At 39.8% G+C, this 143,880-nt stretch overlaps 13 protein-coding genes, 1 long non-coding RNA gene and 4 pseudogenes across 15 annotated transcripts; 10 read left to right on the top strand and 8 right to left on the bottom strand.

The window, feature by feature from the left end:
- The first annotated feature begins 9,266 nt into the window (after positions 1–9,266).
- On the top strand, positions 9,267–27,941 carry LOC146488026 (uncharacterized). Its single transcript, XR_014867476.1, has 2 exons — positions 9,267–9,351; positions 27,693–27,941. It is a non-coding gene; the product is annotated as an uncharacterized LOC146488026 (long non-coding RNA).
- On the top strand, positions 12,806–18,003 carry LOC146488029 (uncharacterized). The gene is made up of 3 exons (XM_085124659.1): positions 12,806–13,645; positions 14,078–17,231; positions 17,324–18,003. The coding sequence occupies exons 1-3, from the start codon at positions 12,806–12,808 to the stop codon at positions 18,001–18,003; spliced, it is 4,674 nt and encodes a 1,557-aa protein (XP_084980785.1).
- On the top strand, positions 20,259–21,452 carry LOC146488028 (uncharacterized). Its single transcript, XM_085125262.1, has one exon. It carries the CDS (start codon positions 20,561–20,563, stop codon positions 21,440–21,442), a length of 882 nt encoding a protein of 293 aa, XP_084981388.1. The 5' UTR covers positions 20,259–20,560; the 3' UTR covers positions 21,443–21,452.
- On the top strand, positions 21,460–23,727 carry LOC146488027 (uncharacterized protein F54H12.2-like). The gene has a single exon (XM_085125250.1). The coding sequence runs from the start codon at positions 21,905–21,907 to the stop codon at positions 23,231–23,233; it is 1,329 nt and encodes a 442-aa protein (XP_084981376.1). The 5' UTR covers positions 21,460–21,904; the 3' UTR covers positions 23,234–23,727.
- Positions 27,942–32,342: 4,401 nt separating the features above from the next.
- Positions 32,343–34,617, bottom strand: LOC146488025 (kelch-like protein 2). The gene has a single exon (XM_085125245.1). It carries the CDS (start codon positions 34,557–34,559, stop codon positions 32,790–32,792), a length of 1,770 nt encoding a protein of 589 aa, XP_084981371.1. The 5' UTR covers positions 34,560–34,617; the 3' UTR covers positions 32,343–32,789.
- A 6,847-nt stretch (positions 34,618–41,464) lies between these two features.
- LOC146488024 (integrator complex subunit 15-like) lies at positions 41,465–53,716 on the top strand. Its single transcript, XM_085125500.1, has 7 exons — positions 41,465–41,584; positions 43,091–43,455; positions 44,212–44,307; positions 45,663–45,849; positions 49,167–49,739; positions 51,319–51,358; positions 52,232–53,716. The coding sequence occupies exons 1-7, from the start codon at positions 41,557–41,559 to the stop codon at positions 52,272–52,274; spliced, it is 1,332 nt and encodes a 443-aa protein (XP_084981626.1). The 5' UTR covers positions 41,465–41,556; the 3' UTR covers positions 52,275–53,716.
- Positions 53,252–58,753, bottom strand: LOC146488023 (uncharacterized). Its single transcript, XM_085125482.1, has one exon. The coding sequence runs from the start codon at positions 56,179–56,181 to the stop codon at positions 54,565–54,567; it is 1,617 nt and encodes a 538-aa protein (XP_084981608.1). The 5' UTR covers positions 56,182–58,753; the 3' UTR covers positions 53,252–54,564.
- A 1,881-nt stretch (positions 58,754–60,634) lies between these two features.
- On the bottom strand, positions 60,635–62,524 carry LOC146488022 (uncharacterized). The gene has a single exon (XM_085124486.1). The coding sequence runs from the start codon at positions 62,258–62,260 to the stop codon at positions 60,833–60,835; it is 1,428 nt and encodes a 475-aa protein (XP_084980612.1). The 5' UTR covers positions 62,261–62,524; the 3' UTR covers positions 60,635–60,832.
- Positions 62,525–68,089: 5,565 nt separating this feature from the next.
- LOC146488021 (uncharacterized) lies at positions 68,090–70,717 on the bottom strand (annotated as a pseudogene).
- A 4,751-nt stretch (positions 70,718–75,468) lies between these two features.
- On the bottom strand, positions 75,469–78,555 carry LOC146488020 (uncharacterized). The gene has a single exon (XM_085124468.1). The coding sequence runs from the start codon at positions 78,126–78,128 to the stop codon at positions 76,515–76,517; it is 1,614 nt and encodes a 537-aa protein (XP_084980594.1). The 5' UTR covers positions 78,129–78,555; the 3' UTR covers positions 75,469–76,514.
- A 7,375-nt stretch (positions 78,556–85,930) lies between these two features.
- On the bottom strand, positions 85,931–88,135 carry LOC146488019 (uncharacterized). The gene has a single exon (XM_085124456.1). The coding sequence runs from the start codon at positions 88,133–88,135 to the stop codon at positions 86,528–86,530; it is 1,608 nt and encodes a 535-aa protein (XP_084980582.1). The 3' UTR covers positions 85,931–86,527.
- Positions 88,136–92,011: 3,876 nt separating this feature from the next.
- Positions 92,012–94,967, bottom strand: LOC146488018 (uncharacterized). Its single transcript, XM_085124444.1, has one exon. The coding sequence runs from the start codon at positions 94,427–94,429 to the stop codon at positions 92,813–92,815; it is 1,617 nt and encodes a 538-aa protein (XP_084980570.1). The 5' UTR covers positions 94,430–94,967; the 3' UTR covers positions 92,012–92,812.
- A 6,975-nt stretch (positions 94,968–101,942) lies between these two features.
- Positions 101,943–105,962, bottom strand: LOC146488017 (sodium/potassium/calcium exchanger 3 pseudogene; annotated as a pseudogene). Its single transcript, XR_014867468.1, has 2 exons — positions 105,871–105,962; positions 101,943–104,867 (listed from the first exon to the last, which is right to left on the bottom strand). The product of XR_014867468.1 is annotated as a sodium/potassium/calcium exchanger 3 pseudogene (transcript).
- A 976-nt stretch (positions 105,963–106,938) lies between these two features.
- On the top strand, positions 106,939–110,224 carry LOC146488016 (uncharacterized). Its single transcript, XM_085124421.1, has one exon. It carries the CDS (start codon positions 107,923–107,925, stop codon positions 109,525–109,527), a length of 1,605 nt encoding a protein of 534 aa, XP_084980547.1. The 5' UTR covers positions 106,939–107,922; the 3' UTR covers positions 109,528–110,224.
- A 1,636-nt stretch (positions 110,225–111,860) lies between these two features.
- On the top strand, positions 111,861–114,166 carry LOC146488015 (uncharacterized). The gene has a single exon (XM_085124410.1). It carries the CDS (start codon positions 112,248–112,250, stop codon positions 113,871–113,873), a length of 1,626 nt encoding a protein of 541 aa, XP_084980536.1. The 5' UTR covers positions 111,861–112,247; the 3' UTR covers positions 113,874–114,166.
- A 3,082-nt stretch (positions 114,167–117,248) lies between these two features.
- Positions 117,249–119,666, top strand: LOC146488014 (sodium/potassium/calcium exchanger 3-like). The gene has a single exon (XM_085125233.1). It carries the CDS (start codon positions 117,287–117,289, stop codon positions 118,829–118,831), a length of 1,545 nt encoding a protein of 514 aa, XP_084981359.1. The 5' UTR covers positions 117,249–117,286; the 3' UTR covers positions 118,832–119,666.
- Positions 119,667–130,038: 10,372 nt separating this feature from the next.
- On the top strand, positions 130,039–133,541 carry LOC146488013 (sodium/potassium/calcium exchanger 4 pseudogene; annotated as a pseudogene).
- A 6,231-nt stretch (positions 133,542–139,772) lies between these two features.
- On the top strand, positions 139,773–141,635 carry LOC146488012 (sodium/potassium/calcium exchanger 4 pseudogene; annotated as a pseudogene).
- The last annotated feature ends 2,245 nt before the right edge of the window (positions 141,636–143,880 follow it).

Raw genomic sequence — 143,880 nt, 5'->3', positions numbered from 1 at the left:
GCTGCAGAATTAATTTACCAGCTAACCCATCATTCACCAGAGATATATACCTGATTTTATGAAAACCGGGCGCACAACTTAAAATGCCTTGTCCACTAGAATCCCCCTGTTTGCTGGAAACTTACCGTGACACCGCAAACTGTTGCCATCCAACAGCCAACTTGAGTCTTGTGTTTATGTTCCATGTCTTCAAGGCAATCTGACAGCTTCATGTAGTCTGCAATTGAAATCAGAGCAAACTAATGCAGCCATACCTATACTCACTCAAGCGAGAAAATGCATTAAGTGTCAAATTCCGACCCACCCTACCCCCCCTGGATTTAAGTAAGGCACCCCCGAGTCATGTGGCCTGTTAGCCCTGCTCCTGTAGTGTCTAGCCAGACTATCCTTGACGGCAAGCCCCCTACAAATAAGAGCTCCACTCAAGGCAGAAACACAGCCTGCGGCTGTGTTCCTGCCTGGCTCCCAGCCTTAAATTTTGCACTCGTTTTCAAAACTCCAGGCATATATTTCAAGAAAATCCAACTTTTGTTCACTTTAAGGTGGCCTCTGGCACTACATGACATCATTCCAGTCAGCTGCAGAATTAATTTACCAGCTAACCCATCATTCACCAGAGATATATACCTGATTTTATGAAAACCGGGCGCACAACTTAAAATGCCTTGTCCACTAGAATCCCCCTGTTTGCTGGAAACTTACCGTGACACCGCAAACTGTTGCCATCCAACAGCCAACTTGAGTCTTGTGTTTATGTTCCATGTCTTCAAGGCAATCTGACAGCTTCATGTAGTCTGCAATTGAAATCAGAGCAAACTAATGCAGCCATACCTATACTCACTCAAGCGAGAAAATGCATTAAGTGTCAAATTCCGACCCACCCTACCCCCCCTGGATTTAAGTAAGGCACCCCCGAGTCATGTGGCCTGTTAGCCCTGCTCCTGTAGTGTCTAGCCAGACTATCCTTGACGGCAAGCCCCCTACAAATAAGAGCTCCACTCAAGGCAGAAACACAGCCTGCGGCTGTGTTCCTGCCTGGCTCCCAGCCTTAAATTTTGCACTCGTTTTCAAAACTCCAGGCATATATTTCAAGAAAATCCAACTTTTGTTCACTTTAAGGTGGCCTCTGGCACTACATGACATCATTCCAGTCAGCTGCAGAATTAATTTACCAGCTAACCCATCATTCACCAGAGATATATACCTGATTTTATGAAAACCGGGCGCACAACTTAAAATGCCTTGTCCACTAGAATCCCCCTGTTTGCTGGAAACTTACCGTGACACCGCAAACTGTTGCCATCCAACAGCCAACTTGAGTCTTGTGTTTATGTTCCATGTCTTCAAGGCAATCTGACAGCTTCATGTAGTCTGCAATTGAAATCAGAGCAAACTAATGCAGCCATACCTATACTCACTCAAGCGAGAAAATGCATTAAGTGTCAAATTCCGACCCACCCTACCCCCCCTGGATTTAAGTAAGGCACCCCCGAGTCATGTGGCCTGTTAGCCCTGCTCCTGTAGTGTCTAGCCAGACTATCCTTGACGGCAAGCCCCCTACAAATAAGAGCTCCACTCAAGGCAGAAACACAGCCTGCGGCTGTGTTCCTGCCTGGCTCCCAGCCTTAAATTTTGCACTCGTTTTCAAAACTCCAGGCATATATTTCAAGAAAATCCAACTTTTGTTCACTTTACAGGTGAGCCTCTGGCACTACATGACATCATTCCAGTCAGCTGCAGAATTAATTTACCAGCTAACCCATCATTCACCAGAGATATATACCTGATTTTATGAAAACCGGGCGCACAACTTAAAATGCCTTGTCCACTAGAATCCCCCTGTTTGCTGGAAACTTACCGTGACACCGCAAACTGTTGCCATCCAACAGCCAACTTGAGTCTTGTGTTTATGTTCCATGTCTTCAAGGCAATCTGACAGCTTCATGTAGTCTGCAATTGAAATCAGAGCAAACTAATGCAGCCATACCTATACTCACTCAAGGGAGAAAATGCATTAAGTGTCAAATTCTGACCCACCCTACCCCCCCTGGATTTAAGTAAGGCACCCCCGAGTCATGTGGCCTGTTAGCCCTGCTCCTGTAGTGTCTAGCCAGACTATCCTTGACGGCATGCCCCCTACAAATGAGAGCTCCACTCGAGGCAGAAACACAGCCTGCGGCTGTGTTCCTGCCTGGCTCCCAGCCTTAAATTTTGCACTCGTTTTCAAAACTGCAGGCATATATTTCAAGAAAATCCAACTTTTGTTCACTTTAAGGTGGCCTCTGGCACTACATGACATCATTCCAGTCAGCTGCAGAATTAATTTACCAGCTAACCCATCATTCACCAGAGATATTATTTCAAGAAAATCCAACTTTTGTTCACTTTAAGGTGGCCTCTGGCACTACATGACATCATTCCAGTCAGCTGCAGAATTAATTTATCAGCTAACCCATCATTCACCAGAGATATATACCTGATTTTATGAAAACCGGGCGCACAACTTAAAATGCCTTGTCCACTAGAATCCCCCTGTTTGCTGGAAACTTACCGTGACACCGCAAACTGTTGCCATCCAACAGCCAACTTGAGTCTTGTGTTTATGTTCCATGTCTTCAAGGCAATCTGACAGCTTCATGTAGTCTGCAATTGAAATCAGAGCAAACTAATGCAGCCATACCTATACTCACTCAAGCGAGAAAATGCATTAAGTGTCAAATTCTGACCCACCTTACCCCCCCTGGATTTAAGTAAGGAACCCCCGAGTCATGTGGTCTGTTAGCCCTGCTCCTGTAGTGTCTAGCCAGACTATCCTTGACGGCATGCCCCCTACAAATGAGAGCTCCACTCAAGGCAGAAACACAGGCTGCGGCTGTGTTCCTGCCTGGCTCCCAGTCTAAAATTTTGCACTCGTTTTCAAAACAAAAGGCATATATCTGAGCTGATTTTCCAGAAGGTGGCTACAGAAATTGACGTTTTTGTTACCTTTTCTTAAGATATTTATTTATTTTTTTTTTTTTTTAGCGTTTCTTATTGAATTTCACATCAGTAACTTAATAGATTACAATGGTCATTATCAAATATTTATAAAACCAAAATATTTTTCTACTACCCCCCCCCCCTCCCTCCCTGATTTGCTAACCTAGCCCCACTCTCTCTCAAATGTCTTCTAACCGCGCAACGATTTGGCTTTGAATTCGGCGGGCGCTCTGAGATCAGAACTAAGTCATTAGACCTAGCGTTTCGTTTGGCTTCCTGAAGCAAAGTTTTCCTGAGGACATCATTAAGTCTAGTGATGGGAGAAGTCTTACGAGTGCAGTTTCTGCCTCGTACTAATATGCTTGCTACCAATAGTCCTCTTTTAAGCTAAACGAGTAATTTTCAGTTACTCGGGCTTGGACTATTAAAGGCTTGTATATTGTGGGCTTTGCTTGAGGAGGTGACAGTCTTTGGCTTTAAAAAGTAGGTCTTAGGGATGAGTTCTTTTCGGGCAACGTGAAATTTTCGCGAATTGTTTACCCAGCCAAAGACTTAATATATTTTTGTGGTGGAAAAGGGCGCTAACCCTTCCCTTTTCAAATGTTGATTTCAACATCCGGGATATAAGCTGATATGGAAAACACTAGCAAGAATGGGCAAGGATTTTCTCTTCAAGAAGCGTGAGTTTGAAAAGCTTTTCTATTATTTTTCGCCGTTATAACTGTAGCGTTGTTAGGCTAGTCATCGATTAGTCGAGAAGTGCGATTTTGGTCGGATTTCCGGACTCAATGTCATAAATAATTTCCAGATGTTCGTTCGGCGTGATTCTCATTACGTCTTGAACTTATAATTAACACGGAAAATCAATTTAAAACGCTGTCTTGCCCCGATTAAGCCGATTCTTTTGTGGAAGGCTAGTCTTGAGCGCTTAACGACCGGGTTTTGGTTGAGATTTAAGATGCGTTGGCGCCGTTAATAATTACCAAGTGTTACACTTGTTTAGTCGGATCACAGGTCATGTTTCATTTCACTCGGATGTCAATGTCACGTATAATTCCAAAGAAAAGCCCCTCTTTTCTCTTGCATAGTATTTCCTGACCTTACTTTCTTGTGATGAACCGTAACTGGAGTATTGTTAATGACTAGCATATTCCTTCAGCTTAGAAAGTCTCAAAATGTGCTCAATTTCTGTAGCCACCTTTTTGAAAATCAGCTCAGATATATATATAAGAATTTATTTTATAAAAATATCGAGGCTGAAAATTTGCGAAATTTTAAGAATATTTTCAGAATATACCCTAGGCCAAGATTTTGAAAAGAATGATAACTTTTTGTGTTGAAAATTTGTAAATACAATACAATTATATGTTCTTTAACAAATCGTCTAAAATTCTTTCTTTTTCTAACTGTTCGAGCCAAATGCTGGATTCTAGCTACAGTTCGATGAACGGTACATGTATAGTATGTATGATACAGCACAAATGACATAAGACGCTTGTGATTGACTCAAATGCTTATGAAAATCCTTCCTTTCTCTCAACCGAAAAAACTAGCTTTGAGCCAATCACAAGTGTTGTATGCTACAATAGCTAAGCTTTGAGCCAGTCACAAGTGTCGCATGCAGGAACCCCTGACATATGATAATTAAACTGAAACGCTGAAAACTGGAGAAAAAAACGAAATATAATACGCGAAGACCGCATAGGACCTGTATACTGGATAACCGACTACGTTTGCTAAAGAAATGGAGACGCGTTTTTCTGCAGTATTATTCTTGATTGTAGTTTTTGGTATTATCGGTTGGATGCTAAAATTACTGGCCTTTAAGATTTGGAGCAATAAGTTACAAGCTGATTTGAGGGGACGGATCAGTCCGCGTTTTGTACGTTCCTTTCCCGCATCCTTGAACGAGCCTCAAGAAAACGATGAACAAAATTTACGAAAGGAGCCTGAAGAAAACAATGAACGAGAATCTTGGAAGGAGCCTCAAGAAAACGATGAAAAGTTTGCATAAGCAGGTGAGTTGGTTTATATTGTATTGAGGAAATTAGTTATTGAGCCTTTTTGCTTTTCTTGCAACATCAACATGAGTACCATGACTCATGGCTGTTGCATACTTGAGTGCGTTTCTTATTCAACTTTTTATATTCTTGTGTGGTAGTATTCTCAGTACGACCGTGCATAAAAACCGCTCTTGTAGCGTTCTAGACCACGAGCAGTTTCTTATTTTTCTTTTCCCTTTCAACCCCAATATCAACGTGAATATTCTCCTCACTATCCTCTCAGGGGCGGGGGAGAACACAGCCTGTCACTTATGACGTCACATCCCATCAAATTGGCGCCCACCAGCCTGTCTCGGCGAAGTCGAATGATGGCGTCAGGGTCGGGCATGATTTCTTCGAATTTTTGAGCCATCAGTATCAGGAATTGTAAACTGTGGATATGAAAGACGTTGTAAAGATATTGCTTCGACTTCATGAGCCAGGGTTTTCCAGAGAAGTGATTTTTTTCTATTGTTTTGACGGAAAATACGAGACAGCTAAGCGTCGTGTCATGGCGAAAATTTCACACTCTCAAAACGAGTGGCGTTCAGACTTTTGGCTCTTGTGGCTTCTGATCGTTCGAAAGCTGAAATTATAATAGCCTATCCCGTGTGCATATATTTCTTATGTTACTACATTGGGAGATTTTGTCTAAAAATCAAGGCATTTCATCTTTCGTGATCATTTCTTTTATTGTCCTGACTTTAATTTTTAATCAAGCAGCGACATTGTAAGGAGAAATTAGATGTTGGTCACTACTGGTGCTTAATAATGGGTTAAAGATGGATATAGTAAAGCGAGTGAACCACGCAGCGCGCGCGACAATTGCCTCCCGCGAGGAGACGCGCCCTCGTGGTTCGCTCGCTTGTAGTCTCGTGGAGTTCATTTCATTTCGATGCGCAGTAATCTCTTCACTTCTTCCCATCACAAACAAAATATACAAAGTATTTAAGCTTCGGATCACCTTGTCTTCTATAGATTTCTGTTTTGCAAGATCCCGATGCTTCAAAAGCCCGCCTTTAAATCATGACTGAGGGCTGTGTGTTCGTAAGTCGCATTATCCCTAAAGCAGAAGAAAAATAAAATGGCTCCGGCCTCTTGTTTAACTTCCAAGTCTTGTTCTGTTGGTTTCAGGTGCAAGAAATGTGCAGCTCAAGCAAGAATGTACAACAGTTTGTTTCTCAGCTGAGGATGTTTACGTTTTTTTTTTTAGTTTGCAGTGCCCTGTGTTCGCTGGATTGAAACATTGTGTACACTATTATCAGTAGTTTTGCAGGCTTTATATATATCTTCAGATCACAACGACCTCAAACCATGTAAAATTGGCAAAAACCTTGTTATATCTATCACAACTGCTTTGACCGCTTCACTCCAACACTGTTCAAAAACTAAGGCCTAGCTGTAGCTATATAATTATACAAAGCCGCTGGAAATAATAGATTGTGGACTGTGTGAAAAAAAAACAACAACAACACTGCTTTGACTAAAGTGATAACTATTTGTTGATAATTTTCGGAGGACAATGTCATTTAATGTCATGTCACAAATATTCAAATAGCAGCTGTGTAAATATAAGCTAATATATGTTATTAGACCGGTACAAATCCACCGCAATTAATGTATTATTAATTTTAATACACTTTGACTGTGATCAATAATTATTGGCTTTATCCAATGTAAAAATAAAAATGCGTTTTAACTTAAGCGTTGCGGTACACAGTTGTTGTTGGTATGAATATGCAAATTTTCGGCCTTTTAATACGTTTGTTCCAATGAATCAATTTTATCGCTAACACTCGACCCCGAAGGAAGATTTTTTTCAGATTCTAATTTCATTCACAATATTAACTCAGATATTTAGGGTAATTTCCTTTGATAGTTTTCATTTTTGCGTTTTATGTTTGCTAAAACGGGCACACGAGTCATCTGGCATTTTCTCGTAGCCCTCGTTAGTTTGTTTCGTGTTAAAGAACGTCTAATAAAGATGAATTGAATAATTTTGGTTTCACACTCGATTGACAAGAGCTCCCTGGTACTGTCGAAAACATGTAAAGAACGTTTAATTGTTTCTAAAGTGAGCGTATGTTTATACCCCAGGATGAAACACAGCTCGCGTGCCGATCAAGTTTGCGATTGTTTGACAAGACGAGAGAACGGTAAATTGAATGAAATTCAAAATCTTAGATACGGCTACCGTGTCATGTTGGTCACTTACGTGCCATTTTACTCGCTGGCGTGCCATTTCACCCGGTGCTGTGCTTGACACACTTCATTGTTCGATCCAACACGCACCTTTGTTTTTATCGTGCATTCTGACACACTGCTCAGATGCCGGCGTGTCATTTCACTCACTGCCTGTTGTTTAGCGTGTCAATTTGGCGTGCCCGTGCATTCACATTTTCCCCTGTTTTCCCGTGGAGGATCACATTTTGGTTTTGTCCAAGTGAACGTAAATAAAGAAATTGATACGTCAAGCGTTGATTGTCGCTGTGCATTAGCAAACTTTAAGTGTTTACATTTGTTCTGGTGAATAGATCTTATCGCTCACACTAGACCCCGAATGAAATTAATTTTCGAAGCTTTAGTTTTAGTTTCCTACTTTACCCTATAAAGCCTTTCACCCACAGAATGGTCTTGAATCTTGAGTCTTTGAACGTTTTCTTTTTTATATTGCAGCCAGAGAAATGAAATGCTTTGTTCGGCTGTATGCAAATTCAGTGTTAATACGGCCTGACCTTATCGATTACGTTTGACACCGAAGGGGGATTTATCGAGAAGAGTCAAAAGAGCGTCTGCGAGGGAGGTTAATCGAAGTCGAACTTTTGAAAAATTTCCGTCCTGAAAGGAAAGTTGCCCCTTAGTTTCGTTCCATGGAAGGAGTTAGCAGACAACACACATACTAGCTGTTTTCTTTTAAGAATACAATATTCGTTGTGTTGATTTTACGTCCTTGATTTTAGTCCCGTAATGGCGGCTTATAATGAATACATGCAGACTCGGCCAACGTGTAGCGCACGCGCAGTAGAGCCCTCTTTGCCATTTAACGGGTACGATTTTTCGGGTACGATTCCCATTTGGCCGTTATGTCGTTTCGAACAAGTCCAATGGAAACTTCCCTTTTCCGGTGAAGTAAAGCTAAATGTGCTTATCTATAGGTCGCAATGTTGGTGTGATACAAGCGCCTTCTCTCACTTGTTGCAAAGTAGGTATGGGTATGGTGTGGGAAGCTCCATTCAGAAAAGAAGCGTCACGAACAGTTCATCGTATTTTTTTTTTTTTGTTACGTAACATTTAGTCACGCTTGTCAAGCTGCAAAGAACTACTGTGATTTCAACTTGATTTACCGTAATGTGACTATCAAATTACTTATATATACTCACAGACAAATGTAAATCTACTCAGTCAAGATTAGGTTAGCTACAGTAGACTAGTTTACTCGATTTTACGAGCACCACCTCTACGAGTCCTAGCGTCGGTGTCAGCTAGGGCTGCCACTACTTTGTTGTTTGGTAACAGCTCGACAACCGTAAAAATGCTGAACACGAGACTGGAGATGTCAGTAACAGGACGTTCCGCTCTTTGATTAGCTCCGTATTTCTTGGTGACTGCAACAGCTAGCTACCTTAATGGCCAAACTGCCAAGGTGAGACCAGTCTCTAGACTGAAATAATCAACTTTTTATGCAGTAATTTTAGCGTTAAATTTTTTTAAATAAAATAAAATAAATGGCAGAACTAACAGATTTATGCTCAAGAAATTCCCTCTAAAGTCCTCTAAATGAAGCACAAAACCTAACTAGTTGGAAGCCAAAGAACAGAAAGACGACATAAAAAGCGACAATCACGCTTGACCTTGCTTCATGTGTGACTTCTTATTATATTTATGAGGCTTTAAGTCCATTACAATCCGGGGCAGATGGCCTTCCATCTGTCCCATCATTGGTGAGCGCTTGATTGGCGCCGCCAATTTTTGGTGAGCGCGTCACTGAAGCGTACATTTACATAATTATAGTGCAACCTTCCCGCCAGGATCGGGCTGCACGGGTATAGAGATACTAAGTACGTACTTACGTTTGCTAAAGAAATGGAGACGTGTTTTTCTGAAGCATTATTCTGGATTGTAGTTTTCGGTATCATCGGTTGGATGCTTAAATTACTGAAGTTACGAGCTGTTGTGAGGGGACAGATCATCGGGGACCGTTCCTTTCCCACATCTTCGAACCAGCCTCAAGAAAACGATGAGCAAAATTTACGAAAGGAACCTGAAGAAAATGATGAACGAGAATCTTGGAAGGAGCCTCAAGAAAACGATGAAAGGTTTTGATAAGCAAGTAAGTTAGTTTTTCTCTTAGTAAGGAAATAACTTATTTAGCATTTGTGACTTTCTTTGACTTCAGTTACTTGCCTTATTAGAAAACAAATATGCGTGTGTTGAGAGGGTGCGTATACAGCCGCACAGGCAGCTTTTCTGATTTTACTTATTTTTATATTTTTGTGTGATAGTAGTATGGGTCGAATGGATAGATCAATTTTATTCATGTATTCAAATAGATTCAGGGGTGACTTAAACCGGTTATAAGCGTTGAATGAGTTGACATGACATGTGGTAGATATAGGGGAAGGGTTTAATGAGATGCAAGCCATCCAGGTGGAAGAGGGGTTTAATGAGATGCAAGTGTGGATAGAAAATGGAGATTGTTGTTTATTAGTCAAGTGTACTGTGTTCTGGTAGTACGTTTCCGCCCAACCAGCCGGGTGGTATCGCAAATATATACGGAAAGAACAATGGATAAGTTGAGAACCAATGAGAAGCCACTGACGTCATGTTCAAACAAGTTCAACCTAGAAAAACCGGACTAAACCAGTTTTGAACACAATTCAATATTCAAAATGATCTCCTTAATATCTCAGACTAGGCAAACCTGTCAAACCGGTCCTCAAGTCGACTTAACTTGACTTTACTGGTTTAAAATTTTCCTATAAAAGCGAACCCTTTACTTGAAATCTAAAACGATGGAAAACTTTATGAAACAACAGCTGTTTGCATTGGATATGGAAGCGCTCACTTCACAAATGAGACGTTTACAGTTACAAGACAGAGTTGTGACTTTATTGAATGAACTGTGGGACAATGTTTGTCATGAAAACATCCCTCGGAAAACAATTGAATCAACATGGGAGGAAAATGGAATGGAATTTGCCATTGGAGAACTGAAAGTGCCTTCATTTTACTTTCTCGACGAAAAGAAATTTAGACGTCAACTTAACAAGATTCTGAAATTGAGGATACGCAATCACTTTTGGATCAAGGCTGTTATTCAACAAACATTTTTACATGACTGGTGTATGGAACCATTTACCCCGTGGTGTATCAAGAAACTTTGTTAAGCCTTAGCACACACAATGAAAGAGACAACTGTTTATGAAGAAGAAAAACTTTAATACAGAGGAGGAATATTCATACAGAAAACTTTGAAAACTATTTACAAGAAATAAAAACTTTGCAAAACCTTGACAACGTTTTCCGTTTTTGTACACTAGCAGAAAATACAAAATGAAGGCTTTGCAAGATATGAGTAGAAATAGGATATGGAAAATGGAATTAAAAAGGCTTTAAAGAAAAATAATAATTGAGTTGTGGTTGCCTAATCAGAGCAAACATAAATCAATTACCTCCGATTACACTCATGTTAATTCATTTATTAGACAAAAATATATAAACGCATTTTCGCATTTGCGATGTTTTCGGTGAAATGATTTCGTTACCGCGTTACCCTCATTTCTCTGAACTAATTGTTGACAACAGAAAGACAGCGAAAACAAATTCTTGCGTTTACAAAATTATTCGCGCATTACAGCGCGCTATTGAGTTTCACATAAAAGTCATGTTGTTCCCTTTGCAACAATAGGCGAATCCTAAACAATTCTAAAGAACTTCTGGCGATTCTTTAAGTAATTACTGTCGTTACCCTGAACTTATTTTCCGGAAAAGAAAATGTTGACAGCACTGAAGGCGAAAACATATCAGTGCGTTTACTATACATGATTCACTTTACTAATTATTCGCACTTTACAACGGACTTCTTATATTCAAATAAGAGTCATGTTCGGGCTTTGCAACAATAGGCGACTCCCAAACAATTGTAAAGAAAACAAAAAGACGTAATTAGTTTTTGTTAACTCCGCTTTAAGCATGAAGTTAACATTATGTTAGAGAAATTGACTTCATCACTAAACGCTAAGAAACACTCTAAAATGTCGTCCACAGAGGAACGCTTCAAAAGACAAATATAACGCCAATAGGACCGTATTTATATTTAGAGAAAGTAACATTCAATTCACCTTGAAGCTATAAATGTATAGGCGAACTCCTTCAGAATGAATGGTTGACATATTCAAATCAAAATGATGCGCTCTGGATAATTTTGCCTTTTGACAATATTCACAAACACCCAAACAAATTCACAAACAAACCAAATGCGACTAGTCGAAATGTTTGAGAAACAAGTAGAAGAAGAGAGAGAGAAGTATGCCGTATCTTTGAGAAATGAACAGCGTCGTATGCACACAAACTTTGAGAAACGAACAAGTTTAGTTTTGTTTGGTTCGTAAAACCTAAAGTAAAACGATGCAATTGAAAGCGCGAATTTCTTTGAGCAATAAGAAGAAACTATTTCTCTTCGTTCGAATAACGAACTCCCACGCGCAGAACTAGTAAACTACCGTGTCAACTTAAAACAGCGTCGTCCTCGCAAACATCATTGAGAACACAACAATAAACAAAACCGTTTCAGTACGCATAAAGTTTTCGAGCATATTTACGCGCGCTCTGTTCTTCCTTTGAGAAATGAACAGCGTCGTATGCACACAAAACTTTGAGAAACGAACAAGTTTAGTGCTGTTTGTTCGTAAAACCCTAAGTAAAATTGAAATAAACAAGAAGTTTAGCTTTGTTTGGCTCGCAAAACCTAAAGTAAAACGATGCAATTGAAAGCGCGAATTTCTTCGAGCAGTAAGGAGAAGCGATTTCACTTCGTTCGAATAACGAACTCCCACGCGCAGAACTAGTAAACTATCGTGTCAACTTAAAACAGCGTCGTCCTCGCAAACATCATTGAAAACATAACAATTAAAACAAAACTGCTTCAGTACGCATAAAGTTTTCGAACATATTACAAACGATTCCACGCATTCGCGTCTTCTACAGAACATTTTACACGTAAAGAATCTACAAGTAACGGCATTCAATACTGTCTTTGAAAATGTAGAAACTACTGCAAACCGAGAAGGTGGCTAACATTCATCAAGACGTTTACAAATCTTACAGTAATCTTTGTTACATCAGCTTCTGATTTTCTTGAGGTTTTTCTCTCTTACTTTAACTTCGTCTCATCAATGTCTTTCGCTTCGTGCACAGTGCAAATTCAATTTTGCTGAGTGCGATTTTAGTTCCGATTTAACTCCTGATAGGTTATTTTATTCCGGTTCGCATTGGTTGGAGGAGCAAAAAAAAAAAAACGGTTAACCGTAAACGCAAATCAGAAGCGAGTATCTGTTTCTGCATACAAATGTGATTCTAACAATGGTCATTTTGCTGACGCTGAACAGGCAATTAAAAAACAAGTTTGTCAAGTTAAACAAGTTAAAGAAGAATAAAGCAGCTGATAGTGCAAAATATGATTGGTGGATTTCGATCCTACTTTTCTCTGGGACGTCCGCAACCTGTTAATAAAAGGAGGGACTCATGCAGTGTGTGTTACAGTGAAACCTGAGAGCCGAGACAAGATGTCAAAGCAAGTACGATTCAAGGATAATGTTTCTCAAGCCGTGTTTAACCCGACGAAAGGGACTAAGCGCTGTATTGAAGAGGTGGAACCATGTCCGTTAACTGAAGAGAGCGAGGTCGCCGGACGCGCTTCGGAATTTCAAATAATCCAACGACAACAAAAGCAAGCCTTGCATGAATATCACATGAATAAAAGAAAGAGAAGTAAGCTTTTCATGCGTGATGACATTCTCGAAGTCTTCTGGGCTACGTACGAAGACGAAGCGTGGACGAGACTGATTGACATCGCTGACAATCCTGTTACCACTGAAGATGTTGATACTTTTGCAGTACAAGCCATCACTTCCGTGAACAAGAATGAAATAACTAAAAGATGGCGTGAACAATTGATGACTTTATTCCCCATTGTGGAACAGCATCACATGGTGCCATTTCACGACCGATTTTTAAACTCGCTGTTTAAAGAGGAAGAAAATATTCACAAAATGAAAGAACGATTGATTGCACGAGCTGACCGGTCCAATCATTGGTTCAACGAGCTTGTACAGGAATTAACAAGCCCTTCTGATACTGAACTCTTGGACGATTTACAACTATCCCCTGATGATACTATGACACCGCAACTTCAGTTTGACGTGGTTTCAGAGGCCTTTGCAGAACTGGAATCCTCGCATCCCGAACTTTTTGAAAATTTGCCATTACCTGAAGATCAAACGCAAGATGACATCTCAACCCTGAACAATGAATTGACGGATGACGAAATGGTAGAGTCTATGGAACAGTGGGAAAAAGAAATGAATGACGCTTTCGATTCCTACGGTTATTTGCTGGAAAATGAAGTAAGGACATTTCTTTAACGTTAATTCAGGTACTTGCTGTTCTATTTTTACGCAAGTAACACTGCTGATTATTATACCATAACGTTACTGTTCCATGTTCCTGCAAGAACAACTACTGATTATTATCCCATAACGTTACTGCATTTCTTTTCTGCAAGTAACAGTTCTGATAATTATGCCATAACGTTACTGTTCCATGTTCCTGCAAGTACAACTACTGGTTATTATCCCATAACGTTACTGCACTACTTTTCTGCAAGTAACACTTCTGATAATTATGCGATAACGTTACTGTCCCATGTTTGTGCAAGTAACACTTCTGATTATTATGCAATATCGTTACTGCTCTATTTTTCTGCAAGTAACACTTTTGATTAGTATGCAATTTGAGTTCTCTGATATAACTTACGGTTAAATTTCTTTTGTTCACAGTTGGAAGATGCAGAATGTTTGTTGGCTGAGGAGCAGATCGGGGCTGGAAACAATCTGTGGACCTCTGAACAGTACTATACCCTGCGTGAAGTCGCCTCCCGAAACGTACGGAAATTTAATACCACTGCTACTGACTTTCTCCTTACCTTGAATCCGCAATCTGAGGAACTCCCGTTACTTGATCAACTTGGCAACATTTTTGATTCCCTTGTAGACGAGATGACGTCAGGTATGGCCGACATTGATCTTGTACGTTTTGTACTCCAAAGTCGTTCTCTGCAATACCCCATTTCATTACCCTTTATGCCACGCCATGAATTGAATGCAGAAAGGATTTTGGGCGAAGTACAGCGCGTCTTACAATCCAACGAACAGGTCAACCTTCAAGATGGCATGCAAGTACATGTGGTTCATGTGGGTATGCCACAAGGCGGAGTGGCCTCGCGCAAGAGAAAACACTATGGATTCAAATTGTCCAAGTTCCTAGACAGCAAACATTCTGTCCTTCGCATCAAAAACAAAGATTTTCTGTGCCTCGCCCGTGCTATAGTGACTGATATCGCTCGACAAGAGAAACATCCCGAATGGAATTCAATTCGTCTAGGACGTAAACGGCAACTGCTCCTCGCTCAACGATTGCATCAAAAGGCTGGTGTCCCAGAGGGTCTCTGTGGGTTAACAGAAGTGGCCAAATTCCAAGCAGTGGTTGACGACTACCAAATCATCGTTCTGTCTGCCATACATTTCAACGCCATTGTCTACGAAGGACCACGCCGAGAAAAACAAATTTACCTATATCACCACGAAAACCACTTTGATGTCATCACCTCTGTCTCTAGCTTTCTCGGAAGGGGCTTTTGGTGTTTGGAATGCAAGAAAGGTTACGATACAAAAACGAAACACCGTTGCAACAAAGTATGTAAATGTTGCTTCACAGATGGTTGTCAAGGGATTACCCAGAAAGCACCTTGGCGAGAGTGTGGAACCTGTCACAGAATGTTCGCTGGAGATGAATGTTATACCAACCACTGCCGACCCAACAAAGAGGGCCAATCTGTCTGTCAAAAATTCTACAAATGTAAAAAATGTAACAAAGTCTTGTCGCATCAAAAAAGGAAGCCGGAAGATCACATGTGTGGAGAAAAGATGTGCTGGAATTGTGAAGAGTTTGTAGACCCAAATACACACCGATGCTATATGAAACCGATTGCCAATCAAGAAGAAGAAGAAGATTCAGGTGAAGGAAATGAAGCACAGCCAAAGCGGAAGAAAAAGAACAAAGGGCAAACAAAGAGAAGACGGATTTCTGAAGAGATGATAAGCGATGAAGTTGAAGACGAAGACAGAGAAGAAGAGGAAGAGCAGGAATATTTATTCTTTGACATAGAATCACGCCAAGACGAGGGGAGACATATTGCCAATCTGCTCATCGTGCAAGATGAAACAGGGTTTGAGATGGTCTTTAAAGGGGATGATTGCGTTGACCAATTCGGCACGTGGTTGTTGGATGGAACCCACCAAGGTGCTATCGTCATTGCACATAATCTAAGGGGGTACGATGGATATCTATTGTGTGAATATTTCTACGAACAATGCCTGCTTCCAAGTCTGATCCTGAATGGTGCAAAAATCATGTCTATGGAACTAACAGAAGCTGAAATCAAGTTCCGGGACTCTCTCAATTTCCTCCCCATGCCACTTAAAGCGTTACCAAAAACCTTTGGCCTAACAGAGCTTAAGAAAGGCTACTTTCCTCACTTTTTTAATCGCAAAGAAAATCAGCAGTATGTTGGTCCTCTTCCGCCTATTGAAAACTACGACCCAGATGGCATGAGTACGAAAGAGCGTCAAGAATTCCTGAGGTGGTATGAAGAACGGAGAAACACAGAATATGTGTTTGATTTTGAAAAAGAAATCGAGGAATATTGTCGTAGTGATGTGGACATTCTGAGACGGTGTTGTTTACAGTTTAAACAGTTAATGGAGGAAGCGTGCAACCTCGATCCATTCAAGTACTGTGTTACAATTGCAAGTGCCTGTAACCGTGTGTTCAGGCAAGAGTTTCTAGAAAAAGAGACCATTGGTCTCATTCCTGCACAGGGCTACCAACCCGCCCGAAAATATTCTGTCATGGCCCTCCAGTGGTTGGCATGGATCCACCATCAGTCAGGTGACCGAATTCTGCATGCTCTGAACGGTGGTGAACAACGGATCGATAACAGCTATGTTGACGGTTATGATCCCACCAAGAAGATCATTTATGAATTCATGGGGTGCCTGTGGCATGGTTGTCGTAAGTGTTACCTACCCGACACAGTGAACCCAGTGAACGACACAAGTATGGAAGATCTCCTGGAAGGTACCATTCGAAAAGTTGAGCGTTTCAAGAAGCTTGGATTCCGAGTAGAAGTAAAATGGGAATGTGAATTCAAGCAAGAACTAGCCAACAACCTAGAGATGAAATCATTTGTTGAAAGTCTCAAGTTTGACACGCCCTTAGAGCCCCGGCATGCGTTTTTCGGTGGACGGACAAATGCTATCTGTCTCCACAAGGAAGTAAATGAGAACGAGAAGATTCATTACGTGGACTTTACATCATTGTACCCCTGGACAAGTAAGTATTGCGAAATTCCGATCCAGCATCCTGAAATTTTAACAAGTGAAGCCTTAATGAACCGTTCACCCCATGAGTTCTTTGGGCTGATCAAGTGTGACATCCTTCCACCCACCTTTCTGTTCCACCCTGTGTTGCCCTACCGTGCCAATGGAAAACTGATGTTCCCTCTCTGCAGAACATGTGCTGAGAGCCTACAACAGACTGCCTGCGAACATGCAGTTGAAGAACGTATGTTGTCTGGAACCTGGTGTTCCATTGAGATCGATAAAGCGTTGGAGCTGGGATACCGAGTGGTTAGAATGATAGAGGTGTGGCATTTCCCTCAGAAATCGTCCGAGCTTTTTACAGGATACATCGATACCTTCCTTAAAATCAAGCAAGAGGCGAGTGGGTGGCCTTCTTGGTGTGAAACAGAAGCTCAAAAACAACAGTACATCGAAGACTATGAAGGGAAAGAAGGCATCAAGTTGGACTATGGAAAGGTTAAGAAGAACCCTGGATTACGTTCATTGGCCAAGCTGATGTTGAATTCGTTTTGTAAGTATCATCTCTTACAGTTCCAAAATGATAATGTTGATTACTTTTCTTTGCTTCAATAAACTAATTATGGTTGTTATTCTTCTTTCAAGGGGGGAAATTTGGTGAACGTGACAACATGCCTCAAGTGGAGCTCGTCAAGGATCCAGAACGCTACTTTCGACTCCTCACATGCCAGTCAACTCAAGTGAAAAACATTCAGTTTGTGAATGATGAGTGCGTAGAAGTCTACTACACGCATGGGGAAGGGTTCGTATCAGGATCACACAAGACGAATGTTGTCATTGCTGCTTTCACGACAGCCCATGCAAGACTCAAACTCTATTCTGTCCTTGAACGTCTACAAACAAGGGTCCTTTACTTTGACACAGATTCTGTCATCTTCACTAGCCAACCAGATGATTGGATGCCAGCCCTTGGGGATTATCTTGGAGAGCTAACGAATGAACTGGACGATGATGACTACATCACAACCTTTGTGTCCGGTGGTCCAAAGAATTATGCCTACCAAACCAAGAATGGTAAAACTACATGCAAAGTGAGAGGATTCACGCTAAACTTCAGAGGATCACAGAAATTGAATTTTTTAACCATGTGTGCACATGTCTGCAACCCTAATGAACAGCCCACCTTCCTGGAGAATCCACACTTCATCAAACGAGATGCAAAAACGAAAACAATACATACAGTTAACTTAAAGAAGAGGTACAAACTGGTGTATGACAAACGAGTTATTCACGGTTTCACAACATTGCCATATGGTTACCGCTGACTTTACCGTTCCATACTGGAGCCTGCAATCTGAAATGGTGACGCTGTGGAGGATAGGGATGGCTATAAGGGGAGGTTTGGAGGCCATCTACAACTCATTACACATTGAACAGTGAACATGAACAGACTGTATTTTTTCCTGGTGCGTGGCTGCGCTCAAACACTTGTACATCGTACCTCTTTGCCAATCGTTTCCTCTCACCATTGGTTGGATGTTTTGAAAGAAATAGGAGCCATGCACTGGGGTAGGCTGCTGGGCTTTTATGCTTATATGGCTCGAAGCAACGCACCTCTGAGAGAACAATATGCATTTCATCTAATGTTATGTGACACATATTCATCGCATTATCCTACTCCCTGGTGGATGATTCGACAAATAATAAAGGCTCCTTGGCTAATGTTATGGAAAAGGATAAAAGGCGTACTTAACAAGTTACATTGGTCATTCGTAAGACAACCATGGGCAGTGCTACAAGTCGTCTTTGTGCAAGTTCAACTCCTACCCTGGCTTTAAATGATATATGTCAGAGGATGCGCTGTTTAGTTGCATGTTGCGGTGGTCAAGTACACATCGATTTAAGAGATGCGACAGAAGAACACGAAGAGGGGAACGAAGAAGAAGAATACCACCATTCACACGAATCGTTTACTAGAGAAACTGTATTATGAATTTGATCGCTCATCCGCATTAGGTGGTGTACAAAAGTTGTATCGAGCCGCACGTCAGTATGGACTAACCCGCTTGCAAGTTGTTCAGTGGTTACAGCAACAACCTGGCTACACTCTCCACAAACCAGCAAGAAAACGCTTTCGTCGCAATAGAGTATTTGTCAACGGTTTGGATGAACAGTGGCAAGCGGATCTGGCAGATCTTCAGAATTTGAGTCGGTGGAATCGCGGTCACAAATACTTGTTAACTTGCATTGATGTCCTATCCAAGTATGCATGGGTGGTGCCATTGAAATCTAAGTCTGCTTCGGCTTTGGTAGCGGCCTTTACAAGCATATTTAAGAAAGGACGTAAACCGGAAAGGTTGCAGACAGATGCAGGGACGGAATTCATGAACCGTAGCTTTCAAACATTTCTCAAGAATCATGATGTTCGTCATTTTGTCACATACAACGAGACGAAGGCGCAAGTAGTTGAACGATTCAACAGGACCTTGAAACATCTTCTATGGCGGTTATTTACTATGAGCAGCTCATATCATTACCTGGACAAGTTAGACAATTTGGTGAATGAGAACTACAATCAGAGCATACATCGTAGTATAAAAATGAAACCTGCAGAAGTGACAGTTTTTAATGCTCAAGACGTATGGAGAACCTTGTATGGTAAACAGGCCTCGATCATAAAATATAAATTCAAGGTGGGAGACCAAGTCAAGATCGGTAAGTACAAACGTGTCTTTCAGAAAGGATATCTTCCTTCTTGGACAGAGGAATCATTTACGGTCGCCCAGAGACTGCCACGAAACCCACCCGTGTATCGTTTGAAGGAGGCAGACGGTGAGCTGATTAGAGGAACATTTTACGAGGCTGAGTTACAGAAAGTGACAGAAAGTTCAGATCATCTGTTTCGCATTGAGAAAATTTTAAAACGTCGAGGAAAAGGCGTCAACAAAGAAGTGTTGGTACATTGGAAAGGTTGGCCAGAGAAATACGACAGTTGGATTCCATATAAACAGTTGGTTTCTCTGCAGCAAAAATGATTCAAGATGATGATTTTTATGTGATGCTTCCTAGCAATGCCAATACGAATTTGTTCCCAACCAACTCAACGTCATACTATCGTGTAGCGTTACCTCGACAAATCCGGTTAAAAGATGAAGAGGATTGGGAAGTTGGACTTCATAATGTAATCTACCCATTCTCGTGGTTTGAAGTTCCCCATGAATGCAATCATCCACATTTCATGCTCCGACGATCTGGTGCCCAAGAAGTAAAGAGGATAACTCTACCTGTGGGAAGATATCGTTCAGCACTGGACGTGATAGAAGGCATACTGCAATGCGTGCAAAGACAAAGCCTTCACATTGCCGTTGATGATGAATGGAACATTACCTTTACAACTCAAGAGGAATGGATGTTCGTGGCCAAGCCTGTGGCTCAAGCTCTTGGTTGGATAACCCAAGAAAACAAAGTCCGAGAAAGCACCATGTTTGCATTGAAGATCTATTCTACCCTTGGACAGATTCCTACTTATGGTTATGAATGGTGCGCGTTACCGCTTCGTTACTCATTCACATTTCCCGGGACATTCTTAATACCATTCACCGTTTCTTTATGTCACTGCACACACAGAGTAGTGCAAGTGCAAACCAATCTCATAGAGCCACATCAAGTGGGTGAAAAACAGTTGCATTTGCTATATGAAATGGTACCACACGGTAGATTTCGCGACACGTTAATGGAAGAAGCGACGCACATCAGTTATTTTCCTTTACGAACCAAAACATTTCAGACCGTTGAAATCTACTTAACAAGTGGTTGTGGAAAGCTGCTTTCATTCCAAGGTGGTATCGTAAACGTGACACTTCACTTTAGACGGCGTACAAGATGAGTAACAGTTTTTACATCGTTGTAACCAGTGACGCAAGCACAGCTCAGTACCCTGAAAACAAACCTGCCAAGTTTAAGATGCAACTTCTAAATCAGCAGCACTTAAGTGAAGACTGGGAAGTGGCAATGACACACATCATTTACCCACATACTTGGAAAAATGTGCAAAGTCAGCAACTGTCTTACCAGTTAAGCTGTAACAGCGATTCACCATGGACCCTACCCATCTATCTACCAAGTGGCATTTATCGAACAGTTGATGACTTGGTCAAAGGTATGGTGACAGGACTCCAGAGTGCATTTCCAGATATTTATCTGAAAAGTGGAAAAAGGATCAAGCGCATCGGTGGAAGTGACTGCTTCTACATTTACTCCAAAGCTCAACATTACTACGAATTCAATTTACCTCCAACATTTCAAGTAACGTTGCCCAAGAATTTAGCTCGGGCATTAGGATACTTGAACCATCATGATCGGGTACCGGCTCTTTATCAGATCAGTCTTCCCACCGTTGTCCAACTGAATAAGAATCAGAGTGTGACACTTACCGCTACTACGACCACTGTGCGACGAGACGATGAATTGGTCTGGGGTATGTTAAGCAGACATTCATTTCAGACGATGTACATCTACTCTGACCTAATAGAGTCCCTTGTAGTGGGGGATGTACAAGCGAATATCCTTCGAACCATAGTACCTCGTGGTCAACCTGGGGAGATGGTGGCAGAGGAAATAAAGACTCCTACTTATTATCGACTCCGTACATCTGTATTTTCTTCCGTGGAGATCAATATAAGAAGTGACACTGGCCATCTGGTACCATTTGCGTTTGGCACTGTACGAGTAACACTTCATTTTCGGCGTCGTGCAATTCTCTAATATGTTTCTACCTATGAATCATCAATTTTACCCTTACCAACAACAAGTCATCCCCTTTTTCCAACGAGGGAAAGGAGACATAAGTGTCTTTGGAGGGACACGTCCTTATGGTCAAGGAGGTAATGGATTAGGAGGAATGTTTCGTTCCCTCTTCCGTACAGCCACACCCTTTCTCAAGACAGCTGCCAAGAAAGTAGGAAAACGTTTACTCAATACAGGAGTGGATACAGGAATGCAAATTGCAAAAGATGTCATCAATGGTCAGTCTTTAAAGAAAGCAGCGAAAGCGAGGGCAAAGACTGCCGGTAAACAGTTTCTGACGGGTGCTTTCCAGGACCTTACGCAACAAGGTCGTGGGGGGAGACTACTTAAGCGCAAACGAAAGGCGACTCCTGCCAGTTCAAGACAGACCAAGAAACGGAGAACATCACCTTCAAAGTTCAAGACCATTTTCGACTAAAGATGGCCTCAGCTCACCCTCTCTCTGCCCCCGGTGAAAATTCGAGCTTACAGTTATTTCAAGTACCGGTCACGGATGTCTCCATTCTCAAAAGTAAATGGGTGGATTATGAACCAGTTCAAAGTGGAACCAACCCTATCGAGTTTGTCATCAAGCCTCTATCTGATTACATTGACATCAACAAAACAGAACTGCGATTGGTGGTGAAGATTACCAAACGAAATGGCGGGGATACAGGAGGTGGAAAGAAATATACGTTGATCAACAACGCGCTTCATTCGCTCATCAAACAGTTTACCATCAAGTTGAACGAAACACTTGTCACAGAACAGTCTGACACGCAGGCGTACAATGCCTACATCAAGACCTTGCTTAATTTTACTGAACAGGCAAAGAAATCTTACCTAACCAAAGCATTGTACTACAAAGACACAGCAGGACATATGGATGTAGTAGATAACACTTCTGACAATAACTGGGGACTCAAGAAGAGGGGTGTATTTACCAATGCTGGTGCTGAGGTAGGATTGGTTGGAGTACCCCTGTGTGATCTGTTCAACACCAATAAGCTGCTGCTGGACAACATAGAAATCAAAATCAAGATTGATCTAAACAGCGATGAATTTGTTCTCATGAGTGGAGAAGAGGCCAATGATTGCAAGATAAGCATAATGTCAAGCACTCTCAGAGTCCGCACAGTACGCGTAGCTGACAGTACCAAACTAGAGCATGTTAGTATCATGCAAGGACGGTCAGGACAAAAAGCCCTACCTGCTATCTACACGCTGACAAGGACGCCAACACACGCGAGGATTATCCCCAGGGGTGTGCTGAATCATACCGAGACGGATCTTTTCAACGGACTTATTCCTCAATGCATCATATTTGGAATGGTACGAAATGATGCCTACAATGGTAGCTTGGCAAGAAATCCTTTCAATTTTCAGCTGTTTGACGTGAATGCAGTACGACTGACGGTCAATGGTGAAGAAATCCCTTATTCAGTGATAGATTTGACAGGTGGAAAGAGAATTGATGGGTACAATACACTCTTCTCAGGCAGTGGCGATATGAACTGTGGCCATGGTATTGATATTGACAGAGAGGATTGGGAAGGTGGATACGGCTTATTCCGCTTGGATACCACTCCTGCGGGTAGTGGCCACCCGGACCACCTGATTCCCCATCGCAGCGGTAACGTCAATTTGTATCTGAAATTTGGAGTGCCGACACCAGAGGTTTTAAATTTAATCGTATACGCAGAATTCCAAAATCATTTGGAGGTTGACCGCAATAGACGCGTGGTATACGATCTGTCTCAAGGTGCTTGAAGATGCATACAACTCAAGAATTATGGCAAGCCTCAATACACGATCCTGTCCTAGCACCTATCATGAAAGGAGTATTTCCAAGTGACAAGTTACCAATCGTCGAAACGTATCCTTCAGCAATGATTGCAAATACAGATCCTCATAATCAACCTGGAACGCATTGGATTGCGATGTACTTTGTATCGCCTCAAGAAAGCGAATTCTTTGACAGCTATGGATTTCCTCCTGAGAGCTATGGTATGGATGGATACGTACTGAGGGAAACAACATATTACAATGACAAACCGATGCAAGGCTTAACCTCAGATGTGTGTGGAGACTATTGCCTGTTTTACTTACTTCATCGTGCACGAAATGTGGATTTAAACACTATTCAAAATAAATTTCTGCGATATGATACACAATGGAACGATTCACAAGTAGCGCAATTTGTACACACCTACATTCAGTCGTTAACGAATGTTAGGAATGAAAATGTCTCACAATTTGAGGAGCAAGCTTGTAAATCTTTCAAATGTTGGTGTAATCAATAAATAAAGTTTTGTTGATGTTAAAATGAATGATGTGTCCGTGTCTTTGATATATCACTTTAAAAAGGAACATCGATCAACAAGTTATCATAACGTTGCTGCTTTTCATTGCGAGAAGATGTCCCAATTCAAATGTCCAAGCAGTATTATGATAGCAGGGCCAAGTCAGTGTGGAAAGACGACGTTTACAAAACAGTTACTTGAACAAGCGGATTCTTTATTTGAAAGGCCTATTCGTAAAATTGTGTATTGCTATGGACAATGGCAAGAATGTTTTAGGAACATGACAGCTCAAGTGACATTTGTTGAGGGTATTCCCGAAGATATTCCTAGTTTATTTCCAGCAAACTGCCGACCTGGAATACTCGTACTGGATGACTTAATGCGAAATTGCAGCGATGACGAACGTATTCTCGATCTGTTTACTAAGGTGTCTCATCACTGTGATGTAACCTGCATTTATTTGACCCAGAACCTTTTTCCACCTGGAAAGTTTTCGCGGAGTATCTCTCTGAATGCCCACTACATCATTGCTTTTAACAACCCTCGCGATACGCTGGGTTTTCGAACATTGGCTCAGCAGGCATTCGCAGGAAATGTACCTTACGTATGGGAGAGCTTCCAAGATGCGACGTCACACCCATTCGGTTATCTTGTCTTGGACTTACATCCTCGTACACAAAATATTCAACGGTTACGGACAAGGATATTGCCAACGTCACATTCTTATCCCGTGATTTACGTAGACAAGAAATGTCATAAAACAGAGGAACCACTACGGGTGGATTTCAGTTAACGTGATGACGTCCTGCAGGTCACGTCGCACAACAAAAGGGATAAGAAAAAATCAACGTGGTGGCAGTATGGCGTTACGCTCTGGTACCACCACCCGATCTAAAGGGGTTAATAGAAATCGCGTGAGAGTATCCAAACAGTCAAGAGTCCAACAACATTTACCCTTTCTTTGTACTTGTTTCAAGAGTAATGGAAAACAACGGAAAGACATGATAGCACATGCGAACAAAGGGCAAATGGAGGCCATTGGTGAAATTGCTCTAAATCTCCTTAAAGGCAACATGGTAATACCGAATTCATCATTTAAACGGTTGAAGCCACACAAGTCAAAGCTCCTCTTTTTGACTCGCAAGAAACCAAGTCTTAAGCGGAAAAAGGCAGTGTTGAATCAAAAGGGAGGATTCTTGTCTGCCCTTGCTAGTTTGATTGCTCCTCTTGCTACCGAGTTGTTAGGAAAAGTGTTCAAATGAAGCACGCGCAAAAGATGGTGATGGTACCTGAACATTTATTGCAAAGTATGGAAACAGAACACCGGTTGACTGCACCAGCTCAGCTTCCCACTTTGACACGTTTAGATCAAGACATGAAACAGATCATGGACTCGTCTTTACCTGAAGATCAAAAAGTGCTATTGTTGGATCAACTTTTGCAAAGGTATCAAGGGTTGACAAAACAGATGAAAACTGAAGCGACAGTGAAACCAACAGTGGTGATGCCAAAGTCAGAGCCATTACCTGCTAAGGAGTCTACCCCCAAACCAGAGACAAAATCTACCAAAGTCTCTAAACCATTGAGGGGTACTCCTCTCAGTACTAAAGGGTCAAAAATTCCCATCCGAACCGAAACACCGCCTTCCGTTTCAACTGAAGAATCAGCGCATGCACTCATGATGGATACACCACCACCTTCTAGGCGTAAAACAGGAAAACGTCGTTATAAGGCAAGAACACCCTTGGTCGCAAGATTACGAAGCAATGCACAATGGGAACCGTACTAAACTGGAAAAACCTGTTTACCTAAAGGGAAAGATATAAAACAGAAGGACATGCTTACTATGGTTATTGAGTCCAGATCATGGCACCAAACATCGTTGACAATAAAAGCAACTCTTGTGACGAGGAGAGAATAAAGGAAGCGTACTGGATCTGTTTTGCGTTCTTAGTGTATGAGGACATTTTTAAAAAGGAACCGCTTTCATTGCATGATCATCAAAACGTGACGTCATGTTTGAAGGAAGCAGCTTTGGATAAATATCGCAGCGATGTTTATTGGTTGTGGCACGATTTATTAGATGTGTTGGATGCAGTGGCGCCGTACGAACAAGACTGGATCGATAACACACAACGACATGAAGAGCGGAAACACATTGAGAAAGTGCTTCTGCAACGTGACCAGTTTTGCAAAACCTGTTGGTACTGGTTAGACTTGATCGTTAACGACATTGATGAGACTGACAGGTAGTAAACTGGTTTTGTGATATTTGAAAGAACCGGTTTTTAAAAACTGTATAAAGTGACCGTGACTTTGACCATCACACATCACTTTCAACTGACTGCTCCCAAGAAACACTTCCAAGATGAGTTACTCAAAATGTGGACTCTGCCTCCAAGACCTCGAAGTGATCAAACCCGCCTCTGGTATAGCCTACATTCGGTGTTCAAATTGGAAAGAGTGTCCGTTCTTCTGCCCTGAAGAGAGTATCCATGGCTATCAACAATGCGTGTGCGACCGTGTGATCCCTGAGTACAAAGTATGTGAAGGTGGTAAGCCGCTACTATGCAAGCACATGGACACGCCCACGTTAAGGGTGTCAAGATCAGCAAAGAATCCGTTCAGGCCTTACTTTACATGTAGAAGAAAGGAAATGTGTAGACACTTTCAATGGGGTGATGAAATGCTTGTGGACGCATATTCTCAAAGGGAGTCTCCGGTGTACAAACCAAGAGAAACTGAGGTGGACATGACGACAACATATGGGAAACAGCTGCAAAGACCCAAGTTTCAGAGACAATTTGCCAGAATCGATAAAGTAACTGATTTCATGTAAAATTCAGAACCATCATTCTCTTTGGAAAGTGTTTGTAATAATTGATCATGTTTATTCAATAAAATTAATGGTGTTCATACAAAATATTGTCTCGTGTCCGTTTTTGGGTGCTGCTACTTTGAACAGTGAAAAAAAAAACCGGTTTGACAGGTTTGTCTAGTCTGAGATATTAAGGAGGTCATTTGAATACTTAATTGTGTTCAAAACTGGTTTAGTCTGGTTTTTCTAGATTCAACTTGTTTGACCATGACGTGAGTGGTTTCTCATTGGTTCTCAACTTATCCATTGTTTCTTTCCCTATATATTTCCTATACCACCCGGCTGGTTGGGCGGAAACGTACTACCAGAACACAGTACACTTGACTAATAAACAACAATCTCCATTTTCTATCCACACTTGCATCTCATTAAACCCCTCTTCCACCTGGATGGCTTGCATCTCATTAAACCCTTCCCCTATATCTACCACATGTCATGTCAACTCATTCAACGCTTAAAACCGGTTTAGGTGACCCCTGAATCTATTTGAATACATGAATAAAATTGATCTATCCATTCGACCCATACTACTTGTGATAGTATTCTCAATACCGCCGTACTTAAGTACCGCTCTTGTATAGTTCTAGATCACGAGCAGTCCCTTCTTTTTTTTTTAGGGATAGTAAAGCGATTGAGCCAAGAGGCGACTCGGGGCCAACCTCGTTCCCAGGGACTTGGGAACGAGGTTGACTCGGGGCACAATTGTGGTTCCCTCGCTTGTAGTTCCGTGGAGTTCATTTCGGTGCGCCGTACGGCTCTACACTTCTTCCGATCACCAGCAAAATGTACAGAGAATTTAAGTTTTGGATCACTTTGTCTTCTTTTCTGTTTTGCAATACCACGATGCTTTAAAAGCCTGCTTCTTAAGATGGCTTCCTACAGTTTTAGTAACAATAAATTTCTTTTACGCGCGGTTGGTCACGTAAGGAATTCCGCGCGTGCCTTTATAACCACGACATCGTACTGTATACATGTGCTGTGAACCCGTAAGTCGCATTATTTCAAAGGCAGGAGAAAGATAAACCAAGTCTTGTTCTGTTGGTTTCAGGTGCAAGAAATGTGCAGCTCAAGCAAGAACGTAGGGCAGTTTGTTACTCAGCTGAGGATGTTTATGTCTTTATTTTTATCGGATGGTTTAGTTTGTAGTGCCCTGTGTTCGCTGGATTGAGACATTGTGTACACTGTTATCAGTAGCTTTGCAGGCTTTATATATATCTTCAGATAACAACGACCTCAAAACATGTAAAACTGACAAAAACCTTGTTATATCTATCACAACTGCTTTGACCGCCTGAACTCCAACACTGTTCAAAAACTAAGGCCTAGCTGTAGCTATATTATTCAGTATACAAAGCCGCTGGAAGTAATAGATTGTAGACTGCGACTGTGTGAAAAAAAAAAGCACTGCTTTAACTAAAGTGATAACTATTTTTGATAATTTTCGGAGGACAATGTCATTTAATGTCATGTCACAAATATTCAAATAGCTTTGCTTTAACAGTCGTGTAAATATAAGCTAATATATGTTATTAGACCGGTACAAATCCATCGCAAATAATGTATTATTAATTTTAATACACTTTGACTGTGATCAATAATTATTCTCCTTATGCGAGTGACTATACCCTTTATATAAGTATAATGAATGTAGATATTGAGCTAAGGACTGTGTAAGCTGCTAGCTTGGATTATTTTAATAATCCAAGCTTACATATTTAAAAATATGTATGTAAACGTGTAGCCATTGTAGTAAGTCTAAGCATATGTTGAGATCATATAGGTGGAACGTTTCATCAAGTATAATACAAGATAAGAGAGTAATTCAAAATATCGTGTTTACATCAACCGTGTTAATGGCAGTGATAGGTTTATTCTGGAAAGAAATATTTTTAACTAGAAGGAAAATGAAACGAGCAGGCGCACCGCGTTTTCGCGACACGGGTATGAGTTTTTAATTTTCAGTAAGGAAAACTTACTTTGGTAAAACAGCCAGAGCTGCGAACTCTTGCTGACGCGAGAGTTTGTTCCAATATGGTGTCAACTAATACAGAGCCACAAGAAAGAACCGGGCTGAACGTGAGTTTAGAAGTTGATACAATACCCCGACTTCCTCGCTGCCGTCTCGACTCAGCTCAAACTGTTTTTCAGTGAACTGACTCGCTCTCTAGACTTGGTAACTGAGTTTCAGCTTGTTTCCAGGTGAGGAAACAGCAGTTGTAAAGCGATCGCTTACCGTTTATAGTGTTAAAACATCACAGTGGGATGATAATGTGCTTTTCCTTAAGTGGTTGAAAGCGAAGTTCTACATCCATTTAAGCTTTGAATACATTTTCAGTTATAATGTCTGCCATTTGACGATTCCATTCAATACTCCTATTACCTCTTAGCATATTTCAGCCTGTATTCCTGTTTATGTAGGTTATTCTATCGAGCTATTTTATGGCCGTTTTTTTGTCTTGGTATGCTGTCAGTCTGAAGTCGCGTTGATCAACAATCGCCGAATGTGATGTCACGTGGCTTTTCACGGGATTGCTGCGCTGCCTCGACTGTATGACAGCCGTTCTTGGCTTCTTTATCACCAGGCAAAGCTATGTATGATCCAGTTATCTGCGGAAGAAAAACAAGAGCAGCGAACAAAGCTGCAACAGGAGCTACTGTAGATTTCACACGCTTCACTGCATCAATATGTGACATGAACTCTTTGATCCGGGGAATCCCCTTACATCACCAAAACTGAATTGAAAACAATAGATGTTTTGATAGCACATGTTGATTGATCCAGCAGACAGCCAACTCATTTGCATTTCAAAACGCTGGCGTCCGAAGAAGATGGAAATTTTTTTGTCAATATTTTTCTCTACCTAGAGCATTATTGTTACTCCAGTTTGGCAGATCGCCGAACGCCGAAAATGTTAACACCTCCCTTGTGTATTGGGGACGAATCCTTAATGACGACTCGTCGATATTTTGTGTTTAATAAATATTCGTGTTAACAATATATCCCTCACTAACGTTTATTTGAGAAAGACAATTTTAACATTTCTAAACTTCGAGATGAGAGTGTATTTAGCTTGTACTTCAGGCTACGGAGGTTTTTCACGACACCGCGGACAGACGCATATCAATAGACACAACCGCCAAGAAACAGATGATGGAAGAAAACCAGAGGAAATTTTGATTCCATTTCTAGTTCTGACAAAGTTTAAAGTTTGTATCGACGATGGGTAAGACGTTGTCGCTTCTCTACCTGATATTGCCGTTGTCTCACAGGCAATGATGAATATATGATATACAATAATACAACTACTCGAACTGTTCGGTAATTGAACTCAATCGAACCTAATCGAACGATTGGGTTCGATTGAGTTCGGCAATCGAACACAATCGAACCAAAAAAATTGTGAGATAGTTCGATTGCGTTCGATTTCCGCAAAATCGCTGTATATTCATGTAGTAAGCCGTTGATATTGAACCCATCAGTTTTATACCACTTCCATTAAGATCATCCTGTAGTATTGAAATCGCATGTGATAGCAGCAGAGCTATCATCACCAGAGAATCGTAACAGCCATGGATGGTTCTTCGGTTGCAATCTTGCTCTTAGTATCAGTTATTTGAATTGACGTCTTCCCTTTTGTGTTCTTATAGAACAATTAGAACTACTGAAACCAGTCAAACCAGTTTTGTTTCCAATGTCAGCTTGGGAAGCGTACCTGCATGTAAACACTATTACAGTAATCCGGAAATTGCGTGGATGTAAGATGTGGAGGGGGGGGAGGGGGAAATACTCAAACTTTTTGGTGAGATATGGTGCCTGATTCCTTTTCTTAGACCTGGCCTTGAAAAATTCATACTCACTTTCAGACCTGGGCAATCTATACCCATTTTCTAACTAACAGACAGGCCAAAATCGTTGACTGAAAAAAAAAAAAAAAAAAAACATTTTCATTCCAAAATTAAAACGGCTACAGAAAACATCGGACGTCCCACATAAGAGGAGTACTCCCCCCCCCCCCCCCCCCCGATTTGATAGTGTATTTCTCGCGCGCGAAATACTCCTTTCATACCCTACTTCGCAACAACTGAGAGAAGTCGCTTGTATCACACCAACATTGCGCTCTATCAATAAGTACATTTGGCTTTACTTCACCGGAAAAGATATGTTTCCATCGGACGAACTCTTGGGGAGCTTAGTATTTTTTGTATTCGGTGGAATAATCGCAGTGTTGAGTTTAAAGTTGTGGGAAGCTGAAGAAAGAGAAAAACGAAGAAGACAGGGTTATGTAGTGACTGGGTTCCGGAAATTTCCCCGTGAACACGACGAACGATCTTCTTGAAAAGGTGAGTGCTTCTTATATACCCCGCATACAGCGGCAGCAAGACCTTTTCTAACGGCTTTAAATTTTGCTCAGCTAAGGATGGAAATTACTTAATCAGTCCGGCTTTTTGTTACTGCGGTACACTTGTTTGTTTCGAGTCGTTTGTGTTTACGTTAAAGTTACAAAGGTTTTGAGTCTTACTGCTCATCTTGACACAGCATACTCCTCTGACTGCGAGTAACATCTCAATCCCCGTTTTATTTTGGCTTCTGTTCAGGTTCTCCCCTTGTTTTATTATTTTTTCCCACCAGAAGCGAAGCCGATTGCCAGGGTACTCATTTACTGAAATAGTCGTGTGTACTTTAAGATTTTTATCCAGTTGGAATATGGCTTCGTTAGACGAATTTATTTTTAGGGAGCGAATAACTAAGAGTAGAAAAACCTACTTAGTGGACTCTAAAACCTCGCCCGCGAAATCTCAGCACAAATCAGTTTTGAAAGGCTTTACTTTTGTGTCCGAGAAGTTGCCAAGACTCGCATCAGTGATCTTGCTCCAGCCTGACAACAAATGGGTGTTTTTCTAAGGGTTTTAATTTTTTTCCCTACAGCATGGATGAATGGCCGCTCAAGCCCGAAGTTTTAAAGCTACAGACTTTTGCCGCAGAAGAATTCACAGTTTCTGCTGTCGACTACGACCGCTTTGTAGCATGTAGCCCATTGAGGAATATTCAGAATATTAATCATGCGAACAGTTGCTTGTCAATTTATAGTAACGCTATTTTAGGCGACTCTGTCACGCGAACTATAAATCCCCCCATTTTAATTTTACCTTAGGTCACGCTTTTGTATGTTAGAAAATGCCGCCAAAAACAATAGCTCATAACAACAGAAAAAACGTAATAAATTGCTATAGTGGCAATGGTTAAATTAGAGGCAGACTTCTTAATTAATTGTAATCCAAGCTGGTTTGTTGATATGTAACACTGCCTTACCAATAGTTTTAATTTAGATGGAACACAGTTAATATTTAGAAATGCATTGTAAGAACTACTTCCTAACTCTTCCAACTTTATTCGTGTTATATTTGTGATTCAGGGAAAAGAGTATTAAAAAAAATAGTACAAAAATAAAAGCAGTAATTAAGTGGATAAATTAATCTTAACCCCTCCAGGATGAAATAAATCATATTTGAACTTGAAAGAAAACCTCCCAGGTTTATAAATTTAAAAAATAAAACTATAAATAAATTATTATTCCCCATAGCTGAAACAAAATAATAAATACTAAATGCTGAGATGAGAGACCAAATCCCAAACCCATGTTAGTTCCTTGGTCCCTACAAAAACCCATCATGCAAAGTCACAATTTAAAAATTTGATCATTCTCTCGTGGACTTCACCATCAAGAAGATCCTGGGAGCAAGGTTGTTTTAGTCTTATCTACGTTTAAACAGACGACTTCAAAGTGCCACAAAATTGTCACTAAAAAGGTGTGACAAAAATAATACAAAAGTAGTAAACAGGCCTTTGGAGAGGTGTCACCCCTTAGGAATGAAATACATAATTTTTTTACAACACTGAGATATGAGTTTGATACTGATGAGCTCATGTGTAAAAGCAATCATCCATTCTAACACTTGTAAGTGAAAGGCCTTACCATGAAAGCAATTTTTTTTTGTCAAAATCAAGGGTTGTCTCTGTATTAACATTTTCATAGCTATGTTCAGCTTGGTTTAGTGGAGTCTACAATACATGTACATGCATGTTATTTCAAGCTTCTCCCTGGAGACTGTCTGAGCAGCATACAATGCTACAACTGCTCCATCGCTAATTTAATGGAACTTTGTTTAATGACTGAAGTAATCCTTTGAACATGTTTACTGAACACCCTCTAAAGTAAGTCTCCTCGTAAGGCATGGAATGAGCTGCCACCCACTGGTTTGTTTGCACGTCATAACACTCCACCACTCGAGAATTGGTGTTGTCAACACTCTCACTGCCAATGCCACCAAACACAAATATCTGATCGCGCAGAAGGACTGCACTTGCATGGAATCTAGGAACATGCATAGATGCAATTGCATGCCACTCATTCAAGGTAATGTCATAAACCTCACCACTGACACTGGCATGCCGGGAAAATGCATCAACAGTACCTCCAAATATGTATATCTTCTTGCTGAGACACACTCCACAAGCACATCCACGTTTCTCAGTCATTGGAGCCATCTTTGTCCAGATGTTTAACTTGGGGTCATAACGTTCATTACATGATAAGAAATCATCATCACCAAGCCCACCAATGGAGTACAAATAATGTGCGTCAGCTACAAGACAAACAGAAGAGCGACGACTGCTGAGTGAAGCTGCCAGAGTCCAAGAATTTGTTGCGGGGTCATACCTCTGTACTGTGTCGCAGCGTCTTCGCCCCTGCTCAGTGGTAAATTCAATACCACCCACAATGTAGAGCAACCCCTGTAAGGTGGCTGTTCCAATCAGTTTGACTTTCTTTGTTAAGGGTGCCACATAGTTCCACGTGTTAGTGCAAGGGTCATATCGCTCAACACTGGAATGAAAGGAATCCTCTCCTTTGCCACCAATGGCATAAACAAATCCCTGACAGGCAGCAAAACCATGGCGACAACGCCTGGAAAGCATGGGTGCCAACTGGTACCACGTTTTCTGAGCTGGTACATAACAGAGGGCAAGATTGCGAATGAGTCCATCAGGAGACAGCCCCCCACATGTAATGACGGCATCTTCGTGTTTCTGGAGGCAGGCTCTGGACCTCTGTGGTGAGATTTCCTGCCCTGCAAACAAGGCACGCCAACGCATTTCGTCCATCAGTATTTGCCTGCACTCTTCATTCCCCTGTACTAGGTCATTACATGCCAGCTTTGTGTACAAATAGTGTTGGGAGATGGTGTTCAGTCGAACGTGACGAAATAGCTCAGCAAAATAATGTTCCCTTTCCTCTCGATTTTCGTCGATCCACTTCAGAATTACTTCAAAGATGTCTTCTTCGGCGGTGATCACAATATCATCTCTTGAAATTAAATCCTTTACGTGATCGAACGAGAGAAGCAAAAATTCCTTCGACTTTCCTACTGTTCCGAAGTTCTGCTTGATTAATTGCCCAGCGTAACTTTGCAAATCTTTGCATTCGTACCTCTCGGCGAATAGGTAGCTGAAAATACAATTTGACGGGGACATGTGTTGTTCAAGAAACTTACAAGCGATGTTTTTGAGTCGAGGAAGAAGCAAATAATTGGCAGCAGCGATGAGGTTTTCAGCGTTTGCTTCGCTGACTTGAATCTCACCAGTATAAAGGTAAGATAAAAGCTTATCCATAACTGAAGCTGGAAGCCCTTCGAGCTTCACCACTGGCGCCGATTTCTCTGCCATGTCATTTGTAAACAAGCCATCAAAAAACTTGCTGCTCGCCGCCAAGATACATCGATGAGCCGCGAACGTTCGACCTTCCACGTCCAATGTTACGTCAGACAATGCTTTTTCTTTTCGGGATTTATCGAGGGTTTGCATTATTTCCCAGCAATAAGGGCTTGTAGTTGGTTCTGTGAACAGATTTTCTGCCATTTTCAATGCGGATTCTTCCCTCTGTCGTCGTTGTTGTAATTATGCAGCGGGCAGATGTAACTCGAACATTCCACCAGACGCATACTAATGAGCGCGGTCACTAAGTGTGGATTGGTATTGATACCAGACGCTCGCTAATATCGATACTGGAGTTCCTCTAGCGATATCATATACCTGCTAGAGACATCGGCCGTTACGATTCGTTTCGATACTGCTCATGTGACTGCTCACTTGAATATTGAAGACTGTTAGCGCAGAAAACCAATATTTTTTCACTGTGCATTAGAGAAGTATCACAGCGCTGTAACTTTTGCTTACGTGTTCGGGCACTGGACATCACAGAAAAGGCTTGGATGTTTACGTCACGATATCGTATCGATATTGACATCGAAGAAACAGTAAATCGGATCGATTTGAAAACCTGGTATCGGTCCACTCTTAGCGGTTACCGAGGAAGCAGACGCATTTTTGATCTAAATATATCATCAAATGATATATTTAAATTCCTTATATGAGCTGATGATATTTTGAATTTTTTTTCCTATCAATTTGGCCAAACTTGGTCGTTTTTTATCAGTTTCAGTGTTTTACTGTTTGGTTTGTGCGTCGGCATAGTAAGTTTGAGGGTCGGGAAAATTGATTCATTTTTATGATCAGCGAGAAATTCGTTTATTTTGGTATATGAGTATTATATAAATAGTCTGCAACAACTGCTTTTCTTTTCGATTTCCTGCGTCGCGATCATAATTCAACTGCGAAAACAGCTCGTTTTTTTTTTCGCACGCAGAAGCTGGCCAAACTTATCATGTGCTTTGTTTGCGAAGAAAGAATAAAATCTCTTAAAATGAAGCACTCACAAACTTACAAAGTAACCTACAGTTTGTATCAGTCGCAAAATAAAGAAATTTTGACGGCTTTACAGTACTGTAATTAAGGAATACTAACTTCGATCAGCTAGTTGTCTCACAGCCGCTAAAAATAGTGTGATGCGGTGTTTACAGGAAGGAAATTATGCAAACCTAAACTATAATAGGCTTGAAAATCTTCACTTCCTTATTGTCACAATTATTGCAAAAAGTATCTCTGGGGCGAGTTTTTGATTTAAAAACGACCTCTATAGTCGCCAAGATTGTGGGGATGCGTGTTTATATGCAAATATTGATCCTTGAATAACATTCCTGTTTTTATTTCCCATAACGGAGGAAAAACTTTCGAAAGTCTGTCCTTGCGGAACCGGTAGTTCGTTTGATTAGGAAAACCCTCGGGATTCCCTGAGTGGTCAGGAGGATGCCATTTGCAAGGAAGGCTGTGTGCTTCTATCCAGTTGGTTTCCTGAAGAAATCGAAAAAGCTGGATCGTTGAAGGCCCGGATATCAGACGGATGTATGGTGAAACGGATTTCACTTACTGTTCCCTCAAGGTTAGTAGAAAACGAAAGGTATGATTGTGTACTCCGTTGAGCCAGGACGAAAAAAAAGTTTATTTAGCCTACGCAAGGTGAAATGTTTTTTGTCATCAAGTTTTCATTGGCGTGTGACTTAGAAAGCTTGAATAAAATAGAGAACACTTCTAGTTGTCAGCAGACTGTTTTGGTGTCCATCTATTATGATTAACCTCAATTTTAAAAATTCAATCACCTTAAAATCTTAACTTTTCTTCATTTCCTCCAATTTCATTGATTTTTCCCCTCCCTTTTAACTTCTTTATAAACATTCTTAAAAATCCTTTTGAAAATTTTAAACGATTGATATGGCCCCTTACTGGATGACCTCATTGAAGAAGAGATCATGAACATCAATGGCTAGCTGGATATTTTTATGAAAACGCTGGTTCTAGCTGGAAAAAATGTCAAGTTTGTTTTTCCAGCCTGGCAGGCTCGTACAAGAAACGTATTTGACTTTTTGGAGGTAACACGCCAGGAAATGATAGCGGTTCCTTTAATTTGCTGTGATTGGTTTCTGGCATCATCATGCTTTGTTCTTCATAAACGCAAAGCCTTTATCACGCTGTGAATGTCAATAGAAAAGAGGAAATACAAAGCTATTTTTTAAAATATCATAAATGGTCAAAACTTTTTCTGCGGTGAAAAACAACAAAAGAAACAACTGCCGGAAATCTGTCGACGTTCGCAGTGTAAGCCTAACTCTTTTGTTGAAGTCGTCGATATTTCTCGCGACGAAAGAAATACACGAAATATGCGCATGCGAATTAGACCCGGCCCAATAATTCCATCGGGTCGCATCGCTCACACTTTGCACAGGAAAAAGTTTCTTCAACCCAGTGTTTAAGCCCCTGCCTGAAAAGCACTTCAATCTTCGCCTTGAGTAAAAGAATTCTGGAAGTCCCCGAGATTGGATTTAATTGCTTTTCGCTATAAATTCAGTTATTCTGATGGTGTAACAAACGAGGCTATGCCTTGTTCAACACACAGAATTCAATAAAGGGCTCTCTTACGCGGGAGGACCGATGTGGGTGGGAGCTCTACAGAGGCCTTCCTCCAAACAAGGGGATAGGTGAAAACAGGGACTGGGGGGGGGGGGGGGGTCTTTTCTTGGCCAATTTCAATTGTTGTCAGTACAATTTCAAAATGCGTTGAATTTGCATTGGTTTTTCAAAAATTACACTTGTAGTGTTTGTATGTGAAGGTGATCATAGAAAGAGAGTTAAGTACAAGGAAAAAGCACAAAGAGTATAAAAATTTTCAGTCAACTAGAGTCGTAGCCGAAAATCGGTCAAGCGTTCCGTTTTCTCATAGTTAATTGAGGGACTGGTTATGAAACTTTGTCATGAAAACAATGGTGCTGCAATTTATGTTGGAAGGGCCACGGCAGTGCACAATCCTTTGTTTTAATGGTCGTACTACAGTTGAATATCTTAACACGAACTTTTCTATTGGTCAATTGCTCCAATACATTTCAAAATCTATTGTCGTCAGTGCACTGTCAAGGCCAAAAATGCTAACAAAAACATATAACAAAGAAATTTGTCAGACTTCATAACCATTGCCTTTTATTAACTATGGTTTTCTTTAGACCCTCATACTCATTGTTTTAACTGTAGTTACCATTAATAGTAATTGTTTGAGTTTGTTGTTGCTGTTTCTCCTAGGAACTTAGCGAGCTCATTCAACTCCATTATGAAGCTCAGGTGCTCTGTTTTCAGTTGCACGTAAAGGAACTGCCACTCTTGGAGAAGCAGGACCCTTCAGACACGTGAGAAAATATAATTTTATACAAAAATTTCTCTCCTCTACTCTCGCCATCTCTCCTCTGCTGTTCTCTGCTCGGCTGTTCTACTCACCTTTCCTTTTCTCTTCTCTCCCCTCCTCTGTTCTCCTCATCTTAGGTGTCACAGAATCTTTTGCGGACTCCGCACTCGCCAGTTCACAAAATGAAGAGCCTCTCCTCTCCTCTCCTCTCTTCTGCTCCTCTCTGTCGTCCTTTACCCTGCCGTTCTCCCTTTCTCTCATCTCCTACACCTCTTCTCTTTTATTCTACTCTGCTCTCATCCTCTCTGTCCTACTTTTCTGTACCCTGCCTTTTCCCTCTCCCCTCCGCTCCCTTCCCCATTCTCCCTCTTTTCCCTGTCCTCTCATCTCTTCTTCTCTTCTCTCATCTCCTCCCTTCTCTTCCCTTCTCCTTTCTTTTTTTCTCTTTTCCTGTATTTTCCTGCTGCGCCTTACGTTTTCCTTTTCAACTTTGTTTGTCATCCAGTTTACTTTTTTATGTCTTTTCAATCCCCTGTGTTCATTCTTATCTTTTGCCAGGGCTTTTGTACCTCTCTATCGCACGATATATGGGATTTCTCTGTGGCGACGGCAAGGTTTTCCTATCCATGGTTCTTGATAACTTATGAGACAAGACTTCCGAAGACTTAAATATCCTCTAGAGTACATTTACAAACGATCTCGTGTTAAATGTGGTCTTTTAGTCTACAGCCTTCATCTGTCATGGTTTGGCACACAGTCAAGGACCGCGAGGACACTGACAGAATGCAATGGAAGGTTGACCTTTACACGGGGCCTTCGTATAGATTAAAGTTGCTGTGGGCGTTCTTAGTCATACGACACGGCTTTGTCTTTGGCCCCTGGTGGGGCGCTCAACGAAGTTTTGTACGGGGAGGCTCCGCCCCGAGGTCCAAACCCTTACCCTTTTATGTTCCATTTTTGACAGAAAAGGTAGCCCTTTGAAATACCTTCCAAAAAATTGAAACCCTTTCACAGTGAAACGCTGCATTTTTTTTTCTTGGGTCTGTGCGAGATATTTTGAAAAGCCCTCTTCACCACGTAAATGACAGTTTTCTCTACCATTTTTGTCTACTTCGGTTCGTGGAATCGCTAACCTTGTATCTACCTCCAGTCCGAAAAAGTACCCCTTTGGGACGGAGGCTTACCGGGTAGTCCATTATGGGAAGCGTCCCTCCCCCACCCCCCATGGTCTTTGGCAAAGGATTCTACCACTGTTGATGTTTTCTGCACATTTTTAGAACAAGACCAATTGGTCTGTCATTTTTTAAGACAACAAAACATAGATGGACAGATAATAAACTACAAGCTAAACATTTGGCTTCTTATGGCTACCAGTTTGGTGCCGTGATAAATTGAAGCATTTAAAAGGATTTTATGGTGCGGTTAATTTTTTTTTCAGTTCAACAACAACAACAACAACAACAACAACAACAACAACGCAATTTTCCATACAACGAAAGCACAAAACAAAAAAAAATCATAGATTTTTGTTATTCCTGTGTTTGTGTTTGAAAAAGAGAGAAAGGACATCTAATCGTTCTGGTGTGACCAAAGTGACAGCTTATTCTTTCCTGCATTGACAGAATTTGATTATTGCCTATTTTCGCTTTCAAATTTTTTACGCGCTATCTTGGATTTCATGACGTCATACTGTCCAGTTGTTTCACACAAACGAACTTCTGCTAGTTCTCTGAGTATAGCGGCAACCGTATGACGTCATAAAATAAAAAGTGGCGACGCACGGGGAAATTTAAAAGCGAAAATAGGCGAAACATATCTAAATTTTTAGCACAATTGAATGTTATTTCCACTTTTCCACTATTTCAATCATTATCGTAAAATTTTTATTGTAAATATTAGTATGTCATCATTACGTAATTCAGCCTACGGGCTGCGATGTAATTTTGATAAACCTTACTTTACCTTACCTTACCTTACCTTACCTAACCTCAAACTACAACTTTGAATTTAGACATAATTTCCAACAATTGAACGTCAATTTGTTGTCAGAGCCACGACGTTCCCTTTAAGCCTGATAACTACACCTTTTGCGTTTCATTTTCGCAAGATATTCATTCATTTGTTTCAATAGTTGTTTTTAAGGTGAATATACTTTCATTAACACAAAAATAAACTTCATTTGCGTGAAAGAAATCTTCAAGAACGACATTTGCACATGTGTTAACATTCAACAGCATCAACAGACAAACGATAGCTTCTTTGACATTCAATCCGGGTAGTAAATGCATGAAAATTCATTAACGCAAATATGCAACCAATTGCATCATTCGACAATCATTTTTCTAGAAAATAGATTCATTAACACAATTTGCATAAGCACAAACAATCCATTTCATCTTTATACAACCATTTCCATGAAGGTAAGCCTATTAACGCTAATCCCCGATTAAACGTAAACCGAGGTTTTGATCTCGCAAAACCTCGCGCGTAAGAGTGTCTTTATAAGCTGATTTGAAGTTGATGGTAAAGAAAAGCCCAAGGTGAATCGAAACTGATGGCTGAAAATCTTTTTAAAGAATCTTTCATGATTTGTAATTAAACTCCAATCAAAGTTCACGGGCCGGGATTAGTTTAATCAGGCTTTGAACAACTGGGTCCTGATGTTTACTGGCATTGGCTATCATTCTATTATCATATGCTAGGGACGAGCTTGTTCGTATTGCTCACATAATGCCACTTTATGTACATCTCCATAGCCTTCATCGCAGACTCTTTTTTGGCTTGTCACGCAATCTTTCCTCTTCAACGAACGGGGAAGAAAGACTGCGTGACAAGCCAAAAGAGTGTCTGCGAGTGAGGCCACAAGGTCTGCATCCGGGCAAGAGAGCCTCTCTTGATCCGGGTCATACAGTGGCTCATCATATTCTGTAGCCAACACCGAGCGCACGTCTTGCAATGCGGAAAATCGAATTTGAATCACTACGATATCGAGTTAGTCAGATGACTGATGGGAAAATGACAACCTCTCACAAAGATGAAAGCAATAAAACAGGCGTAAAATCAATTGAAAATTGTACCAGGAAGAGATGAATCAAAACTGCCTTTAAGGCGGTCGTAAGGTCCCGTAGTGTAAAGGCAATGAAGCAGTCTTATTTCTTATGCACCTCTTATTGTTAACTGAGCCTTAGGATACAACCCAGGGAAATGTGAAATATCTGGCTTTTCGACGAATTTTGTTTGTTTCTAATGAAAACCATCTCCACGGACGAGGACCTGCCCTGGGGACAAAAAGATAGTTTAAGGAGGTCGAATCATCTAAGTAAACGAGGTGGTTCTTTTTTAACTACTCAAAGATCCATGCTTGTCACAGGCGCTAGGCCTTACACGGGGCTGCCAACCTCTAACATTACCCCCACCCCTGCAACCCCTTTCCCACCCGCTTCTGGCCGAAAAAAATAGGAAATTAGTTTTAAAAGTATCCTTCAGACAAGTCTCCCTTGCTGCCGTTTTTAGTGTCGTTACGCACACTCTTCCCAGACACCCAAAACGACTTCGAGTGAGACTACTTTCAGACAATCTTTGAACTTTTTCACACTAAATTTCACGATCGCGACAGTATTTCTCCCCGCTCCTCCCCACCCCAATCCATACCATTGCGACTAGTTCCCAGGCACTTATGAAATTCCAAGCTGGCCAGGCTGCTCATGCCAAGATGGCGGGCGATTGGCGGTGATCGATCGGATCGAGTATAGTGCTTGCAGTTTAGTCGAGGATTACTCTTTTCCCGTCATGAGTGACTATGAAGAAGATGCATGGAGTAAGTGTTAAGTAAATCAGAATGGACAATTTGGTATTCGTGCGGTAATCGATAATTTGCAGCGTACTTTTCTGCGAGCAAAGCCTAAAGTTTCAAGCTAGAGAGGCTCTGCTCGTAATTAAGCTAATAAGGTGACTTGTTTAGGTTTTGAGTTATAGACAAAAACAGTGGAACAGGTATTTTTACATTTTAAAACTATTGCTTGAATGGGAAACAGAAAAAGAGCAAGGAAATTGAGGTTAATAGTCGTTTTAGGTAAAATATAAAGACCTTTCTCCCAGTTTTCAAATACAGTGTAACTTGTATACCAAAAATTAGAAGTGAAATTTTTGGAAGGGGCATTGGATCGTCAAATCGGCGCTAGGGTAGGGCAATTGATGGCTTTTTGCCCCTGCAAGGTGAGACTTGGAACAAGCCCATTTTTTCTTGGGAGGGGGGGGGGGGGGTGGGGAATGTTGAAGTTTCAAATTCATTGGCATATTGCTCTTTCAGTGCAAAGTTTTGAATTTATTTTAATCTTTTTGCATTTTAAATGAAACTTTTTTTTTTCTTTTGCCGCTTAATCATGATAATTCATGATCGCTTTTTCAGTGGTAAGCTGAAAGTTTGAAATTTTTTACGTGATATTTATAAGAAAGCTATCTGTTTACAAACATTCTTTTTCTATTAAATGATTGACAACAGGAGCCCTGCTGACAACCAACAAAACATACATGTAATATATCACTCCCTCCCCCCTGATATGACATTCTTGCTCTATGTTTTTATTTTAGCCAAAAGGCTCAAAATTAAAGAGACTGCCTCCTAAAAATACATCATCATAATCATCATCATCATCATCATAACTTTATTTACCCTCGGATTTTAGAGTAGCCTAATGCAGCTAATATCTCCGAGCATTTTCCCACCCAACCATGAGAATATACGCACAAAGACCAGACCACAACACCGGGGACTACGTCCCCTACTCTTTGCGAACAGTGAGTGGGTTCTTTAATGTCCCACAGAGTTATTTACAAACAAGATTTGTGAGACGAGGCTTACGGTTTATCATCCTTATCCGAGAAGACTAGAAAGACCAACCATTTGCAGATGTCAGAGCAAAGGCAGCACTTTCTCCTCAGTTATTTAAAGACCCTGAGTGGTGATCCGGGCAGGGTTTGAATCCGTGACCTCCTGCACGGTAGTCCGGCATTCTACCAACTGAGCTAACTGGTCAGCAGTCGAAGGACTACATGTAGTCAGCCATAGTGTAATCTTCTTCAGAAACATCTCAAATATTATAGATGTGGAAGTCTTACCACTGCTTATTGAAAACACTAATCTCAATAATATTATTTATTCTGGTAGTTTATCATCCATCCAAATTCAGATTGCTAACAGTTTCTCAACCAAACAACAAGTATATTTCTGCACATTTGACTGAAAAAAACGTTTGGGCTGCAAAATCACTGTATTCCTACACAATATAATTGATAGGGATAATTTGTTGTTTTTGTTTTATAGATATTGCATTGTGGAAGGCAGACATCCCAAGCAAGGTTTCTTACATCAAACATTCACTCAGTTCTACCCAGTTTCCAGAATGCAGCAGGAATGTGATTCTGATGTTAGAAAAATACTTCAATGCCTATGCACCAGAAACTCCTCCAAACCCTGGACTTTATCTATCAGCATTTCTTGATGATGTGATTGACTTGTACATATTTCACAGTAAAGGATCCGGAGCCAAAACGTTGTCAGCCATTCAGGAACTTCAGCTCTTGGAAGTAATTTGTTCTTGTTTTCAGGATCAACCATCTGACACTGTTAGATGTGGAGTGTTTTATTTATTGTTTGGAATTTCCAGTCAAGACATCAAAGATGGCAAGGTAATTTGTGAGCATTTAAAGATCACTAATTGCACAATGAAGTCTACCGAAGTCACACAATTTATGAGTACTGTGCCTGTAAATGTACATGACGATATGTTCACTATCACTTGAGTTCACTATAGAGTACTAAAGTGTCATGTCACAAATATTTGACTCTTTGAAATAACAGGATTTTTTAAAATGTTTGCAAAGAGGTGATGAAAAATGCCTACTTGCCAAAAAAAACAAATCCTCCTAATTTGGTCTCTGTTCTAAAGGTTTAGAAGAGACAAAATTACAAGGATTTGTATGGGGTTGTCAGAGCATAACAATACTAATATCTCACCCCCAAATCAGCAATAAGATGCTGATTTTTGGCAGCTAGGCATTCTTCATCATGATCTTTCAAAGATAATATCTCAACAAATCCCATAAATTTCAGAAGTTTATTTTTTATGCGTCATGACTTAGTCATGTTGGCCAGGACCTACTCGCACTACTGCACCTGATCCCTGTTCCCCTTAAGCTTCAGTAAGGGTACACATTAGCATTCACTCAGTCCAAGCTGTCACCCTAGGCATCCAATCTCAGCCTCGAAATTAAAGAAAAGAAAGGGTGTAATTTGACAGGACTGGACTTTTTTTAAAACTGTTCATATATAACACATTTTTTAAAAATTTTCAACTTATTGTATGCTAGCTACCTTGACAATCTATTGCCCACTACCAGTAGATAGTATTGGACCTGATATATTTTCTTTTAATTGACTGGTAGGTTGACGGAAAGGTTGAAATTCTCACCAAGCTGGCCTCTATGGCTGTAGCGCTTCACTGTGATCATTTGCTGGAGTCCATGGCTGTCTGGATGCAGGTTTGTTATCCTTTGAACCTCTTGTTTCAGCCCCTTATCAAAATACAAATTCTCTTTGAGCTCAATTCTTCCTTTGTTGCTCATTCATTTAGTTGTAGTTTGGAAATTTCTTTTAAAGATCAAAAGAATTTGTCTTTGGTGATCATTAATCTCCTTTTATTATTCTCACCTCCTCTATGTTTGATTGTGTGTTAGGGGTATAGAATGGTTAAATCTGAGACTTGCGGACACCCGGTGACCCACATTTAAAATCCAAGCCTGAGACACTGTGAATCAAAAATCTGAGTGCAAAACATCGTGAAATCAGCCTTGCTCTTGTTTTAGGTATAATATGGCAATTTACTTGTAGGAGCAGAATTTATCCAAGCCTACATGTTTCACAACTTGTGCGATTGCGATGTTGAGCAGTTTTTCACTATTATTCTTTGTTTTGTTCTATGATGGTTCATTCAGACTAAACAACTTACTATTCACAGCTGAGGCAAAAGAGGCAAAATTCAACAATAAACAATAAATTATTATTATTATAAGCCCATTCATTTCAAGACAGAAGAGGAAGACAACATTTTATTATTTCAACACTTTGTTGAATTTTGCGTTTGCAATTATTACATTGTCCTTTCTTTAGAAACCTTTTACCTGATTTTTTATCATACCTACCTGTAGTACCCTTTTGCTCTTCTCTTGGATGCATGTAAACACTGGCTGGCAGTGAGGTTACATCAATGATACTGAAACCTAAATGAGACTGTTAACTTTTCGTCACTGTCATCTTTACTGAAAAAAAAAGGAAGTTCAAACTGGGAAAACATTCAAAATTTGAAAATGAAAAAATAATTTATTTATTATTATTTTTTTTATTTTGACATGAACTTGACACAAACTTAGAATAACTTCAACTTTCAGAAAGCTGCTTATAAAAGCGTAGCTCAAAAAGCATGTCTGGCCCAAAATTCCATCTTTTTAGTTCTTTTTTATACTGAGGATTTATGGTAAAGGGAAAGTATCATGCGAATATGATGTCATTTCAAAACCCAAAAATGTTTGTCTGTCAGCAGAAACAACAAAATAATTGTCAAGTTTGTTATATATTATCACCCTGGAGCAAAATAAAACTGTTGATTAGAGCCTCTGGCCAGAGACAGAGTAGGCCACCAGTATCGATTGAAACTTGAAAAATGTTTTTCAAGTTCCCAAAATGTGTCAGAACAGATTACGAGTTGTTCCTGTCAATAATTGAGGTGATTTCTTTCCTCTCGTAATTCTAGAATTATTTGGCAGCTGATTGAAGGTCTTATTTCATCATTTTTAACATAAGATATCAAAAACTTTGTTGAATCCTTTGTTAATCTCAGAGGCACCACCACAGACCTGGCATTGTATTAAAAGTGACGTCCTCCATAGTTGAAGACTACACCTGCCTCGTTCCTGCATCACTGCCATTCCTTCAGACTCTAGCCTCTCACTCACCACTGATGGCTTGTCAATTGATGATTGCTCTCATAAGTCTGTATCCAGTTGTCGCAGACAAGAAACAAAAAGGTCAGATCAAAGTGTGACGTTTCAAGTTTAGTGGGAGCAGGGATGGTGCAGTGGTGAGAGCACTCGCCTCCCATCAATGTGGCCCGGGTTCAATTCCCGGAGTTGACACCATATCTGGGTTAAGTTTGTTGTTGGTTCTTGTCCCTGCTCCAAGGGTTTTTCTCCGGCCGGGTACCCTGGTTTTCCTCCCTCCACAAAAACCAACATTTCCAAATTCCAATTCGACCTGGAAACAGTGGACGAATAGCCACTCTGTGGATGTGCCACTGAAATTCCCATTTATCATTTATTTATTTATTTATTTATTTATTTATTTACTATGCAGACACAAACGATGTACTGGTAATTACAATTTAGATAATTTTTATGCTCATTGCACCTATTACTTATAAATTAAGCAAACTTATTGATGTTTTGAAAACTCCTTATTACAATCTTGCAAATTACATTGGACGTGGTTAATAAGGATGCCAAAGGGGCACTTAGAAGTGTCTTTCTTATCCGGGTGTCCTTTCCCTATGGAGACCCACCATAGTAGGTCCTCAACTCATAACTTGGTCAGTATATGCTCAGTTACAGTGAAATGTTGTCAGCAAATGAGTCTTGGAAAGATCTTTACATTTCAAAGGGAAAAAAATGGTACCCTCTGGTATCTATGATGTGCTTTGTTGAATATTTTCAATGTGTCCTTTTGTCAAGAAATCTCATTGTGTCTCAAGAATTCACTTGAAGTTTCCTGTTTGGTGTTATAGGAGCCTCTTGCTGGTGACCAAGAGAATCTAGTCGTAATATTCTGTAATTCAAACATTTTTTTTGTAACACAAGTAGAATCCCCATGAAAATTATGCCACTAAGAATCCAACTAACATTACAAGGCAGTCAGAAAGGGCCTGAGGGTATGGTGTTGCTGGTTATTAAATTTCTGAGCCCTGCAAATATGAAAGACCGTTTTTATTCGATTAACCACCCACCCTTGAATAACCGCCCACCCTGAAAGCCCAAAAAGGTTAATAAGCACCCACCCCCCCATCCGTCTCCCAACAAAAAACATATCTGTACTAGCCCAGCGTGAAGTAAGAGGAGCATCCTTTGTGTTCCAAAATTGGTTTTAGATACAGTAGTCAATAAATTTTTATATAGTCGTCATGTTGGTTTTTGCACTTTAATTTGACTTGCTAAAGCAAAATAAACTTGTTATCCCTTCTTTTGTTATTCCCTAAAAAAATGTCCTCGCTTGCTGAAAATGTTGAGAAAGCATTAAGCGCCCACCCTCATGGGCCCAAAACTAAATAAGCGCCCAGGGCGCTTAATCAAATAAATAACGTTATTGCATTCACATGCATGAACAGTTGTGTAGACGAACAACGCATTGCTATTAATTGAACTGGATTTTCTCTTGTTATTTTACCTGTTTTCAAGTACCATATTTACTCAAGTCAGCCGGCTCCCTCCATTAAGTTCTTGTTAGCCCCCGTTTCTGAGGTAAAAATGTAAATGAGACCCCTCCCTCTTTTTTCTGTGCCCCTCACCACTCCCTCCAGCTCCAAACTGATTTTGAGTTGTCGCATCACCCACTGTCTGTTATCGTTCTCCCTCAGTGCCAAATGACTAATGTTAACTGGCGGAGTAAGTAGAGCACACAACATGACTTTTATGAAAAAAACTTTAAATACGGAGCTTTATTCCTCGTTGTCATTGTGCACTTTGTGTTTGGCTACAATGTGGGGAATAAGCACATGCATTAATTTTTGTAGAATTTTTTTTAATAACGCGCCTCCCTCCATTAAGGACCCCCTTCTAGAAGTCCTCACCCTAAGAGGAAATACGGGCGGAAGCTTAACGACGCGTCGCTGATCTTACAAACATAACAAAAATAATACAACTTGGAATTGACTTCTCTTAAGACAAAAAGGAACACAAGAAAAAAAACAACATAAACTGAGCATGAACTGGAGACAAAGCAAATTGGAAGGCTTGACAGCAGGCTTAGGGAAGGCAAATTTGTAGGACCGCTTTCTTCACAAGGAAAGCAATGAAGCAAAACCTTCAATACAATTCAAAAAGTCAATGGTTGACATGTACATATGTGATGTGTGTATTAGCACTTGTTTCCACAATTGTTTGACTTAAGACTGTGGGTTAAATAAGAGGGAATTCTGCCTTCAGTGACACTACGGAAGAATTCTTTATGTCAATAATAATAATAATAGTAATAATAATAATAATAATAATAATAATAATAATAATAATTATTATTATTATTATTATTAAAATATTCCACACAAATTGCTATTTACAAGTTAAAAGTATATAAAAAAGAGCTATTAAAAAACCTATTCACAATTCATTTCGATTAAAAAGAAAGATAATATTTTCAAACAGTAATGTTTTTGTTAAGAAAACGAAAAAAAACAAACAAATGTCATGAAGTTTTTAATAATAATAATAATAATAATAATAATAATAATAATAATAATAATAATAATAATAATAATAATAATAAACAGGAGTAAACATAGCGATGGAGTTAATAGAGCGTTTTCTGATTCACGTGACTACCGGCCATATTGGTTTACTGAAACAAAAGAAAGTATTTGCATAAAAATAGAATTAAATTCCCAGAGGTTTAGTTTGGGACACCAACATGGCCGCCATTTCTTTGTTTTGGGACACCAACATGGCCGTCGTGAAGTCATGTGAAAACACTCTATAAACCGTCAATAACAAATAATCAATGAGGCTTTCGTTAGCCAGCACCAAATGCTTGTCAAATGTGACTACGACCTTCCTGTCTTATGGCGTGACATTTTGTCACGTGTTAATCGACCATCTAGTCTCACGTAACACCAACCACTCGTCACTGCACTTGAGAAAGACACGGTAATGGTGTTGAATGCTTGTGAAATCTTTTTCTCATTGTCAGTCTTTCTGTCTAAACTTCGAATTTGTTTGGCAAGTATAGAGCTTTTCAATCGAGTGTCGTAAAACCAAAACCACAACCAAAGTAATTACTCTGACCAATCACAACAGACGTAAATAACGCAATGAACCAATCAGAATTCGAAGCAAATACATATAACCGGCACCAAGCGCGAGAAAACGCGTACGAGCGAGGCACGATTGGGTTACTTTTACTTCTCATTGGTTGAAAAAGTGGCGCGAGCTTAGCAACCAATCACAGAGCACAGTAAAGCAAAACGAAAGCAAACGCGAATTACTTTCGACACTCAATTGAAAACCGCTCTAATATTTTATGAAGGTTACCATAACAAAGCTAGAGGTTAAAATAGTTATCTCTGATAAATTTCCTATTCCAGGCGACAAATTATCAGCCAACTCACACCTGCCTCCATTGTCCCTTCTGAAAGTTGTGGCTTCCTGGATCAGCAAAAACCCCGATTTGTGTTTAATAACTTGCCCTTCTAGTCTGCTGGCAGCAGGACGTCTGCGTGGATCATTGTCGCCCCCTGAATCCACTCCGCTCCCCTCTGGTCCCATTTTGGGGCTTCTGCGCTGGGTAGTGCTTATGCCACTAACTAGTGATTGTACCACAAGTGACAGGCACACACAGCATGAAACTAGGATTTTATACTCACAGCTTCACTTAGCCATAATTCAAGCATTCTTGTTGGCTGGTAAGAATGAAGAAAATCCACAAGATGAAATGGAATTGGAGCCAGGGGAAGTAATGGATGAGTCAGACTCTCGCCATCTCATCAAAGGAACAGATCTGAGAGATCTGACCCAGGATATTGTAAAACTGACCGACAAGTTTAAAACGTTTGAATACAACCACAGCGTTATTGATCAGCATGTTCAACTGTCGCTCGATAGATTTGCACAAACTCTGCAAGTTGCCATATCAACAGGATGTCTTTCTGCTACTAAAGGCAAGTCTCCCTAATATGGTAACAAATTAGTTATGGCATACCTATTGTAGGTCAAAATGAATTCAGGTCAAAATGATTTCAAACTAGGTTGATTTGTATTTTCCTTTGTTTAAGGATTTTGTATTTACATCTGGGACAAAGGAAAATACAAATCAGGTTAAAATGATTTCAAACTAGGTGGAGTCAACCTAGTTTGTAATCATTTTAAATTGGGATTCATTTTAACCTACAACATGCCGACTGTATATTATTTAGCACAGCTGCAGCTACAAATACACTTGACAGGTTGTCATCGGACAATGACAATCCAAATTTGCCTGTGTCGTACAACCTCTAACTGTGGTCAACATAATTTCGAGCTATGTTTATTGGTACCAGTGGTTATCCATTCGTTGATTGATTAAAAATTGGCTAGTTTGTTTTTCTTAGTTTAGGAGAGGCCGTCTTTAACACTGAACCTGATCGTAGGCAGGAGCCCATATCGCCACAGGTTATATACGACCAAAGTGTCGACCAAAGTAGTGTCCTAGTCTGAGACAAGGCTTCTAAAAGAATTTGTAGTCCTGTGCAGTGTAAAAAAATATGAACTATTTGGGTATTTTGCTCTTAGTTGCTTGTTGGACGAAAAGCTCTTTTAAGGAGGCTCGCAGCAGTTTTTTCTGGACTTAGGGTGGTAGTTTTAAAATTACAATCTCTCATACAAGATAAACTTCGATCTCCTTCATACGTAAGTCCAGAAAAACTGCTGCGAGCCTCCTTAAAGTAATTATAGAGTTTACATTTAAATCATGCAAGGGTAGCAAGAAAGTCAGTGACATTTTGCTTGGTAGTCTGAAAGTGAACCGAAATTATCCAGTTTTCGTTTAGTAACGTTTTTCTGCGTCAAACGTCGCCGGATCTCAATCCAAAAGCCATGGTCAATAAGACTAATACCTGGTTGCGGATTAGCCCATGGGCAATCATTCATGAACGTCCCACACGAACTTGCAAAAGAAATATTGGTCGGAAATTAAATGAAAGGTTGGAACACTGTTAATATGTTAGTAGGGAAATTGTAGGAAATGAACAGCAAGTAGGTTATTGCCTGCAAGAGCAGACGTCTTTGCCGGTGGTTGAAAACATAAGCTGAAAAAGGCGTCTCCTGTTGCAGGCTACTAGCATACTAGGTCACGAGCAGCAACTCGTTTCTCTCAGAGGCGGAGTCAAGATCGTCGTAATTTGCTTGCCTCGCGGCAACGAGTATTGCTACCCTCGTAATGCCTTTTGGTAGTTCTCTTTTGAGTATCCAGGCCGGAGTGGTTTAGGGGGATTGCTGATAGTTTTTAAAGCAACCTCTTGAACTTGTTGTCACAAAAATATGCCACAGGATAAACTATAAAGAGCAACCGCTTATAGAAGGGGAAGGAGGGAGGGAGAGCTTGCAGCACAATCCAGGTTTGCAGGAGCCCTAAAAACGCCTTAACAGGGCCCTGACAAGTTAGACAGCAAAACTGTTTGCCACCACGTGATTGGTGCTTACAGTTTAGAATGGGATTGTTGTTTTTTAACTCTCTACACGGATTTTTGTTTGTTCTTACAGATGAATTGCTTTCTATGTGTAATTTCTTGCCAGCTAACAGGTTAGTTTTTAATACCTACATTTTTTACCAACTGGAGTTGAAAATGATTCCACGAAAAGGGCCTTTTCAACGATGATGAAATGAGTGGGAATGAAACACCCGTGAAAACGGTTTCAACATCTGACCAACATTCGTTTAACAAAAGTTGAACGGATTGTTCAAACGGCTTCAACACTTCTAAACATTTTTGAGAACAAAGGAAATGTTGTATGGATGTTGAATGAAAGTTTAAAACCAATTTAAATTTGATTCAACACACTTTTAGCAAGCTTTCAACATATTTTACACTTTCAACAATGTTGAACGACCTATTAAAACGCCGTCAACATTTGGTTCAGCAAAGTGTTGAACGCATGTTGAAGCAAATGTTGAAACCGTTTAAACGGGTCTTAATACAACATAACATGGTTAAGAATCCCAGCTGGCAGGAGGCGGACACAGAGCGAGATTTGAACCAGGAATCTCCGGATTACAAGCACCACGCCCTAATCACTCGACCACGCTGCCCCTCAGCTTTTTATAGAAGCTATATAATTGAGGAAAGTTACTGATTTCACAAAATTGTGTAAAATGGTATCCACGTGGCAGGATGTATTGAACTAATTTTCATTTTCTTGACGCACATAACAGGCTGAAGAATGTCACGAAATCTAGTCGAATTCATTCAAGGCGTAGCTGCTTGTATATATTTCTGGACATTTAAGTACGGTTACGTTAGGATAAAATTTCCTGTGGTACACCGAGAAACACTTGTAGCTAGTCAGAATTAAACTAAATTATTATTTATTTTAAAAAATCACACATTGGAAGTACTATAATTGCCTTTCTAGCATCTGGGATTTTAACATTTTCTTTGTCTTCTTTTTACATCAGGTTGCTCGCCACGGTGATAGGAAGCCTGAGTAGTAGCCAGTGATTTTAAGGACTTGTTTAGTGCCGGTAAGAGCAAAGTTTTGGGTTCTTTCTGTGGTTTGCAATAACTGAACCCAGGTGACATAGAAGAAAGGATTAAACAAAACTTTCAGCGAAACACAGTACTGTAGTAGTTTCAGCAACTTCAAGAACGCCAGTCCCTTGGGAAGTCAGTTCTTTGAATGTTGGTGGTAATTGCTAAAGTAAAACAAAATTAATTACATAACTAAAGAGTAGCTTTTTTGCTTGCTTGATTCATGATTTACTTGCGTTTTATTGCTTTGCATTGCGTTGTACTGCTTTACATTGCATTGCATTACAATGCATTGTTTTGCATTGCTCTCAGTTTAGTTTGTAATAATAGTTTGTAGAGTATTTAGCAATTTTCCACAGCATTGGAGTCATATGCGCTATAGTTATGCATCTGCGGACTCCATTCTGTAGTTAGGTTCATACGTTCTTGGAAATCTTGCACAGTTCTGGAATTTGTTGCAGCATTTTCCAGGACTGTTATCTTGGAATATTTACCGGTTGTTCAGGTCCCGGAAATTCCTGATAATCGGAAAATACATGCATTCAAGTTGCTTAAATCATCATCGCAATTCGAAGGACCAAATCAGTCATAGTTTAAGTTCCGGGGCTCGCTCAGTCGAAGGCCGCTAACTAACACTCGAAACGCCAGCACTCGAATCTCTTTACGGTGGCTAAATTACCTTATCAACTCTGTTGATAAAAGCAAAATCTAAGATCAAATGACGACTGACTCTGGTGTCATGGGTGTCCTGTTTAACCCATGGAAAAGCTCAAAAGACGTTTTGTTCGTTGGGCTGTCATTTACCATTTTGGCGCCATTTCAAATTAATTGTGGGTTGCGGAGGCATTGACAGTAACCACACATGGCGCGCGTTTTATGACCTGCTGGGCGCATCCTCGGTGTAAACACTCACAAGTGATGTAAAAGAAAAAAAAGAAAGCAAAGTTCAAAGTTAAGTACATTTTTATTTTGACCAAATGTTTTTAAAATGAACAGTATAAATACGGATGAAATACATGTAAAACCTCATTGTTTTTAGTCCAATTAACCCAAATAATAAATGTTATTGTATCTGTAGTTTTGGAATATTTACTGGTTGTTCAGGTCCCGCAAATTTCTGAGAATCGGAAAATATATGCATTCAAGTGCCGAAATCATCATTGCAATTCGAACGTCCAAATCAGTCATAGTTCAGTTGCCGGAGTTCGCTTAGACGAAAGGCTAACTGACACTTGAAACGTCAGCAAACGCATGTTAAACTTCATTGTATTTAGTCCAATTAACCCAAATAATAAATGTTATTGTATGTTTGATACGTACATAGTTGAACATCTCATTTTGTGTCGGACTTAGGCTGTATTTAAACAGATAACTTAAGAACATCTTGAGAACTTTTTTCAAGCTCAAATTGCTAAAAAGAAAAAAAATAAAAGAAGAATGTTCAGCCTCACCCCCAAAATTAGACGTTCTTACAAAAAACAGTGTAGTAAATGCAGTATAAAGCTGTGTACGTGCACATACTCAGAAGTATAATATAGTAATAATACCTATATTATCTGTTAAAAATCATTAAATGAAAATATGTACATGTATGTGCAAAATTAAGTAAATTATAATTATACAATAGTTAAAATTAAATTATAACTAGAATATGTAAAGACGTAAAACAATGAAATATTTGTGTGTCCTATGGGCATAATACCCAAAGTAAAACAAAACGAACCAATAGAATAAGAAACGAATGTCTTGAGACTTAAGACTTTCGTTTCCTATTCTATTGGTTCGTTTTGTTTTACTTTGTGTATTATACCCATAGGACACACAAACATTAACTTATAACCATTTGCACTATTTACATACTTGTAAAAACTTATGAACAGTTACTGTTCAATAGCCAGTCTCGAGGCAAGGTCTACTTTCCTCTTAAAAGCAGATTAAGTGTGCTACTTTTGATGACAAACTTTGGGCCAACCTTCTCGGACAAACAAAGTTCAGCATCACATCTGATACCGTCTTGACCTGACCAAGCTCAAGTCCTCGTCTGCTTGGCGTACTTGTGAAGGTGCCAAACTGCTGTGACGCATTCAGCTTTTGAAAGACTGACCACTTGCTGGACGAAGATCAGCAATTAATTCCCACGTCACCAAATGAACAGCTTCTTCTGTCTACCTGCTTTGCCCAAATTGCGTTTCACTTGTTACAGTCGAGGACAGTGAAGCCAAGAGCTTGAAAGAGTCCTGTTATTGAACCCTTACCATTCTTAAGTGAAAGGCATTTTGCAAGATTGATTTGGGGCCTCCGGAAAGCGCCGGTGCACTATTACTAAGAGATAAGTGCTAACCCATATAGCTAATGGAATTACAATTACTATGGCCACAAAAATGTGCCTCTTCCATTGTCTTCGCCAAACAGCCATGACGGCTATATTCTGAAAACGAGTTTGGATCGCTAGAGACACGCTGTTAAAAAACCACTCAATCAACAGCTGAACTGAAGTATAAATGACAAAATATTGCAGCAATTTTAAAAAAGAATGGTCTTTTAAGAATATAAATTGATAGAAGTACAAGAAGCCGTTAACAGTCACTATAGCAGTTGATTCAGACAACATGCTCGTGATAACAATATCAGCCATTAGTCTCTCACGGCGAGGAGTGCGAAAACTTCCCCAAGGAGCTGATTGTCTTTTCCATAGTGTGTGACAAATGTGATCAATCACAACCATGGTGCTTCGTTCTATGACTTCCGCCGCACCGTGAATTATTCCAAGGATAGCGATGGATTCTAAACTGTCAAGATCCGCTTGTAAAACTCGAAACATAACTGCTGTTCCAAAATGGAACGGTGAAAGTAAGACATACGAATATCCCGGATGTGTGGTTCTCCTCAACATCTGAACACAAGTTCGTGATATCACTTTCAGAACGACTCCAGTGAGAGGAGCGAAGAGTGCGATTAGCAGTTTGCCGTCTCTGTTTTGTTTGTTGTACGCTGGATAAATACAATACGCTATGATGATGGCTAGGAAGTAACACAAACAAAGTGGTGTAAACATCTGGGAAAAGAAAGCCAGTTTCCGGTTTCTTGAACCTGTGCAAAAGTGAATCGTTAAGATGTAGATCTGCAAAGCTATACTGAAAAGAAAGAGAACGTTGAGTGGGATATTTTCTATGTTGGGCAGCAAGGATTGTGATATTCCTAGCGCTTGAAGAGCAACCGTATAAAGTGTGTCCAAGCAAAATACAAGGAAGCTCGCCAGAAACAGCTTTCTTTTCACCCCCTTTAACTGAAATGGGCGAAAAAGAAATAGCATCAGTTCAAAGAACCACACATGCAGAAAAGCAGCAGAAACAATTTCAGAAATTGTTATCATCCATTCTACTTTGACTGGAATCGATTTCTTTGAATAAAATTGGCAGTTAAGGTACGCTTTGTAGGCTGTGTAAGAGACAAGCATGAACACGGTGCCTATAATAGAAGCAGCAAGAAGTGAAATTAAAGCTCCAATAAACATTGATTTACAAACTGTACGCAGAGCTGATGGTCTCAGTTGTTTCCACGCCATGGCTCTCTCGTCATCTTGTTCGTTTTCCTGTGTTTCTTCATTTTGCTCTAGTGAGCATGCATTGATAACCCTTGCATTAAAACGCCTTCTTGCCAGGAAGTCTCCGCTTGTGGCTTCTCTGTCGCTGTATTCTTGGTAAATAAGCTCATTAGCGGGACGACAATACCATTCTCGACCTGTGCTTTCTAGAGAATTGTAACCAAAAGACTCCGCGGTGAATTCAGGTTCTTCTGGGTTGTAGTGCTCTGTCACGCCTCTTGTAAAACTGAACACGATGTGACCAAAGACCTCTATCAGTGTACTGCTACTCATTTTGATCAGTAAATCGGTATTAACACCACACGCTCAGTCGATGTTTTAAGGAAATTTTTGGAATGACGATCAAATGAGGCAAGGAAACTGAAATGTTCACACTTTGATTGATCGGCATAATATGCCAAAAATTTCAATTGCTGATCGATGAACGCAAACTGGTCCAACAATCTTTATCGGTTTGCTGCTACTCGTTCCACTTGTTCAAGAAACGCGAGTTACAAATCATTAATACACCACAGATAGAACCGCTCAATATGACTTTTGCCTTTGTCATTCTTTTATTTATTTCGTTTAGAAAATTAATGCAAAAATCGTTGCGCTGCATATACAGTTTCCGGTTCGTTCCTCAGCAAATACAGTTTGATTATGTTTTTATTTTTAACAAGTTTTGCTTTATGTGGTTCGAGAGTCGCCACAGGCCAGAGAAACCGTCAAGTTTAACATTTAATCTATGTCTTTGCACACAGCTCTGTACAGCGAAAGGATCTGATTTTTTGGTGGGTAACATTTGAGAACAGTACAAAGAGAAAGGCTGAACGGCGATAAGAATGCCATTAAACGTTTGGTCAATCCCAGCCTGAACGTTTTTGTTAAAAATGTTGTTACAAAACAGAAAGTGTGTATTGGAACGATTGCTCGGTGTGTAACACTTTAGAGCATTGTCTATAGGTTCGAACTAAAAAGTCATCCTTTCAAATTATTGCACTCAGTTATGCTTCATCATGTTCTTAGCTTTATATCTTTATTAAACACTCACAGCCCTCTCGTTGGGTTTCTGAATCCTTCGCTCACGTTTCTTGAATCTGTCTTGGTACATGCACAGCTATATATAGTGGACCCAAGATTTTCAAAGAGTTGTTCGAACAACGCCACTTGTTTTTCGATTTCGCAGGTTAAAAATGATAATGTATACGAACAAACTGCAAAATTCGAAACTTCCAACTCCCAAAAACTGCAATATTAATATAGTTTGGTCGTCGCCGGCGGAGCAATTAACTGAGAAAGTGAAAACGGATGTCGTTTTACTACAGCATTTTTTTTTAAGGTAAAAGCTAACAACCAGAGAGTTACCAATAGAGTACTACCAATATTCATTTTCAGAGAGATATAAAACGTTTGTTTATTGCCGGTATTACTTTGGGGAACATTGAGGTCAGTTGAACGCTATGATTCGTTTTAGCTTCGACTGAAACTTAATAGCGTCATTTTGTGGGACACAATTTTTTGCTCGCTAGTCCCACCAACAAACTGATTATGCTGTTTCTTATCAGGGAAATGAAGATTGTCAAGTACTATTTTCTGACTCTAACGCCAACCTTTAAATGAAATTCTACAAGACCAACTAAAATGAAGTAAAAAGGAGCAATAAAAAAACTACTATACGGACAGAAAGTGAAACTCTGCGAAACTCGGTATCAAGAAAACTATTAAATAAAAATATCAAATTAAAGAGTTCTGCCCTTTAAAAAGAGCAAGTTAGTTTTGCTTTTTTGGCAGGGAGCTCTATCATTCCTTCACGTTTTTCATGGGGTTTTTAAAGAAAGGAAATGACGGAATTGATGGGTTTTTGAGGAAACGTGATTTAAGTTGAAAAAAACTGAAAGTTTGACGGTGATAATTAATAGATCTACGTGGATACCAAAAAAAGTCTGCAGGCAACCCGGAAGCTCACATGCCTCACAAAGCGACTGTCCGGCGTTGTATACAAAATTTCTATTCCACTTTTATTTCTTTCCTAAAGCCGGAGACATACTAGGTAATTATATTCGCCGATCGCGGCGAATTTGAACCCCATTTATACGAGCAAAAAGATCGGCACGGCACCCCACAATTTCGGTACGGTGTCGCCAACTTTTTGGCACGGCACTCCCGATTTTAAGCGTGTAAACATAGTGTGCCCAAAAATTATACGGCACTGGTGCCCGAAATTTTAGGAGTGCCGAGACCACCTCGCGAGGTGGTCTCGGCACCACTAAAATTTCGAAATTTTGGGGTGCCGTGCCGATCTTTTTGCTCGTGTAAATGGGGTTTAATCGCCATCGATTGATGCGAATGCCGACGAATTTAATCGCCGATATCTGACATGCCAGATACGGCGATTTTAAACGCCGATCCCGGCGATCGACGAAAAATCCTAATCGCTGCACCGGACATACTTGGCGATTTTCGCCGGCGATCGCGGCGATCGGCATATAAATTCTTAGAGTGTGTCACCGGCTTAAGTCACTTCCTTTTCTATAAAAATTCAATCACAATCCGTCCTTGACATTTCTGCTCGCCGGATCGTACATATCCCTTGTAAATTCCGTCTCCGGGTGCCGGCATGATCTTCCGGCTTTGTTCATTGCTTGTGACTGTTTCCAGGCTACAGGTCCTTTGTAGTTTTATATTTGTATTTGTACATATTTGTATTTTCACTATCTTACCTTGATCTCTCTTTATATATGTATTACATTTGTATTTTCTTAAGTCGAGCGTTTTTTACATGATCCCCTGGCTCGAGAGACTGGGCGACCACTCCCTACGTTTGGACGTTAAATAAAGTTATACCTTACTTCTTTTTTGTTTTTTGTTTTTATTCGCCACCACCTTGTTATGATACAATATTAATTTACAGAAATTTGTTTAAGTATGGCAGGAAAGCCCAAAGAAACCACGAGGCTTATACAACGTGGGCTTTCCATGCTTCATTACAAAGAATAAACTTAATATTAATTTAACTGAACGGCAACGGCAGAGTAACAGTAATACGAAAGAAAAAGGTATCAAAAAGGGAAGACAAAGCTGACAAAGAAAAAGAAGAAGAGGAAGGGGTGGAGGGAAAGGAGTAAGTTAAGTAAGAAGACGTTTCTTCAGATTTTTTTGAAAAGTAGAAACACTAACTGAACTTACAACGTCTGGACTAAGCGAATTAAAAAACAAGGGACCTTGGTATTGAACGAAAAACGTCTTATGTTAGTTCTGCACTTAGGAAAATGAAAGGAACTGGCATTCCTAGTATCATGTTATTTTGATTTAATTTTTCGGTTGGGCGCCTCGTATGGGACTTCGATGCGTGTGCCGTTCGTGCCCTTATTCATTTGGGTTCTCTACCGTCTTAAATTGTTCCAGTAAGGTTTTTAGACTAAACTGATCAACTTTTTGATGGGCAACTTGCTAAGAAACGGTCCAATCAGAATCCAGAAAACAAGAGGGGTTGAATGACAAACGCAAAAAAGGTCAAACGCGGAGCTTGACAACACCGCCAGTGTACAGTTCCTGCATTGTGATTGGCCATATGGAACGGAAGCTAGAGGGCCCACCTAACTTCTAAAATGTCAGCGAGTTGTTTTTTAAGCAAATGTCACCAATGTTAGCTGGTTTGAAGGGAAATTGTTATGACCGGTGCACGCGAGCTTTATATCTGAACACCAAAATGTTAGACTAACGTTTTCCAGCTTTCATTCGCCAAATTCCAAATGGCGTCAACTGAGGATGGTAGGCCTGGTGTTAACATAGGACAAGAGTCGGTCGCAAAAAGAAGTCAGTTGGTGAAACGACCAGGCTAGGGAAGAATGGAAAAGACGCCTCTGGCTTCTTATGTGTTCTCCCACGCAGTGAATGTGGTAGTTCTTCCTGGTTTGGCCTCTTCACAATCCTTTATTTTTAAAATGACTTAATGTGGCCAAGAAACAGTTCAGGGAGAAGGAACAACTGAAATAAACTTGTTTGCCACGACTCGAAATTAACCCCTTAAATTCAGTTATGATTAATATAATTGCCATTTGCTGGAATTTCTCAGCTCTAAGCCTTTAAAAAACTTCATTACTATGCTTGAATTTTTTATTTACTTAAACCAAAAACAACTACAAACACTACGACAAATGTTGTTCCCTCTTTTTTTTCCACCAGCACAAGGCGCATTTGCTAAAAAATTAGGCATCTATCTTTTGTCACATAATTGCATAGTTTATCTTTATAATTAAGGCTCAGTGGCCCAATAAGTACTTTTAAAATTGCATGGTTTCCCATTGAGTTATTTACTCTTGATATGTCTACGCTTGTTCGTCCTTTCATTCCATTCATTCAATTCTTTCACTTTATTAATTAATTAATTAATTTCTTCCTTCCTTCCTTCCTTCCTTCCTTCCTTCATTAATTCATTCATTCATTCATTCATTCGTTCGTTCGTTCGTTCGTTCGTTCGTTCGTTCGTTCGTTCGTTCGTTCGTTCGTTCCTTCCTTCCTTCCTTCCTTCCTTCCTTCCTTCCTTCCTTCCTTCGTTCGTTCGTTCGTTCGTTCGTTCGTTCGTTCGTTCATTCATTCATATCATTCATTCACTAAAGCGTCTGCTATGGGAGAAGAGCTCTCTTAGTGGTAGCAATGTTAGTTCCTTTCCCATTCCCCCTAACTAGTTGCAGCCGATGAGGTTAAACCTAAGAGGTTGCACTAACTGGTGCTATTATTGAAGCCTCGTTTCTCCCAACTAAATGGCATTTTACAATGTTCGTTTAAAGCTTCTGGAAAGCGCCCATGTACAATAACTAAAAGGTTAGTGCTAGCCCATATAGCTGATGGAATAGCGTTCACAATGTCATAAAAATGTGTCTTTTCCATCGTTTTCGCCAAACGGCCATTACCGTAATGTTTTGGTAACGAGTCTCGATCGCTAAAGACACGCTGGTAAAAACCACTCAATCACCAGCTGAACTGAGGTAGTGATGGCAAAATATTGCAGCACTTTTATAATGGTATTGCTTTTTAAGAATATCAATTGATACAAGTACAAGAAGCCATTAACTGACACAATTGCAGTTGATTCATACAACATGCTTGTAATGGCGAGATCAGCCGTTAGTCTCTCACGGCGAGGTGTGCGAAAACTTCCCCAAGGAGCTGATTGTCTTTTCCATAGTGTGTGGCAAATGTGATCAATCACAATCATGGTGCTTCGTTCTATGACTTCTGCAGCACCGTGAACTATACCAAGAATAGCGATGGATTGTAAACTGTCAAGATCCGCTTGTAAAACTCGAAACATAACTGCTGTTCCAAAATAGAACGGCGCAAGTAAGACATACGAATATCCCGGATGGACAGAGTTTCGTAACCACTGAACAGAAATTCGCGAGATGACCTTAGCAACTACTCCAATGAGAGGAGCGAAAAGTGCAATAAAGAGTTTTCCTTTACTATTTTGTTTTCGGTACGCTGGATAAATGCAATACACAATAGTCATAGCAACGATAACGCATAAACAATTGGGTGAAGACATTTGGAAGAAGAAGGCTAGCTTCTGTCGTCTTGAGCCCCTGCAGAAGTGAATTGTTAAAATATATATTTGCAAGCCAACGTTTGATAGAAAGATAACGTTGAGCGGGATCTTTTGTAAGTTGGAAACGTCGGAATGAGATATCTCTAGTGCTTGTAGACCAACTCGATAAACCGCATCCAAACCGTATGTAAGGAAACTCACTAGGAACATTTGCCTTTTCACTCCCTTCAACTGAAAAGGTCGGAAAAGAAATTGCATGCTTACAAAGAACCAAATGTACAAAAAAGCACAACAGATAATTTGAGAAATTGTCCTCGTCCATTGGACGTTTTTTGAAATTACTTTCTGTCCATGAAATTCACAGTCGAGCACAGTTTTGTAGCATATGTAGGAGACCAGGATGCATAGTGTACCAACAAAGAAAGCAGCAAGAAGTGAAATCAAAGCTCCAGTATACATTGATTTACAAACTGTTCGCAGAGCTGATGGTCTCAGTCGCTTCCACGCCATGGCTCTGACGTCATCTTGTTCATTTTCCTGTGTTTCTTCATTTTCTTCTGGTGAGCATGCATTCATAACCCTTACATTAAAACGCCTTCTTGCTAGGTAGTCTCCGCTTGTGGCTTCTCTGTCGCTGTATTCTTGGTAAATAAGCTCGTCAACAGGATTATAATACCATTCTCGTCCTGTGCTTTCTAGAGGATTGTAGCCAAAAGACTCTGCAGTGAATTCAGGTTCTTCTGGGTTGTAGTGCTCTGTGACACCTCTTGTAAAACTGAACACGATGTGACCAACGACATCTATCAGGGTACTGCCGCTCATTTTGATCAGTGAATCGGTATGGCGCTAGCAATGACGATCAAATAAGGTAATGTTCACATTAATCAGTATTATAAGCCAGAAACTTCAGTTGCTAGTGATCGATCGCTCTTAGACTTCGCCAAGGTTTCTCAGTGACATTCTTTGGCGCATTGAAGTTCTTCTGTATTGTTTTGTTGTGTTCCAGCTCGTGTCAAAATGAACACACTGTTGTAGTCAAAGAATCTCTATCGGTCTTCTGCTACACATTCCACTTGAAGCGCGAGATCCAAATCATCACTTTACCACAGATCATCCGCTCAATCAGCGATGATATGACTCGTTGTTTTATTTATTTCATTTAGAAAATTAATTCAACAATCTTTGCGATGCATGTACAGTTTCCGCTTCGCTCCTCAGTGAACTCGGTTTAATTGCATCGTTTGCCTAGTTTAGTTTTGCATGGTTCGAGAGTAGTCAACGGAAACTATTGAGTTTAACATTTATGCTATATCTCTCTACCGGCAGCTGTGCGCTGCGAAAGGAATATTTGGTGGGTCACATTTGAATGTTCTTAATAAACTTTTGGCCAATCCCAGCCTGAAAGTTCTTATTAGAAGGTTCTAACAAAAGAGAAAGTGTGAATAAGAAACGATTGCTCAATTGATTGTCAATTTATTGTCAATAGATTCGAACTGAATCATCGCCCTTTCGAAATATTACACTTATGCTTATATCTTTATTGAACACTTACAGCACTCTTGTTGGGTTTCGGATTTCTTCACTCACGTTTCTGGAATTTGTTTTAGTACATGCTCAGCTTTAATCATTAATGGACCCTCAAAATTGGCAAAGAGTTGCGCTAGTTTATCCGATTTATGGTTAAATTTTATTAAATTTTTGGTGAGTGGGTTTACTATATTTATGTTAATTTTTATTGCATTTATGGTTTTTATTACATTTATGGGTGATACATACGAAACTTATATTTCGCTTTCGCAGGTTGAAAATGATGATGTACGCAAACCAACTCAAAACTTCGAAACTCTCATAGAGTGCGATAGTTTGACCGTCGCTGGAACATCTAAGAAAGTGCAAACGGATGTCGTTTTATTACAGCATTTTTAACGTATACGTAAAAGCCAACAACCAGAGAGTTATCGATAGAGTCTCCCAATGCTCATTTGCGGTTGAACGCTGTGATTTTGTAAGCTTCGGAAACTCCAAAAAGTCATTATGCTGAACCACAGTTTTTTGGCACATTAGCCCTACCTGAAATGAAAATGCTGTTTTTCATTACGGGCGTGAAGATTATAAAGTATAATTCGAAAAATCTAATGCTAACCTAGAATGAAATTGGCAGTCATGGTAAGTTTAGTAGCCTATGTAAGAGACCAGTATGAACATGATGCCTACAATGGAGGCGGAAAGAATCGAAATCAAAGCTCCAATATACATTGATTTACAAACTGTACGCAGAGGTGATGGCTCTGCCTTCATCTTGTTCATTTTCGTGTGTTTCTTTATTTTCCTCTGGTGAGCATGCATCGATAACCCTTACATTAAAACGCCTTGTTGCTAGGAAGTTCCCGCTTGTGGCTTCTCTGTCGATGTCTTCTTGGTAAATAACCTCATCAACAGGGTAACAATACCACTCTCGGCCTGTGCTTTGTATCCGGGTTGAAGTGCTCTGTCACGCCTCTTGTAAAACTGAACACGATGTGACCAAAGACCTCCCTCAGGGTTCTGCTACTCCTTTTAATTAGTGAATCAGTGTTGACACCACAAGCTCAGTCGATGTTTTAAAGGAAACTTTTGAATGACGGTCAAATGAAGCAAGAAAACTGAAATGTTCACAATGATCGATGTAATAAGCTTAAAACTTCAATTGCTGTTTGATCCCTTTTAGACTCAACTAAGGTTACAGAGATGCTTTTGTTATTCAAATAAGTTCTTCTTGCTTATATTGTTGTGTTGAAACTCGTGTAAAAATGAAAAGGATGTGCATTTTAGTTTAAAAGCAAGATCTAAATCTTTTAATATTTCCAAATACAACTGCGTAGTATGGCTTTTGGCTTTGATGTTGTTCAACCACAATTGCTTTTAGAAATACAGAAATCTTTGTACTGCAGTTTCTGCTTCGCTCTTCAGTATACATTATGATTAGTTTATTGTTTTATTATTAATATTATTATTATTATTATTATTATTATTATTATTATTATTATTATTATTATTATTATTGTGAACTTTTACCTCGTCTGGTTCGAGAGTCGTAACAGGAAATCATTTCCGTAAATAGTAATGCATTTCCTCAGTTTAACATTTAATGTATGCAATTGAATATCAGCACACATAAGTTAGCTGCTTACAGTGAAAAGGTTGTTTCGATCGGTAGCTCACATTTGAGAACATTATAAAATTGCAATGAGTGAATGTTCTTGAAGTGCTCTTCAAATTTTGGCCATCATTATCATTTACCGGCAATAGATTCTAAAGTCAGACTTTCAGTAACCGAATCATTACTCCTTTCGTTGAAATATGAAACTTATGCTTGACCATGTTCTTGAAATCACCTTAAATCTTCATTACACATTCACAGCCCTCTCGTTGGGTTTCTGATTCCTTCGTTCACGTTTGTAGAATCTGCCTTAGTTCATCTACAGCTAGCAGCTGTACAGTGGACCCAAGATTTCAAGACCCCTGGTCGCAATACAAAAAGTTCACTTCCCTTTCGCAAGTTGAAAATGATTATGTATTCGAGCCAACTTTAAAGTGCCCCTAACCCTTCAATTTGTTTTCTTTTTGGTAGATTTCCATATCTGTGTAGAACTCATTTTCGAATTTTTTTTTTAGAAATATTGAATCCTTTTTTTTTTTTTACGAACGCTAAAAGTTACTAAAATTTTTAAATTTTTGCGCGCTTTAAGCCCCGCTGGACAAACTTTTGTCTCGTGGGCTCATTAGGAACGAGCCAATGAGAACCGTCTGATATTTGACACTTTCTTAGCTGTGACGTAAGAGAAGGACACCAGAAGGATTCAGAAGGAATCTTATGCATGCTGATTCCTTTCTCTACATTTCGAGAGTTGCTGCATCCAAAAACCACACATTTTTTAACCATTTTCTCTGTTTACAATTGAAGCATTGCTGCGAATCTTCGGATATTTTTGCACGATGTCCTTTTCTTACGTCACGCTCCATATTTGGCCGAGTGGGGGACTAATGCGAACGATAGGTGAAATTATCGACAAGACCGCCTTCACTTCTAGCGCTCGTAAAAAGAAAAGGATTCAATATTTCTCAAAATTTTTTTCGAAAATGAGTTCTTGAAAGATATGGAAATCTACTAAAAGAAAACAAATTGAAGGGTTAGGGGCACTTTAAGGAAATTCGAAACTCTCGAAGAAGAGTACTAGTTTTGCCTTCGCAGGAAACAATTAACTAAGAAAGTACAAACGAGTGCTGTTTTATTGCAGCTTTTTTTGTTTTAAAAGTATAAACAGACAAACAGAGAGTTTCAAGCATTACCGATACTCATTTACAGAGGCTTATAAAAAGTTTGCTAATTAGTAACATTCCTTAAGTGAAGGATTGCAGTATAATGCCATACGCTTGTAGTCTTTGAACGTTTCATGGTTATTGTCTCTTCCAAAACTCAATAGGGTCATAATGCGGGCCCACATTTTTTTGTTATGCTAGTTAAAATCCTGTTTTCTATGAGGGGCGTAAATATTACAAAGTACAATTCTTTAGTTCTAACGCTAACCTAGAAATGAAATCCAATAATGAAAACTAAGCCTGCATGGGTACTAACCAGTAATTTTGAATTTTTGATGTTTTCTGTGTGGTTGCGATATCCCAGGTGACATAGAACAAAAGATTAAAGGAAACTCTCACCAAAACACTGATTTCAGCAACTACAAGGTCTACAAGAAAAGTCAGTCCCTTGGCAAGTGACTTCAGTAAATGTTGGTTGTAATTACTGTTCAAGTAAAAAATTTACAATAACTGAAGAATAGCTTGTTTGCATTACCTTGTATTTACAATGCATTGTGTTGTATTGCTTTCAGTTTAGTAAGCGGTCATAGTTTGTAGAGGCTTTACCAATTTTTCACAGTATTCATGTCATGTGCCCTATAGTTGTGCATCTCCAGACCAAATCAGGTAGTTGGGTTTATACGATCTTGAAACCTTGCAAAGTTCTGCAACTTGTTGTGGCTTTTTCCAGGATTTAACTTTTGCAATATTTACTGGTTATTCAGGTCCCGCGAAGTTCTACCTTCATCCTCTCTTGATTTAAGTAACTAAATCATATTCGAAATTTGCAGGACGAAATCAGTTATAGTTCGGTTGCCGGAGTTCGCTCTCACAAAGGGCTAACACTCGAAACGTCAGCGCTCAAATCTCTTTACGATGGCCAAATCACCTTATCGACTCTGTTAATAAAACCGAACACCAAGATCCAATGAAGACTGACTCTGGTGTGACTGTGACCAATTTAGGGGAAGTAACAAGTCATTAAAGAGCCATTTTGCAGCGATCGGCCCGAAATCCAGCCTCTGAAATTTCAGTCGATGGAGGTAACATTGGTCCTTGGCATTTCTTTGGTAAAATATTTTAGCTCTCAGGTGAATATTCCAGGATGCTACAGCTTCTTGTTAAATAAGGTAAAAATAACACAGACAATTATTATCGTCCAAAGAAAAAACAACAACAACAATTTGAAACTTGGCTACCCTCTTTATCTAAAAGAGCTTAACAGGCATCTCATTGATCCGTCGTTCAAATGCACTTCCGTCTGCTTGCAAATTAGCCAAAGTCTTCCCATGTTTTAACCACTGGGATCCGATCGATGCAAGTTACTATAGTCCAATTTTGTTTTTCAGCACTCTCTAGAGTTTTTGAAATAATTATTTTTGAGCAGGCCTTTCCCATTTTGGTGAAATTTACTTCCTTCACCCGCACCAGTTCACAGTAGGGCTCTTTATTCTACCATTACCACTGACTCTCTTCTTGGTATTCGAGTGGTGTTCTTGTTGCACTTCCTAATCTGTTGGGTGTCCTGTTTAACAGAGGGAAAAGCTTCATGGAATTTTTGTTCGTGGGGCTGTCACTTACAATTTTGGCGCTAAAATGTTCGCTAAGGCATTGACAGTAACCAAATAAACCGCGCGTTTTATGACCTGTTGGGCGCATCGTCGGCTTAAACACTCACAAGTGACGCAGCCAAAGCAAACAAAAGGTGCAAACTGCAGTAGAACAGTAGTGTCCGAGTTAGGAATCAAAGAAAGCCGACGGCTGAAGGAGATCAATCGTAGCGATAAACTCTGATGAGGTTTACTACAACACAATGGCAAAACTCACGATAAAATCAGCGCTGACTATACACTTAACTTGTTGTTTATGCCTAAATTGAGTTGACAAAAAAGTTTGCTTTTGTGCTAAATAGTATAATTATATTACAACTCACTGGTTATTGGTACATTTCATTCGGAACAACCTCGCAGTACTGAAAAACTGGCAGGGAGCGCCTTTCCTTTCTCCGGCTTATGCGACGTCTACAAAGTTCGTTAAACTGTCAAATCAACTCAGGTATTGTTCAGAACGTGTTCTGCTGCTTGTAATGCGCGATCATACATAATTGAAACTATTTAAAGTGTCATTGAAGGTAAGCATCAGTCAGTAAGTCTAAATTGGGAAACAAAATGAGGCGTGAGTGTAAAATAGCCGCCGTATACAGTAGTTTTGTTGTTGTTGTTGTTGTTGTTGTTGACATAGTTATTTATTTTGCGGGCTCATAGAGGCAAATCTAAAATCAATAATCCCCTGACGTTATTTTCCTTTTTCACGCAAGACTGAAAGCGTTTTCTTCTCAGGGTTCCCGCATTGATTGATTCGCATTCGAATTTTGATGTTTTGTTGTCGATAACTGTCAATTTAGCACTGCAAAAGACATAAATTAAAATGCCAAGTCGTTGTTCAAGTGAGCAGTAAATCCAGTACACATGCTCATACTCAAAATTATGATGGAGTAATAATAACAATATTATCTGTTAAAAATCATTCAATGGAAGCACATGCAAATGTATCTGATGTATGTCCATTACATTCACCTTAATATAAATGTGTGCAATTCAAAGTATTTGTACTATTAACATACTTGTAAAAAATCTTATGAACAGTTACCGTCTAATAGCCATGCATGCCCACTTAGTGTCTGAAAGTCTCGAACCAAGGTCGTCTTCTCTTAAGAGCAGATGTAGTGTGCTGATCAAACTCCGTTATCAAACAGTTGTTTGATAACAAGCTCTGGGCCAGCCTTCTCGGAGAAAACAAAGTTCAGCAGCACATTTGATACCGTCTTGATCGAAACTGAAGTCCGAGGTTGTCTGCTTGACGTACTTATGAGGGGACCAAACTGCTGTGAGATATTCAGTTCTTTGAAAACTGACCACGTGCTGAACGAACTTAACTGCAGTTAATTACCACGTTACCGATGAACAATTTCTTCCGTTTACATGCTTTGACTTTACTGCGTTTCACTTGTTGAGGTCGAAGACAGGCAGTGAAGCCAAGAGATTGCATGCAAGAATCCCGTTATTGAAGCCTTGCCGCTCTCAAGTAAAAGGCATTTTGCAAGGTCGGTCTGTGGCCTCCGGAAAGCGCCCATGTACAATAACTAAGAGGTTAGTGCAAGTCCAAATAGCTAATGGAATCACATTTACAATGGCCAAAAAGCTATGTCTTTTCCATTGTCTTCGCCAAACAGCCATGACAGCTATATTCTGATAACGAGTTTGGATAGCCAGAGACACCCTGTTGAAAAACCATTCAATCACCAGCGGCACTGAAGTATGAATGGCAAAAGATTGCAGCAATTTTAAAATAAAATTGTTTCCTAAGAATATAAATTGATACAAGTATAAGAAGCCGTTAACAGGAACTATAGCAGTTGATTCATACAGCATGCTCGTGATAGCAATATCAGCCATTAGTCTCTCACGGCGAGGAGTGCGAAAACTTCCCCAAGGAGCTGATTTTCTTTTCCATAGCGTGTGACAAATGTGATCAATCACAACCATGGTGCTTCTTTCTATGACCTCTGCAGCGCCGTGAGTTATTCCAAGGATAGTGATGGATTGCAAACTGTCAAGATCCGCTTGTAAAACTCGAAACATAACCGCTGTTGTAAAATTGGACGTCGAAAGTAAGACATGCGAATATCCCAGATGTGGTTCTCCTCAACTGCTGAACACAAGTTCGCGATATCACTTTCAGAATGACTCCAGTGAGAGGAGCAAAGACTGCGATTAGCAGTTTGCCGTCTCTGTTTTGTTTGTTGTACGCTGGATAAATACAATACGCTATGATGATGGCTAGGAAGTAACACAAACAAATTGGTGTAAACATCTGGGAGAAGAAAGCCAGTTTCCGCTTTGTTGAACCTGTGCAGAAGTGAATCGTTAAGATATAGATCTGCAGAGCTACAGTGAAACCAAAGAGAACGTTTAGCGGAATCTTTTGTATGTTGGACGGGTAGGAATGTGATATTCCTAGCGCTTGAAGAGCAACCGTATAAAGTGAATCCAAGCAAAACATAAGGAAACTCACCAGAAACAGCTTTCTTTTCACCCCCTTTAACTGAAATGGGCGAAAAAGAAATAGCATCAGTTCAAAGAACCACACGTACAGAAAAGCAGAAGAAACAATATTAGAAATTGATCTAATCCATTTCACTTTGACTGGAATCGATTTCTTTGAATGAAATTGGCAGTCATTGTACGTTTTGTAGCCTATGTAAGAGACCAACATGAACATGATGCCTACAATGGGAGCAGCAAGAAGCGAAATCAAAGCTCCAATATACATTGATTTACAAACTGTACGCAGGGCTGATGGTCTCCGTTGCTTCCACGCCATGGCAGTGTCTTCATCCTGTTCATTTTCCTGTGTTTCTTCATTTTCCTCTGGTGAGCATGCATTGATAACACTTACATTAAAACGCCTTGTTGCTAGGTAGTCTCCGCTTGTGGCTTCTCTGTCGCTGTATTCTTGGTAAATAAGCTCATCGACAGGATGACAATACCATTCTCGACCTGTGGTTTCTAGAGGACTGTAACCAAAACACTCTGCAGTGAATTCAGGTTCTTCTGGGTTGTAGTGCTCTGTTACGCCTCTTGTAAAACTGAACATGATGTGACCAACGACGTCGATCAGGGTACTGCTACTCATTTTGATTAGCTTCGTCGATGTTTTAAAGGAAATTTTAGAATGACGAGCAAAGACTGCTGAAATGTTTACATATCAATTAATCGGCGTAATAAGCCAAAAACGTCAATTGCTGATCGATGAACGCAAACTGGTCCAACAATCTTTATCGGTTTCCTTTTTCTCGTTCCATTTGTTTAAAAAACGCAAGTTTCAAATCATTAACTGATACACCACAGATAGAACCGCTCAATGTGACTTTTGCCTCTTTCGTTGCTCTATTTATTTCGTTTAGGAAATTAATGCAAAAACCGTTGCGCGGCATATACAGTTTCCGGTTCGCTCCTCAGTAAATACAGTTTGATTAGGTTTTTATTTTTGCCACGTTTTGCTTGTTATGTCGTTCAAAAGTCGCCACAGGCCAGAGGAATCGTTAAGTTTAACATTTAATTTATCTCTTTGGGCACAGCTCTACAAAGCGAAATAATCTCTAGCCTGCGTAGCAGTCGTTTCCGTTTCCGCAGGCTAAAGGATCTCATTCTTGGGTGGCTCTCATTTGAGAACATTACAAAGAGAAAGGCTGAACGGCAATATGAAAGGCGTTAAACGTTTGGTCAATCCCAGCTTAAAGGTTTTTGTCAAAAATTTGTCACAAAACAGAGAGTGTGCATCGAAACCATTGCTCGGTGTGTCACACTTAGAGCATTGTCTATAGGTTCGAACTAAATAGTCATCCTTTCCAATTATTGCACTTATGCTTCATCATGTCTTTAGCTTTATTTCTTTATTAAACACTCACAGCCCTCTCGTTGGGTTTCTGAATCCTTCGCTCACGTTTATTGAATCTGTTTTGTTACATGCACAGCTATGAATAGTGGACCCAAAATTTTTAAAGAGTTGCTCGAACTACGACATTAGTTTTTCGCTTTCACACGTTAAAATAATAATGTATACGAACCAACTTCAAAATTCGAAACTCCCCTAAAGTGCAATATATAGTTTGGTCGTCGCCGGCGGAGAAATTACCTAACTGGGAAAGTGTAAACGGATGTCGTTTTACTACAGCATATTTTAAGGTAAAAGATAACAACCAGCGAGTTAAAAATGGAGTTCTACCAACTGATTAATTCGCAAAATGAACGTTTGCTTATTGCCGGTATTACTTCAGAAGACATTGACGTTGAATGCTATGATTCGAAACGTTTGAAACGTTTGCTTATTGTCGGTTAAGGTTGAACGCTATAATTCGAAATGTTTGAAACGTTTCCTTATTGCCGGTTGAGGTTGAACGATAAGATCGGAAACGTTTAAAAACGTTTGCTTATTGCCGGTTGAGGTTGAACGATATGATTCGAAACGTTTGAAACGTTTGCTTATTACCGGTTGAGGCTGAACGCTATGATTCGAAACGTTTGAAACGTTTCCTTATTACCGGTTAAAGCTGAACGCTATGACTCGAAACTTTTGAAACAATTGCTTATTACCGGTTGAGGCTGAACGCTATGATCCAAAACGTTTGAAACGTTTGCTTATTACCGGTTGAGGCTAAACGCTATGATTCCAAACGTTTGAAACGTTTCCTTATTACCGGTTGAGGCTGAACGCTATGATTCGAAACGTTTGAAACGTTTGCTTATTACCGGTTGAGGCTGTACGCTATGTTTCGAAACGTTTGAAACGTTTGCTTATTACCGGTTGAGGCTAAACGCTATGATTCGAAACGTTTGAAACGTTTGCTTATTACCGGTTGAGGTTGAACGCTACATTTCGAAACGTTTGAAACGTTTGCTTATTACCGGTTGAGGTTGAGGTTGAACGCTATGATTCAAAACGTTTGAAACATTTCCTTATTGCCGGTTGAGGTTAAACGGTATGGTTCGAAACGTTTAAAACGTTTGCTTATTACCGGTTGATGTTAAACGCTATGATTCGAAACGTTTGAAACGTTTTCTTATTGCCGGTTGATGTTGAACGGTATGATTCGAAACGTTTGAAACGTGTGCTTTTTGCCGGTTGAGGTTTAACGCTATAATTCGAAGCGTTTGAAACGTTTGCTTATCACTGGTTAAGATTGAACGCTATGATTCGAAACGTTTAAAACGTTTGCTTATTACCGGTTAAGGTTAAACGCTATGATTGCAAACGTTTAAAACATTTTCTTATTGCCGGTTGAGGTTGAACAGTATGATTCGAAACGTTTGAAACGTTTGCTTTTTGCCAGTTGAGGTTTAACGCTATAATTCGAAGCGTTTGCAACGTTTGCTTTTTGCCGGTTGAGGTTTAACGCTATGATTCAAAACGTTTGAAACGTTTCCTTATTACCGGTTGAGGTTAAACGCTATGATTCGAAACGTTTGAAGCGTTTGCTTATTACCGGTTGAGGTTAAATGGTATGATTCGAAACGTTTGAAACGTTTGCTTATTACCGGTTGAGGTTGAACGCTATGATTCGAAACGTTTGAAGCGTTTGCTTATTGCTAGTTGAGGTTAAACGCTATCATTCGAAACGTTTGAAACGTTTGCTTATTACCGGTTAAGGTTGAACGCTATGATTCGAAACGTTTAAAGCGTTTGCTTATTGCTAGTTGAGGTTAAACGCTATCATTCGAAACGTTTGAAACGTTTGCTTATTACCGGTTAAGGTTGAACGCTATGATTCGAAACGTTTGAAGCGTTTGCTTATTGCTAGTTGAGGTTAAACGCTATCATTCGAAACGTTTGAAACGTTTGCTTATTGCCGGTTAAGGTTGAACGCTATGATTCGAAACCTTTGAAGCGTTTGCTTATTGCTAGTTGAGGTTAAACGCTATCATTCGAAACGTTTGAAACGTTTGCTTATTACCGGTTAAGGTTGAACGCTATGATTCGAAACCTTTAAAGCGTTTGCTTATTGCTGGTTGAGGTTAAACGCTATCATTCGAAATGTTTGAAGCGTTTGCTTATTACCGGTTAAGGTTGAACGCTATGATTCGAAACCTTTAAAGCGTTTGCTTATTGCTGGTTAAGGTTAAACGCTATGATTCGAAACGTTAGAAGCGTTTACTTATTGCCGGTTGAGGTTGAACGCTATAATTCGAAACGTTTGAAACGTTTGCTTATTACCGGTTGAGGTTAAACGCTATGATTCGAAACGTTTGAAACGTTTACTTATTGCCGGTTGAGGTTGAACGCTATAATTCGTAACGTTTGAAACATTTGCTTATTACCGGTTGAGATTGAACGCTATAATTCGAAACGTTTGAAACATTTGCTTATTACCGGTTGAGATTGAACGCTATAATTCGAAACGTTTGAAACATTTGCTTATTGCCGGCTTAGGTTGAACGCCATAATTCGAAACGTTTGAAGCGTTTGCTTATTACCGGTTGAGGTTAAACGCTATGATTCGAAACGTTTGAAGCGTTTGCTTATTACCGGTTGAGGTTGAACGCTATAATTCGAAACATTTGAAACGTTTTCTTATTACCGGTTGATATTGAACGCTATGATTCGAAACGTTTGAAGCGTTTGCTTATTACCGGTTGAGATTGAACTCTATGATTCGAAACGTTTGAAACGTTTGCTTATTACCGGTTGATATTGAACGCTATGATTCGAAACGTTTAAAACGTTTACTTATTACCGGTTGAGATTGAACGCTATGATTCGAAACGTTTGAAACGTTTGCTTATCACCGGTTGATATTGAACGCTATGATTCGAAACGTTTGAAGCGTTTGCTTATTACCGGTTGAGATTGAACGCTATGATTCGAAACGTTTGAAACGTTTGCTTATTACCGGTTGAATTTAATAGCTATGATTCGAAACGTTTAAAACGTTTACTTATTACCGGTTGATATTGAACGCTATGATTCGAAACGTTTGAAGCGTTTGCTTATTACCGGTTGAGATTGAACGCTATGATTCGAAACGTTTGAAGCGTTTGCTTATTACCGGTTGAGATTAAACGCTATGATTCGAAACGTTTGAAACGTTTGCTTATTACCGGTTGAGATTAAACGCTATGATTCGAAACGTTTGAAACGTTTTCTTATTACCGGTTGAGATTGAACGCTATGATTCGAAAGGTTTGAAACGTTTGCTTTGTGACGGTTGAGGTTGAACGCTACAATTTGAAACGTTTCTTTATTACCGGTTGAGGTTGAACGCTACAATTCTAAACGTTTGAGACGTTTGCTTATATATTACCGGTTGAGGTTAAACTCTATGATTCGCAACGTTTGAAACGTTTTCTTATTGAAGTTTTAGGTTGAACGCTATGATTCGAAACGTTTGAAACGTTTCCTTATTACCGGTTGAGGTTGAACGCTACATTTCGAAACGTTTGAAACGTTTGCTTATTGTCGGTTGAGGCTGAACGCTATGATTCGAAACGTTTGAAACGTTTGCTTATTACCGGTTGAGGTTAAGGGCTATGATTCGAAACGTTTGAAACGTTTGCTTATTACCGGTTGAGGTTGAACGCTATGTTTCGAAACGTTTGAATCGTTTGCTTATTGCCGGTTGAGGTTGAACGCTATGATTCGAGATGTTTGCTTATTGTCGGTATTACTTCAGAGAACGTTGAGGTTTAAGGCTATGATACGTAGCCTTTGCTTCGACTGAAATTCAATAGCGTCATTATCATTATATGGGACACATTTTTGGGCACGCTAGTCCCAACAAAAAACTGAAAATGCCGTTTTTTATCCTGTTTTTTATCAAGGACGTGACTCAACAGTTTAGCCATAATATAGATTTTGACCAAGCCACCATTGTCGACAAGGCGCTTGATTACCACGAGAGACTTTTCCCTGAGGCCTTGCATTCTAAGCGAGACCGAAATCAGCGGGCAACTGAACATATAGATATTAACATTCCGGAAAATTTATAGCTCACTCGAAACGTCTTACTAAGTTTTTTGACAAAAGTTTTGTTTATAACGTTTTTTTCAAGTCAGAGTCATACACATCTTAGATTACATTAGAGCAAATAGTTTCCTCCTTTTCCTATCAGACTGAACGCAGGAATAAAGCATTTTCGCATTGTTATTCATTCATCAATTGAATTACCAAAGAGCCTCTCCTACTTTATGATTTAACCGGCAGAAAAAGATGCACTTCAAAACACGCCTATAAACCCAACTTATTTATTCAGCGATACGTAGCAAAGTTATAGTTACAGAGCAGCGACTTTTCGTCAATACAATCTACTATCAATCTAATTTTAGTCTACTACTGACTAAAAGTTTAACACTTTAATCATCGCTAACGCAACCCTCAGTAAACGTCGATGTCTCCAATGAAATCTCCTCTCAAAGTACTTGCCTTTAAATGAACCTCCACAATAGCCCTCTACAATCCTTTTGAGTAGCTAAACAGTCAGTCTCCGCCGACAACAACAATCACACTACCAGCTACCCGAGTCCTTATATACAATTATTCAACTACAGTCGAGTCTCGATAACTCGAACCCTCGCTAACTCGAACCAATTTTCCTTTCCCTTCAGGTCATTTTCTATATAATTTTACTCTCGATAACTCGAACTCCCGGTATCTCGAACCTTTTTCAATTTCCTTTGAAGGTTCGTCTTATCGGGAGTCGACTTTATAATTCTAGACAAGAGACTATGAGGTAAGAGAGCGAATCCCTGTGCCCCATGATAATTATTTTCAATCTTTTTTTAGTTTGCGCCATGCTATTTTGGGAAATTATAATCCGCCATTGAGTTTAAAATTAAATGACGTCACTCTAACTGACCAATAAGATGTCGACATTAAAATAGCAACGCAAACAAAAATAGATTGAAAAAATTTTTTTTATAGGAAGATGTATGTATGGGGGATTCGCTCTCTTACCTCATAGTCTCTTGTTCTAGAACGTTGTGGGAGCTTACAACACATCTATTTGTATCAGGCATTACATCAAGAATTACATCGTCTACTACAATGCCCTAGACAGTTCCATAGCGTGACAGTAGAAAGTTCCCCCCCCCCCCCCTCCCGTCCTTCCTACTAGTTGCAGCCGATGAGGTAAAATTCTAAGGAGGTTGCACTTACTGGTGTCATTATTGAAACCTCGCTTCTCTCAACTAAATGGCATTTTACAACGCTCGTTTAAAGCCTCTTGAAAGCGCTCGTGTACAATGACTAAGAGACTAGTGCTAGCCCACATAGTAAATGGAATACCATTCGAAATGGCCACACAAATGTGTTTTTTCCATCGTTTTAGCCAAACGGCCATGACAGCCATGTTTTGATAACGAGTCTCGATCGCTAGAGACACGCTGGTGAAGAACCACTCAATCACCAGCTGAACCGAGGTAGTGATGACAAAAGATTCCAGCAATTTTATAATGGTCTTGTTTTTTAAGAAAACAAATTGATACAAGAACAAGTAGCCGTTAACAGACAATATGGCAGTCGATTCAGACAACATGCTTGTAATGGCGAGATCAGCCATAAGTCTCTCACGGCGAGGTGTGCGAAAACTTCCCCAAGGAGCTTGTTGTCTTTTCCATAGCGTGTGACAAATGTGATCAATCACAACCATGGTACTTCGCTCTATAACTTCGGCAGCGCCGTGAATTATCCCAAGAATAGCGATGGATTGTAAACTGTCAAGTTCCGCTTGTAGAACTCGAAACATAACCGCTGTTCCAAGATAGAACGGTGCAATTAAGACATACGAATATCCCGGATAGGTAGTGTTCCATAATCGCTGAGCAGAAATTCGCGAGATGACCTTGGCAACTACTCCAATGAGAGGAGCGAATAGTGCAATTAACAGTTTGCCTTCATTATTTTGTTTGTTGTACGCGGGATAAATACAATATGTTATAATTATGACAACGATAAGACATAAACAATTGGGTGTAGCCATTTGAAAGAAGAAAGTAAGCTTCTGTCGTGTGGATCCTCTACAGAAGTGAATTGTTAAAATATATATCTGCAAACCAATATTAGAAAGAAAGATAACGTTGAGCGGAATCTTTTGTAGATTGGAAATGTCGGAATGAGATATGCCCAGTGCTTGTAGAGCAACTCGATATACCGCATCCAAACCGTATGTAAGGAAACTCAATAGGATCATATGTCTTTTCACTCCCTTCAGCTGAAAAGGTCGGAAAAGAAATCGCATGATTACGAAGAACCAAATGTACAAAAAAGCACAAGAAATAATTTCAGAAATTGTCCTCGTCCATTGCACTTTTATTGGAATTGATTTCTGTCTGTAAAATTGGCAGTCGTTCATAGTTTTATAGCATATGTAGGAGATCAGGATGCATAGTGTACCAACAAAGAAAGCAGCAAGAAGTGAAATCATAGCTCCAATATACATTGATTTACAAACTGTACGCAGAGCTGATGGTCTCAGTCGCTTCCAAGCCATGGCACCGTCTTCATCTTGTTCATTTTCCTGCGTTTCGTCGTTCTCCTCTGGTGAGCATGCATCGATAACCATAACTTTAACTCCGCTAGAGGCTGAATAATCTAATGCTGTAGCCTCTCTGCCGTATTCTTGGTGAATAAACTCTTCAATAGGTTGATAATACCATTCTCGGCCTGTGCTATCCAGAGGATTGTATCCAAAAGACTCTGCTGTGAATTCAGGTTCTTCTGGGTTGTAGTATTCTGTGACGCCTCTTGTAAAACTGAACACGATGTGCCCAAACAATTCTATTAGGGTGCTGCTACTCATTTTCCGTTACAGAAAGCGATTTTAGCGGTTAAATTGCAATTTGAATTGCACTCGATTGAGGGACCTAGAAGGTGTTTGGCTTTTTTGTGGAAACTGCAATCAGTGCGGATGATAGCTCGGTCAGTGTTTTAACTTGCGTTGTACTCTCTCTGTTCGCCGGCTTTCATCGTTTAGCTGAGACAGTTTTCATTCTTTTTGAACCAAACTTTCAATTTGATACATAATAAGTTCCGTCAGTAAATTATCTATGGGCGCCACACAAAACCCTTCTGAACTGGCCACACACGCGCCAGCTTGGAAATCTTGGTTATAATACAGGCCAAAGGTAAATCAACCTCTTGATACCAGCAGTATCGTTGGGAACCATGGATTGTAAGTGATACTTCCGCGGTACATTTAGCAGAACTAAATTGAAATATGCAAACACATGCCGCTAACACGTGATACAGTAATACCGGAACATGCATTTTAGATCAATTCGTTTGCGCATGCATGAAAGACTCAAATAAGACTATTTTTGCATCTTTCTTCACTAACTACAGTGTAGTTCTGATTGGAGTTTGCCACGGATTGTTTACTTTATATTTTAGTTTATGTACGTATGCAGTACTACAAAAGCGTTTTTTGATCCGGGGATGCTTCATGATATAATGTATTTTAATATTTTGTTTATATTCAGGTTTTCTTTTCTTCTTTCTTTTTATTTGCGAGGAATCCTCGATAGGGTTAACCTCTGGTACCTCCCAGTTTTCATATAGTTAATATTTATTATTGATTGTAGGAGTAAAGTATTATTATAATACTTCTACAAGATAAACTGAGTAATGTAAGCAATCGATTAGTTAATGAAGAAGAATACGGAGGAAACTGAAATTCATATGCTATGCTCAGCACCAAAACTACAGAGAGCAGACAACCAACTTTCACCGTAAAAGGTTTAAACTGAGACAAATTAGTCATTTCATTTTCCCATTATGAAATAAAGCATTGTTTTGAGTTGTTTCTTTGTAGCGTCACCACGCTGGATGGGCACGTTATTGTCTTTAGTTCATCGCTTTCTTAAAAGACGAGCCTTAAGGTTACCGTATACCTTCAGGGGTGGCTTCAGTTTAACGGATGTAGCGCCTCTCAGTTACATCACAGATACCCAAAACCCTATATCAAATTAAAGCTTATAGAACTGGGTATTCAAATATTTCATTGCTTTTCAATCCAAGAAAGTAAATTTTCAGGTTTTCTGTAAAGTCGAAACTTGAAGGCCCAGATCGTCGTTCAAGAGTTTCAACTCAATGCAATTTTTATATTTTGTAAGTTTGTTTTTTTTTTCTCCATGTCAGGATCCCAAAAGCTTAAAAAATGTGTCGGGGTTTTCCTAAATTCGATTTACAGAACATTTTCGAAACTGCGAGAAAACCATGTGGAGTGAACGCACGGAAATGGCTTTCAAGGAAAGAATTTTTTGAATTAACGAATTCCCCGACACGTTTTTGTTGATTATATATTTTTCTAGAATCTCGCCAAATTTGACTGAAATCGGTCAAATCGTTGTTGAGTTGTAACTCTTAAAGTGTTCCCTCGAAGCGAAAATTGAAGTTTGAGAAAACGGCCCTTGAAAAAATTTCTCGCTACACAAACAAGCACCGCCTGCGAACGCCTTTATGGAAAATTAGCCAATCATTTTGCAAGCTACTTTTTCTTCCGGTCACCTCCCGTGAAAATTTTCTCGCAGTTTTGCACGTACTCGCGTTCCAGGGTAATCAACTCCTTCACCATTTTGTTGGATATCTGCGGTGTTTGTTGCACGTAGATTAATAATCTGTAATCATTATGGGAAAACCAAAACGGGGTCTGAAGCCGACCACATCAAGCAAAGCTGTTGAGCGGCTGAGGCGGGCAAAATTATTAGCACAAAGCGCTACGGAATTTTCGAGGAACCACCGCAACAACACGCCATTGTCTCAGTGAAAACGAAAATTCTTGCTACTCTTCGAAAAGCAGGCGAATACATCTATTCGAGCGAAATATTGTTTCAAGATTGCTTATCGAAAGTTCGGGTGAAATTTCCCCTTGAATTAACGTTCCAAAACGTTAATGCTGCAAATAGGAAAACAAGTATCCGTTTGACGCTTGAAAGAAAACGTTTAAACGGAACCGTTTAAAGAATTCAGGGGCACCTAACGACAATTTTCTCTCAGATCCTTTGAAACGTTATTTTAGGCGATCTGGAGTGGCTTTAAAGCTCTATAGGTTCATTTTAGGCAACGCTATAATATTTTTATTTTTTTCGGTCATTCTACGGGAACTTGAGTCTTTTCGAAATCACTAGGGCATTTTTGTCCATTTCCCGAAAACCTTATGTCTTATTTCCTTTCTGAAAATCTTAGCTGACCTTTTTTCGGTACCCAAAACAACATTTTTATCAATCCGAAAACACTAGGCCTTCAATTTCCCATATCACGAAAGTTCGTGGTGAAAATTCCCTTTACAAAATTGTAGGGGATTTAAAGGGCCTTCCGAACAGATAATTTACCGAAACGATCCGTTGGGTGCCCCTGAGAATTGGCTCTGTTTAACGCTTTGGAACTGATAGTCTTTGTGAAAACGCTACAAGCAAAAGTGGCGACTTTCCCTTTACTAGTTATTATCCTATAGCGACGGCCAACGTGAGAAAAGATCAAGACATAGGACATCATTCTTAGCGTTATTTCAATTGCTTTTTTGTTTTTTTTCCGCTTACGGAGACTTGTAAGTTTTACGCACCTGAACACAAGATTCAGTGATCTGATAAAGTTCAGCCGCAAATAAAACAATAGGCACTTGAAGGAGTGCATGTGGTTTCAGCTACAATAATGAAAAGTTATTGCCTGTGTTCGAGTGACCCTGAAAAAAGTCATGGTAAGAAAATAAAAGGGAATCTCTTCAAAGATCAATAAATTATATGTGACTGTTACATTTACTGTAGGTTTTTTGTCTTCTTTATTGACTCCCTTTTTGTGCTTTATGTATATATGTATATATGTTAGTGGAGTTGCAAATTTGAAGGGATCGGAGGTTATTTTCCAAGTGATAAGGGGGGATTTTTAGACTGCCATTATAGGTATCTCTCTAGCGATCACAGAAGTTTTGTGCGTTATTGAAAAAGGGCGAGCGAAGCTCAAGTCCTCCAGGTAGGTTTCAAACTATGATCTGTAGCAAAGTCAGCGACCAAAGGAATTCTAAACATGCGGTCCATTGTAAATTAGCCAATCAATGCTTCAGGCCCGTGCAACGGCGGTGACTTGCCTGCCTTGTTCGGCCTTCTCTCTAGTACAGTACCAATAGACTCGCCAGAGATAGGTTTCTACGGCTCGGAATGTCAAAAAAACACCACGCGTGACTCAATAAACATTTCCTTGAAACTTTATTTCAACATAAAGGTAAATGGCGACTTTAATATATCAATTAAAATTTCAACCGATCGTGTCACGTGAATATAAAGTCTCAAGTTCCAAACAGTAATTACACCACACAAAAAGAGGGTGGTCTGCCGGTGGCTGCACAAGTCGCTCGACCATGACAGCCAAACAAATACTTTGATTCAGCGATCACTATTTTCAGCTATTTTGTTTGAAAACTCGGAGAAACCGTCCAAAGTCCAAGAGAAACTTTTAGAAGCCAATAACCGTTATATTGCTCGAGAGTTCTAATTCTGTCTCGTCAGCAGTGCAATCACCGGCAACACAAAATCATTGTAAATAAAAGGCAGTCCATGGGCATGACTGCATGGAGAAAGTTGGTGTGACGTCACATCCAGTTCATGGACACTGATTTATTTTTGTAGAATATTGCAGTAAAAAAGCAATTTTGTATAAAATTCAGAGGGGTAAATGAACAGCACTAGTCAGTGCCAAAATTGTGCAGCGTAATTTGATCGTGTTGTCATATGGGCGAATTTTGTATGCCATGGAGGATTTCGGTTTGTTTACACTTTTTACAGGGGACAGTAATATATATGGTTTGGCTCTCCCATGGTTTACGTAAGATCGCACGGTGAAGAAATTCCGTGAATCAAGACACACAGATAAACAGACAATAAGCTTTCTGAATTGAAAAATTTATTCAGACAGACCTGTGTTTACGCCTGAAAAGCAAATTTGTTCAATTTTCGCCTAGAGTGAAGCTACGTGAAGGCGACCGATCCAAGCGAACTGCGAGTCACTAGACTCTATTTAAATGAATACGTTTTTCGAAAATTTCGCCAAAGCTATTTAAAACTGATGAAAAATCGATCAATTTAACATAAAGCACAGTAAAATTCACATTCAAACCTGTAGTATTTTGTAAAATGGATTTCCAGGGGCACACAAACATTTCCGAGAACGTCTACATCTCGTGTGATGAGTTGCAGATCTTGTTTGCGATCGCACATGTGTCGCCTTGACACAATCTCGAACAAGAATTTTTTCGCCATGAACTCACTGATTTCCTCTTTTTAAGCAGCCGAGTGTTCCTTAGAAGTTGTTCTTTTGATTTACAGTTTTGAAAACCTTTTTTTTCCTTACAAATGACCACAAACTGCCACCTCTAAAATCCACGCATGAGAGACGCGGCAGCCATTTTGAATTGAATAGAAGGAACTTCCGTACGAACAAAGCCGACTGACATCTCGTCAACCTGTCGTGAACCTTCGGCATTCCGAACCTTTACAGAAAATGGACTTACTTTCTTACTTACACTACACGATGACAATGTAGGTTTCAGCTTCTACAAAGCTGAAACCACAAAAAGGAAGCTCATGAAGCACGATTCACGGGCTCGCGAATTGAAACAAGCGCGTCTCCAAATATTCGCTTCGCTGGACGATTTTAAGGTCTTTACCTTCTTTAAAGTGTATCTTAAAGCTATCGTCTTCTTTTATCTCAGTTCTGTACTCCAACAAACGCAAGTTCTACCATTAAATACAGCATTCTCAAAGCGCCAGAACGTGAGGGGTTCAAGACTATAGAAAGACCGTTTCATGTGCGCGATTATCGCAATGGGTGTACATCGGCAGCAATATGCTGTCAATCAAACTTTAATTTAACTTCCGGTGGAAATCGCGTACGTCCCAATTTCTCAGCAAATACTAGCTCTTTTTTCTAAAATCCTTTTTTTGCTTGTACGAAGTTACTGGAGAGTTTATTTTTGTTTAAAAAAATTAAAATCCAATAACGTTTCTCTCTGAACGTACACGGTAAGTTCAGACTGAGGGCCCTAACAAGTTAGACAGCAAAATTATTTGCCAGCACGTGATTGGTGCTTACAGTTTAGAATGGGATTGTTGTTTTTTTTAACTCTCTTCACGGATTTTTGTTTGTTCTTACAGATGAATTGCTTTCTATGTGTAATTTCTTGCCAGCTAACAGGTCAGTTTTTAATCCCTACATTTTTTACCAACTGCAGTTGAAAATGATTCCACGAAAAGGGCCTTTTCAGCGATGATGAAATGAGTGGGAATGAAACACCCGTGAAAACGGTTTCAACACCTGACCAACATTCGTTTAACAAATGTTGAACGAATTGTTCAAACGGCTTCAACGCCATTCATCATTTTCGAAAACAAAGGAAATGTTGTATGGATGTTGAATGAAAGTCTAAAAGCGATCTAAATTTGATTCAACATGCTTTCAACAAGCTTTCAACATAGTTTACACTTTCAACAATGTTGAACGACCTTTTAAAACGCCCCCAACACTTGGTTCAGTAAAGTGTTGAACGCATGTTGAAGCAAATGTTGAAACTGTTTAAACGAGTCTTAATACAACATAACATGGTTAAGAATCTCAGCTGGCAGGAGGCGGACAAAGAGCGAGATTTGAACCCGGAATCTCCGGATTACAAGTTCCACGCCTTAATCACTCAACCACGCTGCCCCTCAGCTTCGCATATTCGGGGAAAGTTACTGATTTCACAAAATTGTGTTAAAATCGTATCCACGTGGCAGGATGTATTGAACTAATTTCCATTTTCTTGACGCACATAACAGGCTGAAGAATTTCACGAAATGTAGTCGAATTCAGTCAAGGCGTACGTAGCTGCTTGTATGTTTTTATGAACATTTAAGTACAGTTACGTTGGGATAGAATTTCCTGTGGTACACCGAGAAAGACTAGTACCTAGTCCGAATTAGGCGAGTTACTTTTAACCTCATTATGAAAGCGAGGCAAAGTGCAAAGTTTTTGTTATGAAAATTAGTTTTCATATGGAAACAAAACTAATTTTCACATGAAAAGTTTTGCACTTAGCCTCACTTTCATATTGAGGTCCACAGCAACTCGGAAATGGCCTATTATTATTTATTTTAAAAAATCACACATTGGAAGTACTATAACTGCCTTTCTACCATCTGGAATTGTAACATTTTCTTTGTCTTCTTTTTACATCAGGTTGCTCTCCACGGTGATAGGAAGCCTGAGTAGTAGCCAGTGATTTTAAGGACTTGTTTAGTGCCGGTAAGAACAAAGTTTTTGGTTCTTTCTGTGGTTTCCGATAACTGAACCAAGGTGACATAGAAGAGAGGATGAAAGAAAACTTTCACCGAAACACAGACCATAGTACTGTTAATTTTAGCAACTTCACGAGACGCCAGTCCCTTGGGAAGTCAGTTCTTTGAATGTTGGTGGACATTGCTGAAGTAAAAAAATTAAATACATAACTAAAGAACAGCTTTTTTGCTTGCTTGATTCATGATTTACTTGCGTTTTATTGCTTTGCATTGCGTTGTACCGCCTTACATTGCATTGCATCACAATGCATTGTCTTGCATTGCTCTCAGTTTAGTTTGTAGTCATAGTTTGTAGAGTATTTAGCAATTTTCCACAGCATTGGAGTCATATGCGGTATAGTTATGAATCTGCGGACTCCATTATTTTTAGGTTCATACGTTCTTGGAAATCTTGCAAAGTTCTGGAATTTGTTGTAGCATTTTCCAAGACTGTAATCTTGGAACATTTACTGGTTGTTCAGGTCCCGGAAATTCCTGGTAATCGGAAAATGCATGCATTCAAGTTGCTTAAATCATCATCGCAATTCGAAAGTACTTACAGAACAAAATAATTGACTACAGCAATAAAGTCATAAAATATAAAATATTTAGAAGCATTTGAAATCTTGGTAGTGCCTCGGCAGCGACTGGGCCCACTGTGCGCTGAAATCAAGTTCCTTAGCTAAGGGTCCTTCTTCACTTTACGATAAAAATCAGTAAACTGGCCCGTAAAGTGAGTCGAGACAGCTTTCCGAAGGATAGCGCCTCTATAGCTTATAGAGTTTTTAACGGGGGACGATTATGTTATTACTCCTTCTAAAGTTGTATGCAGTGCGAGGCTTATTTGCCAAGTACGAAAAAGCCGCAGGTGCTTCACCTGTAGACACGCTATGAAATAATGGCAAACATGGCGCGCGTTTTATGACCTGCTCGGCGCATCCTCGGTGTAAACACGCACACATGTGACGTAAAACAAAGCCAGCAAAAGGTATAAAGTGTAGTAGAACAGTAGTGCATGTCCGAGGCAGAAAACAGAGAAAGTAAAGTACAAAGTAAAGACATTTTTATTTTAATCAAATATTTTTCAAATGAACGGTATAAATACAGATGAAATAATATATGTAAAATTAAACTTCATTGTATTTAGTCCAATTAACCCCAAGGATAATTCTTATTTCATGCCTGGTACATAGTTGAACGTCTTATTTTATGTCGGAGTTAGGCTGTATCAGTAAACAGATAACTGAAGAACATCTTAAGAACTTTTTTGAAGCTCAAATAATATTGTCAAAAGAAAAAAAGAAGAATGATCAGCCTCACCCCCAAAATTAGACGTTCTTACAAAAAAGAGTGTAGTAAATCCAGTATACAGTGTACGTGCTCATACTCAGAAGTATTATATAGTTATAATAGCAATATTATCTGTTAAAATGATTCGATGAAAATATGTACATGTATGTGCATTAGATCCGCCTTAATATTAATTGTTTATTAATTTTAAGTAAATTATAACTATTTGCACTATTTACATACTTGTAAAAACTTTTGAACACTTATTGTTCAATAGCCAGTCTCGAGGCCAGGTCTACTTCCCTCTTACAAGCAGATTAAGTGTGCTGATTTTGATAACAAGCTTTGGGCCATCCTTCTCGAACAGACAATTTTCAGCATCACAGGTGATACTGTCTCGACCTGGCGAAGCTCAAGTCCTCGTCTGCTTGGCGCAAAATTCATTCAGTTCTTGAAAGCCGGACTGACCACGTGCTGGACGAAGATCAGCAGTTAATTACCACGTCACCGATGAACAGCCTCTTCTCTCTAACTGCTTTGGCCAAAATGCGTTTCACTTGTTGAAGTCGACGATTGCAAGAGTCCCGTTATTTAACCCTTGCCATTCTTAAGTAAAAGGCATTTTGCAAGATTGATCAGGGGCCTCCGGAAAGCGCCAGTGCACTATTACTAAGAGGTAAGTGCTAACCCATATAGCTAATGGAATTGCAATTACTATGGCTAAAAAAAAGTGCCTTTTCCATTGTCTTTGCCAAACAGCCATGACAGCTATATTCTGATAACGAGTTTGGATCGCTAGAGATACGCTGTTGAAAAACCACTCAATCACCAGCGGCACTGAAGTATGAATGGCAAAAGCTTGCAGCAATTTTAAAATAGAAATGTTTTTTAAGAATATAAATTGATACAAGTATAAGAAGCCGTTAACAGAAACTATAGCAGTTGATTCAGACAGCATGCTCGTGATAACAATATCGGCCATTAGTCTCTCACGGCGAGGAGTGCGAAAACTTCCCCAAGGAGCTGATTGTCTTTTCCATAGCGTGTGACAAATGTGATCAATCACAACCATGGTGCATCTTTCTATGACTTCTGCAGCGCCGTGAATTATTCCAAGGATAGCGATGGATTGCAAACTGTCAAGATCCGCTTGTAAAACTCGAAACATAATAGCTGTTGAAAAGTTGGACATCGAAAGTAAGACATACGAATATCCCGGATGTGTGGTTCTCCTCAACTGCTGCACACAAGTTCGCGATATCACTTTCAGAACGACTCCAGTGAGAGGAGCAAAGACTGCGATTAGCAGTTTGCCTCCCCTGTTTTGTTTGTTGTACGCTGGATAAATGCAATACGCTACGATGATGGCTAGGAAGTAACACAAACAAATTGGTGTAAACATCTGGAAAAAGAAAGCCAGTTTCCGTTTTGTGCAACCTGTGCAGAAGTGAATCGTTAAGATGTAGATCTGCAAAGCTGTACTGGAAACAAAGAGAACGTTGAGTGGAATCTTTTGTATGTTGGTCAGGTAGGAATGTGATATTCCTAGCGCTTGAAGAACAACTCGATAAAGTGTATCCAAGCAAAACATAAGGAGACTCACCAGAAACAGTTTTCTTTTCACCCCCCTTAACTGAAATGGGCGAAAAAGAAATAGTATCACTTCAAAGAACCACACGTACAGAAAAGCAGCAGAAACAATATCAGAAATCAATCTCATCCATTCCACTTTTACTGGAATCGATTTCTTTGAATGAAATTGGCAGTCATGGTACGTTTTGTAGCCTATGTAGAAGACCAGCATGAACATGGTACCTATAATGGGAGCAGCCAGAAGTGAAATCAAAGCTCCAATATACATTGATTTACAAACTGTACGCAGAGCAGATGGTCTCAGTCGCTTCCACGCCATTGCACTGTCTTCATTCTGCATCTCTTCATTTTCCTCTAGTGAGCATGCATTCATAACCCTTACATTAGTACAACGCCTTGTTGCCAGGTACTCTCCATTTGAGGCTTCTCTGTCGCTGTATTCTTGGTAAATAAGCTCGTCAACAGGATGACAATACCATTCTCGACCTGTACTTTCTAGAGAATTGTATCCAACAGACTCTACAGTGAATTCAGGTTCTTCTGGGTTGTAGTGCTCTGTCACGCCTCTTGTAAAACTGAACACGATGTTACCAACGACGTCTATTAGGGTAATGCTATTCATTTTGAATCGGTATGGCTTTCAATATTGACAAAAAAGACGATCAAACAAAGCAATGTTCACATTAATCAGTATAATAAGCCAGAAACTTCAGTTGCCAGTGATCGATCGCTCTTAGACTTCGGTAAGGTTTCTGACATTCAGTTGTGCACTGTTCCAGCTCGTGTCAAAATGAACACACTGTTGAAGTCAAAGAATCTCGGCTATCGGTCTTCTGCTACCCATTCCACTTGAAGCGCGAGATCCAAATCATCAATAAACCACAGATCATCCGCTCAATCAGCGATGATATGACTTTTGCCTTTGTCGTTGTTCTATTTATTGCATTTAGAAAATTAATTCAACAAAGTTCGCGCTGCATGTACAGTTTCCGCTTCGCTCCTCAGCGAATTCGGTTTAATTACATTTTTTGTCTAGTTTAGTTTTGCATGGTTCGAGAGTAGTCATCGGAAACCAGTGTGTTTAACATTTGTCCTGTATCTCTGCACACAGCTGTGCGCAGCGAAAGGAATATTTGGTGGGTCACATTTGAATGTTCTTAAACTTTTGGCCAATCCTAGCCTTAACGTTCTTATTAGAAGGTTCTAACAAAACAGAAAGTGTGAATAAGACACGATTGCTCGGTGTGTCACACTTTGGGACATTTTCAGTAGATTCGAACTAAATCATCGCCCTTTCGAAATATCACACGTATGTTTATATCTTCATTGAACACTATACAGCACTCTCGTTGGGTTTCGGATTTCTTCACTCACATTTCTGGAACATGATTTGTTTCAGTACATGCTCAGCTATATTCTATTTTAATTATTTCATTTAGAAAATTGATGCAAAAAATCGTTGCGCTGCATATACAGTTTCCGATTCGCTCCTCAGCAAATACAGTTTGATTAGGTTGTTATTTTAGACAAGTTTTGCTTTATGTGGTTCGAGAGTCGCCACATGCCAGAGGAACAGCGAAAGGATCTGATTTTTTTGTGGGTCACATTTGAAAACATTACAAAGAGAAAGGCTGGACGGCAATAAGAATTCTGTTAAACGTTTGGTCAATCCCAGCTTGAACGATTTTGTCAAAAATGTTGTTACAAAACAGAAAGTGTGCATTGAAACGTTCGCTCGGTATGTCACACTTTAGAGCATTGTCTATAGGATCGAACTGAATAGTCATCCTTTCAAATTATTGCACTTAATATGCTTCATCGTGTTCTTAGCTTTCTATCTTTATTAAACACTCACAGCCCTCTCATTGGGTTTCTGAATCCTTCGCTCATGTTCCTTAAATCTGTCTTGGTACATGCGCAGCTATAGATAGTGGACCCAAGATTTTCAAAGAACTACGAGACTCATATTTCGCTTTGGCACGAGTTGGAAATGATAATGTATACGAACGAACAGCGAAGTCCAAAATTCGAAACTCTCGAAAAGTGCGATAGTTTAGTCGTCGCTGGCGGAGCAATTAACTAAGAAAGTGTAAACGGATGTCACTTTACTACTGCATTTTTTAAGATAAAAGCTAACAAAACCAGGGCCCAGCTGTTCAAAGCCCGATTAAGCTAATCCTAGGTTAACGTGAACTTTGATTCGAGTTTAATTACTAATTAATGGAAACTCTTCAAAAAGACTTATGTTCCTCAATGTTACCTTAGACTTTTCATTACCGTTAGCTTAAAATTAACTTTTAAAAACATTCCTAATGAGCGAGATGAAAACCTCGGTTAATTTTTAATCCGGGATTAGTGTAAATCGGCTTTCGAACAGCCGGGCCCAGAGAGTTACCAACTGATACAGTACTACCAATACTCATTTGCAGAGACACATAAAACGTTTGCTTATTGCCGGTGTTACTTAAGGGAACATTGAGGTTGAACGCTATGATTTGTTAACTTCGAAAACTCAGTAAGCGGAGTCATTATGTGGGACTACATTTTTTTTGGCACGCCGAGTCCCAGCAACAAACTGAAAATTCTGTTTTTCATGATGGACATGAAGGTTGACAAGTATCATTCTCTAACTCTAGCGCTAACCTTTAGTTGAAATTCTACAAGACCAACTAAAATAAAGTAGAAATAAACAATAAGCATTGCAAAGAGCACGTAATTTTGGCTTGTTCGACAGATAATTATATCAATCTTTAATGTTTTTTATGGGGTTCATAAAAAAGAAAATGACGGAATTGGTGGATTTTGAGGAAATTTGATTTAAGGTAAATGAAACTTAAAATTTGAAGGTGATAATTAATAGATGGATACGAAAAAGGTCTGCAGGCAGCCCGCAAGCTCACATGCCTCACTGACCGACTGTCTGGTATTGTGTACAAAATTTGTATCTCACTTTTATTCGCTTTCGTAAGTCACTTCCTTTTTCATAAAAATTCAATCACGATCCGCCCTTGACATTTCTGCTCGCCGAGTCGTACATATCCCTTGTAAATTCCGTCTCTGGATGCCGGCACGATCTTCCCTGGGTCCATCGCTCGTGACTGTCCAAGCAACAGGTCCTTTATTGTTTTATATTTGTATTTGTATATATTTGTATTTACACTATTTTACCTTTATGTATTTGTCATGTTATTTTAATTTAATTTTTTTCGGGTGGGCGCTTCGTATGGGACTTCGATTCATGTGCCGTTGGCGCCCTTACCTTGCTGAGCTCCCTACTTACATTCTCCAGTAAGGTTATTAAACTAAACTAAACCACCTGACATCTTTTAGATAGGCAACAACTTACTTAGGAACGGTCCAATCAGAATCCAGAAAACGAGAGGCGTTGAATGACAAACACAAAAAGGCCCAACGCGGAGCTTGACAACACCGCCTGTACAGTTCCTGCATTTTGATTGGTCATTTGGAACGAAAGCTAGTAGCCCCACCAAACTTCTAGAGTGCCAGATATTTAAGCAAATATCACCAAGTTTAGCCGATTTGAAGGGAAATTGTCATGATTGGCGCACGCGCGACCCTTATATATATATCCAAACATGAAAATGTTAGGCAGGCTTTTTCCAGCTTTGATTCGCCAAATTCAAATTGACGTCCACTGGGGACAGCAGCCGTGGTGTTAACATAGGACAAGTCGGTCGGAAAAAGGTGTCAGCCCGGCAGTGGTGAAACAACCAGGCTAAAGAAGAATGGAAAAGACGCTTCTGACTTCTGACGTTTTCTAACACGCAGTCAATGTGGCAGTTCTTCCTCGTTTGGCCTCTTAACATTCCTTCAGCTATAACAATCATGACTTATTCTGGTCAAGAACAAATAAAATAATTTACCGCGATTCGACCGTTACCCCAGAAATTTAGTTACAATCGATCTAAGTGACATTTCCTTGAATTTTTCAGTTGTGATGCTTTAAAAACGACTTATTAGCACCGGTCAAATTTTTTATGGAAAGAAAAACAACTACACGAACTAGGGCAAATGGTGTTCCCTCCTTTTGCCATCAGCACAACGCATCAGTTTACGTAAATCCATCGTTTTCTCGTTGCAATAAAAGTTGAATGGAGAAATTAGTACATGATAACCTGATTTCTCAAAGTTATTAACTCGTTAACTGTTTTCGTTCGTTCGTTTATTCATTAATTCATTTCCTCATTCAGTCATTTGATTAATTCATTCATTCATTTATTCGTTCGTTCGTTCGTTCGTTCATTCATTCAATCAATCAATCAATCAATCAATCATTTCGTCATTCATTAATTCATCAATTGAATTACCAAAGAACCTTTCCTACTTTATAATTTAACCGACAGAAAAAGATGCACTACAAAACACTCCAATAAACCCAATTAATTTATTGAGCGATACGTAGTAAAGTTATCCGTAGTTACAGAGCAGCAACTTCTTGACAAATTGTAATAAATTGTAAATAATTAACAATAAAAACAAAAACTAGAGGAGTGTGTGGATGGGTTGTTATCTAGATACGTATTTAGTAGTGCAATGTAAGTGGCTTTTGTACTGTAATGTAAATAATGTCAGTTATAATATTGTATATAAAAAAGTTGGTAGTGAAGATACAGTGTTATTATTGTAAATAGTGTTTTTTTTTGCTAGTACCGTAGTATGGTATAGTATGCTTATATTGTAAGTACAGTTAGAACTGTAATTATCGCTATTAGTGTAAGTCAGAGTTAGCAGTGTTTAGTATTAGTAGTGTCACATTATGCTAATAAAAACTTAAAACAAAAAAACTTCTTGACAAAAGAATCTACTATCAATCTAAGTTTAGTCCACTACTGACTAAAAGTTTAAAACTTTAGCCACCACGAACGCAACCCTCAGTAAACGCTGATGTCTCGATTGAAATCTCCTCTCAAAGCACTTGACTTTAAATGAACCTCCACAATAGCTTCCTACATGCAATCCTTTTCTGTAGCTAAACAGTCGGACCCCGCCTACGACAACAATCACACTGCCAGCTACCCGAGTCCTTATATACAATTATTCAACTATTCTAGAACGTTGTGTGAGCTTACAACCCAACTATTTGTGTCAGGCATTACATCATAATACAATGTTCTAAACAGTTCCATAGCGTGACACTAGAAAGTTCTGTAGTGAACGCAAAGCCCTCTCATTGGTGCGCGGTATTAGTTCATTTCGCATTCTTCCTACTAGTTGCAGCCGATGAAGTTAAATCTAAGAGGTTGCACTACCTGGTGTCATTATTGAAACCTCGCTCCTCTCAACTAAATGGCATTTTACAACGCTCGTTTAAAGCCTCTTGAAAGCGCTTATGTACAATAACTAAGAGATTAGTGCTAGCCCACATAGTAAATGGAATACCATTCCCAATGGCCACAAAAATGTGTCTTTTCCATCGGTTTAGCCAAACGGCCATGACAGCCATGTTCTGATAACGAGTCTCAATCGCTAGAGACACGCTGGTGAAAAACCACTCAATCACCAGCTGAACTGAGGTAGTGATGGCAAAAGATTCCAGCAATTTTATAATGGTGTTGTTTTTTAAGAAAACAAATTGATACAAGAACAAATAGCCGTTAACAGACAATATGGCAGTCGATTCAGACAACATGCTTGTAATGGCGAGATCAGCCGTAAGTCTCTCACAGCGAGGTGTGCGAAACCTTCCCCAAGGAGCTTGTTGTCTTCTCCATAGTGTCTGACAAATGTGATCAATTACAACTATGGTGCTTCGTTCTATAACTTCGGCAGCGCCGTGAGTTATCCCAAGGATAGCAATGGATTGTAAACTGTCAAGTTCCGCTTGTAAAACTCGAAACATAACCGCTGTTCCAAGATAGAACGGCGCAAGTAAGACATACGAATATCCCGGATAGGTAGTGTTCCATAATCGCTGAACAGAAATTCGCGAGATGACCTTGGCAACTACTCCAATGAGAGGAGCGAACAATGCGATTAACAGCGGTTTGCCTTCACTATTTTGTTTGTTGTACGCGGGATAAATACAATACGTTATAATTATGACAACGATAAGACATAAACAATTGGGTGTAGCCATTTGAAAGAAGAAAGTAAGCTTTTGTCGTGTGGATCCTCTGCAGAAGTGAATTGTTAAAATGTATATTTGCAAACCAATATTAGAAAGAAAGATAACGTTGAGCGGAATCTTTTGTAAATTGGAAATGTCAGAATGAGATATGCCCAGTGCTTGAAGAGCAACTCGATATACCGCATCCAAACCGTATGTAAGGAAACTCAATAGGATCATATGTCTTTTCACTCCCGCCAGCTGAAAAGGTTGGAAAAGAAATCGCATGATTACGAAGAACCAAATGTACAAAAAAGCACAAGAAATAATTTCAGAAATTGTCTTTGCCCATTGCACTTTTATTGGAATTGATTTCTGTCTGTAAAATTGGCAGTCGTACATAGTTTGATAGCATATGTAGGAGACCAGGATGCATAGTGTACCAACAAAGAAAGCAGCAAGAAGTGAAATCAAAGCTCCAATATACATTGATTTACAAACTGTTCGCAGAGCAGATGGTCTCAGTCGCTTCCAAGCCATGGCACTGTCTTCATCTTGTTCATTTTCCTGCGTTTCGTCGTTCTCCTCTGGTGAGCATGCATCGATAACCATAACTTTAACTCCGCTAGAGGCTGGATACTCTAGTGTTGTAGCTTCTCTGCCGTATTCTTGGTAAATAAACTCTTCAATAGGATGATAATACCATTCTCGGCCTGTGCTATTCAGTGGATTGTATCCAAAAGACTCTGCAGTGAATTCAGGTTCTTCTGGGTTGTAGTGCTCTGTGACGCCTCTTGTAAAACTGAACACGATGTGACCAAACAACTCTATCAGGGTACTGCTACTCATTTTTCCGTTAAAGAAAAGGATTTTAGCGATTTAATTGCAATTTTCACTCGATTTAGGGACTTAAAAGGTGTTTGGCTTTCTTGTGGAAACTGCAATCAGTGCGTATGATGATAGCTCGGTGTTTTAGCTTGCGTTGTACTCTCTCTGTTCGCCGGCTTTCATCGTTTAGCTGAGACAGTTCTTAGTCTTTTTAAACCAAATTTTATTTTCCTGCATAATTAGTTCCGTCAGTAAATCATCTATGGGCGCCACACAAATCCCTTCTGAACTGGCCACACTCGCGCAAGCTTGGAAATCTTGGTCATAATACAGGCCAAAGGTAAATGAACCTCTCGACACTAGCATTATCGTTGGGGATTGTTAGTGATACTTCCGCGGTACATTTAGCAGAGCAACTGCAGCAACTAAATTGAAACATTTAAACACATGCCGCTAACACGTGATACAGTAATACCGAAACATGCATTTTAGATCAATTCGTTTGCGCATGCGTGAAAGACCCTAATAAAGCTATTTGCGCATCTTCCCTCACTAACTAGTTCTGATTAGAGTTTGCCACGGATTGTTTAATTTAAGGTGTCTAAGTTTCGAGAGTCACAAACGAACATATTTTAGTTTATGTACGTATGCAGTACTACAAAAGCGTTATTTGATCCGGGGATGCTTCATGATATAATGTATTTTAATATTTTGTTTATATTCAGGTTTTCTTTTCTTCTTTCTTTTTATTTGGGAGGTATCTGGTACCCCCCAGTTTTCATATAGTTAATATTTATTAGATTGTAGGAATAAAGCCTTATTATAATACTTCTTCAAGAAAAACTGAGTAATAAGCAATCTGTTAATTAATGAAGAAGAACAATGGGGAAACTGAAATTCATATGCCATGCTCAGCACCAAAACAACACAGAGAAGACAACCAACCTTCACCGTAAAAGGTTTAAACTGAGACAAATCAGCCATTTCATTTTCCCATATTGAAATAAAGCATTTTTTGAGTTGTTTCTTTGTAGCGTCGCCGCGCTGGATGGACACGTCACTGGCTTCAGTTCATTCTTTGACTTCTTTTGTTAATTTAAAAGAGCCTTAAGCAGTGAAAGAATCGCTCAGTTACTACTTGAGAACATTTTACCTTGGCGTCGAAGAACAATGGACACGAAACAATTTTCAAGAACATGAAAATCAATAATTTCATAATAAAATCTGTCTCCTGCTAATATTTGGAAACATAAGAATTTTTCACCTTTAAGAACTGGCAGTAACTTATAAATCCATGCATCCTAAAGTGACCGCGTTCGAAACCACTTTTTACGCCACATATATATTCAAATGCCGGACGCCATTTTGTTTTGGGACACAACTCCCAAGCTCTCTCGATCAGTTAGAGTCCAAGCCCACGAAAGTGAGCGCACGCTCTCATTCCATTCGCGTTCGTGTCGCGACTAAAGGCGTCGCTAGTGCCGCTTATTAACTCCGTTCCAGTTTGCTGTTTCTCGTGACCTATATATTATCACACTCCCACGAACTGAAGAAGTCCGGTTAACTCTTTTCACGGCAACCCGTCTCCATCAGTGTCTCACAAGCTGACATGCGGCAGTCCGATAGATTCTTGCCACGGCTACCCGTCTACATCGGATCCGATGGAGTCCGTTTGCCTAAATTTCCAACCCCCTCCACAACTCAACTTACTGTATATTTACTAAGACTCTCGCGAACTGACAGGCGCCAGTCCGATGGACTCTTGCCACGGCAACCCGCCAATACGGATCCGATGGAGTCCGTTTGCCGACATTTTCCACCCCCCTCTCAACTATAGTTTGCAGTATATATACTAAGTCTCTCGCGAACTGACAGGCGGCAGTCCGATGGACTCTTGCCACGGCCACCCGTCTCCATCGGATGTGATGGAGTCCGTTTGCCGACATTTTCCACCCCCCCTCTCAACTATTGTTTGCTGTATATTAAATAAGTCTCTCGCGAACTGACATGTGGCAGTTGCCACGACAACCCGTCTCCATCGGATCCGATGGAGTCCGTTTGCCGACATTTTCGCCACCCCCTCCTCAACTATAGTTTGCTGTATATTTACTAAGTCTCTCGCGAACTGACAGGCGCCAGTCCGATGGACTCTTGCCACGGCAACCCGTCTCCATCGGATCCGATGGAGTCCGTTTGCCGACATTTTCCACCCCCTCCTCAACTATAGTTTGCTGTATATTTATTAAGTCTCTCGCGAACTGACAGGCGGCAGTCCGATGGACTCGTTCCACGGCAACCCGTCTCCATCGGATCCGATGAAGTCCGTTTGCCGACATTTTCCACCCTCCTCTCAACTATAGTTTGCTGTATACCGTATTTTCTCGATTTAACGCTGGACCCCGATTAAACGCCGGCTTCGTATAAACGCCGGGTCAAAACTGCCGATTTTTAAATAAAGGCCGGGTGCGTTTAATCGGGGCCCCGGCGTTTGATCGGGGTCCCAGCGTTTATTAGGGGTCGAGGTCACAAGGACCGGTTACAAGTAAATAGTAACCTTATGAATGTCACTGTTACGACATACCAAGTGCGGTATGCTGTTTTGGTATTTTAATAAACGTTTAAAGGAAAAATACCGGCGTAACATAACTGGGATAGTTGCTGTACAGCGAAAAAATCGTCCAGCACTGACAAACTGCCCCTAGCTAGGTTTCCGAGGATCGGTAATAATAAATAAACCTGGAAAAATGGCTGAAAATCGCATTTCATTAATTAAAAAAAAAAAACCGGACCCCGATTAAGCGCCGGCCTCGAAAAAACGCCGGGTCAAAACTGCCGAATTTTAAATAAACGCCGGGGGCGTTTAATCGAGAAAATATGGTATATACTAAGTCTCTCGCGAACTGACTTCCGTTGAGTCTGGTTGTTCAAGGCCTTCGTCCATCGGACTCAGTGTGGGTGTATTGGACAACCCTCACTTTTCAGTATGTTTGAAACTTGCGTTCGCTAAAAGATAAATCAAGTGTACTAGTTTACTCTCGTATATGCCTGATACTTGTCTTTAGCACGATGAAAGGATTTGTAAGCTGTGTGGCGCCACAAACTGCATGCTACATATGAAAATTTACATAAACTGTTCAAAGGTTTCTTTGAGCTTTACTTAAGAGCTAGGCACCCAACGAGATCAAGAAATTCAAACTATACTGAAAAGGCGATGCACAAAGTTACAGGACCAGGTTTGCAATGCGCCAGGAACAGCAGAAGTCTGAATATTCATGACGGAGAATGGAAGCATGTGTTTAAGCAATACGCCCACGGTATGTCTTTTAAAACATACCACTGAAAAACATGGCCACGCAACTTCGATAACAGTACATGGAATACAACTTTTTGTGGAGGTCATTAAATGGGAATCTTACCGTAATTTTTATCCTAAATCAGTCTCGCTGGATGTATAAAGAACGTTGACAAGATAAAACTTAGTCAGCTTCTGTAAAGATTCCTAAAATTTAACCTCCTTGAAAGTTAAGTGTTTAGAGCAGTTCAGAAAAGTTTTTTCTTAAGTTCGCCGAAGAAGCTCACGTTTTTAATTTAGCCGCGTCCTTGCTTGTTGTAAACAACAAAATCTAATCAAAGTTTAGCCCAGTTTTCTGCCAAAACCCACTCTATTTTTTTCGTTATATGGTTGCATATAATTTCAAAATGTATTGTTTCATTCAAGAATTATTGATTGGAGGCCGAAAACTGTGTAAAAATGTTTATTATTTACGCCACCGCGCGATCATCGGCTGAAAATGGCGAGTTTGCCGTTCTATTCAAATCTTCCCGCACTTGCGAAAATCTACATTTTTCCTACTCAATAGTTGTATACTCCCTTTAAGCCACTATAAATTAGAGCCTTAAGATAATTTAGGATTCCTTGTTTTCCACAATAACATGCTAATCCAAAAATGCACTGAAAATGAACCTTATACCAGCCGGCTATGAAGAATTTCTTTCCGAGCAGAACAGTTCCATGTTCTGTTTTGTTTTGTTGTCGTAGTTTAACTTGAAGATGAAGCCATGTAATAAATCCTTTGTTGACCAAGATTGTTCGGTCAAGATGGCTAGATATTGGCCTCATTCTTGGCCAATATCCAGCCATCTTGACCTCACGCTTGGTTATTAACGCATATTTATCGTCAGGGCCAATTATATTCTGATTACGTACTGTCAGCAAGTTGCTCTCATCAAGGAGCTAAATGAAAACTTTCAGTAAAATTGACAATAAACCTTTAATTTTTTTGTTAGGTTGATGACCAGTAGTGATTAGGCATCAGCTCGACCAGATAATGATTTAAAATAAATAAATAAAATAAAAAAACTTTTATTTACCCTTGGCAGTGTTTATAGCACAAGTGCTAGTGGGGCCGAGCATTAAACTTCACAACGAAACAATTTTAATAGAAAATAATGATTTTCATTGGACCGTTCTTGTTGAAAACAATGACTGCAATAGAAAGCAAAAAAATCCGCTATGGGAGACAACAGGGTTTAATTTAGGTTTAATTAATTTATTCATTACATTTTGTGACTACAATGGAGAAAAAGATACCCGACCAAAAACTTGATGCGGTCTTCCTTGAGGGCACCCGCGTAAGTAATTGAAATAAACAGAGACCTAGGATGAACTGTAACGGTTTTGCGGACAATATGGCTTCCAAAGGGGTTTAATTAGCACTAGGGACATTAGGGAAAAGAATAAAGTGCAAATGATCGCGAACGAATATGCTGCAAGTATACGCAGGATCTGTACTATAAGTCTAATCAGCTCAAAAGAAACATAAGTAGCTTAACAGCCTTGCAGTTATTTGAGCTACTTATTAGGGAAAAGTCGGCACTTTAGGGATGAAAAAGATCTTTGGAATCTTTTTACCTCGTGGCCTGCAGAAATTTAGAAAAATTATTTTGACGCTTTTATAATTTTTCCCCTTTTCGTCTTTTTTACCAAAGGGTTCATACTTACAGTTTTAAACCTACTAGACCGGGATATTTTTATCTTCTGGGGCTAGGTAAGCGGATCTCTCCTCTCCCCCCTCCTCCCCCGCCGCTCTACATAACTTCGCATACCGTAAACTGCCGCTTATAAGCCCCCCTGGTTATAGGCCCATCTACCTGCAAACCAAAAAATATATGCGACTATAACCCCCCCCCCCCCCTCTAGTTTCTTTCGGTGTTTTTTGTTTTAATTTTTTTTTTCCCAATATTGACTCCTTAAGCTTAATTGAAAACCAGTTAATGAAAAACGTATTTCGATCAACTCTGCTATGGCTCGCTCGTTTCAAAAAGGTTTTTTATTCTGATTTTAAACCCCCTCGGATATAAACCCCTCCGTTTATATGCCCGTCTAAGACTTCTCACGAAGTTGTATAAGCCCAGGGCTATTTTCCTTCTCACGTGCCTCGACTTGTTGAAAATGACTTAATCGGAACTCAGCGACTTCAGATTAAAGCGACAACGGCCGGGGATCGGAGAAAAGGATAAGCTCAAGAGCGACTCACTTGCGCGGGATCGATGCTCGTCGATTGAACTTTTGCGGTACACGGGCTCTCGCTAAATACAACTCGACTACAACATAGAATACTTGGAAATTCAATAGATTTCTTCACGGAATGGTGTATTGTAATGATTCCAACAACAATTTACTGTGAGGTGTCCATACAAAATAGCTTACACAATTTGTACTCGCCGAATAACATGTACACAAAAACCCTAGAAAATACCAGGACTTCAGGCTGTTCTCCGCAAACTTCAAAGTTTATTGACTCACAGGTTTCACAATTCTCGTCTGTCTCTCGATTGTACGAGACTGACTTTTGTGATAAAATTTTCGCGACTAACTTATTAAATTTTTATTATCATGAATGTATACAGTTTAACCGTAATTTATAGTGCTTTTAGAGCAATTTTGTTTCCAGCCATATAATATTATTTTCCCTTAACTTACTCTTTTTATTGTTAACAATTTAATTGGAAGGGCCTCTACTGAGTGATATCAGTTTTTATATATGTACATAGTGAAGGATAGCCAGGGTGCCTGAGGCTTTTCATGCGCGGTTTCCGGTTCAGTTGAGTCGTCAAAGTGACCGAAAAGCTCCTCGTCGCACACGAGAAAATACCTCTGGTACCCAGGGTAAGTAACGGGAGAAACCCAGGGGCGGATCCAGGGGAGGTGAAATGGGTGAATTTTCACCCCCCCTTTTTTTGAGCCCCCTTCCTTTTTTTTTTTACCTTATCCGTCAAATATTGAAATAATATTTGATTTCTCTAATTGAGGTGGAGAATGTGCATTAGCGATGACTGGTTCTACCAATCAATTTATTCATTTTGAGCCTGTTGAAATGGGGTTGACAGACCTACACGACTCCCGCTGTGTGCCCATTGTGTTGATAAAAGCCTTTATAATTTTTCTTTAATAAGCATGTCTTTAAGCGATTTCCCTTTTCTATAATAGATAAAGGGAGGTTCCTTGTATATCTCTCTTAGTAGCGGCGGGTTTTGTATTAAATGCCATTCAGTGTCCATTAGAATATTTTTCAAACATGGCAGTGATGGTTGAAATTGTGTCACGAAGGGTAGAATTTTCTTGTGCACTTTCTGTTTTTGTGTAAGAGCGTTCTTCCTTTCTGCGAAGTTAACTTCGGAGAGGATTTTGTCCACCAGGTTACTAGGATAAGCTCTCGATACCAGGCGTGTTTTTATTTTTTTAATGTTTTCGTCAAACACTACTTTTGAAGCGTTTGTCCTCAGAAGTGCCTGCTGGGTGGCAGCTGTTGTAGTTTGTGTACTGAAATGTTTTAGTAGGTTTGTAATGTGTGCGCACGTCGAGAATCGATTCTTTCTCGAATTTCTGTCCCTTATAGACTGTTGTATCCAAGAATGTTGTTTCTTATTGTGAGACTTCAGCGGTAAACTTTATGGTAGGGTGGTACGAATTTGCTTGCTCAATGAATTTTCTATTTCTTCTTTGTTTGTATCCCACAAGTAACTATACATCGTCAATGAATCTTCTCCACATTAGTGGTTTGTGAACGCTCTGCCTTAAGATCTCCTTTTCTATAGATGCCATAAAGATGTTGGCAAAAGCTACTGCCATTTTAGTGCCCATGGCAGTTCCGTGTGTTTGGAAGGAGTTCTCCTTCAGTATAAGGCTGAGCATTTCTCTGAGGAAATTTGTAGCTATAGGAGGGTTATTGGCATGAAAGTTCTCGTATGCGTTGCATACTATAGTGATTCTTTCAGTCCTCCTGTGGGATATTCGTGTAAAGGCTAGTGACATCCATTGAGACTAGAAAAGCGTTTCTAGGCACCCTAGTGCTTTCAATAAACCTTATGAAATGTGTCGTATCTTTTAGAAACGAGTCCTGTATTTGTGCTATTGGCTGAAGTAGTTTGTCTACGAATGATGATAGGCGTTCTGTTGGGCCATCACACCCAGATATGATAGGTCTTGACTTCCGACTAATGTCGGTTTGTGAATTTATGTGAGGGTATAAAACACTGGGCTTCGAGACGGATTTGGTGTTAGGTTAAACCATTTAACCGTCATTTCGTCTATGCACCCTGCTTGATGAAGGGCATTAATGAGGTGTTTAACTCTCTGGGATGTGTCTCTAACCATTGGTTCGTCTAGTGGCTGACAGTTATTTCTATCATCCAATTGTTTCTGTCCGTCATTGATTTTGTTTTCTCCGTTCATAACGACGGTTGTTCTGCCTTTATCTGCTTTTTTGAGAATAATTTCTTTGTTGTTAACGTTAATAAGCTCCTTGAGAGCTCTTCGCTGCACAGACCTCAAACACCTCAACCAGGCTTTGGCTCTATAAAAAATTACATTATTACAAAAATTCACCCCCCATTTCAAAATCCTGGATCCGCGCCTGAAACCCTCTTTTAAATAAAGCTATCTATAAATGATATTCGGACCGTCCCGCTGTTATTTAAGTTCACTTCCTCTTACCTCGCTCAAAGTACACATATGTACACATGAAAAAAGTATCTTTTCGGAAACAAATCAGAACGGTTTGGCAAATTATATTAAAGGCGATTATCAACTAATTTCAATAAGCTTAAATTTAAGTCCACCCAACTTTTACCACAGTTAAGTCGCATGTCAGTCGCGTGCAATGTTACGTAATTCAAGCGCCAGATAAACGAACAAACCTGATAAAAAATAAACTCAACAACCGAGCTAATGAGCCCACTTGCTCGAAATCAAAGTACGCCACAACTTCATCGGTGCATGGGCTCTCGGGAACTGGAACTTGCCCAACAACAGAAATAATTCAAAATTCAGACTAGCGTAGATATATACTAAAAAGTACATAACGAACCTTCCTCGATACAAAGAAAACGGAGGATCGATACTGTTGCGGTACCAATCTACCCCTCTTCTTTTTAATGTGGGATTTCTGCCTCCTCCTCCCCCCTCCCCCTAAAAAAAAAACAAAAAAAAAAACAAAAAGAAACAAACAGGCTTTTAAAAGTTTTGTGTCTGCCCGGTCAAGTCACATGACCGCATCAGATATCTGACAAGTTGGCAGATTAAAATCTCCAAACAAGTAAATACCAGAAAGGATTGCAACCGTAATGAAAACTACGTAAAAAATAAGAAATATCTTTCCCAGGCACTTATTCAAATACCATTTGTTAAGAGCTACGAAGAGTACGACAAGAAATACAGTAAAAAGCAGAGATATTAAGGTATAAATTAGGCTACCGCTCAGAATATCAACATAACCTCCAAAGTCAACTATTGTCGTCTTCAGAAGCCAAGGGACTCCTAGACACAATAAAATGTTAAACACATTGCTACCCATCATGTTGGATACAGCCATGTCACCATCTCCTTGACGGGCAACAATCAGGCTTGATATCCCATCGGGCACACTGCTCCCTGCTGCCAGGAATGTTAAGCTCATCACAACATCAGGGATGCCAAAAGTGAAGCCAATTACTGACACAATCCACACCAAGAGATACCAGAGCACTGCTATCCACATCAACGATACAAAAAATGTGACCAGGTACCACTTCTGCCATCTAACTTTCCGGCAGTCAAGATTTGTTACATAGAACAAGCACTTGGCTGGTAACGCAATGATCCATAGCGTCCATGAAACTACTTTTTGAGGAAATGATAATGATGAATAGTTATTTTGATCAAAGATTTGTAGGTCTTGAACACCGCCGGCGCTGAGCGGACTTTCATCTTCGTCATCTTGTTTTGGAAGCAATCTGTTTTTCTCACTCTCAGTAAGGTTTCTTTCAATGTCCTTTCTAACTAACGCCCAGCCCTGAAAGAAGCCCTCGAGCGTTTTGTTAAAGTACATTATGAAAACATAGAGCAGGCACATGCAGACCATCCCCAATGCCTCGTACCAGTAGACTTTCTTGTCGAATATGATGACGATTAGAGCAGCAATACTCACCATGTAACAAAAGCAGTCACGCAACAACGGCCACCGTGACAGACGAAGTACGGAGCCAGCGAACAAGCCACAAATGGCTACGATAAATAGGATATTGAACACTGCAGAACCCACTATAGTTCCGATACCAATGTCGTCCTTTGTTATAAAAACACCGATGATAGAGATGAATAGTTCGGGAGCGGAGCAACCTACCGCCAATACAGTAGCACCGGCAACATCGGAGTTCATGCGCCACCTGGCGACTATCTTTTCCACAGAAGGTAAGAAGTAGTTTTTGCATACCATAGTGATGGCAACGAACATGTGCGCCGCCAACAAGAAGTGAACAATAAGTCCGCCTTGCCGCTGTCGTTGGTTCTGCGTCATGAAATCTCTCGGAAAGTAATCTATGGCTGGCATCACACAGTTCTGCGCTGGCGTGTGTGACGCCGCCATTTCAAGCTTTCATTCTCGAGTTTCTATCCTACCCGAGGAACCTTCTCGCTCGACTGTAACTAACAGTACAGGATCGATTCTTCTTTGTTAAAAGCATCTAGAAATGGATGCATGATGATCCTTAGATCACCTTATCTAATAGTTAAATCACTTCTCTTGGTGAAATGGCAAAGATCAGTTTTAGGTTGTTTAAACGTAAATTAAATTCGGCCCTTTAGATGATCCCATGACGTTCTCGTGTATTGGACGACGGTTGAGGTCGGTGGGACGCGCAGGAACCAATGCGTGGAATTTCGTCCATCATCTTGCCCGCATGACCAATGTTTGCCTCTTGTGACTTGTTCCACGCGAATTCAAATCGTTGACGGTTGAATTGAAGAGACAAGTCAACTGAGAGACTTGTGATACTTGTCCTTTGATGTGAACTCTTCGTGAAACAAGTCCCGTCGTATACATACAAACGTTACTACAAGGAACTTCCCTTTGCGTATGATGAGACAAGCAAAGGGGAACAAATGTTTAGTTTAGCATGGTTAATTTAATGCGCCGATCAACTCGAAACTTCAACATCCCCCCCCCCCCCGGGCAAACCCCGGGCATTTGAACTTTTGAAGATTGGATCGTTCAAATTCCCGCCCCCTCGGGCCAAAATGGTGTTCAAATGCCCCTCCTAAAGAACAATCGTTGTCGGCTCCTGTCATGAGTTACTACAAAAACCACAACTTTAACATTGAAACTAATGATTGGAAATTGAATTTGTTAAGTCGGACAATGTCAATCAGCAAGCGTAAGCTGCTCTAACTCTGAAACACGGCGAAGGTTGTTTAACGAGAAATACATAATAACATATTTAAAATGAGTTAGCCGGCTACGTAGACTGTTCGAGTAGCAGGGTATTCTGCAGTTTAAGCTTAAGTAGCGGTTTTTCATTCGACAATGTTTTTTTTTTTTCTTTAACTGTTCACTGCTGTTTTATGGCTATTCTAAAAACCTCTGCAGACACAAATGCGGGAGAAAGGTGCAGCTTGACTGATTGCATAAAAAACTACATCGTTTAAAGAACTAGAGATACATATTAATTAGTTAGCCGGCTCCGTAGAATGCTGTTCGAGTGGCAGGATATTCTGCAACTTAAGCCAAAGCGGTTTTTCATTCGACAGTGTTTATTTCTTTCACTATTCACTGCAGGACAAAGCCGCAGCTTGACTCATTGTATAAAAAATCTACATCGTTTATATACAATCTATAAAAAAAAATTAATATTTAAGCATCTCACTTTTGAAGACTTTTTTTGTAACATTTTTTTGTAATGCTGTATCTCTTCCTTTAAACTCCTCCATCTCGTCCAAACACGTATTTATAGCTGTTAGCGACTTCGGCACCCCCCCAAAAAGCGATTTGAAACCTGACACTTCCGGTTCAATTTTCCCCACCCCAACCGGGCAAGGTCAAATTCCCCACCCCCGGGCACAGAGAATAGTCAAATGCCCGGGGTTTGCCCGGGGGGGGGGGGGATGTTGAAGTTTCGATTTGATCGGCGCATAATACATTGGCCACAACAATTTCAATGATAAGGAGAGTGTGTGTGTAAACTTAGACATGAAGTTGGTTTTTGCTCAGCTCCCCACGAGATCAAGAACTTTCTTAGTGTTAAAGATGCGATACTCAAAACATTACGATCAAGAGTTGTTTGTTAATTTTCTTGCGCAGGCTGTAGCGCCTGTCACGTCGCCGGTGAGGCAAATCGAATTAAACATTGCTACACGTGTTCGTGAACATTAACATCAGATAGGAATTCGCATATCTTTCACCACATCAGTGGGTCTGAAAAATTTAGCGGATTTAGCTGTTTAGAAAAGCTCATTTTTTCCGCCGGCAAAATGATAGCTCAAAATTTCTTAGCACCTGAAGTGACTAATTCCTTCGTTTTCGAAGGGTAAATAATATGCCATAAAAAATGCGTAAAAAGGCCAGCTATCATTTTCGTAAGGCCGACAACAGCTCGTAAGTTCGGGGATAAAGCTTCTGACTCCCTTAAACGTTCTGCAACTAGCACAAAAGAATAACTATTTTCCTTAAATGTTCTCGTTGGGTGCCTCTGATAATTAAGGCTCTCTAACTCAAATTGACAAGGTTTGTCGCTCTCAGAAGTTCGCTAAAAAGTTAAGGAGAAGAAAGCGTCATGAACACCTTAAACACGGACTCAGAGGTTCGATACTGGAAGAGAATTCATTACTGAATGAAAATATCGTACGGTACAATTTTAAATTTATTTTAGCCTTAGGTCAAAAGGACCGTTTAAGGGCTTATTTTTGGATTTAAATGCGTTATTTCTTCTTATTATAAAAACGGCTTGAATCTCTAAACTACCCAGTTAAAGCTGACAATGTGTCGTGATATTCTTTAACATTTTAACATATTTTATTGGCATTCCCATATAACATTAATGGTATTGCAACTTTTTTACGGATTAACAAATCATCACGCCTCAAGGACGCTTCATATATAAAATGGCTCACTTTTTTACAAATCACAGGGTCTACGCTATTGAAGAAAAATGCAATTAGATTTTCGTCTCATAAATTCTTAAAACTTTCACAATATTTTCTAATGTCGTAAAACAAGTTGTTCCGTAAATCAGCATATGACAGGCCGTCGAAAAAGAAATGGCACTCATCTTCTACAGTTTTTGAATGGCAGCATTCGCAGCTTCTTAGCTCTCTCGTTGTTATTTCGTACAGGCTTTGTATGTCTACCTTTTTCAGTTTGAAGGTTATGGTTTCCAACTCTACATTTGGCAAGAATTCTCCTGTGTCTCATATTCTTGACCAGATCATAGCAATCAGAACCCGTTAGTATTATTTATGAATTTGGAATAAAAATTAAGTTTAGTATTCATCTTAATAAGTTTCATTCGATGCACTTTAGAGTCTTTCTCTATATTCGAAGAAAGAGTGGATACATATTGTTTTAATGAGTTGGGATTTTTGTTAGTAATAGCAAAACTAGTTCTTGTTGTATGATTGTATTTTATCAATAGCGTATTTATTGAGTTCATGAAGCTTTGATCGTTTGATAGGGCAAGATTTTCCGAGATATATAGGCATTGCCTAGCTATATTGTCATGCATCGGGCAAGGCTTTAAGGTGTAACCAAAAATGTAATATATAACGATAAATACGCGGTCGATAAATACGGTCGCTGATATGGGAGGTGGTCGTTTACGAGAGGTGGTCGCACATGGGCCGGAGGTTCGGCTGTATATAGTGGTTCTTTAAAAAGGGTATGAAACGAACCGGGAACTCAGCAAACGATATTTTAAGCACTTTATTTTAATGTTATCGGGTGCCTGTTTCGAATGTACGAGGATTTCGCACTCGTACCGAATGTTATCTGCAAATGGTCTCAGGTGCTTTCAGATGCGCTATTGTTTCCGGAACACTCTTGACCAACAGTTGGTAACCAATTAAGTATATGAACTAGATTATTTATGTCTGAATTAAGGAAACAGACAAGTGTGCTAAACTATAAAAGGCGCTACGTTGAGCCGGATTGATCTCTGTGGGGTACGTAATTACTCTCTTGTTTCATTTACGACATTAAGTGGAAATGAGTAGTAGTACACTGATAGAGTTTTTTGGCCACATCGTGTTCAGTTTTACACGAGGCGTAACAGAGCACTACAACCCAGAAGAACCTGAATTCACTTCAGAGTCTTTTGGCTACAATCCTCTGGAAAGCACAGGACGAGAATGGTATTGTCATCCTGCTGATGAACTTATTTACCAAGAATACAGCGACAGAGAAGCCACAAGCGGGGACTATTTAGCGTCTAGGGGTCCTGTTGTAAGGGTTACAAACGCATGCTCACCAGATGAAAACGAAGATACGCAGGACGATGATAGAGCCATGGCGTGGAAGGGATTCAGACCATCCGCTCTGGATACCGTTTGTAAATCAATGTGCATAGGAGCTTCCATTTCACTATTAGCCGCCCCAGTCATCGGCTCAGTATACTTTCTGATCTCTTACCTCTGCTACAAAACTTCCTTCAACTGTCAAACTCAGCCAAAGAAAGTGATTCCAGTACGTGTACAATGGGCGAGAACAATTTCCGAAGTTATTTTGGATATCTTCTTTTACGCCTGGTTCTTTCTTACTACACTTCTGCTTTTTCGCCCATATCAGTTAAAAGGGGTGAAAGGAAAACTCGTCATCGTTTCTTGCGCTATGTATTGTTTGGATACACTCTACCGGGTAGCTCTACAAGCCTTGGGAAAACCGTATTATCAGGAGCCTGTGTATTTTCAGTTTCCACTGTATGCATTGTTCATTGGCAGTCTCTCTTTACAATTCTATCTTCTCGCAAGACATTTCCAAAGACCGAGCCGGACGAAGCTGCTTACTCTAATCTGGAAAATGGCAACGCCAACTTGTTTACCATTGATTGTATTTTTCGTCTCATCCGATTACCTATATAAGGTTTATAACAAACAAAACAGCGAAGGCAAACTGCTAATCGCACTCTTCGCTCCTCTCATTGGAGTGGCCCTGAAAGTGATATCCCGAATTTGCGTTCAGCGGTTATATAACATCACTCACCCGGGGTACTCTTACGTCTTGTTGGCGGCGTTGTATTGTGGCGCGGCTGCTGTATTTCGAGTTTTACAAGCGGAACTTGACAGTTTGCAATCCATCGCTATTCTTGGAATAATTCACGGCGCTGCAGAAGTCGTAGAACGAAGCACAATGGTTTTGATCGATCACGTCTGCCACACGGTATGGAAAAGACAATCAGCTCCTTGGGGAAGTTTTCGTACTCCTCGCCGTGAGAGACTAATGGCTGATATCGCTATCATGAGCATGCTGTCTGAATCAACTGCTATAGTGTCTGTTAACGCTTTCATATACTTGTATCAATTTGTTTACTTTCAAAACCAACCCTTCTTCAATTTACTAGAATCCTTTGCTATTTATACCTCAGTTCAGCTGGTGATTGAGTGGTTTTTCACCAGCGTGTCTCTAGCGATCGAGACCCGTTATCAGAACATAGCTGTCATGTCCGTTTGGCGAAGGCGTTGGAAAAGACATGTTTTACTTGAAGTTATTGTTGCGATGCCGCTAGCCTTGTGGTCTAGCACAAACCTTTTCACAGTTGTTCAAGGGCGCTTCAGTGAACCCTTAAATCGGCCCTGCAAAATGCCCTTTACCTGATTGATAACAAGACTAGTTTTTTCATGCATTACGTACCTGTTCTGGTCCATTTGAGTTCCTAAAATTCTGTCTTACACTTGTAAGATTTGCCTGAAGGGAAATTAATTTGGAATCATCGCACCGTTAAGTCGTAAGTATTATTCACTGACGATCCTTAGATATATGGATTTAATAGTCTCTACTGATGGTCCTAAATTTTCTGGCCCATTGAGATACCGATCCGTAACCAAATAAAGTGGACCCATCACCTCAAATAAAGTGATATGGTCAAAGACTAAGTCGTTATTTCAGCGCGGATAACGAGAAACTCCGATGAGCAAATTTACATGATAAAAAACAAACGAAAGTCATTTGAATATGCACTTTTTGATCTGACAAGGTAAGTTTCGGATTCATTAATTTGACCTCTTTCTGTATTCGATGACACTAGTTTCGAAGCTAGAAGGTTCGGACCGGATCGGTTTCTTCATATAGCTCATTTTCTGATTTACATGAGCCGGGTAACAGAAATTTTCTTCAATCTTCATTTTTATTTTTTTAATGGGAGAAATGAGCGAAAGAATGAATCAAAGAAAAACTACTTGTACAACTTAGAGAAACTTTCCTTTGTTGACTACTTAGTGGAATAACGAAATTACAGTAAAGACGTTTTTGCTTGTTGTTGTCACGTTACTGTTCCTTTTTATTCGCTTGCTTCTTTTGAAAATGACACAGTTCTGATCTTTTCAACTGTGGAGACGCGGTAGGAAGATCGGAGGGTCGGTGGTTGGAAAATGGGTTGGTCTCTCCAACCGATCTTGGTCTCTCTGTTTTTCCTTAGGAAAAAACTTTTGCTCTACCTTATTTTTAATTAAAATTTTCATTTTACAATTTTTTTTGCCACACTACACACATTACAAATTACAATACAAATCTGACAGGTTTTCGAGTTAAAGCTAAATAATGGCGAGGAAATCTAAGCGAAACCACGAGGCTTATTAGGAATTAGGTTTCCTCACGAAATACAGGAGTGAATAGACAGGTACTTTAATATGGATGAGGTAGAGGCGGTAAGAGGTAGGGGCTGGTGGAAATAACGAGACAAATGGCCCACATCAGTCCACAACTAACGCAGAAATCCATTGCTTAGCACAATAGCATTTCCCAAGTATAAAATTTAAAATGATTTAAGGGACTGCTCGATATTTAGTGGGAAGGGGGGGGGGGGGGGAGCGCACTAGATTTGGGGGAGGGTCACTAATTTTTGAGCGCTATTTAGGGGAGGGCTATTTTTTAAAAGGATGGCATTTAGGGGAGAGTTATGATTTTTGAGACTAGAATTGTTACCAGGACTCTCAAACGTTTTTCTTATCAGGTTCTCGCTGATTTTGAAAGATTTCCATCCATTTTTTTGGTTTTGTCAGATCAATTTGGTTGAGAGAAAACAATGTTGTTATGTAAATGGTTTACACCCATGAGTCATGTCATAAGTAAGTAAATTATCATCCTCCAGGTGAGTGTAGTCCTGACTCAGTGAGGACTGTTTGAGGTGACATTGACTGACGTTTCGACAACCTGCGCGGGAGTCATCTTCAGAGCCAAGTGACTGCTGTCCCTGCTGCGTGTAACAGTCTCAATGGTAACCTTCTGTCAAACGCAGCTATCATGTAAAAAATGTTTTCAAAAAATATGGGAAAATTTAATAACAGAGATGGAATAATAGATTACTGCTGGAAAACGCCACCTCCACCGGGAAAGTTGGCGCCGACTGATGCGGGAGTTGCTCCTCCAGATTTGCTTCTCGCACTAAAATGCTCGGCCTACTAAAAAAGAGTCACTAAAATGCTCACTAAGACAGTGCTCATTATTCACATTTCGTGTCAGATTAAAGGCCTTTTTAAAGTGCTGAGAGTACGCACGCTGCAGAGTCAGTCCCGCCCCTTGCGCCCATCATCAGAGCTCTGCGAAATTAAAGAGCCGCGCAACACCTGCGATAGTTCGGAAAGAAAACACCGGAAAGGAACGGTCCAAAACCGCCCCTAAGTGCACGGTGTTGACGGATTCTTCAGCAATGTACTTGGCCGATGGACTGAGTATAGCTACAATAACTTGATAGCTCAGTTGGTTGAGCACCGCACCGGCATCGCGATAGTCACGGGTTCGAATCCCGTTCAGGGGCCCGTTTCTCGAAAGTGCCGGTAACTTTTAGGGCCCGAAATCAAATATTCAAATCAAAATCTAAGGAATAAAAGCGCGGGTCCTAGCAAACAAACCAGTTCAATTTGTTTCGTTAACTGGTAGTTTTATCATATTATCTGCAAAACTATTGAAACCTCGATCTTGAACGTAAACAACAACAGCTTTCCGGGCCCCAATAATTATCGGGACTTTCGAGAAACGGGCCCCAGCTGAAGGCCTGAATTTTTTTCAGGCTCTCTTTTCGCAATTGCTTAAGTTGCGTAAAGAACTGAGAGGGTCTTTCTTCTATTTAAAGGATTATCCGACAAATTAATAAGCTAGTTTCTGTCCCACCAAACACACGAAACTTGAGTATCTCCGTCAACGTTTCGGTTTCTGAGATGTAAAGCAATATACAGTATTTGATGGCTTTTGTACACAGCTCAGCTTATCATTGCCAGCATTTCATTTTCTTTCATTCAGTTCAAACCTCAAAAATTAGCATAAAGTTTCTTCCGTTCAAAACTTAAGTTTCATTGCATTATCAATTTGTACCTATCGATATGAGTGCGAGTCCACTGATAGAGGTGTTGGGCCACTTCGTGGTCAGTTTTACGCGAAGCGTGACAGAGCACTACAACCCAGAAGAACCTGAATTCACTGCAGAGTCTGTTGGATACAATCCCATAGAAGCCACAGGTCGAGAATGGTATTATCATTCCGTTGGTGAGCTTATTTACCAAGAATACAGCGACAAAGAGGCCACAAGAAGAGACTACCTGACGTCCAGGAGTATTGAAATAAGGCTGACAGACGCATGTTCCTTGGAAAACGAAGAAACAGATGAAGATGAACCACACGTCGACGAAGAAGGAGCCATGGCTTGGAAAGAACTTAGACCGTCCCTCCTTCTTTCAGTTTGTAAATCAATGTACTTTGGAGCTTCTATTTCGCTACTTTCGGCTTCCGTTGTTGGAACATTGTACATGCTAATCTCTTATCTCAGCTACAAAACTATGCACGATTGTGAATTCCAATCGGGCAACTTAATTCCATTACGAATACAGTGGATGAGAACGATTGTTAGCATTGTCTTCTGTCTTTTCATTTACATGTGGTTCTCGGCAAACGCGTTATTTCTCTTTCGTCCTTTTCAGTTAGTGGGTGTGAAAAGAAAACTGATCCTGGTTTCTTGCCTCACGTACTGTTTGGACACACTTTATCGTGTTGCTCTACAGGCCCTAGGGATTTCTAAGTCGAAAATTTCTACTCTACAAAAGATTCCACTTAACATTATTTTTTTGATCAGTGTATGTTGGCAAGTATACTTCCTCACGAGTCACTTCGGGATAAGGGCGCAATCAACAAAACAGAAGCTGGCTTTTTTCTTTCAAATGACAATCCCCAATTGTTTTTGTTTTCTTCTAGCTGTAATAATGGTTACTTTTATTTACCCATCGTACAACAAACAAAACAGAGAAGGCAAACTGATAATCGCAGTCTTTGCTCCTCTCATTGGAATAGTTCTGAAGGTGATCTCGCGAATTTGCGCTCAGCGGTTGTGGAACACCACCCATCCGGGACGTTCGTATGTGCTTTTGGTGCCGTTGCATTGTGGAACAGCTATTATGTTTCGAGTTTTACAAGCGGATCTTGACAGTTTGCAATCCATCGCTATCCTTGGAATAATTCACGGCGCTGCAGAAGTCATGGAACGAAGCACCATGGTTGTGATTGATCACATTTGTCACATGCTATGGAAAAGACGACGGTCAGCTCCTTGGGGAAGTTTTCGCACTCCTCGCCGTGAGAGGCTAATGGCTGATATCACCATCATGAGCATGTTGTTTGAATCAAGTGCCATAGTATCGGTCAATGGATTTCTATACTCCTATCGATTTATTTACCTCCAAAATGATTCCCTTTTAAAGCTGCTGTCTTCATTTGCCGTTCACACTTTAGTGCCACTGGTAATTGAGTGGTTTTTCACCAGCGTGTCTCTCGTGATCGCAACTCGTTATCAGAACATGGCCGCAATGGCTGTTTGGCGAAGACAATGGAAAAGACACATGGTGGTGACGATAGTAAATGTGGTACCGGTAGCTATATGGACTAGCACCAATCTCTTGCTAATTTTGCATGGGCGCTTTCATGAGGCCAACCAGCCTTGCAAAATGCCTTTTAGTTGAAAAATACAGCGAGTTGATGTCATAAGTTTCTCCATACACACCGCCTACTAAATCGTGTTTCCACAGTGAACAGCTAGGGATGTAACGGGCTTAAAAAGTAACTCTGGAAACACATACGATAGTGACAATACAATGCATTTTACTGCGCAATCAAATCCAGATAAATGGTCAAACTTTAAAAATAATACGCCTCAGAATGCAAATGAGAGCATGGGCGATAGGAAAAATGCAGTTCGATTAAATTAAGTTTAATTTCTCTCAAACAAAGTCAAATTAAACTCACAATGAACTAGTGTTATGTCTTTTCTCGTCCTTTCTATTCCTACATTTCGTAAGCTGTTCTTTCGCCCGAAACTCGTCATGCGAGCTTCTCCAATGTCTTGGTAACAAGGCGTTTTCTTCGAAGCTGAGGCGCGGCGGCTAAGCGCCTGGTGTTATCTCCTAAAGACGACTGGGTGGGAAACGGTTTAACCGTTGCTAGGAGATTTGAGTTGTTGGCCAATCACAGGGCCAAAAGACAACAGACAAATTCGTCTGCAGCTGGTAAGAGCAACAAAATCCTTCCACCCCTTGCTAGTTGCAAAATGTGACAAAAATAATAATAATAATAATAATAATAATAATAATAATAATAATAATAATAATAATAATAATAATAAAGGTTTATTAACAGATCCGCTGGGTGGCTCTTCCCTGTTAAATTACAATAATTACAATTACAAAATAAATCAAATTAAATTAAATTAAGTTTTTTACAAATTATAAAGCAGAAACAGGATTGACGGAAAACAATTACAGTAAAACTAACTAATGGCTTTGTACTCTGTTTCTTAAAAAGTTCCTTGAGAGTCTTAAAAAGGTTCTGTAATCTTTATTAGCGAAAGATGTTTCGCTAATAAAGACAAATGTATTGAAATGTTAAAACGCGTTTTCGGTGCTGACCAACCTCGTTCCCAGGGCTTTTTCCCTTTAAAATTGGGAGAGGGAAAAAGCCCTGGGAACGAGGTTGGGTGCTGACCAAAAGGAAAGAGGGCTCTGAGGACGATCGAGAATGATCGGTCAGATGACATTCCGTGGACTAAGAGGCGTTTCTCTTCTTTTAATATTAACTTGGTTATTTCTCTACTGTACCTAATGTTTCAAGCCGTTGATTTACGGGAAAGGAAGAGTACATGAGAAGTAAGGCAAACTAGACCCTCACCGGTTAAGCGTTGGTTCAGTCCTTTTTAATGGCTGGAGACACAAGAACGACAACAATTGCATTCCCAAATACAAAGATGGTATTGCAAAAAGAAAGAAAGAAAAAAAAAAGAATAGTAAAAGTACAGTATTAATTATACAGCAACGAAAATAAAGTAATTTACAGCGATGAATTTATTCATGATCTTTGTTTCCTCTTCTGAAAAGCCTCAAAAACAAAGAAACCTAGGTTTCTTCAAATAAAAGGGTCAATGTTATTAAAGAGAAATAAGTATTATTTTGTACACTAAGAGCATTAAACTCTGGATATTTTAAAGTTAGACCATTGAAAAACGTTTTCCTTGTTTGCTTATGTAAATGACGGTGAAGAAACAAAGTAGATTTCATTTTCTACCTCATTGATGTACAGTAGGGGCAAATTTTTAGATTTTCAGGGATTTTCAGAACACAATGTCTGCCAGCTTCAAACGCTCTTACGCTGTAATATCTGTATGAATATATTCTGACTACAAAATGACCCAAACCGAGTATCCGGAAGCTATTATGGCATAAATATAAATATCTGACATGAAACTCATCGTCACACTTAGTACGTACAAGAAGAAAACAAATGTCAAATTTTCATCTCGAAAGAAAAGAGATGACCACCTCAATCCCACTGACCCCCCTCCCCTCCCTCTCCCTTCCCTACCCCGCGCGCGCCCTTCGAGAAAAACAAAATATCACAAGCGATAAATACTGTAATTAAACTTATATAGAGTAGATATGGGATGTTCTTTGGATGATTCAGTATCTACTATGGTTCGGCTAAAATACACAGTCAGTGATGCATGGTTTGCAAGAAATTCTTTATTTCCATGTAAAATGCTCTTTTTATCATCAGCATCATCATCTTTCATATTCTCTTTTTAAACCGAGATCATATTCAACTTTAATTAAACAAAATTTACCTGACACATGATAAATCTTCAAGCCGGCTGCTGGATGTCATCTTTCATACCTTTCAAACTGTGTCCTTATTACAGAACTTAAATATTGGATTAATGCATTTGAAATGAGTTTACTCGTAGTAAACTCCCGTGAACTACCTCAAAAATTCCATTGAAATGTGTTTAATCCTAATGACTTTGAAAACAATCCCTTTAGAAATGAATATGTTTACTTCCTTCACTTCGAATTCCATCATGTCGAATCATGTTTTTGCTCAACCCTCCGAAGATTTCATGTCGGTTTTACGCCAAAGAATATCATTTCATCCATCGGCCCATCCGACTAATTCCTGTATTTTCCACTTACTATTATTTTTTTAGACTAAAATAAATAAATAAAATTATATAGCCTTTATGCACCCTCGGAGCGGGCTTCCGCGGTGTTCAGTACTGAGCACAAGTGCTGGTGAGGCCAGGCATTAAACAGTCACAAAGAAATCATTTAAATAGGCCATTTCCGCGTTGCTGTGAACCTCATTATGAAAGCGAGGCTAAGTGCAAAAGATTTTCATATGAAAATTAGTTTTGTTTGCATATAAATGAAAACTAATTTTCATAATAAAAACTTTGCACTTAGCCTCGCTTTCATGATGAGGTTCACATCAACTCGGAAATGGCCTATTGAAAATAACATGGTCAAAAATCCCAACTAGCAGGAGGCAGACCAGCTTTACTGGAGCTACTGAGAAACAATTGCAGTTAGTCAGAGCGGGTCTTGAACCCGGCACCTCCGGATTTCACTGATATATATTATCATGATTTATTTATATTTAAGTCCGGCGCCCTAACCACTCTACCACGCTGCCTACCATTTCAACTTCTCCCCAACTGGTTTACTGTAGTGTGCATAGAGAAGTGTGATTTAATAAGTACTTTAATCGACAACACACAAAAAAATACCATCAGTGACTTGCTGCTACCTATTAAACAACAAGCCTAGGCAAGGCAATTTTCTCAGTAAATTTCCATATCCCTACTCTCGACTGTAAACATTCTTTCACCGGTTTCTTCCTGTTTCGATTTTGTGCCATTTAAAACAACCTCTTCGATCCTTTAATCCAACCAGTTTCATTATTTAAGAGTATACGCCGCTAAAACAACAAGTTCTTACGAGGCGTACTAACGTGTCCCCTTGGCCTTAAAACTGGGGAACCACCCCACCCCCACCCATCTGGAATGTTTCCCACGCCATCTCGAAACTGAGTATTCTGACACGGATGCGGAATGTTTCGAAACCGAAGCCTTTTGGCCCGGGCTGGTCTTCTAGTCGTTTTTGCCTGCTTCGTGTTCCCATGTTTTCTCTACAAATCAATACGGCCAACGTTCTTACCAACAAACGATCTAGTAGTAAGTTCTAGTCGTTCGAAGAGGTTTGAACGAAACTCGAGCATGATACAGGAAAAAATGGCAGCATTATTGACATTACTTTCGGAGTCGGCCGCGTCGCAGAACTGTGTCAAGCCATCCATTGATGACTTCCCGGATGATTTCATGACCCAGAACCAGCGACTAAAGCAAGGTGGAGTCGTAATTCACTTCCTTTTAGCGATATACATGTTCGGCGCTTTAGCGGTGGTGTGCGATGACTATTTCGTTCCTTCGCTCGAACAGATCACTGACAAATTACACATGCACTCTGACGTGGCCGGGGCCACTTTCATGGCGGCTGGAAGTTCTGCCCCCGAACTATTCACCTCCATTATCGGTGTTTTTCTTACAAAGAGCGACATTGGCATCGGAACTATAGTGGGTTCGGCGGTGTTCAATATCTTATTTATTGTAGCCATTTGTGGCTTGTTCGCTGGCTCCGCACTTCGTCTGTCACGGTGGCCGTTGTTGCGTGACTCCTTGTGTTACCTGTTGAGTATTGTTGCTCTGATCATCATAACATATGACAAGCAAGTCTACTGGTATGAGGCGTTGGTGTTGGTCAGCATGTACTTGTTGTATGTTATTATCATGTACTTTAACCAATCCCTTGAAGGCCGCTTTGAGAAACTAACAGGATTTAGCGAACAGAAGACTGATGTTGAAAGAAACAGTGCGGACAATGAAGAGGGAAAATCACTCCTAAAACAAGATGATAAAGACAGGGGTAGTGTGGAAGATCAGGAAGTTAGAATTATTGATCAAAATGAGGATTCTCCATTTTCAGTTCCTCAAGGCTTGATTTCACGGTCGTTGTGGATTGTGGCGTTACCTGTTATCTGCTTGTTTTATGTGACGATCCCAGACTGCCGTAGAGACAGATGGCAGAAGTGGTACCTGGTCTCATTCTTTGTATCAGTGATGTGGATTGCAGTGCTGTCATATGTCTTGGTTTGGATGGTGTCAGTAATTGGCTTTACTTTTGGCATCCCTGATGTCGTGATGGGCTTAACATTCCTGGCAGCAGGGAGCAGTGTGCCCGATGGGATATCAAGCCTGATTGTTGCCCGTCAAGGAGATGGTAACATGGCTGTATCCAACACGATAGGTAGCAATGTGTTTGACATTTTGTTGTGTCTAGGACTTCCTTGGCTTTTGAAGACAACAATAGTTGACTTTGGAGGTTATGTCAATGTACTGAGTGGTAGTATAATTTACACTTCTATATCTCTGTTTGGCACTGTATTTGTTACCTTCCTCCTTGTAGTTTTAAACAAATGGTATTTGAATAAGTGCCTTGGAATGATATTTCTTGTCCTTTACCTAGCTTTCATCTCAGTTGCAACTCTATTTGAGCTCAATCTATTTGGGAATTTTAACCTACCAACCTGTAAGACATAGAGAAACCTTGCTAGTTGACAGAGAGCTTCAACAAGTTTACTACAACTTTAAGACCATACTTTCGTTAATGGGGTAGCCATTATTTGTAGAGCCCAGAACTACATTGGTATCTCTGGATTCCAGAGCTTTTTTCTTTACAAAAATATACATGTAAGGGAAGATGGGGGGATCGCACTCAGGCATAAGTTACCCACATAACAGGAGCTCATTAACTTAGTATGATGAACACCCAATTCAAAGCATATCTTGCAACTGGAACATTGGCCCTGTCCTGATTCCTTTCTCTTCAGATTTAATATGCTTTTGATTGGTGAATTATCAACTCCTAAATGTATTACTTGTTAGTCGAGTCTTTTATTGTATATAATTATGTAGATTCAATTTTAGATATTTTATGTAATTTCAGGGGTACAGCTTAATATGGGAATTTAGTTATTCTTTGTTGTTACCCATTTGAAGTTTTTTCTTCAATAAAGTTAGGGAACCAGCCAACCACCCAGTGCTATGAAATAGATACTAGTCTGTAACTGGAAGGTTGTGGGTTTGATTCCTGCTGGGGGCGCGGAAAATTTTTCCAAGAATTTTCATTGTGTACTGATCATCTATTTCATAATATTTAAATAAAGTTGTTATAAGTGAAAAAAAAAACATTTTCTAATTAAAGACCTGTATAAATATAAGCCCATGTTATCATGTCAACCAACTTACTGACTTTCTGAATACAGGGCCTGGTTGTTCGAAAGCGATAAACGCTAATCCCCAATTAAAAATGAACCGGGGTTTTCATCTCGCTCATTAAAAATGTTTTTAAAAGCTTATTTTAAGCTAGTGGTGATTAGAAAAATCGAAGTCAAAACTGAGGAACAAAAGTCCTTTTGAATAATCTTTATTGATTAGTAATTAAACTCACAGCCAGGTTCACGTTAACCCAGGATTAGCTAATCCGGCCTTGAACAACTGGGCCCAGAAGCCACGAAATACTATGGAGATTGTTTCTTTTTTGGGTAAAACTGTGAACTGAGGGTACATGTAAGTTCACTTGCAATTTTCCTAATTTGAACAAATGTGTAACCATTAATTGAAGGGGTGCCTGAAAAAAAGCTCTAAGTGACTTCTGATAAACTGCTAGAATCTCCTCCCAAATTTTCTTGTTTTCGCTTGTGAAATAAAAGGAGAATTTGACCTTACATCAAAAGTCACTTAGGGCCTTTTTCCACACACCCCTTCAATTGTTTGGTCTCCTTTACCACTATCCTGACAGTTAGCCACCAATTTACTGCAGATCTTGGGTGATAATCAGCTCTTTTCTTTTGTGGCTTGTCATTTATGGGCAAGATGTCATAATTTTCGGTCACCTTTGTGTTAGAGGTCGAGGGCCTTTTGAAAAAGGAAGTTATTTTAGACATCTTCAAACATAAAGGGACCAAAAGTCTTCTGTGTTCACCCAACAAAACATGCATGTACAGATAAAATGCGCATGTTCTGTGAAGAACTGCTAACTTGTGGTTGACCCAAGACCCACCTCCTCTCTTGCACAGGTGATATTTGATGTATATTACATCAAATGCTCCCGGGGGGGACTCTTGTATGAAAGGGGCGGGGATGCTCGTCCTCTTGCTTAGGGGTGTAAATTTCAGATTTTGGTCTCAGGGTGTTCTGGAAAAAAAGGCTTTATTTTTAGCTGCGAAGGTCTCGTATAGGGTTGCACGCGAAAAGTAGCTGTATTTTTTATCTGTCTGTGTTTCAAAATAGTCTCTTTTGGGGGTCAAAAAAGTTTGGGCGACGCCCAGATTGGACTCCTTTAGGGGATTGATTCAAAATTTCCGACGAGCATTCCAGCCCCTTTTATATGAGAGTCCTCCCCCGGGGAAAATGCTACTAAAATATCAAGAGGAAGACACAACTGTATCAAGTGATTTGTCAAAGGAAGAATTAATTAATTCATTATAAACTACAGCTTTTGGGTCTCCTTTTATTCAAATAATATTGTGTTTTAGCATTTCAACCCTTTAAGCACCCTTATCAAAATTAATATTCTCCTCAGTTCACTGTTTGTGCAAGATGGAAGAATTTAACCATCAAGACATTTTATCTATTGATAACAACTTTATTTCAATCCATAACCATCAGTAAAGAAGAACTGCAAACAGTGAGGAACCAAATCCTCATATGGAGTTGACCTCCTAACATTATCATAAACATAGAATATAATAATACTATATACAATAATATGTTACAGATAGTATACAAAATCTAGATAAATATCTGATCATACAGGACAAAAATTGAATATTTCCCCAACAATGTACAAGCTAAGGGAGTGTTCATTATTTATGGGGAGGGGGGGCTTGCAAATGGTAGAGGGGGGGAGGCAAGCGAAGTTTTCTCCTCTATTTAGGGGGGTGTCAGAAAGGTTTTACTCTGGATCTGGGGAAGAGCGGGGGGGGGGGGGGGGGGGGAAGTTTGAAGGTTGATATCATTAGTTTTGGGTTTTTCTCTTCCAGAACCGCATGACATTCAATGTACCTGTACCGCAGTAAATCAAACCATAAGATACAACAAATTATGCTAAAGAGTATTTCAAAATGTAATCTCACACCAATAGTTTACACAGCAAATGGGTTCCATTTAATGGATTTGCTAGTTAGATATGTTTGGATTTCACTGGCTGCACCAACAGATAGGCCGCCCTCAGAACTAAGTTGATCTAGGCCTTTCACCAGAACGGTTGGGTGAAGGCTGTCAGTGTTTTGCAGGCAGATCATGTCATCTGACAGTGGCAATATAACTTCTTCTGCACTTTCCCCAGTCAAGGACTCCACAACTGCAGCTTTTCTTGAGTGTGTGCCAGTTGCACAAACACCCATTTTGGCTGCCTTGTGGTATTTTCCAGACTAGTGATTACACTCTGTATCACTTCAACTGTACATTAACATACATAATAGTTTCTTGTACTGCTAGTGGAGCAAGCAAAAGGCAGGCGAGTAAAGCGCTAAGTGGAGGATGAGAGTATGGTTTGATAATAAATGCATCATGGGGGGGGGGGGGGGGGCAACAAAAACGTTTACATGTTCTAGCTGGGGGGTCCAAAAAGTTCCAAACGTTCCGTTTCCCCATTTGCCAGTCCCCCCCCCCCCCTCTCTTCCTCCCCATAAATAATGAGCACTCCCTTAGTATTGCATAGAACCAAGGTCACTAATGAGATTGGTTAATTGGATTGATAATCTTTGTTTAACATTTCCTAACGTTAGTTTGCATCCTGTAGTTATATTGTAAAAATGCATGTACCTAATAAAAAATTGTGTTTGTCACTCTTAGCATTTGTGCACTTGGATGTGACTTTTCATTTTACATATTTCTTTTCACAAATGATTATTAACCAATCACACACCCTTCATCATCCTAGAGTGTCACCAGTTACTCACTTCACTTTATATTGTTTCTGTTAATTATATATTTTGTCCTTTTATATTTTAATTTTTGATTTATAGTTTTTTAGCTTAGTATTGTGATTTATTCTTGTATCTTTTATTGTAAATCAGACGTAATTCAGCCTGTGGCTGCAAGGGTTTTGTTTAATAAACTATCTATCACCCCAATATTTATCTACCAAATCCTCTGAGCTGCAATAAATTGTTAGTGACCAGCTTCTATAGTCTCCTTACAACATCACCTGACTTGGGCATACATAGAGGTCATGAAAATGAACGAAACAAACTCCTAATTAATTTTTTGTCTGTTGAAACTTGCCACTCCTACCTAAACATGTGAGCTTTAGGTGGATTGCAAGTGTTTCCATCATTTTACAGCACTTATAAGCTTTGAGAGATCGTTACTACAGATATGTCCAGAAATGCACGCTAATGACATTCATGAGCTGTTTTATAGACATCACAAGGTGTCCAGTCCCCTAACCTTAATTTTCACTAAAACACAAATAATGAAGTCATGTAAAAACAACGAAATTAGGTCTGTTTTATATGAAGTACCCAAATTCAGGGTTAGGTGCATTTCTGGACATAAGTGGAGATCATTGCTACATATACCTCCCTTAATTAGTGGATACTATACAATAATGGTGTCAAACACATGGCTTATCATTGGTAAACTAGTTATGGTCATTGTTGCAACTAAATAGGTTACCAGAGGAACAAAATAAGCTATAAAAACAGCCCTAATTTTAGCTTACCCCCACATTTTATAATTGAATACACTAATTACATGTAAATCAGCATGTCAATTGATGCAACTTTTTGGAAAGTCGAAAAACATTGTAAGGAGAGGTTTAAGGTGGAAATGAACTCATTCCTCCCACTTTTTCAGAGTACCAGTGATTAAATGCAAAAAGTTGTGCCTTGACATGCTGATTACAATTCTATGTAAAACCAAGTTTTTTTAGTTATAAATCTATCATTTAAAGTAAAATTTAGGGCTGCTTTAACTGGTTACATTGTTGCTGTGGTTACCTATTAACATTAGAAAATGATCATAACTTCTTAATCTTAATCAATGTTAATTAAGGCATTCGTTTGATACCATTATTGTTTTATCAACTTATAAAGAGTGCCTACTAGTACTGATCTGCCAAAGTTTAAGTGCTGAACACTGGTGTCGGCCACCTCAAATTGTTTTGCATTTCGATATTGCAGAGGTCAGAAAGTGAGATGTTGATTTGAAATAATACTCCTACAGATTCATTCCATTTAACTAACTTGCTTATACTCTATATGCATTCACTGTCAAACTGGGTTCTTGCAGGACTTACATGAGTTGGGTGACCCTTAGAAAGTCTCAGAAAGTTGTGCTTTTGTCGATACATTAATTTTTTAACTGCCCTGTTTTGATGATTTGAAACGAAAAGAGTTGTAGATATTTTTCCTTTTGGGAGAATCGGAGGTTCCTTACTTTACCTGAGTAAATATCGTAGGTCAATAACATTGAAAAGGAGGATTTCTACAGTGGAAGCAATAACAATAATAATGATGATGATGATGATGATGATGATGATGATGATGATAACGATGATGATGAGGATGATGATGATGATGATTTATTGACTTATAGTGAGCGTGTTACATTGAATATGCTCACATGCACATTACAGGAGAAAAATTACAGTAAAATATGGTTGGCCTATCTTAGTTACAATATGTGGACATAAATAAATTATTATTAAATGTCATTAAATGTTAATAAATTGTTATTAAATGTTACACGCACTTCACGTAAAAATATATTGTATACAAATTATCTCAAGCTATTGCAATAATGATAAAGAGAAAGTTGAAAAATTCATTGGATATGTCGTGTTCAGATAGACATTAAAAATAAGATTGTTCTACTTGCAGCAATACGCCTCCTGGATAAGATGAGTTTTCAGAAGGCGTGTTTAAAATGCGTCTGCTCTACATTAGTGGCGTTTCGAATAACTGAATAACTGACAGAAAGCGTCCAGTCGTGTTTTGAACTTTCCATACATTTGTCTGTAAAGCGAACCAGCCGTGAGCTGCTACTAAAAAATACAGGGAAGTGTATGGAAAGTTCAAAACACGACTGGACGCTTTCTGGCACTGCTACATCCCTCCAATTTTGTTCTTAAAATCCTTTTTCTAGTGCCAAAAGTTTCCAATTTATGAATTTTTCAAAAGCGATGTTTTATGAAAATTATTTGACATCGGATTTCCATACAAACACTGTTATTTCAAGCCTGTTTGCCTACCCGTCAAAATGGCGTCGAAAACCGTGATAAGGCCTATTTGGCTACGGCGACAATAAAAAATGATCGGTCACCTATATATTTCACTGAGTAGGTCCTTATATAAGGATGCAGATAGCTCCAACTGCTATGAGAAGCCCATGGCACCGGGCGCTTATTTTAGGCCTTATCACGGTTTTTGACGCCATTTTGACGAGTAGGCAAACAGGCTTGAAATTACAGTGTTTGTATGGAAATCCGATGTCAAATAATTTTCATAAAACATCGCTTCTGAAAAATTCATGAATTGGAAACTTTTGGCATTAGGAAAAGGATTTTAAGAAAAAAATTGGAGGGATGTAGCTGTGCCAGAAAGCGTCCAGTCGTGTTTTGAACTTTTCATACAATTCCCTGTATTTTTTCCCGCGAACTATTTTTAGTAGTGTTCGCTTTACAGACAAATGTATGGAAAGTTCAAAACACGACTGGACGCTTTCTGGAACAGCTACATCCCTCCTATTTTTTCCCTAAAATCCTTTTCCTAGTGCCAAAAGTTTCCAATTCATGAATTTTTCAGAAGCGATGTTTTATGAAAATTATTTGACATCGGATTTCCATACAAACACTGTAATTTCAAGCCTGTTTGCCTACTCCTCAAAATGGCGTCGAAAACCGTGATAAGGCCTATTTTGGGCCCATGAGGGTAAGCGCTTATTCAAGGGTGGGCGCTTATTATTTTCCTAACATTTGCAGCAAGCGAGGACATATTTAGAATGGATACCATAACAAGTTTATTTCGCTTCAAAAGACAAAATAAAATGTAAATGCTATCATAAAAAGTCATAAACAATGTAAAAGTTAATTGACCGTTACCGTATCTAAAACCAATTTAATTTTAATTCAACTGAATACGATACTTTTTTTCCCGCACAGGCCCTTATAATTTCACTATTACTGTACATAATGGTGCTCAAATCAACACAAATCGTAGAGTTTGGGTTACCTGTGCTGTAAACGGCGCAGGAACACCCAACGGATCGTTTCGGTAAATTATCTGTTCGGAAGGCCCTTAATCCCCTACAATTTTCTAAAGGGAATTTTCATCTCGAACGTTCGTGATATGGGAAATTTAAGGCGTGTAGTGTTTTCGGATTGATAAAAATGCTGTTTCGGGTACCAAAAAAGGTCAGCTAAGGTTTTCGGAAAGGAAATAAGACCTAAGGTTTTCGGGAAATGGACAAAAATGCCCTACTAATTTCGAAAAGACTCAAGTTCCCCTAGAATGACCGAACATATAGCGCTGCCTAAAATGAACCTATAGAGCTTTAAAGGCTCTCTAGATAGCCTAAAATAGTGTTTCAAAGGATCTGAGAGAAAACTATCGTTGGGTGCCCCTGACGGCATCTCATAATGTGATATTGATACCAGATGCGATACATACCCTTTTTTAATCACTCGGGTCCGGCATTGAAGGTAAAATTGAACTACTAGAAAACGTCAAACACAATGAAAATGGCAGCGATGTAACACAGATCTGACTCAGTAATATATCATAGTTGCGCACCTGCTTTTCATTTCGATGGGCAGGCACTCCGACCACATCAGACAAGTCGAATCTTATCGGTTCTTGCCAGTTATAGGTGTGCAATATTGCAACATGGTTGAACGTCTGCTCGCAACAATGTCTCAGCAGTCTCAGCTGATGTCTTCACCCGGCCTCCTTGTCATCGAGAATAACCGTTTCACCCGCTGCGCTAAGATAGCAGGATCAACCTGCAACACTGACTTACAATCGTATAGCCTGATTCTCAGACGGTCCAGGTCGTTCGCGGCGGTTGACAACCGCCGCGAACGACCCGTGGACCGTCTGAGAATCAGGCTAACAATCGTACGGACGGCAGTAACGCCATATAATTTAAGAAACACGGTGAACAACTGACTGGCGTTGCCGCTTCTCCGTTCTGAACCTTAACAAATACAAAAAAGGCGTGTCACGTGAAAACCTAGGTTCTTTACCATTTTCAAAGAATCAGAAAACGCCATCTTTCATTAAAAAATTGACCGGTTCGCAAAAAAATTCTAGTTGCGAATAAAGATAACCAGTTCTTAAATCACCAGCAAAGTTTTCTTCCAGTTATTTGATTTGTGAGGATGTCTTTTCAATTGGAGTTCTGACAGAAAGCCTATCAAAATAGTTTCCATGTTGACGTAGTGATCACTTTTAAAACTTAGTGGTGTCGCGGAATCTTTTGCGGACTCCGCACTCGCCGCTTCACAAACTGAAGAGGACTACATCTTTCCTTTTCTGAAGTTTTGTTCTAACATCCCAACAATCTCCCACAACGAATCTACAGTTCACTATTCTCTATTCGCGATTCACAATTCCGTTCTCAATTCGTTCTGAGTCGATCCAGGCACAGCTTAAAGTGTGCGCAAACGCTGCAGACTGAAAAGGCTATAAAATACGGTCGATCTGACCGAAATTTAATACATTAAAACTGTACTAAGATTTACTCAGTTCTATTTATGGAACAACTACTTTCCCTACAATCAAGAGCACAGTAAACGCCCAAGCCTACTCTATTTAATGTAATGCTCCTAATTTAGCTTAATAGATGCGTTCGACTCCCGATAACTCGAACCTTCAAGGGAAATTGAGAAAGGTTCGAGTTATCGGGAGTTCGAGTAAATCGAACCCAATCGAACTAAATTTCAATCGAACTCAATCGAACTCAATCGAACTCAATCCGTGGATTGAGTTCGATTGAGTTCGGCAATCGAACAAAATCGAACTCACCGAAAAGAAAAAAAATCAATCGAACCAAATCGAACGAATTCGTGATTTGTGTAAAACAGGAAAACATTGAAAATCCGTAACCATCTTGGAAGGTCGGGTTACTTCAGTCCGGAGTGGAGCGCACGTGTTTTAAGTAAACGAAGAAATTACGCAGAAATGGATTCAGATGCGCTGTGGATTGTAAGCTTCAAATGCGTAGTAAAAAGGCTACCAGGAATGCCGCTTTGACGTCAAGGATGGCGAAGTTTTTTAGTAATTTGCTTGTATTTTTGCATAAAAGTAACCCTTCGATTTCTCATTCAGCAATTGTAAGTTAGTAAAAAAGGAAAGGGTACGACAATTTCGGAATACGCCCGCGGGAATAATGATAGCTTTGTTCTGTTCTGTTCTGTTTTCTTAACTGCCGTGGACAGTTTATAAATGGGGTTTCTGTTATTGAAAAATTTGTAACAAAGTACAAGAAAAACCTGCTTTGATGGGCTTGCTTTTTGCTTGCTTTGTGTAGGTTTACCAGAGCCAATTGAACTCAATCAATTAAATTGTGTTCGACTGAGTTCGGAAACCGAACTCAATCGAACACAATCAGATGGATTTAGTTCGATTGAGTTCGATTTGTTCGATTGAATTCGATTTGTTCGGAAATCGAACTCACTGAAAGTCTGGTGTTCGATTTCGTTCGATTGCCGAACTCAATCGAACTCAATCCACGGATTGAGTTCGATTGGGTTCGATTTTCGAACGTTCGATTTACTATGCCGGGTATATAGAAAATGACCTGAAAGGAAAGGAAAATTGGTTCGAGTTAGCGGGAGGTTCGAGTTAGCGAGGGTTCGAGTTATCGGGAGTCGCCTGTAGTTACATCATTGTCAATGTCATGCACTGTACATTATTCCTTCGGACTTCCCCAGTTTAAAATTATGCAATCCGTTTTGTCACTAACTTAATCATGTGATCAGTATTTCGTGACATTCATTCAATGAGTTTTCTAGTTAATATTTTATCATGCAATATCGGTAGTGACGCGCGTCAGTTCTTCTTTCCCGACACTTGGCCAATTTCGTGCCTCAAAGTAGATTCTCCGAAATGCTAACTCGGGTCGATGATAATATGTGTGAAATGCAAGTGCACCAGTCTCCTAAAATTATTGGGGGAGATCAAGGGGGGGGGGGGGAAATCCAGGGGAGCACCGGGAACTTCTAACTACAGTCGAACCTGTATTAAGCGGCCCTGTATTAAGCGATCATCCTCCATTAAGCGGTCAGTTGTCAAAGTCCCGAAAATTACTTCCCTTAATTACTGTAATTTTGACCTCTATTAAGCGGTCACCTTAAGCGGTCGCGGTCACCCTTTGCTAAGTCCCGACGAGCTGCTTCTGTTGTCTTGACCTGTATTAAACGGCCACTTTGTAAAAGGAAACCACTCATTTACTACAGTTGTTCATGCAAGTACAAATAGCACATCAGGTAATTGATTTCCTTGTTTATTTTCACAAATCATTAAATCGCCGAATACATTACTCGAACATTACTGATGCGGATCGAATTCTTCTTTCATTCATTTCTGTTTTTAAAAAGCCAGTTGCACGAGAAGTCATCCCAGTTTAACGGACACCAGGAACTTTCTCTGGCGTTTGAATAAGCAAAGTGAATGACATACTTAGCGATATTAAACTACGGAAACCTAAACAACAGACATTGATATCTAATTATTTTTCTTCTTAGGACAATTAGGTTTAAGAGACAAAACTCAAAAGATTAGGAGTATGCCGTGGAGTCTTTTTCTAACGACCGGCTGTAATACCGGCCGCATCAACTTGACGTTACTGTTTTGTTACTCCCTTTCTATGTTCTATTTTTCTCAAACCATGTTATTGTTGCAGTTACTTTTAACCGAGTAAGTGATTTTTGAGCGCTTTTATGCATAAGCTGTTTACTACGTAATATAAAATGGCATTTTCACCGTGTTCTGACCTGTATTTTGTACAACCTGTATTAAGCGGTCAACCTGTATTAAGCGGTCACTTAGCCATTCCCCGAGGGTGACCGCTTAATACAGGTTCGACTGTATCCGATACTGATGAACGTGAAATGGATGTATAGACTCTATACGTTTTTATATTATGAGAGTCCCCCCCCCCCCCCCCCCCTCCACCCCCACCCGGGTCACATACACTACTGGAGTTAAGAGAAGAAAAGAGACTGATCGCAGTCTAATTTATTTATGTATTGTTAATGAAGGTAAAATAACACGTTACTGGAAAATTCGCTAAAACTGCTAATTATTGATTAGATTTTTAGGTGAAGTGTGATGGTACGTGATGAACGTTTAATCACGTGCAAGTCATACAAGCCTGTTTAGCTGAAGCATGTTCAAAATGTTGTCACACTTGCAGGCTGCGAAGGCTACGTTCCGTTTTTTCCCTTTTTGCAAGCGTGAGGCAAGTCGCAAAAAGATATGGCCTGTTGTACAGGCTACACTTTTGAGACTAAGGAGAGTTTCAGTGATAATAGAATTATGTACTAAATAAATAAGGAGCGAGGGAGGGGTATAGATTCGCGCGTCCCAAATTATGTGCTTTTTGTATTGATTACAAAAATAGAAATGAAAGTCAAAAGGACTACTTTACCACTTTTTCGCGCTCTCCCGTCGCGCGTGACTTGCGCCCCGCGCTCGTCTCGTGCCGTGAACGCTATTTCGACTGGCCAATACGAGTCTTCATCAGGTTTATTAGAACAACTCATGCCGATCACATATTCACAAAATACATGTGTTGTAAAATAATAAGTGGAAGTGTATGTGATATGAATGGTGCGTGTGAAAAAAAAATTGTTTACTATATAATTATAATCAGACAAATCCGTCACGAGTGTTAATAACGAAACTCACAGGGTTTTGCTTTCTGAATGACTGGTGTGTGCTTTACTTTTTAACAATTTCGATCTTAAAGACGAAGAGAGCGTTAAAAAACAAAGAGTATTTTGATATAAAAATACTGAAGGCTGGATTCCGATTTTCGGAAAACAAAATCCCGATCCTGTCCCATCATGTTTTATTGTTTTAAGGCCGTGAAAATACTCACGGAAATACTCCGCCACACAACACGTGGTGTTTGTACAAAATATACCGGTCACGAGAGTATCATGGATGATCAGAAATTTCTTTATTATCCGGACGCATTTCTTCAGCTGCGGTTGATTGTCGTAAGCCTTCGAGGTGATCATAACCAAAATGAAACCAGAAGGAACGTTTTTCCGATTTGCTTTGCTGCTTCTTTGCGTCTGCTTCGTGTTTCCAAGTTCGTTCTACAAGTCAATATCGCCGATGTTACAACAAGGAAACAATCCTGGAGTTAGCGGTTCGAGTCGAACGAGGAGATCGGTCGGTATTCAAGAAAACGAAACCACGCCGGCCAAAATGAAGCGCCTTAATTTGCCATGTGTCAAGCCGGTCATAGATGATTTCCCTGCTGATTTCATGACTCAGAGCCAGCGAAGCCAAGGTGGAGCCATCATACACTTTGCCGTAACAATGTACATGTTCGCTGGTTTGGCCATGATATGCGACGACTATTTTGTTCCCTCTTTAGAAAAGATTGCTGAAAAATTCCACATGCGCCCCGATGTCGCTGGAGCCACGTTGATGGCCGCTGGTACCTCTGGCACCGAACTATTCACCGCTGTCATTGGTGTCTTCATTACAAAGACCGACGTTGGCCTAGCGGCCATAGCGGGATCTGGAGCTTTCAATGTCTTTTTTATCGTGGCCATCTGTGGCCTCTTTGCGAGTTCCACATTCCGTCTGTCACGGTGGCCGTTATGTCGTGACTTGTTGTGTTACTTGATAAGTATTGTTGCGCTCATCAGCACCACATATGACAAGAAAGTCTACTGGTACGAGGCATTGGTGATGATCGTCTTGTACCTGTTCTACGTAATCGTGATGCGCTACAACAAAAAGCTTGAGGGCTTCTTTCAGGGGTTGGCATCAGCTAGAGAAGACATTGAAACAAACCTTACTGAGAGTGAGAAAAACAAATTGCTCCCAAAACAGACAATACCAGATGAAGAAGATGAAAATCTCTTCAGCAATAGCGGTGTTCAACAAATTCATGTTATCCAACGAAATAACGATTCACCATTTTCATTTCCTCAAAAAGTGTTTTCTCGAACGTTATGGATCATCGCGTTACCATTGACCTTCCTGTTTTACATAACAATACCTGACTGCCGGAGAGAGAGATGGGCAAAGTGGTACTTCGTCTCATTTGTTCTCTCGTTGGTATGGATGGCGTTACTCACCTACGTTTTAACTTGGATGGTTGCAATACTCGGCTTCACCCTACATATCCCAGACGAAGTTATGGCCTTAACGTTCCTGGCAGCAGGGTCCAGTGTGCCTGACGCTTTATCAAGCTTGATAGTCGCACGGCAAGGAAATGCTGACATGGCCGTTTCTCACGCAATTGGAAGCAATGTGTTCAACATTCTTTTTTGTCTAGGGCTCCCTTGGCTTCTGCAGACAACGGTAGTTGACTTTGGAGGCCATATCAATGTGATGAGCAATAGCATGACTTACACGACCCTTGCCCTCTTTACCACAGCAGTGATTCCGATACCCGTCATAATGTTAAACAAATGGTATTTGAGTAAGTGCCTTGGAATAATATTTGTGGTACTTTACTTACTTTTCGCTATGTTTACAATCCTCTTTGCGATTAACGTGTTTGGGCAATTTGACTTACAAATGTGTTTATCATAGCTGGCTAGATGCGAAAATAAGTATTAACTAACTAAGGGTGTCTCTAGCCATGCTGAGACTGAATGGATTGCAACTTGCAAAAAGTTGGTCTAAAGTTTCTCACGTTCTCGCATTTTCATTTTTAAAATGCGCTAGAATAGTTCAGACTTTGAGAAAGTCTATCCAGTCACATACTGTAAGACCATCCCCACCGACAAACTATTTCGTTTACAACTGACGGCCTGACCGACCAAATAGTTTGTTTTCAAAATCGAGTGAATTAAGTGTTTCTAATTCACTGCTTGCACCCTTTTCTTAAGGATGTGTTTAAGTTTAAAATTGAGCTACGTTCACACATCACAAACTCGGTTACTCTGACATTCAAATTATCCACCTCGCACTGGCGTCGTCGAAGTAGACTTTTTCAAAGTCTCTCGCTCGCTTCTCGTTGAATGGAATAGGCGCGAGCTCTCGTTCGCAAGAGTTCTAAGGAACGCGGTTTGCGCTCTCCCTCGAGCTCGACTTGAAAGCAAGTCTGTCTTCGAACCCACTAGAGTGATTGCTCGGTTGCAAAATAGATGGAGTAACCTGGAGCGGATAAAACAGTCTTACTTTGAAAATATTCTTTTGCTCCAGTTGTCAATTTTTTTGTTAACTGGCCGACCGACTACTTTCATGAGAGATCTAGAGGGCGATGGAAAACGAACTGGGATAGACTAACGCCTAATATATTTGTCAGATACAATTCAAGTTTTATGAAATATATAATCAAATCATGATCTGCTCAGGCGCAGATCCAGACCGCTTTCTACCGTTTTACGGAAAACGGTCAAATTTTGTACAATTAATAAATATTTTAGAATAAAAGAAAATTACTAGCTTAAAATATGAAAAATACCCGTCAGAATGAATTGAAAACCCAGGAAATGTGACACCTACAATAGCTAAAATTTAGAAAATTCTGGGGGAAATGTAACTCCCTAGAACCTAGCGCCTGCGGCGCTCGTATAATCGGAAAACAGTCACATTCTCTCCTGGATTCGCACCCGCATCGACCCTAAAATCATTCACTACTCGAAATAAGTAAGGTATACTGGCTTTTTCGCTCAGTTATCATGATTGAGCTGATTTTTTGTCAGTTTTGTTCGTTTATTTGGGGGGTTTGAATTACGTAATATTGCACGCGCCTGACATGCGATTTAATAAGTTCGTGTGTACTTTACTGATTTTACAGTTATTGAAAGTAGTTGAAAATCGACATCACTTTAAATATATTTTGATAAATCAATAAGTTGTTTCAAACAGTTACTTTTTCCATGTGTAACCCCCCCTTAAGGGTTGTAATAGTATGAGAGTGATATAATCATTTATTTAAGAATTGATGTCCACGTGTATTTGATAAGGTTGTTAAATTCTGCAAAGAGAAATTGTGAAAATAATTTTGTATGGACATCTGGCAATAAAATGTTGTAAAAAATCAATTACGATAACGTTATTCCATGTAAGAAATCTTTTAAGTGTTTGTGTGGAAAATGTTACGGGGCTTTCAGTGACAAGATACATGAAATCTAGTCCTAAGTTAAGGGGGGATTTCAGCTAAATGTGAATAAAATTTGAAGAGGTTTTAAGAAGTGATAGAAGAAAGAAAATGATTGGAACACCAACAGGCAGTTGATACCTACGCAAGAGCACCCCAGGTTATTAACTACAAATTCAAATTTTAAGACTTCACTAAATCTCCAATATTTTTTGTTTCTCTTAATTTACCAATCCTTCTAGAAAAACTATCTCCTCCCAAATATACCCAAAAATCACCCAAAACCTCACAAAACACCCCACAACACAGATTCACGGGATGAACATAGAGGTTTTGGATTGCTTGAAACTTGAACGAGATATTTCCATTAAAGCCATGTCAAGTGACGGAAACATGGCGTTTGGGTGAAACCCTCCCCCCCGCCCTTAAGTTAGGATATACAGATCCTCGGAGACCCAGGAGTAGAGAGTTGGGTCAGAGGGAAGTTAAAACGGGTACGTTTCTAGCTTCCTCCTGACCCACTATCTACCCCTGGATCTCCGAGGACAGAATATACACTAAATGTAGTTTCTAAACCTGAGATGTATATTTTTATGCAAACAAAAAGCACCAATAGCTACATTTATTGACTGACACGAATTAAATGTCCTTAAACCAGCCCCAGCCCCCCCCCCCCCCCCAGCTATATATTACACCAAAGGAAAAAGAACGTATAAACCAGGAGTATAAACAAACAATGATTAGGACACATGAACTTAGCAGGGCTTCTTGACTCTGTTAAGGGGCTGTGTGAGCTCCTTCGGACACGAATTGGCCGCCATTTTGCACATTTGAACTTTGCTTATCTCCATACACGAGGGGCGCGCTGCACGTTGCATGATCGAATAAATGTCTTTTTAAAACGTTCAGTTTTAAAACCTGGCAGGCTAAAAGTTCTTTGCCGCCTGAGATTGTACGATGAATGATGTCTTGGAGGCAGAAGGCTGAGGAGATTGTGTTGTTCATCAAATATCTCATTGAATAGTTTGCAACACAGCCTTTCACGTCGGGCGCTTAAGAGCCGTCCTCTGTAAATATCGACTATCGTCGTTTGGACGAGAAAAAATGAAATCCCTCAAACTTTCTCAGAAGAATGATCTATATAAGTGATTCACATAAATATAACTTTCAGCTCAGTTCGATTCGTATTTTAGCTGTAGTGCGACCATCTTGGTTTTACCGCTCTGAGAGGGCTTTCAGCGGCCATTTTAGGCCACACTTTTAAGAATTTGCCTTACAAAGAAAGCGTTACAAATCCGAACAAAATCTCATTATTCGAGACAAGCAAATGTTTGTTGTTGTGTTGAGAAGTTTTTTGGGGAATTTGATCGAAATCTGATATTTTTACAAAATTGTTAATTTCTTCCCTATTGAACTACTCTTCAAGTGCCAAAAAAATGGCCGAGTTTAAAGGTAAATATCGCTAAAGATACATTAGTTGGCATCCTAAAACAGCATCCCGGTTAAAGAGCAATGTCTTGTCTGTAAGAATATGCAATAAAATTTTTGGGCAGTTAAAAAGAGAAAATTATAGAAGAAGAAGTTTTAACTGTACTTTTGTCAACAAACACCGCCTTCGTAATTAGCATAACAACATGAAAATAACAATTTACTAAGAAAATAATGATAAATTCCACTTACCTCGTGAAATATCGAGAACTGGATATTTCAAAATATATCAATTTATAGTTTCAGTCGGATACAGCCGCATTTTCGATGATTTGTTGTGCGAAATCTCCGTAATACACCGCAGCCGTTAAACTGAGTTGAATTCTTCAAAGTCCGTCAGGTCAATCATCGGCCGAAAAATTACCTTCCGCTCCATAAGCTGCCGTGTGCAAGGTGCCAAATATTTCTATGTTATCCTTAATGACCAAAACTTCTTTCAGCAACCATTTAAATCCTGCTTTTAACTGGAGATTCTCGTCAAGAAATCGTTTATGTTCCGTTGACCTTCCGCCGTGATTAAACAATGAGATTGCGTTACAGAAACGGGCGCACATCCAGACGGGTTGGGGTGGGGGTGGGGAGGAAATAAAGATGTCACGGACCTTAGCTTGTAAGATGCTGCGAAAGCGTTAGCTATTCTTCGCCTATTCGGGGCTATAAATTAAACACCTTTCTCGGAATAATGGAACATGACTAGTGACTTTGGGGAACGTTGAGAAATTTGTGTAGGTTATATATTTTTTCTGGTTTCTGGCGTAGTAGGAAGTACAATGTACCCTCCGGTAAAGTCATGGTCTCTTATTTAGATGGATACCTTTTCCAGCGAGTATAAATATTTTGTGGTAGATCTAGGGGCAGAAATGGACTTCTGGAACTTTCATCGACAATTAGTTTCATGTTTTTTTCCCTCTCTCACTGTGATCAAATTGCCCTGCGGAAACGCGACGCCGATCGTTAAGTAGATTTATGTATTAATGACTACATCAAATTAAAATTTTATACGTGTGGCTACTTTTCATTTTATTTCGTGTTTAATATTTTAAGTCGTTTCGGTCGCAAAAGAGAACTATAGAAATATAATGTGTCAATCAAAACGTATTGTTTCCAGTTTCAATATGTACATTCTTTTCGTGACAAGCGTAAAGCGAATGGCTTAGTAGCCGCACTTTTAATTGGTCCGTGGAGAATTCCTGGTCATGGCCACCTGTGGCTACTCGTCGTATGTTGGAGGTACCTGCGGATCCAGTACCCAAAACGATAAAAATGTGCAGTGTGTCCTACTGAGTGACTGCCGAGGGGACGTGAGCGTGCACGTTTGGGACGCCTCTTTAAAAAGCGAGGCACAATTGCTCCTAGCAAGGACAGGTATAGTATGAGTATTTTGATATTTATTTTACTAGTTTTCTCTTAAGAAACACCAAAGTACAAATCATAAGTATTCATTCCTTGAAGCGAATACATTTATTTTGAACCCCCCCACGAAATTCACAACCTGGGGCGCTTTCCATTCAGTCAAACTTTCCGAAATTTCCGGTCAGAAATCCAATGGAACGGGAAAAGTTCCGGAAAGAATTTCCGAAAATTTAGGACTACCTTTTGAGCTTACCCTTCTTTCCGAAATTTCCGGAATTACCGAATTTTCTGTGTTCCATTCGCGATGAGTGTCGGATTTAGTCTCCCCGGTCGAGCGCGAACGTCATGCAAGCCGAAAGAGCCGCAAACAAAATGGCTACGGAAGTGTATCAATGTTCTGCTTGTAGTTTTTTGTCTGAGATTTTTTGACGTTTTCTTAAACCACGAATGTCACTTACCTACGACCAGCAAGGTAGGTTTACAGTCAATCCAGGTCACGCGTGAACAGTATTTCCAAGAATGAGTTGAACATTCGAAATTCTCTTTGTAATGTCCGACGTGTGAATGGAATGTTGGACATTTCTCTGGAAATCGTTCCGAAAAAGACGCATTAACTGAAAAAAAGATTCAAAATACTTGGGAAACAATTGTTATTCTTCAAATATTCAATTTCGCAATGTAAAGAAAAATTCATAGCTTTATACCGTCAATAAGCTAGGGTAATTTATACGGGAACTCTGAAATCTCGTTGGCGATTTTCAAAACTGACATGTAAATTTCTAAACTCCGTTCAAATTTCAAAAATATCGTTCACGCGTGACCTGGGTTGACTGTAAGCCTCCTCATGTGATTCTCAAGTTTAGGGACCCGTTCCATTTGACCAGCAAAAATTCCGAAATCTTGAACCGGTTTTTTTTGTTGAATGGAAAGCGCCCCTGGTTTCCATGCCATTTCGGATCACAAGTTATCACCTGCAATTACACTTCATTACACTTTTTCACACGAAGACGCTAAAAATAGAAGCATTTGCGGAGTGAAAAGCGTGTAACTTATTAAGAAGCAAACTGTCCCATTAGATCGTACTCTCTAAACTAATGCATTTTAAAAAACACGTATTTGAATCTCATAAATTCTTCCTTATCAAATTTTTTCCTTATGAAATTTGGTCTGCGGCATATATTAATCACGTGCCAGGAGACCGTGGGAAAGTGCGAATTTCATTGACGCACATACAGTGTATACAATTTGTACTAATCCATTCATTTTATTTTTTTTGTATTAAAGTGATAGTGTATTAAATGGATATTGAAGCTGGGGACGTACACGTGTGCATTAAGGGCTGTCGATAAAACCGGAACATGGAACATTCCGGAACATTCCGGAGCATCCCAGAACATCCCGGAACACGAAAAAAAAAATTAATAAAAATAAAGGAAAAATAAAAAAAAGTGTGTATATTTATTTAAATTGAAATTACATTGTATCCGAAAAAAATTTATAGAAGAAGTACGGAGTAGGTGGGACGGTAGTATAAATGGGGTATGTACTTCAATGGTATGTACTTCATGTATACCTGATTATAATAGGGGATATATGTAATCCCATACAAACCCTCATATTAATTTTACGTTCCGGTGAATATAACTTTTTCACTGTTACCTAATATTACAAATATATAGCTGTCAGTGAGCTTGGGATAGTTGTGAACATGTATGAACCCGAAACAGAAGAGCAACGATCAACTGATGCTGTAAATTAGTGTTTTACTTGCCAACCCCCCCCCCCCTCCCACGCCCCAACCAAAGAAATAGAGCACATATAAGATTCCACATTATTCTGAGACAGCAGTTTCCTATTTAGTACCCGAAATGCATAAAATAGCTTTTACAGTAATCTTGAAAGGCCCTTTTTTTTAATTTAGGAGCTGTTCCATTTTTGTTTCCTCCCCACCCCCACCCCAACCCGTCTGGATGTGCGCGTATTGCTCTAACGCAATCTCATTGTTTAATCACGGCGGAAGGTCAACGGAACATAAACGATTTATTGACGAGAATCTCCAGTTAAAAGCAGGATTTAAATGGTTGCTGAAAGAAGTTTTGGTCATTAAGGATAACATAGAAATATTTGACACCTTGCACACGGCAGCTCATGGGTTTTTCGGCCGATGGTTGTCCTGACGGACTTTGAAGAATTCAACTCAGTTTAACGGCTGCGGTGTATTACAGTGATTTCGCACAACAAATCATCGAAAATGCAGCTGTATCCGACTGAAACTATAAATTGATATATTTTGAAATATCCAGTTCTCGATATTTCACGAGGTAAGTGGAATTTATCATTATTTTCTTAGTAAATCGTTATTTTCATGTTGTTATGCTAATTACGAAGGCGGTGTTTGTTGACAAAAGTACAGTTAAAACTTCTTCTTCTATAATTTTCTCTTTTTAACTGCCCAAAAATTTTATTGCATATTCTTACAGACAAGACATTGCTCTTTAACCGGGATGCTGTTTTAGGATGCCAACTAATGTATCTTTAGCGATATTTACCTTTAAACTCGGCCATTTTTTTGGCACTTGAAGAGTAGTTCAATAGGGAAGAAATTAACAATTTTGTAAAAATATCAGATTTCGATCAAATTCCCCAAAAAACTTCTCAACACAACAACAAACATTTGCTTGTCTCGAATAATGAGATTTTGTTCGGATTTGTAACGCTTTCTTTGTAAGGCAAATTCTTAAAAGTGTGGCCTAAAATGGCCGCTGAAAGCCCTCTCAGAGCGGTAAAACCAAGATGGTCGCACTACAGCTAAAATACGAATCGAACTGAGCTGAAAGTTATATTTATGTGAATCACTTATATAGATCATTCTTCTGAGAAAGTTTGAGGGATTTCATTTTTTCTCGTCCAAACGACGATAGTCGATATTTACAGAGGACGGCTCTTAAGCCTCTCCAACTCAAAACTATCTAGACAGAGCTGGTATGGGAGGTCAGGCGCAATTATGGACAAAGCCCGTTTCTGAACCCTCTCAAGGTCTTCACAGAGGTAATCTTGAAGGTTGTGATGGAACACTTGGGCGCCATACTCAAGAACAGGTCGTATAACCGTGCAGTAAAATTTCATTAGACTTTCGGCCCCAACACCAGCCCTTCTCAGTTGGACCAGGAAATACAGTCTCTTGTTGGCCTTTTTTGTTCATACACACACACGCACACACTTTACCTTTAGTTACTAGGTTGAATTTTGTTTTTTTCTCGATCGTAATTGTTGCCGAATGCATTAAATTAACCTAAACTAAACATTTGTTCCCCTTTGCTTGTCTCATCATACACGAGGGGAAGTCCCTTGTAGTAACGTTTGTACACGACGGGACTTGTTCCACGGAGAGTTCACATCAAAGGACAAGTATCACAAGTCTCTCAGTTGACTTGTCTTTTCAATTAAACCAGTTTGAATTCGCGTGGAACAAGTCACAAGAAGCAAACATTGGTCATCCGTCAAGATGGGGGAAGTTCCCCGGACCGGTTCCTGCGTGAACCACCGACCTCAACCGTCGTCCAATACACGAGAACGTCAAGGGATCATCTAAAGGGCCGAATTTACCCTTCAACAACCTAAAGCTGATCTTTGCCATTTCACCAAGAGAAGTGATTTAACTATTAGATTAGGTGACCTAAGGATCATCATGCATTCATTTCGAAATGCTTTTAACAAAGAAGAATCGATCCTGTAGTTAGTTACAGTCTAGCGAGGAGGTTCCTCGAGTTGGATAGAAACTCGAGAATGCAGCTTGAAATGGCGGCATCATACACGCCAGCCCAGAATTGTGTGATGCCAGCCATAGATGACTTTCCAAGAGATTTCATGACACAGCACCAACGACAGAGGCAAGGCGGAGTTATTGTTCATTTCTTGCTAGCGGCGTACATGTTCGTTGCCATCACAATGGTATGCAAAAACTACTTCTTACCTTCTGTAGAAAAGATAGTCGCCAGGTGGCGCATGAACTCCGATGTTGCCGGTGCTACTGTATTGGCGGTGGGTTGCTCCGCTCCCGAACTATTCACCTCTATCATCGGTGTTTTTATAACAAAGGACGACATTGGCATCGGAACTATAGTGGGTTCTGCGGTGTTCAATATCCTATTTATCGTAGCCATTTGTGGCTTGTTCGCTGGCTCCGCACTTCGTCTGTCACGGTGGCCGTTGTTGCGTGACTGCTTTTGTTACATGGTGAGTATTGCTGCTCTAATCGTCATCACATACGACAAGAAAGTCTACTGGTACGAGGCATTGGTAATGGTCTGCATGTACCTGCTCTATGTTTTCATGATGTACTTTAACAAAACGCTCAAGGGCTTCTTTCAGGGCTGGGCGTTAGTTAGAGAGGACATTGACAGAAACCTTACTGAGAGTGAGAAAAACAGATTGCTTCCAAAACAAGAGGACGAAGATGAAAATCCGTTTAGCGCCGGCGGTGTTCAAGAACTACAAATCTTTGATCAAAACAACTATTCATCATTATTATTTCCTCAAAAAGTAGTTTCATGGACGCTATGGATCACTGCGTTACCAGCCAAGTGCTTGTTCTGTGTAACAATTCTTGACTGCCGGAAAGATAGATGGCAGAAGTGGTACCTGGTCTCATTTTTCGTATCCTTGATGTGGATAGCAGTGCTCTCGTATGTCTTGGTGTGGATGGTGTCAGTTATTGGCTTTACTTTTGGCATCCCTGATGTTGTGATGAGTTTAACATTCCTGGCAGCAGGGGGCAGTGTGCCCGATGGGATATCAAGCCTGATGGTTGCCCGTCAAGGAGATGGCGACATGGCTGTATCCAACACGATAGGTAGCAATGTGATTGAGATTTTATTGTGTCTAGGAGTCCCTTGGCTTTTGAAGACGACAATAGCTGACTTTGGAGGTTATGTTGATATTCTGAGCGGTAGCCTAATTTATACCTTAATATCTCTGTTTGTTACTGTATTTCTTGTCGTACTCTTCATAGCTTTTAACAAATGGTATTTGAATAAGTGCCTGGGAAAGATATTTCTTATTTTTTACGTAGTTGTTATTACGGTTGCAATCTGTGCTGGTATTGACTTGTTTGGAGATTTTAATCTACCAACTTGTCAGATATCTGATGCGGTCATGTGACATGACTGAAAAGACGCCAATTACAAAACTTATGAAAGCCTGGTTGAGGGGAGGGAAGGTGGGGGGGGGGGGTGGGGCGGGGCGTTGATGGATATGGAGAGAAATCCTACCAAAATTAAAGAGACCGCGATGACATTTAACAAGTGAGGATTAGCACCGCTTAATAAACAGCCTATGGCCACCGTTAAAGCCTTTTAGATCCTTCTAGGGTATTGAGCCGAAAAATATAAAACAAACTATTTGTCAGTTAACTGCAGATTTTGTACTATTTTTGAGAGGTTCAAATAAATTTGAGCCACCACCAACAAAACAAGATTTAACTACCTCTTAGGATGTTTTTACGCAAACCTGTGCGACGATTTTAAAATTCCGTTATTTTATATCAGTCATAGTCTCCCCCCGGGCAGACTTCCGGTGTAAAATACCATATTTTTCGTTTGGGTGACGTTGTGCTGGGTTAACTTGTATAGGGAAAATAGATATCTAGGATGATGAGAGAAGGTTGTTGGAATTTCCTTTTTGGGCAAATTTTATTAAGTTTATAAAGAGAAAATACTGATCTTATTTTGATATACTAGCAATTCATTAGAAAGGCGGAATATTCTTCTGGCTTGCATCCCAGACTAGAAAACTATTTATCTACTAAACCACTAATAAACAGATTTGGAGGCCTACTGATAGTCTTAAGCGGGGCCTAAGTTGGACTCTTGCTAACTATTAGCTGTTCATATGCACTAAATTTCTGCGGATTTGAACTTGTGATCAATCAAAAACTTTAATATGGCGCGGTTGTAAAGAGGGTAAGATTTCAGAATTGTGTAATTAGCAAACAGTATCGCGTGTTTCCGGTGAGGGGGAGGATTGAGTTTGCGGAATGGTATTTTCTAATCCTAGATCTGTTGTCTAGTTTTTTTAATATTCGGCTAGAGTCCGCATGCGCACCATCAAAAAAAACTGCTGCTCTTATAAAATTGGCGCGAAAACAGGACGCGCTCTTCAGTTAATCTATTTATTTTTAAAACATGTTTAAGTCATTCCGCATAAATCATATTTCGCATAATTATGGCATTCCGCATGTTGCAAACTCATTCCCCCTTTTATCCTCACTGGCGTGTTTCTTAATTCTCCCAAGCCGCGCGTCTAGAGATGCGTTTCTTTGGGAGAATCCAAAAACGAATTTGTGATCTCAGATCATTCGGATCATGGTGCATTAAAGGAACCGACTGAATCCACTCTGGGAGTGGATTCGTCCGTTCCTTTGATGTACCACTGAGATCACAAATCCGTTATTGGATTCTCCCAAAAAAATGCACCCTTATCGCCATTGGGAACATTTTCAAATCTTCTTTAGTTTATTAACTCTAAGAGTATTCAGTTTAGACTTGAAATGTTAAAAGAAAAATCATAGATGTTTAAAACGAAAAGCATTGGACTATAAAGTTGCATAAATAAGAAAAAGGTCCCGGCGGGCTCCTAACTATCCTGTATACCTTCTCAATCAGCGAAAGAATCCAAACAAGGCAAAACATAATAGTTGATCGAAAAATTATATCATAGCAAAAAATGAGGGACTGAGGCACTTTACGCCGTGTTGGAAAAGATTACAGTGCCTTATTTAGGCAAAACTCCTGCTAGTAAATAACAATTTGCTTGGAATATGTTAATAAAGAGATTATTATAATTTTATATAAAAAAAATTATAAGGAGATGCTGGTTTAGACAAGCCTGTGCGGAACCATCTGCTGTCTAACCCGTGCACAGCCTGTTTGGACATAGACTACGACGAGTAGTTTTCTCAGCGCTCGAAACATATTTTTCCTTGTCCCCCTCACTCACTCAATTGAACTCAATTGAACTTAATTGAACGACTGAGTTCGACAATCGATCGCAAAATCTCACAAAAATATTGGAGCAATCGAACCCAGTATAATGAAATACCGGCTGCGCAGCGTAGTTAATTAATGAGAATTTAAAGATTATAAAACCGACGCCTTTTAAGAGAGTTTCAGCCGACGTTTCGGCAATGCTGCCTTCAATCTATACCGTTAAAAAGTTCGTCAAATTAATTCATAATCACGTGCGTGCGCGCAACGCACGTGACAGCGCATGACGACGTGCAAGCAAGTGCACGTGATTTAGGCCACTAGGATCAACCGCATCTTCGGGCATGTGAGCTAATTTAACGAGCTTTTTAACGGTATAGTTCGGTACCCTTTAGAAGGCAGCATCAGGCACCACCGAAACATTGGTTGAAACTCTCTTTACCGTATACCTTTAGAGGT

The sequence above is a fragment of the Pavona decussata genome, unplaced genomic scaffold (genome assembly GCF_977016875.1).
Source record: "Pavona decussata unplaced genomic scaffold, jaPavDecu1.1 SCAFFOLD_12, whole genome shotgun sequence".
Taxonomy (NCBI): domain Eukaryota; kingdom Metazoa; phylum Cnidaria; class Anthozoa; order Scleractinia; family Agariciidae; genus Pavona; species Pavona decussata.
This window is presented reverse-complemented; position numbering and strand designations above follow the sequence as displayed.

Bases quoted from the DNA above. Each gene is read 5' to 3' on its own strand.
- LOC146488029 (XM_085124659.1), top strand. From the start codon at position 12,806: ATGTCAAAGCAAGTACGATTCAAGGATAATGTTTCTCAAGCCGTGTTT. The intron at 13,646-14,077 runs GTAAGGACATTT...TTTTGTTCACAG, and splicing joins GTTATTTGCTGGAAAATGAA to TTGGAAGATGCAGAATGTTT. The intron at 17,232-17,323 runs GTAAGTATCATC...TCTTCTTTCAAG, and splicing joins GCTGATGTTGAATTCGTTTT to GGGGGAAATTTGGTGAACGT.
- LOC146488028 (XM_085125262.1), top strand. From the start codon at position 20,561: ATGAGTAACAGTTTTTACATCGTTGTAACCAGTGACGCAAGCACAGCT.
- LOC146488027 (XM_085125250.1), top strand. From the start codon at position 21,905: ATGGCCTCAGCTCACCCTCTCTCTGCCCCCGGTGAAAATTCGAGCTTA.
- LOC146488025 (XM_085125245.1), bottom strand. From the start codon at position 34,559: ATGGCAGAAAATCTGTTCACAGAACCAACTACAAGCCCTTATTGCTGG.
- LOC146488024 (XM_085125500.1), top strand. From the start codon at position 41,557: ATGAGTGACTATGAAGAAGATGCATGGA. The intron at 44,308-45,662 runs GTTTGTTATCCT...TGTTAATCTCAG, and splicing joins CCATGGCTGTCTGGATGCAG to AGGCACCACCACAGACCTGG. The intron at 51,359-52,231 runs GTTAGTTTTTAA...TTTTTACATCAG, and splicing joins AATTTCTTGCCAGCTAACAG to GTTGCTCGCCACGGTGATAG.
- LOC146488023 (XM_085125482.1), bottom strand. From the start codon at position 56,181: ATGAGTAGCAGTACACTGATAGAGGTCTTTGGTCACATCGTGTTCAGT.
- LOC146488022 (XM_085124486.1), bottom strand. From the start codon at position 62,260: ATGAGCGGCAGTACCCTGATAGATGTCGTTGGTCACATCGTGTTCAGT.
- LOC146488020 (XM_085124468.1), bottom strand. From the start codon at position 78,128: ATGAGTAGCAGCACCCTAATAGAATTGTTTGGGCACATCGTGTTCAGT.
- LOC146488019 (XM_085124456.1), bottom strand. From the start codon at position 88,135: ATGAATAGCATTACCCTAATAGACGTCGTTGGTAACATCGTGTTCAGT.
- LOC146488018 (XM_085124444.1), bottom strand. From the start codon at position 94,429: ATGAGTAGCAGTACCCTGATAGAGTTGTTTGGTCACATCGTGTTCAGT.
- LOC146488016 (XM_085124421.1), top strand. From the start codon at position 107,923: ATGAGTAGTAGTACACTGATAGAGTTTTTTGGCCACATCGTGTTCAGT.
- LOC146488015 (XM_085124410.1), top strand. From the start codon at position 112,248: ATGAGTGCGAGTCCACTGATAGAGGTGTTGGGCCACTTCGTGGTCAGT.
- LOC146488014 (XM_085125233.1), top strand. From the start codon at position 117,287: ATGTTTCGAAACCGAAGCCTTTTGGCCCGGGCTGGTCTTCTAGTCGTT.